Source organism: Capricornis sumatraensis, chromosome 6 (assembly GCF_032405125.1).
Source record: "Capricornis sumatraensis isolate serow.1 chromosome 6, serow.2, whole genome shotgun sequence".
NCBI lineage: Eukaryota > Metazoa > Chordata > Mammalia > Artiodactyla > Bovidae > Capricornis > Capricornis sumatraensis.
In genome coordinates this window covers 108,324,025-108,468,203 of record NC_091074.1, presented here as the reverse complement: position 1 = coordinate 108,468,203, position 144,179 = coordinate 108,324,025, and the positions used below count along the sequence as shown (strand labels likewise).

The 144,179-nt window shown below is 43.7% G+C and overlaps 1 protein-coding gene across 1 annotated transcript; it reads right to left on the bottom strand.

Moving 5' to 3' along the window:
- Nucleotides 1-26,319: 26,319 nt before the first annotated feature.
- Nucleotides 26,320-141,978, bottom strand: LOC138080812 (paralemmin-1-like). The gene is made up of 7 exons (XM_068973653.1): nt 141,874-141,978; nt 98,550-98,630; nt 92,515-92,645; nt 45,384-45,498; nt 44,291-44,312; nt 38,036-38,137; nt 26,320-27,059 (listed from the first exon to the last, which is right to left on the bottom strand). Exons 1-7 carry the CDS (start codon nt 141,976-141,978, stop codon nt 26,320-26,322), a joined length of 1,296 nt encoding a protein of 431 aa, XP_068829754.1.
- Between the last annotated feature and the right edge of the window lie 2,201 nt (nt 141,979-144,179).

The following is a 144,179-nucleotide window of genomic DNA, read 5'->3' as shown; positions in this document are numbered from 1 at the left end:
CCTCTTCTGGTCTGTACCTACACTGGGCTGAAGGGAAGCCTGCTGACCTTACATTTGCAGGTGGGGACCCACCAATGACTTCAACCCTGTGAACATTTATTTATATGTTGGGCCCTGCATAAAGCATTGATGTTATTCAGAGGTGTTCCAGATGTGGCCCCTCGTCCTTAAAAAAGGAACAGACATACAAATAGTACGCCAGCTTACAAGGAGAGCTTCAGCTCTTTTCTGAAGTACAGAAGAGAGAATGATTAGATGCAGAGGAGAGAGATGAACTCTGGCTGAGTATCAGGTACATGGAAGCCGGCCTGGTAGAATGAGTGATCTTTAAACAGGCAGGCTGAGAAGGGCCCCTGGGAGGACTGCCAGGCTCAGGGTGGGGCAGTACGGCTGGGCAGGAGAGCACATGGTGGATCCTTTACCGAGAAACCCAGGTTGGAACCTGACTGGGGTCTAGATCTCAGCCCAAGAAGATCTGGTCTTACATTTGTAAAGATTTATCTTGAGTTCCAGTCTTCAACACCTTGGCCAGCAAGGCCTCATACCTGAGAGGCAACTCAAGTGTTTCTTGCATGTGTTGGGCTTTAGGACAAAAGCCTCGAAAGGCCTGAGGCCTGAAAAACACTAAGCCCACAGATCAGCACAGAAGACCAACAGATGCCCCCCTCCCGCCTACTTTCTGTAATGAAAAGTTAAGAATGGATTCACGTGGCTGTCAGAAGCTCAGCATGGAGCAGAAGATTCATTTATTCACTGAATAGATGTTTAGTGAGCACCTACTATGTGCCAGGCTAGGTTCTAAGCATTTGGGAAATGTCAGGGAATAAAAATTCCTGCCCTTCTGAAGCTTTAATTTGAGAGGAGCCCTTAAAAATTTATTTATTGAAGTTTAGTTGATTTACAATGATTTAAAATGTGTTAATTTCAAGTATACAGCACAGTGAGTCAGTTATATATGTATCAGTTCAGTTCAGTTGCTCAGTCGTGTCTGACTCTTTGCGACCCCATGAATCGCAGCATGCCAGGCCTCCCTGTCCATCACCAACTCCCGGGAGTTCACTCAAACTCACGTCCATCGAGTCGGTGATGCTATCCAGCCATCTCATCCTCTGTCGTCCCCTTCTCCTCCTGCCCCCAATTCCTCCCAGCATGTATACGTATACATGAGATGAGATGGTTGGATGGCATCACTGACTCAATGGACATGAACCTGGGCAAACTCCGGGAGATAGTGAGGGAGGCCTGGCCTGCTGCAGTCCATGGGGTCACAAAGAGTCAGACACAACTTGGCGACTCAACAACACCACACACACTTTTTCAGACTATTTTTCATTATAGGTTATTATAAGGTATTAAACATACTTCCCTGTGATATACAGTAGGTCCTTATCGTTCATGGAGGAAACTTCTTAAAAACAGTATGCAGGCATTACTATTTTCCAGGCATAAGTCTATATGATCACCCACTTACTAACTCATCCAGTATTCACAACCACCCTATGAGATTGTACTGTTATCCGAATTGTACAGACGGGCAGCTGAGGCTCAGAGCTGTGACCTGACCCCAGGTCAAGGCCGTCAGCATGCTCCGGAGATGGCTCCAGACCCCTAACCTGCCTGCATGTCTGCAGTAGAAGCAGTTGTAAAGGATGCTGAATTTTAGTTTCTTGGCTCACTGGTAAATGGCTGGGCCTACTTCTGGCTTCTACTTGCATCCCTTACAGAGTCTACAGTTGACAAAGCTCCACATTTTGGGGGGTGAGGAGACCCCACCCCTGCTTTTAATCCCTCTAAGGCAGTGATCCTCAAAGTGTGCGACCCACTAATTTTTGTTCCTCCATGGATGGTTATTCCTCTGTGATGAGGTCAGTCTAGAAATGCAGAGAAATGTTTAGAAACTTTCATAGCAATTTGTTGAATATAATTAGAAAAAGTTGGTACCTATATTCTCCTGACCTTTTTATTCCATTTCATTTTTTTAAATAAAAAAAAAATTATGAAAGTATTGTTCTGAGATGAATTGGAGATTTAAAGAGAAGAAAATAAAATCTGATCCATTGCCACAGCTGGTTAGAGAAGCATTGTTCTCAGGGAGTTCAAGTTCCCCGGGGCTGGGTGGATTGCCTCTCTGAGAACAGAGAGACCCCATTGGCAAGGTCCAGGAAACATCTGGGGAGGTACTTCCTATGTGTCACTCTCCTTTCCAGTTGTAGCAGGTGGGTGAGTTTTGTGTTCTAGTGCTGAGGGCAGAGGAGAGATTGTGGGAGAAGCTGCTTTTGGTCAGTGGTCCTTCGGGTCTTTTGCAAAAGCCAAAATTCATGAAGGAGATGACGCTAGGCCTGGTCTGTGGTGGTGGGGTGTACTTTCCTCCCGGAGCTGGAGCTGGAGGAGAGGTCAGTTTAGCCACACTGGGGAGGGAGGAGAGAGATGACAGATCACAGAGGAGAGAGATCACAGGATGTTGCTGCTGTGTGTACACAGGGAAACTGGATGCTGAGTCCCAGGGTTCCCAGCCTCTGCCTCGTTCTTGGCCCCAGGCCTGGCTCAGGAGCCATGTAGACTTAAGCCCCAAAGGGACTGTAAGGGCCAGAACACCAGACAGAAGTGAGGACCAGGGATGGTGGGCCTCTACCCCAGTGAGCATGGCACCTCAGCAGGAGTCTGAAAATGGACTCCCAAGAATGCCTGGGTTGGGATGTCTGCCAGGCCAGTAGCACTGGGACTCAGAGTCCCCCATCATTTGATTAAATTAAGTGTTATTTCTTGCACAGGAGTTTGTGGACCAATATTGCTACCTGCTACCCTTCGGGGAATGAATTCAGGAGTGACAGTGGACGGGAAAGATGCTAGCAGGTTAGAATAGGGGTGGGGGAGGGGATAGTAAGTGAGATCAGGCTCAGAGGCCCAGATGTGGGGAAGCAGAGGGTGTGGAGGGAGCCACAAGCTGTCCTCTCTGACCCAGACCTCAGCAGTGGAGCTGCCTGGCCTTTGCGACCGGCGTCCCTTCTGCCTGGAATATTCTCCACGTGGTTGCTCTTCTAGTTTTTCAAGTGTCAGCTGAAAGGTCTCATTTTTCTGGGAGGGGTGTGTGTGTGTGTGTGGGTGGGTGTGTATGATGAGGGGTGTGGCGTACAGGGAAGAAGCATCAGATCCCAGGGCCTTGTAATTTGCAATCCTACCACTGTTCAATTGCTTTTCCATCACCGTTTTCTCTTGGCCCCGAATTTCCCGAGTGTCCTTCTAGCTGTGTCAAGCTCCAGAGTTTTGTAGCCAGGATAGGAACTGGGTCTAGGGCCATTCTCTGAAAACCTGGGGATCTTGTTCTGTCATTGGAGGAAATCCTGAGATTCCTCTTGTGAGGACAGATGGCCGGCCACAGACAGCCTTTCCTCCCAGGCGTTTGAAAGTGAAACGCAGCTGCCCACGCAGCCCAGCCGGAGATCCACACCTGCAGCCCCCGCGGCTGCCCCCGCTCCAGTGCCCTTGTACCGACTAACTTCACATGCAGTCCCCAGGATTCAGGGGGTGGGGATCTGGGTAAGAGGGGTGGATGCTGAGGGCCAGACGCAGAGCTGGAGGCTCCTCTTTCACAAACCTGCATTGCCCACCCCAGCGAGGGCACCATCACACCTGCCAGGTTGGCTGAACAACAAACATCTGTCTTGGCAGAGTCCTGACGGTTTCCTGCTGCTGATCTGCCTAGAAATCCCCAGAGGAAAACTTCGCCTCAGAGGTTTGGTCCCTTTGACTCTTCTGAGGCTATAAACAGGAAGTGGAGAGAGCAGTTTAGGAGTGAGATAGCCTGAGAATTAAAATAGCGCTGTTGATCTTCATTGTCTCCTGCGATTTCAGTTTCAGTTTCTACTTAGTGGAAGAGTGAGGTTTCCCAGCAAATCTAGGTCTCCCACGGCCCCCTGCCCCCTGACCGACAGCACAGACCACACCCCAGGGCCACAGGGGTCTCTGAGCAGACACAGGAGTCTCTCTCTCCTTGGGAGCACTGCCCCTAAGGCCAAGCCTGGGAAAAGCTGCCAGAATTCCAGACCCCACGGTCTAGGTCCTAACCCTCTTCCCATTCATTCATTCATTCATCCAATAAATATGTACCGGGTCCTCTCTGTGTGTTAAGCGCTGTGCTGGACCACTGCACTGGGACTATCACAGAGAAAAGAGCCAAGTGTGTGATTTCACGAAGCTAATAGTCTAGTAATGGAGACGGATCCACACATGTCCCTGCCTACTGCAGGAAGAGCCCCGTTTGGCCCACCCGGCACTTCAAACTCATGAATTTAAACACAACCATGTCAGCTTTCCCTAGGACACTCATCCTCAGCTTTTTGTTCCTGCCAGAACTTCCTTAAGCAGGGAAGCAAAACCCCTGAAAGGTTTTAAGACAGAGCTCCAAATCCTTTGGTATTTCTCCCTTCAAGACATGGAGCCCTCCCCTGTGTATGGGCTAGCTTTCATCACTCACTTTTTTTTTTAACCCTTGAATATATCATATTTTAATGTTTAGGCATCCAGTCATTTGGCCTCATCACTCAGGACCATTATTAGTCATCTGCACTCTTGTTTTTGGATCAGTGATGACTCCTCTGCCTGATGTGAAATGTGCCCACCACTTCTCTGGATTTCTTATTCAACAACAAATTACCAACAATCATTTGAGTCACAGGCACCTTGCTGGGCTCATTCACATTCCTTTCAGATCTCCAAAGAAGAAAAACCTTTTACAAGATGTAGAAATGGATGCCAAAGGACAACGCTATGCATGGGAGTTCCCTGCCCAGTGAAGGGTAGAGTTGGGATTTCAGCCCTGGCATTTTAAATCTAAGACCAGTGCAACCCTCATGGACACAGCTTCTTTTCATTTCAAAATACATATTGGGTCACTTTTTCTTTCATTTCTATTTTGTGAGAACATTTAAGAGCTAGTCTCTCAGCAACTTTCAGGTATATAACTCTTTTTGGATTACATACTCTCTCTACATATATAATGGCCTCCGAGGTGGCTCAGCGGTAAAGAATACACCTGCCAATGCAGGAGACTCAGGAGAAGCAAGTTCGATCCCTGGGTTGGGAAGAACCCCTAGAGGAGGGCATGACAACTCACTCCAATATTCTTGCCAGGAAAATCCCATGGACAGAGGAGCCTGGCAGGCTACAGTCCATGGGGTCACAAAGAGTCGGACACGACTGAGCACACACACACTCTCATATGTATATAATACTCATTTTCTATAATCACCAGAGCCCGACTTGCTTCTAAAGACTAGAACGTGGCAGAAGTGACACTGAGTGACTTTAGGCTAGGTTAGAAAAGGTGACACAGCTTCAGCCTGGCTCTCTCTCTAGGGACACCTGTTTTTGGAACCCAGCTGCTGGACCATGAAGAGCCTCGTGCCACTTGGAGAGGTCACAGGTAAAGTTCCGACTGATAGCCCCAGTTGAGGTCCCAGGGCACGGCAAAGCATGAGGGAGCTTCGAGATGAGTAAGCCCCAGCTACTGTGAGATCCTGAGCAAGAACTGCACAGCTGAATTGAACGAGACAATAGTAACAATAACAAAGACAATAATGACGGTAATATTAACAAATACTTGTTTTAGTTTTAAGCTACTAGCTTTGGGTGATTTGTACTGCAGCAGTGGATAACCAAAACAGTCCTCTGTCCTGGAAACATCGATGGACCTCGATTCCTTTACAGCCTTGCTGCTCAGAGTGGCCGGTGGGCCAGCAACATTGGACCACCTGGGGACCTGTTAGAAATGCAGAATCTTGGACTTTGCCCTGGGCTTCCCAGGTGGCGCTAGTGGTAAAGAACCCACCTGAAATGTGGGAAACCTGGGTTCAATCCCTGGGTTGGGAAGATGCCCTGGAGGAGGGCATGGCAATCCACTCCAGTATTCTTGCCTGGAGAATCCCATGGACAGAGGAGCCTGGTGGGCTACAGTCCATAGGGTTGCAAAGAGTAGGACACAACTGAAGCCAGCTTAGCAGGCAGGCAAAGACCCTGTCTGCTACCTCCTGAACCCAAAACTGCCTTTTCACAAGATTATCAAATGTGTCATAGGCAGGCGGGAGTTTAAGAAGTCTGGCTCTGCAATCTCTCTTTTTGAAGAAGATTATTTTAAAGCAATACTGAAAAAATGAAAATACAAAAAAACAACATAACCCACTCTAGCATACCTACCACCTAGAGCTGACAGATAATAGTAAGCATATATTCTGTATTGAACACTATGTTAATTACAAATATTAACTCATCCACCCTTCATGACAGCCTCGTGAGAGAGATGCTGCTAGATCACTCATCCCTATGTTATAGAGGAAGAAACCAAGGACAGAATGATTAGGGGAGGTACTCAAAGGTCATACAAATTGTAAGCAACAGAGCTGCTGTCTGAATGCCCTGGCTTCAGGGCTAAGCTTTTTTAGACACTGAACACTCTGCTGCCGCCTCCCTGTCCCCCGTATGTTAAGTCTGTCAGGTTTCCCTTGATGAGAACCTCTAATTCATCCCTTCCTTTTTTGCACGACAGTCACCCCACTTTATCTAGCAGTAGCCCCTAACTGGCCTTCCTGTCTCATTCTCTGTCTCTAGCTGTTCATTTGGCAAACTGTGGCTCTGACCAGAAATCTTCAACTTTTCCCTCTAGGATTGTTCAGAGCAAGGGCCACAAACTCCTATTGTTAGGACCAAACTGAAGCCAGGACAGGCTCTAAGGGGCAGGCTAGGCTTGAGGAAAGCTGAGGCTCTGGGAACTCCCGCAGGCAGTGTAGCTAGACCAATCAGAAAAATCCCCGCAGCCCCCCACCCGCGCCAGACCCGAGCCAATCCAGATAGGGATGCGAGGTTTAAAAGTCCCACGCGCATACGGTTTAACCAATCAGCTACGCTGTTACAGAAACAAAGAACCGTCTGTATAAAAGTATATGTGATTCAGAGCTCGGGGCCCTTGTTGGATTCCACTGTGCTGGATGAAATCTGGGCCCTGGCTCGAGCTAGTAATAAACCCCTTTATGCTTTTGCATTGCTGTGGACGTCTTATTCTCTCAGTTTTGGGGACTCAGACTCTGGGCATAACACTATAAAAACCAGATAGGTCAGGTCAATGAGGGACACAGCTGTAGTGTAAGACATTGGGGAGGGACAGAGCTGTAGTGTAAGATGTTGGGGATTACAGCCAGGCTCACCCCGGATGTTTTCGAGCCTGGGAGCAAGCACACAAACAGAGGCCCACATTCAAACTGTCTCAGTACTTAAAAGTTGGAAATCAAGCTCAAAATTAGTAAAGAAACTGCATTCTCTCCTCCTAAGTTGGCAAATACACTTCATACTGACTCTGAAGGTCAAGTTCACGTGTTCTCGGATTCCTAGGAGTCCCCGGTTGAGACTTAGAGGTGCCCAGCGAGATCCTCTGGCCTCTTACCCATGTCCTTTTTCTCCTTACTGCCCCTTTACTCCTTACTCATGTCCCGCCTTTGTCCTGCAACTCCAGGGGCATTGCAGCCAGGGCTGGACAGCCCAGCCTGAACATCAAAGTTCTATCCACACACACTGTACCCCCAACACAATCTGCTTTCCCTTGGTACACCCCTCAGCCATAGGAAAGGGGCCCATGGAAGTGAGCTTGGCCCTTTTGGGAGAGAATTCTGAGTCCCGGCATCTAAAGCACAACCTAGAGATAAGGAGTGGTACAGGTCGGTCCCCTTGGCCCCAAAATGTCTCACCTCATGAGAAAAGATTTAACCAGAGCAAGGCCTTATTAAAACCCAGGGCTCAGGACCAGGACTCCCCTCGATTGGGTCTAAGGTGGTACCAATCACGCCTCACCGAAAGGAGGTAGTTGGCCTCATCTCCAGCTGATTCTTGCCTCCTGGGAACGTCCAGTGTGGCTAGATTTTCTGCTTTTTCAAGAGGAGAAGAAGAAATTGTGGAATTTCTTGGTTGTAAATTCAAATTAAAACCAAACCAAAAAATCTTTGTATGAGTCAAGAGAATAAAGGCCAAACACAATACAGCCATAGGCCTGCCCGCGAACTCTCAGTTGCAACTTCCTTGAGGAACACCCCATACCGCCCCCCTCCCCACACTGGCCTCAAGCCACTTCTTCGCTGCACATCCTCCCACTCGTTGGGTGCCTTTGTTCTACCAAAACAGAGGAGCAGACAGCCTCAACTTCCCACTGTGGGCTCTTTGATCAACAAGTTCGTTCTGCCTTGAATGCCCTCCCAGGGTCTCATCCTTGCGTACTGACAACCATGCTTTAAGGGCAAATGCAAACCCAACTCCTTCAAGTTGTCTGCCTTGATGACTCCTGGAATTCTGGATCAGGACACCAGAGAATGAACTCTGGCTCTGAGTTTTAGACAAGTCACCAGGGCTCTGAACCTCCTATGTAAAATAGGGGCACATTTCTACTGATCTCGAAGAGCTACTTCTTATAAAAGTTAATAAGTTATATTAAAAAGTGTACTATAGTTCAGGGTATTTCCTCAGTGTTCAGCAAATGCTAGGAGAATAGGAAAGCAAATTTGAGTAAGTGCAAACGTTTTTTCGTAAAGTATTTGGCAATTTTGGGGGCTTCTCGGTGGCACAGTGGTAAAGAATCCGTCTGCCAATGCAGGAGACACAAGAGGTGTGGGTTTGATCCCTGGGTCAGGAAAATCCCCAGGAGTGGGAGTGGCCCATGGAGTATTCTTGCCTGGAAAATTCCTTAGACAGAGGAGCCTGTTGGGCTACAGACCATGGGGTCTCAAAGAGCTGGACACAACGGAGCGCAAGCACAGGGTATGAGATGATTTTTTACGTTTCAGTGGGCCATAGGGCTTCCTTCCCTAGACAATATATACACACATGGGCAGAGATGAACTCTAATAAAACTTTATTTACAAAAATGGACAAAGGGCCAGATTTGCCCCCAGGAATAATGGTTCCTGATCCCTGCTTCTTACCATTCCTAGGATTTGCTCTCTAATTCTCAGGGTGTGGTTACTACTCCTACCAACAGCTAATAGTTTAGCCCTGCCTGTGATTTCCAGGCAGTGTCCAAAAATACTTTACAAGAGATTTAAGGCTCATCACCACTTTATGTGTAAAGGAACAGAGGCACAAAGAAGTGGCAGCTGGACTCAACAATCAGAACTCTGAGCCCTCGTGCACCATGGGTTCAGGCCCCGGGCAGCATCTCCACTGTCTTTCGTGTGAGTTTTTTGATGGTTGTTGGATGAACGTACATCTGCACAGGTTTTTAAGTCACCCTTCTCCCTCTCATGTGCTGTCCACAGTAATTACAAGTACTGAACACACCCAATGATGAATCTTCTCTGGCAACAGCTGTGAGCAGCAGGCAAATGGCACAAGCCAAGAGCCAATGTCCTCTGTTGAGTCTCTAGCTGGCTAAGAAGTACCGTGCCGGAGAATGTTCTGCTTTCTGTCTTTAATTCTTCCTCTTTCCTGAGTGCCCGTAGTAATATGGAGCTAATTATAAATGGCAAAGAAAAAGGGAAATGATCTGATGTGCTGGTGGACTGTCCCACAGCACTGACTCGTATCAGTCTGTTTGGAGAAAGGGCTCTCGCTGTGCCTGGAGCCTTGTGTCTACAACACTGTGTCCATATCCCAGGAACTGGCAAAGGATCGATGGAAGGAAAGGCCAGTCTTGGGTGCAGGGATGCTGACCAAGCAGAGATGCCCATTTGCATGTTGGAGGTACTGTGACCATACACTTTACCATCCCAGCTGTAACACTACTGAGAATCAGGCTGGGAAAACACATCCGAAGTGGGACATATGGTCACTCTGCTCACAGAAAGATTTCCAATTGGCCACTGGTGAATGTTTGTGCCTGGGCAATGCCTATGCCCTAGAACAAAGACCAGCTGGCCCTACTTCTCATTCTGGTCCGTTTTCTCAGTGATGACACCATGACCCATTCATTCATACCCTGTGTTTATTACTGTGCTAAACTGGAGGAAAATCAAGGAAAAACAGGCCTGGTTCCTAGGAGTATGTCTTGGTTATTGGTTCTAAAGAGTTAGTCTATAGTCCTTAGAGTTAAAATTGGCTCTTGTAACCTGACACACTACAGCAAGCTTACTATGGGTTTAATGCTTTGTTTGTAAGTTTCTGGGTGATTTTCACCTATGTGTTTTAAAGAATTTACATACTACTTAAGCATGTCTATGCCTAAGCATGCACAGTGGGCACATCGTGCAATGAACAACTCAAAGAGCACCATTCACACCATCTTTTATGTGAATGGAGCCCTCTAGGATTATGCAGTGAGCAACCTGAACGACCATAGCCCTGCTGGGAAACTCTAGTCCCATTTCCCATCAGCTGAACTGGTGTACTTTCTGCAGCCTAATCCTTACAGAGCTGGACATCCTCAGGATGACATAACTGTCTGCTTGCCCAGCCACTGCTAAAGTACTAAGCCCTCACTCACCTACATACCCTTACCCTGCGAGGTACAAGAAAACTATTTCGTCTGTGCTCTGCTTTAAACTCCTCTGGAAACTGCCGCTTTCAGTTCAGCCTCTCTTCTTGCCTGATAAGAGAAGACCCATGGCTGTCAGCACAATACCAAGCCTCTTTCTTACTGACCAGGAGAGGAAAACTAAAACAAAAATTCTCCCTCCCTCACCGCCCTTTTTTTTAAACAAAGACTCCTGCCCCGTGCTTCCCACTGACACATGGGAGCCAAGAATTAGTTGGCATTAAATCTTCATTTGTGTTTTCAACCCACAGTCAGTAAGTCTCTGTCTCAAGATGAAATCAACAAATTTCAAGAGAAGAAATGCTAATCCTGATCCATTTCTGGAGCTAGAAAATGAGTCTTTGGCTATGTGAATACAGAAGGCCCAAGGAAAGGCTCAGCCACATAGATGGACACAGGAGTTCAGAGGAAGGCAGGCAATGAGGGGTCAGAATGAGACGAAGGCATTCCAGCTGGGTTGAGTTGGATGGCTAAGACTTCCCAAAATGTGGGGAGGAAAGGGCCTATGCTAGGTGTGTCTGAAACAGCATGAGTAAAGCTGGGTGAGAATGTGGCCAGTGGAGGGTGGTGAAGGACTCCTTTGGTAAAAATGCAAATTTATGTTAGTAAGCAAGGGGACCTGAAGTTTGGTGGAGAAAAGAGATGGAGGAGAAGATGTCACATTTTAGCAAATTTTGAATTTGAGAGAGAAGGATTCTAGAAGGAATGGATATAGGAGGAATTCTCTGTCTCATTCAGCTGGGAGCTGGGTGCCTCGGTGATGATGAATGTTTCTACATATGCAGTGAAGGGTTTCATTACCTAGCCATGGCTTCAGGACATAATCTGAGAATTCTCACTTCTCCTTTTGGCATCCAGAAAGGGGAATTCTCTCCTGAGACATGAAAAGACTTCAAACTGTCCTCAGCCAAGCTTCAGCCAATGAACCTTGTTGATCTGGAACTTCCTTGACTGGCTTTTAATCTACTGCTTCTGAAGCTCTTTGCATCAACACCGTCTGCCTGTGCTTAGTAAACAGTCTTCGGCACACTGCAGAACACAAAGGCTAAGGGCCTGTGCCCGAAGGGACAGAGCTATCAAGGAGCAGAACTCGCTTATTGATTTCAAAGCCTATTACCCTGGACACTCAGCTTTGGAGCACGAGAGGAGGAGCTCCTATTTCACCCAGAGCGAAGCACGGTCATTCTGTTGCTCCAATCCTTAAGGTTCCTATGAAGAAACCATCTAGAAGAGATAGGCGGTGGTATGTACCTGCTGCACTCAACTCCCTAGAGATTCTAGGTGTGTCTTCACCAATCCTCCAGAGTTTTCTGGATCAGGAGAGAGAGGGGCACATAGATGTCAGGCCCCTGATAAGGCCAGTCTGTTTATATTTTTTAAATGGAATCCAAATTCTTGTTTTCAACCATGATGAACCATAAATCTTGGTAAATCAGGTGTCTGCCCCACAGAATTTCACACACAGGAAAATGGCTACTGGTTTCCCACTGGGCTTGGAAAGGCCCTGGAGCAAGGCGGTGATGGGGGATTTGCCCAGGGACTCCTAGGGCCAGGCCAGGGCTGCAGAGGACTGTCTATGTGTTGGCTTTTAAAGGCCAGGGATTTTAGCATCTTTTAGAAAAAACACTTCTCAGTTTGATGTTTTTTTCCTTTTCTTTAACTATAGAGAAATACCTTTGATGTTGACATCCACCTAGAATGTCACTCACAATCTTAACAGTCATCCAGTAAAATTACTCATTTTTTAGATGAAAAAGTTGGGGCCAAAAGAGGAAAAAGGACTTCTTCTAAGTCACATAGTAAATGGTGTATCTAGGAGAGAGCCCAGCCCCTCACACTCCAAATGCCAATTCTATCATCTCATGTTTTTATTGTTTTGAAAACAGACCCAAGAACTTAGAATTCAGGGGTATGGTTGATAATTACTAGTAGTATTGTGTTGTACATTTTACAAGCTGAATTGCTCAAACAAATGGGAGAAAGAGAAATAAACATTCAGAAATCTATGCTGGATTGAGACCTCTAGTTTCACTTCATTTTTCTCTTGACTTAATTTCTCTATTTTTCTCAGCTGCCTTTTCCCCCTACAACCTTCCTCACTTTTCTTTTGTAATGGGAGAGAAAGGAGAAAGGAAAAGCAGAAAGAAAAGACTTTAAAACATTCCCAGGAGTCCTACAGTATAGGTAATATTCTCCTTTCATAAAAGGAGGAAACCAAGGCTTGTTGAATTGAAGTAACTTGCCCCCAAATCACCAAGCTGACCAGTGACAGACTTGGGACTTGATTTTGATTCAGATGCCAAAGCGTACTTTTTTTTTTTTTTGCTTGGTTTGCAGAGTTGAGTGGAGAAGGCAATGGCACCCCACTCCAGCACTCTTCCCTGGAAAATCCCATGGATGGAGGAGCCTGGTGGGCTGCAGTCCATGGGGTCGCTAAGAGTCGGACACGACTGAGCGACTTCACTTTCACTTTTCACTTTCATGCATTGGAGAAGGAAATGGCAACCCACTCCAGTGCTCTTGCCTGGAGAATCCCAGGGACGGGGGAGCCTCATGGGCTGCCATCTATGGGGTTGCACAGAGTCAGACATGACTGAAGCGACTTAGCAGCAGCAGCAGCAGAAATGAGACAAGGATTCCAGCCTGGACCACTCCTGCCTGCTCTGGGATCTTTTGTGCTGTGGTTTCCAACCCTAACTGCCCATGAGAATCACTTGGAACCCTTTAATAAATGCCCCAGGCCTCATCCATACCAATTAGATCAGATCTCTGAAGTGGGGCCCTAGTATAATTACATTCTTAAGAAAATGTTCTAATTCTAATGTGCAGCAAGCAAGAAATGATGACCAGAGAACATGGTGCTTTCTGAGAGGATTAATGAACTTTTTGAGGTCAATTCATCCTACAGTTGGGAGAGTACCTTGTGTCAAAAGCAGACTCATTCAATAGAGAAGAAAAGAGAAGAAAGAAGGGAAGAGGGAAAAGGGCAGAGCAGGGGAGGGATGGGAAAGGAAGGGAAAAGAAGAAAGTTAAGATGTCCTTGAGTGATTCTTTCTCCATTAAGTTCTGCTCATTCTCCAGTGCTCATTCAGTTTTGCAGCCTCCATTGACTATATCCCTGACTCAACAAGAGTTAATCAAGAGGTCTGCTGAGCAGGAGTGGGCTTACTAGAGCTCAGGAGAGGTACTGAAGCTGAAGGCCAGAGTGCCTTACGGTGGAGGCAGCCACTGGGCCCATGTGCTTGTCTATTGCATCACTTTCCTGCTCTATCTGGAAATTCACATCTGATTGTGCAACTTCACTCAAGTAAGGCAGAAGGAGCCCAATTAGATCTGATCCCTATCAGTGCAAAACTGCTTATGCCAGAGACAGCTCTAACTGGAACAGATGTTACTTTTGTTAAAACGATGGAGAGCTTTCCTGGAGAGTTTTAAGTTTGCTGCTGATGTATTCAATTCATTCCTTATAAAAGGAATGGCATGATGGGCACCTGGTAAAACAGGAAGAATCTGAGGTCATCCCAATTTGGGCTTGAATTCCAGCTCTGTGCCTCTGCTCTTATTTCCTGTTGCTTTGAGCAAGTCACTTTGTATTTCTCATCCTAATCTTCAAAATGAGGAACTGGGATTTTTTTAAGGGAATGCAATGAGGTAAGTCAGTGCTTCCAAAATTTTAGGGGGCATATGTGCTGTATCACTTCAGCCATGTTGGACTCTTTGCAACCCTATGGACTGTAGCCAACCAGGCTCCTCTGTCCCTGGGATTGTCCAGGCAAGAATACCAGAGTGGGGTGCCATGGCCTTCAAAGGGATATATAAGACGGCCTTAAACAACATTGAACCACACAGTGAGACAATGATTATGGTTTTCATTATCTTTCACGCCATCTGATTATATCAAACAGATGGGGGTATAGTCTCTAATCTGGCTATTCCTCTCTCTAACGATGAAAGGGTTGGTCTCAGGTAACTGTATATGTTATTAGGCAGCTGCGTGCAGCTGAAACTTAATAATGCTGATTTACATTTGTTTCAGCAGTTGCTTTTGTGGCGTGTGCTACCTACTTGGAAGTGAAAGCATTGGTTGCTCAGATGTGTCCAGCTGTTTGCAGCCCTGTGGACTGTAGCCTGCGAGGCTCCTCTGTCCATGGGATTCTCCAGGCAAGAATACTGGAGTGGGTTGCCATGCCCTTCTTCGGGGGATCTTCCTGACCCAGGGATCAAACCCAGGTCTCCTGCATTGTAGGCAGATTCTTTACTGTCTGAACCCCAGCTACTTACTTATTGTAGGGTGACAAAGTTACCATTTAAGTAAAAAAAGTGGTTAAAAGAGTAAACGATGGTCCATAGGTGGTACACACAGAGGACAAAAATAATTAAGGTGATACCAAAAGTCCAAGTTTAGGAAAAACTGAGCTAAACTATGAGACAGCATCTCATATCATGCCTCTGAATAGAGTGAAGATTTAGTCAGTCTTCCAGAGAGAGAGGACATGACTGAATTGCTCCTTGCACTCTGGTCTGAAATAAGCTCTTTCAGAGAAAGAATATGAGTCTGCATATACTGATGGATGAACCCTTCACACTGACTTCAGGATTTATGTCACCTCTGGGTTGTTCTTGGGTTGACCTAAGAATCCTGGCCTTAAAAGGGTAAGTCTGCTGCTCATATTGTCTATACTTGGTGACTCAGAAGTGGGAAAAAAAAAGTTGGAAAATGTAATTTATCATCTCATATTAGAAAGAAAATACTAGATCACATTGATTTTTGATGACAAGCTATGAGAGAAAAGATTCATATTTCATCAGGTCTTTGAAATGTTAAGTTTTCTACTGATTATTACACTTAGTAAGATAAGAAAGTAAAAGTTAAAGACTATTACTATTCTGTGACCACATGATCTCAGGAGCACAATAAGAGACTAAGGATTAGGAGGGAAAAGAAAATCACATTTAAATTTAGACACATATGGCCTTTTCATCTTGCTACTTTTTCCTAGGAAGGGATACAAAACCCCAGAGATAGTCAATGGTTGTTGACTACAACAATTTTTATTTTTCATGAATGCAACTTTCAACCATAAGACATGATGCCACAAAGTTCTTAAAATGTGACATGATTCATTTAACCTAAGAAACAGAGAGTAGAATAATCTATATAGTAGAAGTTGTCATAGGAAATGAATTTTTCTTCCTGTTGAGTGGTAAATGAGTTTGCCACCCTTGGGATAATCTATTATTATAAAGTCACGTGGGTCCTTCTGGTAAAAAGCACAAGCATCAAATTCTGATATTGGCTTTCTGCTTATGGGCTGTTCAAAATTTTTAAATGCTTCCATCAAATTCAAATCCAAACCTAGTGCAAAACCTTATTTTTCCAAAGGAGTTCAGAAGTTCATCTCTGATTCTGGCTCTGCCATCTCCCTTTAGGTAAGTCTTATCTGGGATCCAGCCATAAAATGAGTAGGTTATGGTAGATTCCCTAATCTACCATACATCAACAGGTGCCAGGCAGGTAATATACACAAAGGAAACTGGCCAAGAGTAAGGTAATAGGAAGTAGGGGTGGGGATGGTGAGCAAGAGAGTGTGACTCCTCTGAAGGACGCAGCCACCATCAGATCCAGGTACTTGTCAGCCAGGAAAAGAGGCCCATGGTTGACAGAACCTCTGAAATGTCAAGAGAAGCTGGAAATGCATCTCTGAAATGACACTCCTCTTAATTTATTATTATTATTGGCAGTGAATTAAAAATCATTTTAAAACATGATGCAGGCAAACCCAACATAACCACAGGTTATAACCCACATAACCACAGATTCAGCCGGTGGCTAACCATTTAGTGACTTCTGCATTCGATGATCAATCTGAGCTCTCATAGCCTTAAGTTCTAAATAGCAAAGTTAGGCTTTTGTGTGATGTCCATATAGTGGAGGATTTGACACTGTTTGAGAAAAACGGGAGAGGATCTGGGTTGTTGGGGAGACAGTGTGTTCTACTGATGGTTGCAGAAGGCTGATATAGCAGGAGGTATTTGCACAGTGCTACAGAACACTGTTCCTCTAAGCTCTTACAACACGGGCAAAATAATAACAATATTAACAACAGCAGCAAAACCTCCTTTGCTTATTTGAAAATGGACATGCCACTCCTAGATTTAAAATTTTGTTCATCCTTTTTATGAATGGGGAAGGAAAAATATCAAGCAGAACAAGAGGACTCCAAACAACCAGGGAGACAGATAAGCGTGACTGCTTTTCTTTAGGGAAGGAAGTGCTGCATAGACACCTCCCATCCTCCAGAGGGCAGTGTTATTATTGAGCTTTTGCTTGAGTAGATAAAGGTACAAAATAAGGACTGGTGCCATTTTTGTCTTTTTTTTGGCATAGATGGCTCTGTTATCCAAATCCTTCTGTATCCAGTTTCAGCTATATCCCCACACCACTCTCATAACAAGAGCTTTCTATGTGGAAGAGAGGTGAGCCTGAAACTTGCTCCCCAACCTCCATTCTAATTTTTAGCTCTGCTGTATTGAGCAACGTCCTTACTGTCTCTTTGACTGAGTTTCCTCATGTATTAAGGAGAATATTAGCAATGTCTACCTCAAAAGGTCGATGTTAGATTAAAGGAAATCCTACCTATCCAGGGGAAATGCCTAGTTTTAAGTACAGAACAATGTTCCTTTCCACAGTTCTTTCCTCATCTAAATTCCTCCTGCTATAATTAGTTTATTGGCTAATCTTTTGCCCTCCATAATGGGAAATGATCTCTGATCTAAAAGAATTATTAGATTGAATTATATGGAACTGTCACTATTCCACATTATTGATTTATTAAATGGCGACTTCATATGGTTCAATATAATGTCACAAACCCAATGGAGGAAAAGCAGCTTCCTTTTCATACTAGTTCTGAAACACATCTGAACAGCTTATTATGTTTACATTTGAGAAAAGATCTTTAGTAGAGGAACAGATACTTTCTCATCACAAGTAAACTTCATTTGTTATCCACTTCCAGCTTACAGAGTGCTTTGTGTAAATATAACTTCCCTTAATTCACAGCAACACTGGGGAATGGATATCAGCACACAGCTTTTCACACACTACTCAGCATGTCACTGTGGATATGCCCTAGAGTTGGGGGTGTATAATGGTCTGCCGTGGTTCCAGCCTTTTGTTTAACAAGTTTTTCAATTAACAAAAAGAATAACGTCAAGAACCCTTGCCATTCACTGTGGAGGATAGACTAGATAAGATGTGGTTCCACAAACACTAGGATCAAATGCATAGATGTCCAGGGACCACCCAGATCTCATATGCCCGGTGCGCTTTCGACAAGGACAAGAGGTCCTTGTACTTCTTTAACGTCTATTGGCTGAAACTCTCGTTAATTTCAGTTTGGTAGTCTGAGGCACCACTCCAGTTTCAATCTTGAGTTACTTTCCAGGCATAAAGACACGCAAAAAAAAAAAAAAAAAAAAGCCAGAAAAATCTACCACGAAATCCAACAGATGAGAATGCCCCAACGAATTTCGTTTATTTCATGGCCTCAAAGAAAACAACTGTGACCGTTCTGCAGGTGTCATCATACCTGTCCTTTGTTCATTCTTTCATGCAATAACTTTTTAACTTTTCAGTGAGTTCCTACTATGTGCCAGGCTCTGTCTGAGGCCAGGGTCAGCAAACTACCTGCCTGAGGGCCAAATCTGGCCCCCAGTCTGTTTTGGTAAATAAAGTTCATGCAACATAGCTCCACGCGTTCACTTACACGTTGTGTATGGCTGCTTCCTGGTAGAGCTGAGTAGTTGTGACGAAAATCATGTGACCCACAAAGCCAAAAGTATTTACTCTCTTGCCATTGACATGAAAAGTTTGCTGACTCTATTCTAGAGAAAGAGGATATAGCATTAAAGAAGAGAAACAAAGCCCCCAGGTATCTTAAGAGGCTCCTGTTTAGAAGACTGCACTGGATGAACACTTACTAAGGGGCAGACCGAGTTTGACCCATGGGATCAAAGTCAGTGCCATTGCTGAGGGCTTATAAGGAACAAGAACAGGGGTGACAGGTGTGGAGACAGGTGTGCAAGAAGGGGTTAAAGAAAGGATTAGTTAATGTGGAAACCAGCTGGAACAGGCAGGCCACAGGATTCCCACTGAGAGGTCCCCAAACACATGGCTGGGTTAGATGGAGTATGTATCAGAATCACCTGGAGACATCACTAAACAGGCAGGCTACTGGGCCCCACCCCAGAATCTGAATTTGAGTCCCTGAGGTGTGGCTGAGCTTCTACATTCTTAGCAGATGCCACCGGGTGATGCTGAAGCAGGTTTAGGTTTGAAAAGCACTGGATTAGCGTGGAGTTTTAGTGAACGGTCGGAGGTGCTCCCCACGAGGTCCGGCCTGAAGTCCGCTCGTGACAGGTGAGAAGGGGGAAAGAATGCGGGCACGGACACACAGAGGTAGACGCAGTGAAAAGGCAGTTTATTGTCTATCAACACTGTACAGAGGAACAGAGAGAAGCTACAAGTACAGCATCGGCTGTCGCTGGCAGTGTTATTTCTGAAGTCAGCTTTTGTTTTGTTTTTCATCTGAAGGAGACAGAACAGTCAAGGTACACTTCAGGTTGCAAAGTACAGCAAGCTAGTCCAGCAAGTCTAGTTCCCAGTAAGCACGACAGTCTCCCGCCCCCCCCATCCCACCCCCAACCAACCACAAAATGGATATATTTACAGAGAGGTCACTCACCACGAGTGAGCTGCTAAAGCTGAACATTCCAATCAACAACCTACATTCACTGAAAAGCTGCAGCAGACACAACATTTTCTCGAACCCCTGTATGATGGGATTAAGTCAGGAGCTTAAGAGGAGGAATGAATGTTCCAGGACTCCACCAAGGAGAGAACGCTTTCCAATTACCAGAAGGGGATGTCACAGAATTGGGGTTGGAGCCGCACATAGAATAGTTATCAGGCATTGCCCGGTGGCCTCTTTGTACATAAAGACATGCTGCACAACTAAGTGACTGGATGTCTCCCTGACCACCTCATCTTGAAACTGAGAGGTTCCCATAGTAACAAGAGGCTAAGGGCACACTGGCTCTCCCTACCCCCCTCAGGCAGTTACATAGCTCTTTCATTTTTGGAGTTGTCATGACAGTACGGTTCACAGCTGGACTTGAGTTGGGCCTGCTGGAGGGATTCTGATGATGGAAAAACTAAAATGATTTGTCTGGGAACCAGAGGGGTTATTTTGCTTAAAAAGGAGAGTGTTTAGGACCCTGCCTTATTGGAAAAAAGGATCTTGGTCTTTTAGGGTAGCAGAAAATGACCCCATCCTAGGAAAGGATGCTTCCTGGGAGAAGAGTCTAAGAGGGGAAGGGAGCAGATGCTGAGGCTTGACCTCTGACCTCTGGTGTGAGTCAGACAGAGGAACAGGTGTGGGTGAAGATATTCATGAGCCTGAGTAGGACTGTACTGGGAACTCAAGAACTTGGTAGAAAATTAAGGAAAAAATCTAAGAACTCTAAAAATTCAGTATCTCCTTTGTGGATGGATAAGGATAATCCTTTCCAGTCTCTACTTAACTCTGGAAATAAGATGCAGCCTCGTTGATATTTACAAGGCCAATAACATTTGGTAAGTTTCATACTGTTGGTTTATACATTCATGTATATTGTGTACATTATGCAGATGGCCAGATGCCTCTGACTCACCATTTCACATAAATAACTCAAATGTACCATAGTATTATAAGCGGTCCCTTAACCTCACAAGTCGCAATTACTCCTTAAATACGTGAAAGAGTTAGACTTTGATAATTGCTAGGCTTGGCTTTCATTTTAAACAGCTATCTCCTTCCAAAAGATCATTCTGCATTATTAAAGGTGTGGCCTAGAGAGCTATCAAGCTGTATAACAGGTTATCTAATGACAGGTATAGAAAGTTTGATCGTACAACCTAGATCTGCTGGTGTAGGAGCAGGTCACAGGACCTCTGCTCATGCCTCCCAAGGTCTGGGCTAGTGTTACAGAACTCACCAGAAAGTTACCTTAATGGAATAGAGAAATAACTCAGTCAATCAAGGGTATTTTCAAAGTCAAGCTTTATAACTCATCTAGATTTCATTATAAAAATATTTTTCCTTAAAAAAATAAATAAACATAAACTATTCTATTTCTATAACCACTCCCTATTCCCCTCTATATCACACCACTCGTCCTAGACGACAATGAATGGCACACCCCTCAGGGAAGGCTCAATCACAGCATGTGAGCCCATCTCATTTGCTTTGCTTTTTGAAGCTATGCCAATTGTGCTTAGAAACAGGCGCCCAGATCTAAGTAGGGGGTCCACAAGTTCACCTCCCTTAAGGCGGGAAGGACTGCAGGAGGCCACACCTTGCAAGGGGCCCACCCCAGGAAAGTCAAAGTGGGACAGTGCAGGCTCAGGTGGGAACACGAGGAAGTGTTTGATTAGCAGACAGGCAGAAGCAACGCCCAAGCTCCGCCTACTTTATTCCCCCTGGGTCAGAACTGCAAAGTTCTGCCTCAGGCTCCTGGGAGGAAATTCATAGCTCTAAAGAAGGGCCGGGTAGGGGTGGGGAAGAGAATGTTGTGCTCATACAGCTTTGGAATACAACCTGTGATTTTGAAAGGACAGAAAAGAACATAAACAGCGATGCTAAGGCAAACTTTCAAATGGCACATCAGAACTCATTTTTTTTTTTGTCATTCATTTTGTTAACATCACAAGGCAGATACATTCTGTAAACATATATACCATACAGTACATTAGCCATAGGAACACAAAAGCCACCCTGTCATTCATTTCTTTCTGTGTTTCTGTTCTTTTTCTCCAGAAGGACTGCCTAAAGTCTAGAGGGAATTTTGCGGTTCATGAGATGTACTTTTCTTTTGATAAAAATGCAATGACTTGCAAAAAATAGCCCCAGGTGACTCGTAAGAGGCAATATGGGGAAAAGATGAACCTGTAGAAACTTAGAAAATAGTCACAAAATATAAAAAAGTCATTAATTTCAGGAAACATTTTGTTTCCCTGCTTAGTAAAAGAGAGCATTGAAAATTCTTTTATAAAAGTTAAGGCTGCCCAGATCTTTGATGCAGAAAGTCTGTGGTCCCCTCAAAATACATATGGTATTTTCACACTGACAGCAAGTTTTTTGTGCTACAGTTCAGACTTTTTAGACTGGAGTGGAGAGGGGACACAGAGGCCTATTTAAGTCATATAAAAATTAAGGGGTGGTAGGATGAGGCTGATCCAAGGATTCCCCAGGATAATTACCCCTGGAAACTTTTAGGATGTAATTTTTATTCTAGCCTCTCTACATTCAAATAATAAGTATTTTGGTTTCTATTAAAATGGGGATTATATTATGGAGTTTGCAGAAGCTATGAAAATACAGATATATAACAGCATCATGCTCCTCATAAAAGATGGACTTTTCTTTTTCCCAAGAAAATGCAGGGAAGTTTTCCTGATAAGACCAGGAGAGGTCTTCACAATGAAGATGAACTGGTCCCAGGAATCCAAGATCTCATCCTGCTCATTACTTAGAATTGTTTTGTGATATATACCATCATTCCATGTATGCGCTGGGTCATAGTGATACTATCCAATGGCACAAGAGGTGCCTTCTGGCTCGGTCCTCATCAGCGGGGCTACATATACCTTGATTAATAAATTGAGGAGCTTCTAAAAGATTACGTATCTACAGAGTTTCTGAAACTTATCTTTTAACCATGCAGAGAATTCTTGGTTTCAATGATGAATGTGCACACTGCAAAAGAACAACATAAAACTGTCTTGCCTTGGAATGATTTTTGTTGTAAACAAAGTAAAATCGCAGGAGATGAGAATATTCCCACAAGGTATGGGCCCTTTGGTGGGTTGAACTCCACAAGTGGGTCTGGTAACAAACAGAGATGGCTGAGCTTCTAGATTTTAAGAGAGAGCAAAAGTAAGTCCTCCATGTGTATTTTGCCTGTGTTCGTCTGTGTTTTACACTGAGAGAGCTAATTTTTTTTTTAAAGGAAGAACTGATTCCCGCCCCCTCTTTCGCTACCCACTGGTTCACTGGCATTAAATAAATGGTCATCATCAAGGGTGTTCTAAGATCCCTTGAAATGAAATTCTGAATGAAGTGAAAAGAAATAAACTGTTTTCAGACTTGGCCTCAACATTTTGCTCCAGAGATGCTACTGTATCTCTAGGAAATTATATAGAGATATTTTCCCCCTTTTAAAAAAACTTACCCCTAACCAAATAAAAGTTTCCTTGCATTTAGGAAAAACACATTTATCTCCAGAAAAAGTAAAATGGACTAGGCAGGAATCAGAAGCCGATACGCATCATTAACATTTCAGAGTCAAATCAAATCAACTCTAGAATTTGTTTGTATTTTCTGAAAGCCTTTGGATAGTTTTAGGAAACCATGATTGGGGTTTGGCCAGAAAGGAATTCCTAGTGTCTTGTCCTCTTTACTCCCAATATTAAGTGACATCACTGGACACTGTCAAATCACTTTTAGAGGCAACTAATTTTGCTTCTATAAGGAAAATAATATAATTGTAAGTAAATAAAGCACAGAGTGAAAAAAGAAAATCCCTTTCTTTTGTCCTATTGCACATCAAAGAGAAAAAATAAGTCAAGGGTATACAAGTCACCACAATTTTTCAGGATATGCGAGATTTATGTTTACCATTTTAACTCTAAAAGAATCTTTTAATTTCATGCCATTAAGAATCTATTTATAAGTAAATGAAATGTCCCTCCTTTCCCTCTTCCCATTTAAAAGGGTTCTGAGTCTATGATTTGGAAAGAAAGTCCAACTATGACCTCAAAAATGACCGTGATTTCGTACTGATAGCTTTCTTACTGATTCTCTAATTAGTCTGGTGATGTAGGTCAACACCCTGAATTTTTGAAGGGCATGATGCCATACATCATGAAGTTTTTACAGACACAATGCCAGCACCAACAGGAAAGGTAGAATGTTGACAGTCACAATTCTGTTTATATCTTCACTATGAAAGATAGTTCCTTTTCGCTGTAGATGCGATTATAGGTCTCATCCCATTAAAGGACTGGCTGAGTCTGAATCCCGCACTGTGACAGGAAAATGAGGCGAGCTATACAAATATATATGCCATATTCAAACACATCTTCATTTTTTGTGGCCACACATCATTTTTCATAAAGGTAACACGTCTTACTTGAAAAACCATGTAAATCATAAGTTTCCCTAGTAAAAGCAGAGAATAAGCTTTAATTCATATAATCTGCTAACCCCTCTATTAATTATTAATAAATGAGAGCACAGAATATCACTGGTCTGTTAGATCTCATGTGTGGTGTTGTAGTGAGAGGTACAGAAAATTTTCTTCATGAAAAACTAACTCACTGATGGAAGCTTAGGTCAGATCAGGGAATCATCTGTCCCGAGAAACTCTGGTTCTGTTTATCAAACAACACGCCCAAGGCTAAATTCTATCATTCCACTCACTAACTGTGCTTTTAAAAACTCATACTGAATAGTTTTCATCCTCAAGTGACGGGGATTAAAAAAAGATTTGGGAAACTTTTAGATTATTTCTTTCTAAATAAATTATTAAAATCAGAGATTGTCCAAAACATTGAAGCTGCTTTCTTTTTCTATACAAATAGGTTTCTCTGGCTTGTCTTCTTCCAACTTTTTAAATGATGCTTAAACAAGCATTTACTGAGGAGCATGAAGCTGAAAGTGGTGAGGTTTATAGGCAGCAAAACCAGATACTATTTCTAGATAATAGAGCAGTTTTATTCAAAAACAGCTGCTTTGCTGAACCTGAGATTTAGAGAGAATTCCCTCAGCTGTTCAAAATCAAGCCATGGATGGACTCACTTTAGAAAGTAGAACTTAGCTCATTATTTTTTCCCTTTTTAAACTTTTTTTTGGTTTACATATTGGTGATAAAATGATTTATTTTGTGCTCATTAAATGTAATTGTTTGAAAACTAAAAAATATTGTTTTTCCCCCTTCTAACTGGAATAAGAACAATTTCAAGCCAATATATTAAAAATAATCAATTTAGCACTAAGAAAGCTATTTAGGAAAAATTGAGTTGATTCTGTAATAAAATTCTCTCCAGGTCACTTTGCTTTTGCCTCCTCTCAATACTCTTCACAGAAGTTGAACTTGATCTAGTACATCTTATCACATATTTTTAAAAATTAGGTTCTATGGAACATGGATAAATTTGTGAATTATCTGCAACAATACTAAGAATATTTGGCAAAAAACTTAAAAGATATACTGTTTTAAAATCAAGTCAAATGCTACAGCTTTATTTCATTGCTCTATTATTATTTTATTATATTGCTTCCCTTTGGTTCTTTTATACCTGTGGCTATTTGCTTTGGGAGAAATGCTAAGAATTTAAAGAACTGTTTATTGTGTTCTAGATAAAAACCACCCTTGATGTTCTGGAATCTTTATAAGTTGAGGAAACCATGCTTGAAGAAGCTCAGTTATGTGCCACTCACTCCATCAGTATTTGTGGAACGAATTAAAGTACTTAGGGTGATAAGAGAGATCTTTCTTCATCTTTGAAACTTTTCTTTGTCTCTCTACATTTTAAAGTTTAATTTTGTGTGGTGGATAAACCTACATGGTGAAGGTACAGGTAACATTCTCTTTTTCATGGGGACATAAAGAAAAGAGTCCAGATGGAAAGCTCTGGAATCAACAGGGTAGGTGAATGAAGAATTAATTCAGGAACAGCACCGTCCACAATGGATGGACTGGAAGCATCCCAGCAACCACTATAGGTCAGAAGGACTGTTTTAGAAATATGGTCACTACAGAGAAACTTCTCAAAATGACCACTTCATTGAAAATAGATTAACGGAATATATCCATGAAAAATAAAACAATATAAAAATTTATACTATTTTTTTTTTAGAGAATGAAAGCAAGGTTCATGGATTCACCTAAGTTTGGAGATCACTACTGATGCTCAAAACAATGCTTGTTTCATGTCCTTAGAAAGTTAAAAATGGTGCTTCTTATATAAAGGGTCCATCAGTTAAGTCATAAGAAAGAGAGACAGCTGTTGATGGGCAGGTTATGGAATTAGTCCCTACAATTCAGCTGTAACAAGCACTGGGTTCTTTTTCTTTTACATCAACTTCATTTCAGTTTTAACAGAAGGGAAGCCAGAGATGCACAATACTGTAACCTGGAAGCTTATGTAAGGCAGCAAAAAGCATCACCCTAGATCGAACAAACTAAGTAAGGTCCACTTTTGGCTACACCAGCGTCTGGCTAGACCCCACAGCACTTGGCCACATAAAATATAAAAGCAAAGATCCACAGTAAGGGAGGCAAGTGAGAAATCAGCAACCTGGCAACGTGTGACTACATGATAGGAACACGACAAAATGATTCCCCTGGTGCCCACGGGTTCAATTCCAGTCAAATGAATTAAGGCTACGAGATCACTGGCTGATATGAAGAGTCCATTCCAATCGAGCAGTAAGGAACCGATTCCCTCTTGAAGACACAAGGAAAAGTTTAGAGGAAAAGCAGGTTCTTGGAAAGAGTGAAGCACACACATGCATGTTGTCTCTGAGCTGAGGAAACTGGAGAAAAAAACGAAAGGGGGAAAAAAATAAGAGGGATCAAAGCAATCCAACTGCAAGGCAAGGCAGGTGTTTGCTTCCAGTTCACAGTATCGCAGTTAGTGGTACAGTGAGGTCTACGTAAGTGGTGGAGAGCACAGAGGCTGCCCGGAAGAAAGGGGAAGAAAGAAGTGGTCACATGACAACACAGCATTGACAGCGCTTTTTCTTTTGGGTACCTGGGGCTGGCTCCGTGGCCAAGCTCTCTTCCTTCCCTTCAGGGGATGAGGGCTCAGTGGTGTCTGAGATGGGTCTCCCGGACACCAGCTCGGCTGCATTCCCATCAATGGTGGATACGTCTGTCACCGTCTTCTCCCTCAATGACTTCTCATCATCTTCATCAATGAGGACCAACTCGGCCTTGATGGTTTCATCATAGCCTAGCACCTTCTTTGTCTCCTCTTCATCCTCGATATTTTGGTAGCCCATGAAAATCATGGTGACTGGCTGATCCAAGTTTGCCTCCGGCCCTTCAGTGCTGGGGGCTGGAGCCTGCTGCCCTGGGTTCCCAGAAGAATGATCTTTCCTAGACTTATGGACCATTTCTAACTTGGCTTCTTTGCAGAGCATGTGTTCCTTAGGGTGGCTGAGGCTCCCATCTGCAATCCCAGTCCTTTCTGACACGTGCCCTCCTCTTAAGCTTGATTGTCCAGCTTTCTGAATAAGCTCTTCTACATCCTTTGAGCTTAATGTGTGCACTCCGTTTTCTACTACGGTGCCTCCTGAGTGCACCTCATACACTACTTTGGTACCATCATCAAAGACTTTGACTCCTCTCTGATGGACCCCCTCTGGGCCAATGGTGGATGTAGAGAGAGTCTTGGTCTCTCCTGTTTGTTTGTCTTTCTCCACATTAATTTCCATGGCGTACACAGCTTGAACGAAAACAAGAGAAAGGAAGTGCATGTTACAACAAAAAAAGCCAGTGAATGGTTAATTGCCAAACAGACAAAAAAAACGGTGTTGTGCCCTTTCTAGTCTAACCGCCAAGCATCTTGAGTGTTAGAGTGAGTGCACTGTGGACAGAGGTGGTTATATATGTGTTCTAATACAGCAGCTAAAGGCACTGGGAAGACATGTGTAGAGTTACCATTTCTCAATGGCATTCAAACTTCCAAGGAAGAGGAGCTAAATAAGGCCACGAGCGACTGTTGAGATCCAGTGTGCCACATTTCAGGGAAGTTGATGACATGCAAGTTCACCTTGATTGGGAGCGCACCCTAGACCTAGACAATTTTAAAGTCCTGGTTAGGATGTAACCTAGCTCCAAAATCTTAAGTCTTTTTAGAGAACTCTTTTACCAAGTGTTTTTTTTTTTTTTTTGACATTTCCCTTTTCTGTGAATGGAGATTATGCGAAGGGTTTTGCAAGACGGCACATGGCCATCCTTTACTCTAAAAGAAGACATTTGCAAAAATGGAAACTATGAAAGGAGTCAGATTATATGCTCTGTGAGCTTTATTCACTTAGCTAGGTTTCTAAGACAAGAACGAGAAGAAGAAAGACTAGAGGGGGCATTGTCCCACGACACGGGAATTCGAGGACGGTGCTCACAGAAGGCCTCTTTCTTCCCCCAGGCACATACTGCCAAGTCCTCGAGGTTCTGCCCCATGCTGTCATCCCCAGCTGCTGCCTTCTCTCTGTTCCACTGCCATCTCTCAATCTGAGATACCACTCCTTCTTTCCTAGATGATGATCACAAGAGCTTCCTACCTGGTCTTCCCAGGTACCACCCTCAGCCTCTCCAACATCCCAAATCCTGGGGCCAGTCTGAGCTTCCTCAGGACCAGCTCTTTCCAGTCCTGTAGACTCTCACGACACTCCATACTTTCTGACCTATTGCCTCAGAGGCTCCCCGTGAGGCACATGTTCTGGACGGGAGGAAACTTGGCCTCAGACCCATGGAGCCAACTGTCCCCAGACACCCTTTCCCTGAATGACCCACACATACGTCAACCTCTGCAGCTTCAAAACTGAGTCCATCTTCTCTCAAAGCTCCCCAGAGTTTTGGTGAGAGCAAAGTCTTAGTGGGACAAGCACAGTCTTGGTGAGAAGTAATACCTAGTCTCTCAAGCAAGAAGCCTCAGAATCATACTTGATTTTCCCTTTTCTGCCTAATTCCCCATCATCAAACAACTGCTGAATCTAATTCTACTTCAAATCCATCCCCACGCATCTCCTCACCGTTATCTCTATCACCACTGCCTTAGACCAGACCTTCTGCACAACAGCCTGTGTCTGATTTCTATCTGCTACTTCTGTCATTTCACTTCCAGAGGGCCAATGGAGAGGAGAATGGTTTTTACAATTTAGAAAAGAGAGAATTCATGTTGATATACAGCAGACATAAACCCATATTGTAAAGCAATTATCCTTCAATTAAAAATAATTTTTAAAAAAGTGTTATGAAAAAGAAGAAAGGACAGAAAGAACCTACAAGTAAAGGCAAGAGAGAATTTAAGAAAGAGAAAAGGAAAGAAACAAGAATACCCAGCCGAGATCATACATGGTTCAGAAAGTCTAAAATATTTATGATCTGGCCCTGTATAGTAAAAGCCAGCTGACTGCTATTAGCCTAGGGTCCACCCTGCCCACAGAGTTATCTTGCTTACAAATTCACCATCAGCTCCTGTGTCTGCAGAGGGCAAACATCAAACTCCTTAGCTTGGCATATAATTCCCTTGGCATTTGTCTGCAACCTTCCTTTCTTGCCTTGTCTTGCCTTGCAGCCTCTCTCATTTCACAAGCACTGAGGCCATAACAGAGGTCTCACTGTTCCCAGGACCTCTTTACACGACCATTCAAACCGATGGGGTCGCTCTGCTTTGTCCCTTCTCCACTGACAGACTCTAGAGTCTGGTGTCACATCTCTGCTTGTCATCGCCGTTGAGTCCCTATCTCTTTCTGAACTATAAGTTCCCCACTACGTTAAAAAGATCCAAACTATCTTTCCAAATGACGTTTTGTTATTTCTTTACCCTGTACAGCAGCTAAAAAACACCATCTTCCACCTAACATTTCCTGCTTTTAAGATTCCTTCCTCTTGAAATGTCCTACTTTTGAGTTTCTTTATATCCAAATGTGACTCATCCACTGATGCCCAGGTCAACTGCACCCTCTTCCATGAACTTTCTTTGATCACCCCATTTCTAAGTTATCCCTCTCTTCTCAAGATTCTCTGAACACTTCTTATCAACTGAGGGCACTTAACACTTTCCAGTCAGTAATATAATTATTTGTGGGAATGTTTTATTAGCACCACAGATTTTTAGGATCCTGGAAGGCTAGCTTTTTGCCTGGCATCTTTCAGTGATTCTCCACCACCCCAAACACCTACCTTAGAGCCTTTTGGATAGAAGGTACCTGTTAAACATACCTGTGAAACAAATGCTACTAATTGAAAAGTCTAATTGGTTGTTTTAATCTAGTGACAAATAGTTTATATCACACCAATGAAAAGCTATACACAGTGATTAATGTTTGTACTGGGGGAAAAATAACAATGGTATTTCTTCTGCTTATAAGATACAATCTGACATGGTTAACACTTAACTAAGAAGATTTTGAAACAAATTCCAATGCTTTATTTTCATTGTGTCTGTTTTGAATGTTTCACTTGCTCAGCACAAAGATCTTGAGTTTCTTTAAGTGACACAGTGGGAAGTCAACCAATATTTGTCAAAAAGGTACATCGGCTCATACAATGACGGTGATATCAAGAGAACTATGTCTGTTATTTCCTGATTTTCCACAAAATGTGTTATCAAACAGAATAGGCATTTAAAATCTTTTTTCCCAGTGGTTAAGTATGGATGTGAGAGTTGGACTGTGAAGAAAGCTAAGTGCCGAAGAATTGATGCTTTTGAATTGTAGTGTTGGAGAAGACTCTTGAGAGTCCCTTGGACTGCAAGGAGATCCAACCAATCCATCCTAAAGGAGATCAGCTCTGGGTGTTCACTGGAAGGACTGATGCTGAGGCTGAAACTCCAATACTTTGGCCACCTCATGCGAAGAGCTGACTCATTGGAAAAGACCCTGATGCTGGGAGGGATTGGGGGCAGGAGGAGAAGGGGACGACAGAGGATGAGATGGCTGGATGGCATCACTGACTTGATGGGTTTGGGTAAACTCCAGGAGTTGGTGATGGACAGGAAGGCCTGGCATGCTGCGATTAATGGGGTCGCAAAGAGTCAGATACGACTGAGCAACTGAACTGAACTGAATGGGCTCCAAAAACCTGTTCCTTAAATATTACATTTATATTAAAAGGCACAGTTTTGGGATGAAATATTGCATCCTATCACTACAAACACACTCATGGGACATGTTTATAAATAAGGAATGTAATAATGATGGACAAAGGAGCCTGGCGGACTACAGGTCCATGGGAGTGCAAAGAGTCAGACGTGACTTTGCAACTGAATTGCAACAGCAGCAATAATGATTGTCAGTTAATAGATATAAACTACAAAACCACCCAGTAATGTGTGAGCCAAATGGTACACTGAGCTGCAATCAATACAGAGTATGGAATAAAACATTGCTATTTTTATAGCCATATCTGATAGGATATACATTATTAACATAGGAATCTTTAGGGATATCCCTCCCTCTCTCTGCCCACCAGTGAGAATGCTATCATTTGTGGTCCAATTTTCCCTTCTCTACCATCCTAATTTCCAACCTCAGCTGGTCCTTGCCTATTCTTAGAATCAGAGACTGGACTGAAAGGAGGGATAATAGGGAGAATGTCTTTGCTGGAATGGTTAATCAGATCCATACAATAAAAAGCTGAGAAAGGAGGAGTTTAATGGAAGAGACAGTAAAAGCTCTGTGAAAGATGGCTAGGGAGGGAATATTCTGTGGCAGTAGATGATGCTTTGTGGAGGGAAGAAAAGGGAATATGAGAAGTCCTTCTGGGTGGAGATATGAATTGGATCCCTTTCAACATCCTTCAGAAGAAACAGGTAAAAAAGAACAGAGTTTCTTTTCAGTGGGTTTTCTTTTTTGCCTGCAATTTTATGCTACATTTTGTGAAGCGTGAGATCACTCTGGGTGTGAACCGCAAGTGACATGGATTCATTAGGGTTACAGATTAATATTTATATGATACACACTGTTCTTTCAATATTTCTAGAATTTGAGAGTAAACTACTTTAAGATATTTTTATAATAAAAGCTTAGATAGATTATGCCATAAAAGACAACATTCATATGTATTTTTTTTTCCCCAGATAAGACCTAGGGCTTTAAAGAAACCACAGATTTTTAGTAGATTTCTTCAGGTTTGGTCTCAACATTCCTTGTCTGCCTTCACTCTCTTCTCTTTAGTAAGGCGACTCAGGCAAACACTTCGAGAAGCTCTAGCTTAAATAAAGGCAATATTTTTGTTTGAGATTTATTGAGATATTATTGACATATAACATATGTTAGCTTAAGATGTATGATATGATGATTTGATATACATATACACTGCAAAATGATTACCAAAATAAGGTTAGCTGGCCCTTTCACCCTCTTACATAATTGCCAGTTTTAGGGGTGATAACTTTAAAGATATACTCTCTTAAGACAATATTTAGACTTCATGGATACACATATGAGAATGTTACTAGACATTCAGAAAACCAAAAAGGAAGTGTGAACATTTTTCTTAAATGTGTTGTTTGTGAATAAGTATTTCTATTTTGCTTCAGCTCTCAGCCAATAGTATCCCAAATATGAACGAGGGTGGATATGAACCAGCAGGAAGATAAGGTTTACATTTTATTTAGGAGGCATGCACACAATTTTTAAAACTCTTCTGCTTTTTACTGCTGCCAAAGACCTCTCCCTTACATCATGCCCTCATCTCTAACCACAATGAACACTCTCTAATCTGCCCTTTTCTTCCCGCAAGTTTCCCCATGCCACAGGTACACGACGATGAGGATCGTAAGGGCTTGGTATCTGTGTTCATCTTATTGGAAAAAAAAAAAATGAGGAGAAGGGTACTGCTCAGGGAAGGAAACTTTATGGAGAGCCTTTGAAAGAGATTTGGAAAGAGCTGCATGGACATAAAGAAAAGTATCTGAGGAAGGACCAGGTAACAGAGGAAAAAAGGAAAGAGTTTAGTAGATGTTCCAATGATGGGTTGATTGGAGTCTGGAAGTATGTTTTTATAAAATGATAAAAGTATTGATTTTCAAGTATTACACATTGATGCCAGTGAGACTGGAGGTTACAAGCATGTTTGTTCTGCCTTCCAACATCCCAGTGAGAGAGCAAGTATCTCCATTTTGCTGATGAAGAATAAGAACCAAAGGGGCCAGTTTCTGCAAAGGGATACAAATGGATTACATCACTGGTACTGCAAGTTTGAGATCTGTGTTTGGTTTCCTTGGTTCCCCCCCCCCCCCCCCGCCGACAGCTCTTTCATCCACAGAAGGGCCACCTTGGAGAAGCAGAGATATCCTAATGGGGTTGATGAGCCTAGTTTCTAGGTTCTGAAAAGACCCAAGTATGAGCAAGAGTGGAAGGCCTCCAGGAAAGATACCTGGACACCCCAGGGCCCAGAAAGAGAGTGTGAAGAACACAGAATGCTTGATTGCAGGTCAGACCTGCTGCCCTGGCTCCTTGCACCCTCTTGTCCCCTGTCACCTTCAGCCTGGACAAACACAGCAGCTGCAAGGGCTCTAAGGGACCCAGGGAAAAGGAAACAAGAGTGCCTGACACAGGTAAGTGGAAAGTGACACAAACTGGAGAGATTCCATTTCAGAATCAAGCCAAGAACACACAAGACAGAACTCTGCCCATGAAGACAGAACTTTTGATCACTGTTAAATTCCTTGACCCAGGCTGCTCCCAGCTCACTTCCCTTGACTCACTGTGATCAGTGGGTGGAGGAATAAAGTTGAGGGTCCATGTGTAAAGTATAAAAATCATGTCCCATCATCATCAGTCATCATATGGGAGGTGTCATAGGAAGGGAGAAAGTGAGCCTGAATTCCTATCCAGGTCACATCTCAATTTAGGGCCTCATTTTCCCAACTGGTACAATGAAGGGTATGTAGCTCTTTTTTTTTTTTTAAGTATAGCTGATTTACAATGGTGTGTTAGTTTCAGGTGTACAGTGAAGTGATTCAATTATAGAAATATTAATGCATACATATATGTGTGTGTGTATACATGGTATCTAGCTTTGATATTCCATGGCGCCATTAAGAGCCCATGTGTCCTGTGAGTTAGAGATGTATCAAATCCAAGAGGAGGGAGGGCGATGGACAATCAGACCAGGACCACCACCCAGCAGTGAGATCTTCCCTGTGTAATACACATCAAGTAGCTAGCAATGTACCATGTGGAAGAAAAACAATACATACGCTTGGCTTATTGAATGAATATATATACATGCATCTCTTTGAGCATAAGACTATATATATGCATTTACGTTCACTCCTCTTGAGGTGGGAAATACAAAATTAGCATTGGGATATCAAAAATGATGAAAATGAGGATATTCATTCAGAGTGAATCCTTCCTCTCATCTCAGAGAGCAATCTCTAACTTCAAAACCCAATAATCAAACATTTCTTCAAATCAAATGTTTTCCCAAGACTCTGTGGTTTTAACAAAAATAAGTCAGCAAGGGCATAATGTTGAAGGACAGCAAAGTTCAGTTGCTCAGTCGTGTCCGACTTTTTGCGACCCCATGGACTGCAGCACGCCAGGCTTCCCTGTCCATCACCAACTTCCAGAGCTTACTCAAACTCATGTCCATCGAGTTGGTGACGCCATCTAGCAAAAGCCAAAGCCAATTTCTCATATTGACTTTGCTTCAGTCTTTTTGGTCAAGAAGGGCAGTTTACAGCTTGAGAAGTGTCGGAAAGAATACTGCTAAGAGGTAACTGAAACACAGGACTGCTAAGAGGTAACTGAAACCCAGGTGCGTAGAGAAGATTGGAAGATAATAAAACTCCCAGGGACACAAATGCTCACAGTGCTTTAGTGCCCCAGTTCCCACATCAGTGCATTTGTCCCAAGGATTTCATATACCAGGAAAGGCACTGGAGGCAGAAATGCCAAGTTCTAATTTTCAAAACTGAGAAGGAAGGAATTCCATAAACTATATATAAATAGCTGGACATCATGGCTGGCTAAATTCTAGAGTCAGTTTTGAAAGAGCAGAAGCTGAGCACATTAATCTCAATTTTTTTCCCTTCAAGGTCTCTAGATAGATTAGACAAATGACAGAGATAAAGCATATTGGATCATCATAAAGTCCCTATTGTCCTTATGTGGACAAGACAGAAACATGTGCCATGAGTGTTAGGACAACAGGCAGAACTTGTCACTGGTTGAAGGGCTATACCCCATAGGTGCTGGGTAAGGATTCCCCAGGGCCAGGAGCATCCCTAACGGTGAGCCGCAGGCTTCTGGCTTTTTATCAAACTGTGCAACAATTTTATCAGTGAAATGATGACAAATAATGCCAGTTTGCTTTTCAGATCTGAGATGATTCTAAACTTAGAGGAAAAGTGAGGGTGTGTAGAGCCACAGCCATGAGCTGTAAAATCCTGACAACAAAGAGAGTTTTCTCCTTTCAAAATGGTTAAACCCTTTATTCAAATGAAACCTGATGCAGAAATACGATATGGAAACCCAAGGCTGGGGAAGCCGCTGTGTTTGAAACGGGACAGAACACCAAGTCCCTCACCTCAACTCCTTCCTCACCTTCCAGAGACTCCTCGGTGACCCCAGGGGCCCCTGACACTCCTGAGGGACACTTTAACAGGTAGAAACTTAACAGTCATGTAAAATCTACCAAGGGCCGAGAGGCGCATAGCTCATCCTTATTTTTGCCTCTTAAGATTAGAAAGAGAGGAACTTGTAGGCTCTTTTGCGTGTGAGAAGGCGAAGGAGTGTGTGCACAGTTGTGGGGGAACAGACTTCTCGCTGCCCCGAGATGACTGTGGAGCGACGACTCCACTGGACAGAGGGAAGGAGGCCTGGGAGCGGCGCAGGCCTCTCACTTCGGAGGCTGTACCTGAGAGCCTGAAGCGGAAAGGCCGGGAGGGCCGCCAGGAAGTCACACGGCTGTGGCCTCTGTGGGGTGACCGCTCAGCCCGGAATGTGCTGGGCAGCTCTGAGTCTTGCCCTTCAGAGACCAAGCGGGGCGTGTTCACAAGGGAGGGACAGGCACGGCTAAGGGGGTCCAAGAAACCTACCATCTCAGGACCAGATGAACCGACCAGGGCTGCAGGCATTAAGGGGATGGAAAGTGAAGGCCTCAGAAAGACAGGATGTGATAGCCGTTTTCAAATATTTAAACGGAAATCAGAACTTAGGTTTGTTCTGAAGGGCTCCTAAGATACAAGCTTAGGTTTGTATCTTGCTGCTGCTGCTGTTGCTGCTAAGTTGCTTCTGTTGTGTCCGACTCTGTGCGACCCATAGACAGTAGCCCATGAGGCTCCCCCGTCCCTGGGATTCTCCAGGCAAGAACACTGGAGTGGGGTGCCATTTCCTTCTCCAATGCATGAAAGTGAAAAGAGAAAGTGAAGTCGCTCAGTCGTTTCCGACCCTTATCGACCCCATAGACGGCAGCCCACCAGGCTCCCCCGTCCCTGGGATTCTCCAGGCAAGAACACTGGAGTGGGTTGCCATTTCCTTCTCCAGTGCACGTAAAAAAGGTAAAAGATGAAAGCAGCAGGCTAATGAGAGCCTCATCTGAGGATGAACTTCCCAGCTGTCAGAGCCAATTACAGACAGAATGGGCCATCTGTAGGGAGACCCAGGTCATGGTGTGTGCCTGTGGTTTGAAGGCCTCTTGGCAAGGCCCTGTGCCCGGGCTTCCATGTTTGAATAAGGAATTGGAACAGATGCCTCCTGATTCTGCAAAGCAAAGATTCTAAATAAATTCCCACTCATACAGAACTGAACACCTCCCAAACTCCAGACAACCAGAATATTTGTCATAATACTGAGTAATGACCAGTGACATTTATTAAAATGGCCCTAAGACTGTGCAAATTTTCAAAAGGACGCCCCTAAAGCAAGATGGATGATATCTATGAGAAAGAATTCCAGGGGTGACTGCCATTCATTTGTATGCTATCCATGCTCTGTGTAGTCACTGCTAGCCATAACTGATCATAAATCTGGATGCTCTATTTCAAAAAACAGCCTGGACAAAGCAGTTAACCACATCAAATGCAATTCCTTTCAAGCCTCTGCATCTGTATATTTCCACAGTAGATACATTTATGCATATTGGTTCTTAACTGATAAACAAAAGTACATGTAAACTTCTTTTTTAGAAGACTTGAGCACATAATACTTTTTCAAAATGGCATTTGCTATTGGGTTCATTATGTTTTCACAGTGTCTTTCGAGAGGAAGGATCCTAGCTTGTGATAGTGTGTATATTCCTACGCACACAGAACTGCAATCCCAGTAACATATCACTCTTAAAGCTCACATTCCTTGACTGCCAGTGCTGCTCAAATCCTTTTCATATCTCTCAGTCCCCACACACTGGCCCTACCGCCTTCATGAACTGATCCATTAGTTAGGTCATATTGCATGTCCTGTGAGTCGCAGAAATGTGAAGAGGAGCTAGAGAGCTGTTTACCCACAACTACTGGGAACTACCAACACTCTAATAACAAGCAGGGAGGTATGTGCCTTTTGAAGAGTTGTTATCCCGAGTTGATCTCAGAAGTGCATCTTGGAGCATTTAAAAGAATCTGCAGCTTAAGTCACTGCCAATGGTCGTAGGATGACTGTAGGTACAAGTTTTTTAACTATCCTGAGATCCTAGCTTGAGTTTGACCAGATACCATTTACAGTACCCCCCCCCAACTCTAGAACCCTGTGAATCTGTTTGTAAAATAATATGCTAAGATATTTATAGAGTCCCCAGGAGATACTTATATTTTGCCAACGTGCATGACAATTATGTCAATACCTGAATTATTTTACTTTTATGTTAAAAGAAAGGCTTATTTGCTTCATAAAATACTGTATAAATAATTTCCTCTGACTTATTAGTCCATGATTGTCTTATAAAGGTATTCTTCCATGACTTCTTTTAAACATAAATTTACCTGGATTACATAAAGCATAAATCTGATGCTCAAATTCCAGTTCACCTACATTATCACAAACTCTACAGCATTGGCGGCTCATTTTTCCATCCAACCCCTGCCCTCAGTGCCTCTGTGCACAGAGCAAAAAGGATTGGTATAGTGATTTATTAAGCACGGCATCCAGTTCTGATTTCTGGGGCACATTCACACTGAACAGAGCAAAGCAGAGCTCTCGATATGTTTTACACTCACAAATGTATTACTCGCTACAATCCACAAGTGTGAAGAATATTAGCAAAAAGCATACATTCATTAAATTGCTCCTTTTATTTTCCAAATATACCACAGTAGGTAAGAAATAACTCCAGCAATGAGGAGACGTGAGAATCTATATGTTCACAGTGTACAAACAGCTCAGTTCCCCAAGGATTACAGCAACATTCTCACACGCTTTGAAAATAGTTTCCCCCCAGCTTCCCGGCATAGCTCATCTGATCTTGTAGAATGAGGACGGATATAAAGACCACAAACACAGATTCCTCTGAAGTAGGAGGAAAAGAGCTCTATGATTTTCTCAATACTCCCTCCCCTTGGCCCTCAGAAACCCCTCAGGGACCAGTGCCGCCCTGTGTGGCCACTGTAAATTCTACATCTGAAGCTGTGCTGAGGAGGGAGTCCCCCCACCATGTAAGAATATCTGGGCATCCCTCATTAATAAAGTTCAGAGGAATGCAAGCCTCACTGTCAGTCTTGGCATCAAAAGCAGACAGTTCCCCAGGACTTACCAGCTGCTCTGCTGGTTCTGTCCTGCTCAGGTGATGGTTCTGCTGTTCGTGGACAGAGGATTGGCAGGTCAGGGAGCTGGGAGGAAATGTGATTTACTGCATCTGGTAGCAGAGAACAGGGAATACAATTAGGCACAGTGTCGAGAGGCCTGATGGGTTCACTGCCGAGACAGCAGCTTGTCTGCCCTACATAATGGACCACAGAGGCTGCCACTGCAAGAGAGGATCAGGGTAAACAAAGACCAGCATTAGCCCAGTGACTGGTATTCAGTAGAGCAGCTGAGGTAGGAGAGATCCCGGCCAGAAAGCTCAAGCCCTAGAACAGCTCTATGTATTAAAAGATTCAACAGAAAGCTCTAGATTCTAAGAGTACAATGTGTTCAGAGGACAAAAAAAAAAAAAAAAAAAAAGAGGGAGAGAGATGAACTAGTGAGAGCCATTATCAACTTGATGCGGGTGCGTTCTCAGTTCCTCTGTTGTGTACAACTCTTTGCAACCTCATGGACTGCAGCCTGCCAGGCTCCTCTGTCCATGGGATCTCCCAGGGAAGAATACTGGAGTGGGTTGCCATTTCCCTCCCCACAGGATCTACCCAACCCAGGGATCAAACCCAGGACTCTCACACTGGTCTGAGCCACCAAAGAATGGGACTGGGCCAAGTATGGGACTTCAAACTAGAAACATGGAAAGTGAAAGGGAAGTCGCTCAGTCATGTCTGACTCTGCGATCCTGTGGACTGTAGCCCACCAAGCAGGCTCCTCTGTCCATGGGATTCTCCAGGCAAGAATACTGGAGTGGGTTACCATTTCCTTCTCCAGGGGATCTTCCTGACCCAGGGATTGAACCTAAGTCTCCCACATTGCCGGCAGACGCTTTAACCTCTGAGCCACCAGGGAAGCAGTAGAAACAGGGAAGACATGTCTTAAACAGAATTGGAAAACAGATTTGGGAGTCTTTCCTTAAACTGGAAATATCACTTTACGTGCCTGATTCATTCTGAAGACTAATAGGCATAAAAAATTTTTTTTTCAGAATTTATCCCACAATTTCAGTCCTTCTGTCTGGTGTTTCAGCTAGAAGATCCTAAGATTCCAAAGAACAGCACCAGTGAAACACCATGAGCTCAGCTGCAAGAAATGTGGCCTGTGCAGAATAGAGAGACCAGCTCTGCTTGGGGAAATATCTTGAAAGTTCACTTAGGGAGATGGAGGCCGTGGAAGTCAATAGGTATGTTGAAGTATTAGAGGAGAGGGGGAAATCACTGGGTTGAAACAGGGGGAGAATCTGTGCATGCTCCAGAGAGCAGGGGGAAAGTGAAGGAACATTCTAGAAAGCTGGACTCTAGGTGATGTGATTCCTTCCATGTGCCACAGGCACACCCCATTATCCTGGAATGTCGATCACTGGTCAATGATCACGTCTAACTGCTTATCGCATATTTCAGTCAATAGTCCACAAATCATCTCAAGCTCAACGTGTCCAAAACAGAACTCTCATCTCCACTCATCTGCTGCTTCTCCCGTACAGCGTGTCTCGGCTCACTGGCACCACAATTCACCCAGGATCCTGGCGGTGCCCCTACCTCCTCTCCTGGTATCCAGTCAGTCCCCCAGCCTTCCCACATCCATCCCGTCCTCCATATCCCCACTGATGCTGACTTCATTCCGGCAGGTTTCTGCTTTCCTTTTTAAATGTCATGTAGGAGAGGGCTGTGAACAGACACCAAATCAGGACTGGTTGAGTTCTGTACCGATGAGGCCACTGCCGACTCACACGCAGCCGAACAACCAGGATGTATTGACACTGGACCATCATGTTCTTAGGGCAAAGCGAACGGATGGGGTGGAGCTTCTCTAAGAGAATGGGTTTGTCTGTATCAACCCTTTGGGAGACAGAACCGGAAGTCAGGAGTCGGCAGGCAGGCCCTGGGTTGGAGCGAGGCTCAGGTTACTGTTTCTCCCTGGGGCCTCATGTGTGCTGGAGTTGGGCACTGGGTCAGACAGACCTAGCTGAAGGCTCTTCATTGCAGGGGAGGAAGGTGGGCCTTTGGGATGATGCTGGGCTGGAAGATAGCCAGGAAGCAGCCTACAGAGCCCCTCTGAAATGGCCTGAATTTGGGCCAGGGCCTCAGAGTATGGTCACATGTCTGAAGTCGCCCTTTATTCTCCATGTTGAACTGCTCTGCCAGTGTTCCTTAAGTTAGCTGGCAGACTCTGCTCTCACCCTGGAGAGCTGTGGGAAGGGTCAGGTCCCTAAGCCACACGAGGCAGGGCCAAAGAGAGCCGCAGTTGGGGTAAGGCGGGGCCTGGGCAGGAGGCGGAGACAGTGGTCCAGGGGAAGGAAGAGCAGCACAGTTTAGGAGAAGACCAGAGCAGATGTGCGCAACTTCTGAGTTTCCCTGAGGATTTCCAGAAGTTTGTGGAAGGGCAACCTCGGTAAGTCCGACTGCCTGCGTTCAAACAAGATGCATTTGAATCTCTCAAGTCATTGAGACCAGGTAAGACTTTGCAGACTGGTCACACGTGTCTGGTGCCTTCTATGCTATGCATAGAATTTCCAGGACATTTCTGCATACTGAAAGATTTAGCAGCTAGAAGTAAAAGCCACCCGCAGGCAGGGGATACTGCTCATGACTCCTTTTGCTTACATTTCAGCCTCCCCCAGGAGGCAGCTCCCCAACAGAAGGGAGCAGGTGATGGAGTTAGCGTTGCCCAGTGGTCACTGGCTACAGGCTCACGGACTACAGCTCCTCTGGGGCTGGGGCTCCATGGTTTCTGCTCCTGATAAGAGGTGGCAGGGCTTGGGGCCCAAGGAAGAGGATAGGGCAGCTCCTCAATATATCATTAAGTAGTAATTCCTGAGGTTCTGCAGCCCCAAGGGGTCTGATAGACCAACACAAGGAATCAAAAGCAGGGCCCCCAAAGCTTCCTCGGGGAGAATTCCTTCACGTGGCCTCAGTCAGTAAACTGCCCTCTTCCTGACAAAGTCTGGGTGGTCTATCATGCTTCTTCCTCCCTCTGTCCGAGGAGGTAACAGTCAGTTACAGTACAAAGAGGAACGGTGAGTCCTTCCCATTACCCAGCACTGCTAAAATCATCACTGTATGAAGAACATAAATAGCCAATGTTAGAGAGAAACAAAACTGATGAAAACTCTCTTAAAATCATGACTTCTGGGCAAGTGAAGACACACTAGATCCCAACAATTGGTATGAAGGTTTTGATACAGGAAAGGTTCCAGGCCGCCCCAGACTGGGATGGGATGGAAATCTACAAAGTCTCAAACAGCAAGGACAAGACAGGCCCAGGACAGAGGTTTTCCTTCGCCAGTTCTGGCCAAAGGTTTCATACTAGCTCCCCAGTGGGTAGAGAACAGAGGTAGTTCTAGGTACATACTATATGAAATTTATACTTACACAAGACACTGTGCCTATTTAGGGCAGTAAAAACAACCCACCCAATCAATTTTGACTACACCATATAACAAGGATGTATGTGGGGTAGGGAGGAAGTGAGGGGGGATCATGAAGTATGTGGCCAAGAAATTCTACTCCCAATTAAAATACATTGCTCTTGATTGCCAAGGCTATCATGTAATCAAAAAACATTGGCGATCCAGCAGTCTAATATCTTTATTTCCTCTGAAAAGTACAGGGGGATATGCACAGGGTACCTGAAGAGGGGTCATTACACAAACACACACTAGCAGCCAACTCCTTGGCAACTCATCACACTGGCGATGCTTTCGCTGACCTCTGCTGTGTCTTGTACAGTTAGTTATATAACTTCAACTGGACCTGGATTCTGTAATCATCGTGTTTCAGAAGTTGGGTATTTGTCCTAAGGCATTATTATTCTACAATCATTTTTTGTTAGGTCTTAGTACCAACTGGTTGATTCTAAGAGGGTCTTGGTAACTTTGAAATCAAAGGAAGAGGAAATAATCAGACAGCCCAAAGGTCCCAAACTGGATGTGCTTCATGATGGGTTTTTACCCACAGAGTGACCTATATACACTGACCATGTTCTTGGAAGGATGTATTCCCTCCTTCAAACTGCTTTCTTTGCTAACAGATGTGGTGTAATGGAAAGGTCTCCCTAGGCTTAGTTATAATCAGACATGGAAGTATCACCATCCAGGGCAATAAGGAAGATCATGGAAACTTTTCCCTGGCCATTTCTTGAGACCCCTGAGACTTTTGCATCCTCCTAAGCCTGAGTTCACTCATCCTGTAAAAAGCAATGGAGGATAAAATCACGAGGGGTATTTTTCTCTGCAGACTCCTTTCTAAGTCATGATTGGATTTCTTACCACCTCTATGAACTACTTAGGTAAACAGATGAAAATAGTGGGAAGTACATGGAGCAGGAGGAAAACAAAAGAGAGAGAGTGCTGAGAGTTTATGACATGGCTTCATGGATGCTTTTAACAAGTCACATACTACGTGGGTCTCCATGGCCCACACAGCCTTCCCTGGGACATAATATGCAGGTTCCATCCCTTCCCTAATTAGAGAGAGAAGCCTAGGAAAGGTCTTGGTTTGAGAAGGGAAGAGAGAAAAATGAAGTGAAAGCAGAAGAGGTTGATGTGCACGCCTCTGGTATGTGGGTGTCTGTGGGTCCATGTCTGATACTTAATGTGTAACTGCTAATCACATACATGACCTCAGGGTAGTCCTGCTGCTAAGTCACTTGAGTCATGTCCGACTCTGTGTGACCCCATAGACGGCAGCCCACCAGGCTACCCCGTCCCTGGGATTCTCCAGGCAAGAACACTGGAGTAGGTTGCCATTTCCTTCTCTAATACATCAAAGTGAAAAGTGAAAGTGAAGTCGCTCAGTCGTGTCCGACCCTCAGCGACCCCATGGACTGCAGCCTTCCAGGCTCCTCCATCCATGGGATTTTCCAGGCAAGAATACTGGAGCAGGGTGCCATTGCCTTCTCCGCAGGGTAGCCCTAGCACGAGGGAATTCCACTATTTTTCCCATGCTGCCACCCCCAACTCCCCAAAACAGGCAAGGCCACCTCCTCAGTCTATACTCCAACCCCAAAGCACAGAACAAGTGTCCTGACTTGGCCATACCCTAGAGAAAGTTGTGGAACTATCATAGGTCCTCTTCCTGGAGTTGCTGTGGGCTCAACCTGGACTTGTCTCTGAGCATATGCCCTGGGATCATGAATTTAATACCTTCCCAAAGATCACCCAAGGAGCCAAAATTCAGATCCCCTGCCTTTCATTTGGTGGGTAGGCAGAACCCAAAGAAACCACCATTTTTTCTTGTTTGTTTTCTGAAGTTAGAATTATCCTTATTGCAAGGACCTTTGCTAGACATTATAAGAAAAACGCCTATCCACCTCTGCATTTTAAAATCTTTAGCCATACATTTCCAAAAGTCATTGGGAAAATACTGATGCCAACGCTTATTCTACCTTCTGCATCATCTTCCTGGTTTAGAGGCTGAAAGAGAGAAGACAATGTCTGTTCCTTCTGACAAGATCTGGCATTTTTGGACAGGTTGAGCTAAGGGTCAGAGTGAAAAGTGGAAATCAAGTGGTTTTCATGAGTTTGTAGCTAAAGTTAGAGGAGCAAGGTGAAAGCTGAGAGGCACAAAACCTCAAATTCATCCCATGGCCGCAGTGAAGGAGAGCAGGGAAGCAGGGGGCAAAGAAGGGGAGAGAGAGCAGGGGAAGGCCCACTCTTGCCAGGATGGGGTCAGGTAGCCAGGGCCCTGCTCCTAACCCTCATGTGCCCCCAGCCAACCAGGCCCCACAGGGAGGGAAGTTCTGTGAACCCCTGTTTCCCAGGGAGGCTGGAGAAACCGCGGTTTTCTGATTCAAAGTAAAACCAGAGGCCTTAGGAAGGTTTCCTAAACATCAGCTGATGGGCTCCTGAGACCTAACCACCAGTTCCAGTGGGCTCAACCCTGCCACGGAACTGGTCCTGAGGGTGGTGCTCTGGGCTGAGTGTATTTCAAGAGTGATCCAAGCAGTGAACCTTGGAGACCAAATGGGAAGAAGACGAGCTGGGCCAGCTGTGTAAGAATAGGAAGAGCTGGTTGAGAAGTAGTCCTTGAAGAGGAGAGGCAGAGGAGATGGGGGCATGGCCCTCCCAGGCATTCGCAAACTGCTCCCCTTCTTTCTGATGCCCTTCCAAACCAACACAGCATATCTCCCAGGGAGCCTGTGTTAATGAGACCCACTAAGCTGACAGATGAGAACACTCAGGTACAGATAGGGAGAGAGCGCTTACACTTACCTCCATCTGCACTGGAGAAGCTCTGTGGAGACAAAAGCAGGGCAGGGAGTCACTATATACGTGGGGAGATGACCCTTCACTCATTCAGCCCATCTTTCTCCCCCAGAATTTGACCGTGGTGGGCAAACCCCATGCTCTCTTTCCTTCTGGGAAATTTGTTTGGGATTCCGAAATTTAAGGAAAAGGTTTACCCTTTGCACCTTATTTACCCCAAATTTCTCCCAGTAGACATTTATGTCAATTATCCAGCAAATACCGTTGGTTGTGCTGGAGAAGTGATAACAGAAAATCCCACCCTGTAATGAATGTGTTTAGATTGCTTTCTTATCACTGCTGGGTACCTGAGGAAACAGGAGTTGTAAACTAGAGGGGAGGGGGATCCTGAGTTATTCAGAACCTGCTGGCATTACGGATTCTCTCTTTGCTACGCAGCACTGTGTGTTTTCATAGACAGGCACATCTCATTTTACTGTGCCTCAATATTGCCTTTTTTTTTTTTTTCTTACAAATGGAAGGTGCCTGACAACCCCCAGTTAAGCCAATCTGTCAGCACCATTGTTCCAACAGTACTATTTTTAATTAAGGTATGTACATTGTTTTTTAGACATAAGGCTATTGCATACTTCACAGACTAACAATATAGTGTAAACATAACTTTTATATGCAGTGGGAAACCAAAAAATTCATGTGACTCACTCTATTGCAATATTCACTTAATTTCAGTGGTTTGGAACCAAACCCACCATATCTCTGAGGCATGCCTGTGCGGTAAAATTTCATGTTTCACTGACACTTTTTCTTTTTTGGAATTCATGCCCATTTGATACGGTTTTGCCCCTGGCCTTTTTATGAAAGAAAGACTTAAAGCCACAGGGAGTCTGTTTAACCGGCTTCATAAGAATTGGTTTTTAGACCAATTCGCCACTCTCAGCTTCAGAGACAGCTCTGGTCCTCACACATCTACTCCTCATTGCAGGGTGTGTGGCCCAGGCTTCTTATCCATACCAACTGGCCTTTTCTCCAACTGGCACTGTCGTGGTGTGCCTGCTTCCCCAGGGGTATAAGTGAGAGAAATGACGTTAGTTTTCTTCACCTTCTGAAAGTCCTTGAAGGATTTTTCTGTTTCCTTTAGCTTCTCTAGGATGATTTGCTCTTTGGCAGATATTTGGGACTCTTCACTTTCCAGGGCTTGTATTTCCTGCTCCAGCCTGGAAAACACACAAAGAGAAGACAGGTTACTTTATCTTCTGGCCAGAGAGCACCTTCCTCCCATTGGGTGATTCCCTGGTGGTCTCCGTTTTACATGACGGTGTGGTACCTGGCCAGGCTTTACCTTACAGCCTGTTGCCACCTCTGCCACTGGGCAGACATCGGTCAAAGGGAAACAACCCAGCGTTGCTGCCACCCAATCATTGCCACCACCTTCCAATATGCTTTGGTGCCTTCCTTTCAACTCTTCTCTCCTGCGCATTCTTAATTTGGAGGTAGATATTTTTCACAGCGTGGCTTCCCAGGTGGCTCAGTTGTAAAGAATCCGCCTTCCCATACAGGAGACTTGGATTCATTCCCTGGTTGGGGAAGATCCCCTGCAGAAGGAAATGGCAACCCACTCCAGTATTCGTGACTGGAAAACCCCATGGACAGAGGAGCCTGGTGGGCTACAGTCCATGGGGTTGCAAAAGAGTTGGATACAACTCAGCGACTAAACAACAACAATCATTTTTCATAGGTTAAGACATACTATCTGAAGGAAAATAGCTTCATATTCTGCTATCTCGTACTAACTGCCCTTCTGTCAGGCAGGCCAAAGGGTGAAGAGCCGGTCTTGCTCAAAGGAAATACGTTGCCGCGACATGGCTGGTGGCTAGTGAACCTGCTGTCACCTTCCTCAGTGGCCTGACTTCTGCCAAGAAGAGAGGAGATGGAAGAGACTGATACAACTGCCCCTACTCTTCTGGAACTTCCCTCAGCTTTTACAAAACCTATATATTTTCTGAAAAGGAAACTTCAGCACAGCCAGAGACTCTGGGAATATTCCAGAAGAGCAGCTACACTGAAGTTGCGAGGGAGGTCTTGCCAGCTCTATTCTTTCAATGAAATGATTGTAATAACCACTTAACTTTTCTTGAACACTAAATCTGTGCCAAGAGCTAAGCTAAGAATTCACGTGGATTGTTGTTGTTAACCTTCCTTATGACCCTACAAGCAGGGAATTCCCATTTTACAGACAAACTCATTAAGGCAAGGCAGGGCTAAGGAATTAGTTTACTGATACAGAGCGTTGAAGCTAGGGTTTAAGCCTGGAAGTATAACTCTAGACCCTGGTCCTCACCATCGTGCCAAACTCTGGTCACATGGTACTTCACTACGGTATTTCACATATGCCCTGCCTTTTTACACACGGAGTATGTTGACTTAAATAGGGTGGTACTGTAATGTACCAATGTTTTTGGGTTATGAAGGGAAGGGTGTTCCCCTACCTATAGGACCCCATACTATGACGCTTCCAAACCATTTGGTCTGAATTTATTCATTCATTCATTCACCTCTGCTTTTGCTCTCCTCCCCCTCCGTCATGTTGGAAGCTTTGCTGCAGAGCATGCCTGCCTATGTTTGTCCTTTAACTCCCCCTCTCCTCGTCTATGTTCTAATCTGCTGCAGGGAACTGGCTAACCAGGTCTGTTCAACTGAGACCCAACCTAAAGCGTTCAGAGCGAGATCTGAAGAGTAAGGCTCAGACGGTAAAGAATCTGCCTGCAATGCAGGAGAGCCGGGTTCAATCCCTGGGTCAGGGAGATCCCCTGGAAGGGAATGGCAACCCACTCCAGTATCCTTGCCTGGAGAATTCCATGGACAGAGGAGCCTGGTGGGTTACAGTCCATGGGTTCGCAAAGAGTTGGACACGACTGAGTGACTAACACACAGAATACCAAGATACGGGCATGGAATTATTCTGGGATGCACTGTGCCTCTCAGAGGGCTTTTCTGTTTCCATCTTAGGCATCAGAAAAATAACTTCTGGATGGATGATAGCAATTACTTTGGGTTATGAAGAAACCCAAACAGGGCTTCCCAGGTGGCTCAGCGGTAAAGAATCCGCCTGCAATGCAGGAGAGACAGTTCGATCTCTGGGTTGGGAAGGTCCTCTGGAGAAGGAAATGCCAACCCACTCCGTTATTCTTGCTGGGAAATCCCATGGACAGAGAAGCCTGGTGGGCTACAGTCCACGGGGTGGCAAGAGTCAGACACGACTCAGTGACTGAACACAAAGACAAATGCTATAACTATACTCCCTCCAGATGAACACAGCTTCAGACATACTGACTACTTCCCTCACAGTAAAAGTGGCAGTTCTTTTCATGACTCAGACGGCCCTACAGCATCTAGCCTCCTAGTACCTATAAGAGCCTCTACTCTTAACAATGTGCCCATTTCACTTTATGCTTTGGTTAAACAGAGCTACTCCTTATTTGCCCATCTGCGACCACTGATTTGCCTTTCTCCAGAAAATCCATCTCCAAACCCTAGCCACTATTGAAACCTTAGCTCAGATACCACCTACCTCATGAGGCTTTCATAGATTCACCATCAGAAAATAACAATATCAGTGGTCTTATCAAGTCCACTATATGTTAGAGCATTGGCTTTCAACCAAGGTGCTTTGGTCCCTTAGGGCATAGTTGGAGATGTCTGGAGATATTACGGTTATCCATTAATCAAGCAGAGTGGAGTTGGTGCCACTGACATTTAGCGGGTAGCAGTTTATAAACATACTACAAAGTACAGAACACCCCCCACAATAAAGAATGATTTGCCTCCCTAAAACCAATAGGGCCAAGGTTTAGTAACTCTAAACCCTGCATCAGAGTATACATAAATTATTAATTTCCATTAATAGAGTATAAATTCACCATGAGAAAGGCACAGTCAATACAAGTATGTTGAATGAATGATAAAAGATGAATCAGGTTGCATAAAGTCATATAGCTCAGCCAAGAGGAGATCTTCAGGTTTCTGAGACAAGGTGAATTCTTCAGCAAGCTTTGACTTGAGAGGCTGTGTGTGGGCTGAGAGGCACACAACCTAGAGGAGAGGGCCAAGCAGCATCGATAGATAAACAGAGACATAAACCTTTGCTCTTCCGAATGTTTATTATGTCTTTTATTGATACATACATCTGTGTCAATTACTTTGGGAGGAATCAAGGAAAGGAACAGAAGCATGGAATAGGGACAACTCAAGTGACCTAAAACAGAACCAATTCAGTGGGTAGGGGAGCTCCAGGCTAGAGGTTTCCTGGAGAGTTTTGAGCAGATTTCATTTGAATCTCAAAAAACCGAGTACCTCAGCAGATATCTAGAATGTGGGTTGACTCTATTATTCTCAAATTCCTTCCCTTCCCCCTGCATCTTCATGGGAAAAACATATATGTCCCCAACCACTGATATTGGTCTTGGCCACATGATTTGCTTTGTCCTCATGGGAGGTGGGATATACTTCTCTGCTCTTGACTTTGGGTGCAGCCATGTGACTGCATTGGCCAATGAGATGTTAGCAGACATGACACAAGCAGAGGCTTGGAGTGTATCTGGCCAATCCGGCTCATCCTCTTGAGCCTCTTCCAGCACCAAAAGAATAGCTTCTCTGGGGAGCTGCTGTTCCTTTAGCCCGAGCCCTGGAAGGAACACGTCGGGAGTAGACAAGAGCTCAACCCAGAGTCAGAGGCCATGGCCAGTCATATCTGCACCTTCCATTAGAGCCACTCGGCTAAGCCCAGCCCAGATTAGCAAACACCCAGTCTTCTCACAGAAGAGTGAGCAAGAACATATGATTTTTATTTTGAAGCACTGAGTTTGAGAGTCATTTGTCACAGAGCGCTTTCTTGGCCAATAGCTAACTGCTGCTGCTGCTAAGTTGCTTCAGTCATGTCTGACTCTGTGCGACCCCATAGACGGCAGCCCACCAGGCTCCCCTGTCCCTGGGATTCTCCAGGCAAGAACACTGGAGTGGGTTGCCATTTCCTTCTCCAATGCATGAAAGTGAAAAGTGAAAGTGAAGTCGCTCAGTCGTGTCCGACCCTCAGTGACCCCATGGACTGCAGCCCACCAGGCTCCTCTGTCCATGGGATTTTCCAGGCAAGAGTACTGACACAGCTCAAATATGTATATGTTTTATATATACATATTATATATGTATTATATATATTATACCTCCTAATGATATATATTCCATCTATATAAATATGTGTGGGCTTCCCAGGTGGCACTAGTGATAAAGAACCTGCTTGCCAGTGCAGGCAGATGTAAGAGACAAGGAATCAGTCCTTGGATGGGGAAGATCCCCTAGAGGAGAGCATGGAAAGCTCATGCCAGTATTTTTGCCTGAAGCATCCCAATGACAGAGGAGCCTGGTGGGCTACAGTCCATAGTGTCACAAAGAGTCAGACACAACTGAAGTGACATAGCATGCACTGCTACTGCTGCTAAGTCGCTTCAGTCGTGTCCGACTCTGTGCGACCCCACAGACAGCAGCACACCAGGCTCCGCCGTCCCTGGGATTCTCCAGGCAAGAACACTGGAGTGGGTTGCCATTTCCTTCTCCAATGCATGAAAGTGAAAAGTGAAAGGGAAGTCGCTCAGTCGTGTCCAACCCTCAGCGACCCCATGGACTGCAGCCTTCCAGGCTCCTCCATCCATGGGATTTTCCAGGCAAGAGTACTGGAGTGGAGTGCCATTGCCTTCTCCGAGCATGCACACATGCATGCAAATATATGTGTATGTGTGTGTGCATATATCCTAATAATACCTGAAGCTGAAAGGTCAGAGGAACTATAAACTACCCTCTCCCCATCCCCCTCAATCCTCAGAGAAATAAAGAAGAGTACAGGGTACTCCTTCACAAATTTTAAAATTGAGAAACTAGGAAAATATCAGTGGTGGTTATTTTTGGGTAACGAGATACTGAGTGTTTTTAATTTTCTTTATAATTTTCAATATTTTTAATATAATTTAAAAAATCAGATATTCTGTATCTAGGTAAAATAAAACCAATAAATCACATTTTAAAAATGCCACCTCTGACCTAGCACTGAGAAGGCTGCTCTTCATGGGCTGTGGCACCAAAAAGGAGCTGAGGTCCAGTGGAGTGTTAAAATAAATACAACATCAGCTGGCACTCAGTTCCACCAACACTGACGGAGCTTGTCCAGCTGAACTGAGTCAGGCACTACAAGGAATTCTGTAATAAAATTAGGTTAAAAATTTCTGACTTAAAACAAAAAGGTTGACTCTAAGTAACTCACTACTCTCAATGAAGCAGCCTCAAGTGATTAAGAATTCTCTGTGATGTGATGCCCACTGGCTGGCCTGATGATCTCCACTGCCCTATTGGTTTCAAGGCTCTTGGCTATATAGCTCAAGTGCTAAAAATTTGGGTCGTGATACTGCGTAACTGAGAAGGAACGCGGGGCGGGAGGAAGGGGCATGGAAAAAAGCAACAAAACTAGGCTTTTAAGATAACAACAATTGAGTTTCATCCAGAGGGAATGAACTCAGGAAATCTACAGTTTGTATATGTCCAAATGAGTCAGACCCAAATAGCAGATTTCTCTACAAATGCACGTGTGGGCACTGGAAAGCTCAGACTGCCATCTTTCCATGGAAAGCCTGAATCACAAGCCTGAGGAGCTTCGCAAGAAACGAAGTGTTGTGGGGTTAATAAGAGTCATTCCAGTTGGCTTAGAAATGCCAGTGTTTTCTAGCTTTATGACCGAAATCTAATGCAGACTTCCTAGGAGGAACCAAGGAGATACTGCCCAGCTAAAAATAAAGAATAGGCAGGAAGTGTAATTTACACTCAAGGTTAACTGAGGCTCTTTAGGCTGAGACAGGTGTACATTACAGCCTTTGACCAGCTTGCTTAGTTTCTCTGGAGGAAGAAGCAGAGTGTAATAGACAGTAAAGAAAGGTGACACACCGCAGCTGTGCAGCTTCAATTTACTGGAGATGAGGTTGTGATCCTGGCCAAATGGTCTTATAAAATCGAACCTAACCCCAATAGACCTTTGTCACGAGAAAATACAAAGGACCTACGAAGTGCATCGATCATTCTCTCATTCAAAGTCTATTTATACACGCATCTGTCTAACTTAATGCAAGCACCTACCTTCTAGCAGGCACTGCACCGAACATCAGGGACAGAAAGCTTTATCAGCCATGGTGTCTGGTTGGGGGACCTCTTAGTAAAGTAATGAGAACAGTCAAGTAAACACATAAATTGCAAAAGAGCCCAAAAAGAGCTGGAGGAAAGAAGATCGATTTGGAAAATTGTCAGTTCTGCTGGGGACTGTGGAGGGACTCCAAGTTGCCTGTCCCAGATTTATTCTCCCCTTCTCCCATGCTAACAGAACCCTTATTTTATGGGGGATGGGTGGCAATGTACCCAGCTGAAAATATACACATCCCAGCTTTCTTTGCATAGAAAGGCGGCCATTGGACAGTTTTGGCCAGTGAGGTGTATGTGAACATTTTGGGTAAGACTTCCGGGAAAGCTCCTTCAAAGGGAGAGAGTTGATTTAAGTGGCACTTGGCCTTTCCCTTCTTTCTGCCTAATACAGGGACCTGGTGCTAGAGGGATGTACTAGCTTCCAACAGCTGAAGTAACAAATGACACAGACTTAGTAGCTTACAAAAAATCAACTTACTATATTACATTTCTGCAGGTCAGAAGTTCGACAAGGGTGTCACCAGGTTACAGTCACAGGGTGGTAGAGTCATGCTCCTTTCTGGATGCTTTGGGAAAGAAGTGCTTCGTTGCTTTTGCCAGCTCCCTGAGGCCACCCACAGTTCTTACCGCATGGCCCCTTCCTCCACTGTCAAAGTCAACAATGCTGTTATTGTTCAGGCATCAAGTCATGTGTAACTCTTTTGCGACCCCAGGGACTGTAGCCCTCCAGGTTCCTCTATCCACGAGATTCTTCAGGCAAGAATACTGGAGCAGTTTCCATTTCCTTCTCCAGGGAATCTTCCTGACCCAGGGATTGAACCCACGGCTCCTGCACTGGCAGGCAGATTCTTTACCACTGAGCCACCAGGGAAGCTCTCAGCAGTGTTGCAAGCTCTCTGACTATTCTTCCCCCCGTCACATCTCCCTCTGGCTCTCTTCTTCTGCCTCCTCTTCCACTTCTAGGAATCCTTATGATTAGACTGAGCCAACTCAGATAATCCAGGGTAATCTCTCTATGTTAAAGTCCGATGTTTGGAGACCTTAATTCCATCTGTAACCTTAACTCCCCTTTGTCATATAATCTAACATAATTACAGGTTCTAGGGGTTAGGATGTAGACATCTTTGGGGGTCCATCACTCTGCCTACCATAAGGAATATGATGCTATAGGTGGAGTTTCACCTTATATCCACATGGACAAGAGTCTGCTAAGGGTGCCTGAGTGCGCAGAAAGAGAGAAATTACTTGGGTTCTAGTTAGCATCCTGGAGTGACAACACCAGCTCTGGACAGTTCATTCCAGATTTTCTGTTTTGAGTTTAAGCCACAGCTAAATGCAATTTCCTCCAGATACCAAGTGGTGAGGAAAACTTCACTGAATAAGTGTTACGTTAGCTGGGCCTTGAAGGATGCCTTCATCGGGTGGAAAAGAGAAGAAAACAGGCCAGGCAGAGAAGATAACACAGGCTGAGGCCCAGAGTATCATATGTCCCTCCCTCACCCAGGAGCATGTGGCCTTGCATGGCCTTTTCAGGGACTGCACACACTACTCTCCAGAGGCCATGGTTCACCAAGATGCCTCAGAGAGGTTCTCAGCTTCCAGGTCCCTCATCCCCACTGCTCACTTTGTGCTCTCCTTCTGCTGGGCCTTGGATGGCTCAGAAATACTTGGCCTTCCAGGCGCTGTGGGGACCCTTCCTTCCTTCCTTCCTTCATCTTTAGTGGGAGTAAACAAGGCTCAAACAAAGAGAGATGGGAACAAGAGAGGGGCCCTGGGCCACTGATTCTCTGACTCCTGCTTGCCACGATTCTTTGCGGTATCTCTGCCTATTTAACTTACAAGAGCCAATCAGTGCTTCCTTTGTGTGAGCATCTCTCGGTTGAATGCAAAAGGTGCACACTCATTGGAAAAGACCCTGATGCTGGGAAAGATTGAGAGCAGGAAGAGAAGGGGACGACAGAGGATGAGATGGTTGGATGGCATCACCGACTCAATGGACACGGGTTTGGGTGGACTCCGGGAGTTGGCGATGGACAGGGAGGCCTGGCGTGCTGTGGTTCACGGGGTCACAGAGAGTCAGACATGACTGAGCGACTGAACTGAATTGAACTGAATACAGACTGGGTTTCCAATAGCCTAACCGTTTGGGGAAGGGTTTGCCAATAAATTCAGGTGTATTCCATCTTTTCTTTCTCCATCAGTGATGGTGAGAATAATTGTTACGAAACTAAGCATTCTAGCATTGTCTTTGTTAGGTATATATTGTTTGTATATAACAATAATGATGAGGAGGACTGCCGAGTGCTTACTACGTGCTAAGCACTGTTCTACCTGTTTCACATGCATTACAATACTTAATCTTCATATCCTATGAAACAAGAATTCTTTCTCTTCCTTTACGCAGAAGAAGGGCTGAGATACAGAATGCTACTGACTTGTTCAGGGTCACAATCATAATGAGGGCTGGAGAATTAGTCCGAGAGAGTCAGGACTCTTTGCCATTGCTTTCGGCTAACTCTCTAGGATCACTTTCTTCTTTTTCCTTACTTCTTCAAGAACTCATAGTGCAATACAATGGAGTTTTCATGCTCATAGAACCACAGAAGGTCATGCTGGAGGTAGAAGCCATTTAACCTAATTGATTTCCAGAAACACAAAGCCCCTAAATTGTTCTCCACCCAGGATTTCTGCTTGAAATCCTCTACACAGAGGATTTCAGACACAGAGAACTCACCATCTCTCAAGGCAGCCCTGCCCTCTTTGGACAGTGCTGACCATCAGCAGTGGTCAGTGAAAGTTGATCAGCTTCCACTCATGGTCTGAGTTCCAACCCTTGGAAGTGCAGAGGTCAGGTTTAGCAAACACCATGACTTGTAGGGGCTCCACTTGGGAAATGGGAAAACCAAAGGCAAATGGAACTTACTATTCAGTGGGGAGCATGGATGATATGAATTGGGGCCCAGCTTCCCGGGTGACTCAGATGGTAAAGAATCTGCCTGCAGTGCAGGAGACCTGGGTTCAACCCCTGCGTTGGGAAGATCCCCTGGAGAAGAGAATGGCAATCCACTCCAGTATTCTTGCCTGGAGAATTCCAGGGACAAAGGAGCCTGGTGGGCTACAGTCCATGGGGCTGCAACGAGTCAGACACGACTGAGCAACCAGCAGTTTCACTTTTTAGCGGGGTGGGGGTGGTGGGAAGAGCAGAAGGGGAAAGAGTGGAGTGACCAAGAGGAAGAGGGACTTCTGGGCTTCCTCATAGAACCAACTCAGCACCAGCTAAAAGCTGAAGTGAGAGGAGCAGTAAATAAACATTTCAGGGACTTCCCCAGTGGTCCAGTGGCTAAGACTCCACTCTCCCAATGCAGGGAGCCCAGGTTCAATCCCTGATCAGGGGACTAAATCCCACATGCCAGAATTTAGAGTTTGCGTGCTGCAAATAAGACCCAGGGCAGGCAAATGAACAATTAAAAAAAATAAAAAGAAACACTTTCACAAAACCCTGGGGACTCTAAGTACATTTCTGAACAAGGTCTGAGAAAGACCCAGCGTCTCCCTGAGAATGGACCCTTTATAATTTTCCTGTTAAGGGACCTGGGCCGAGGTCACAGACATAGACTGTGAAGAGGTCAACCACTGCTTTAGAGATTCGGTAAATTCTCCCAGAATAAAAAGGAGATGCTGACAGACGGGTCCAAGGTGCTGAATTTAGACCTGTTCTTTCCCCTAGAACTGCAGTTTCATAGTTGAGCAGTCAAGTGGGGGTGCCTGTCTGACCAACCTGCCAAAATAAGAACCTCAGAGAGAAAGTTTGCTCCTCAGAGGAGAGGAGAGCTGCATGTTTATGCATCCAGCATGAAGCAAAATGTAAAAGAGGCTGCGAATTGTTCACCAAGACCCATCTTCCCCTTCTCTCACTACAACATAATCCCTAAAGCTAAGCTGGGCACAAGGCATGCAGAATAATGTCCATACTCCTTAGCATCTTTTTTAACCACGGGCAGCATGTTCTAGCCAAAGGGATGTAAGTCAAAGTGTGGAGGCAGCTTCTAGAACCTTCTGTAGTCCTTTCCTCTTTCATCCCTTCCTTCATCCTTCTGCCTGAAATGCAGAGATATGTGGGTGAAGCTCTCACTGCCATCCTGGACTCTGAGAACAAAGACAGGAGTGGGAAAAGCTAGAAGAAGGCTTGGTCCTTAAGGGCTTCTCAGCTCACAGCCACCAGAGACTGCCTACCTATGGATTTTTCCTGGAGGGAGAAATAAATATCTTGTGTAAGCCACTATGACTGTGGGTCTTTGTTACCTGCATCCACATTTAATCCTAAGCGATGCAGTTTACCACATAAGGATTTGGATGAATGCTTATAGAAGTATGCTGAGGATGTGGGGCCATAGCTAATCACAGCCCAGAGCCTCATTAACGTCCCAGTAGCAAAAGAGGGGGAAAAAATGAACAATCGCGAAGCTTGCAATCCATTCCTGCTAATCAACTTTTATAAGGCGGGGCTTGCTTAGGGCTGTGCTTCACTCCACCCAACATCCTGCTCCATCCAAAGCCTCAGCGGGGAAGTTCCCACTCTTCACGCAATGACCATCATCCAAGTCTTAGCATCTCTGGTATGCTGGGGCTGCAATGTTTGTGTCCATCTGATGTTTACAGCTTCTGCCAGCTGGATTGTACCAGAAATAGCCAGGACTGCGCTGTCCACACATTTGAAAGACTGACCCAGAAGAAAGCCTCGCAGCATAGTGAGCTAATTACCCCTACACAGGAGACTCGACAACACAGAGCTTACCTACAACCCTGGAGTTCTGGTTACAGAGTGGGGTCAGAAGACATATTATATAGGTGGTCCAGAAGTGAGTGTGGTGACATGCTAAGGTGGCGGGCATCAGTAATTTCAGCTGCCCAGGATCCCCGCCCCTTTCCTTTGGGGAAGAGCATGCAGCTCCTCCACTGGGAAACAGTCTCTCTGGAGTACCTTGTGCATTTGGTGAAACTATTAATCATAGGGTCCCACATCCCTGGCCAAGAAGTAGGTCAACTGGACTCCTGTTAGAAATCTGCATCTTGGGAGGAGTAACCCAAGAATGGGTAATAATGGTAGGGGCGCGGATGATCATTCCTATAGCAGGATTCTGAAGACTTCCCTGTTAGTTTTTGCTGCCTGGATCCTCACTTCTACCTGGGAACTGATTATGTAACTCCTCCATTCTAAGAATATTTAGCTATTATCTATCTAACCACCCATCCATCCATCTATTCATCTATCTATCATCCATCCATCTGTCTGTCCATCCATCCTTCCACTTATCTATCTATATCTTAAGAGCTGTTTCCATATTCCAGGTAGGACACTGAGCAGAATACTGTCTCCTTTCACACAGCTAGATGATACAAAATTCATTTTCCATATTCCAGGAAAACAGTGCACTTGTTTCTATGGCACTCCCCAAATATTTTTCATTTGTGACTCAATTTGCAAGGAGACAGTTTCCTTTTATTTAGATGAGTATATCTGGAATCACCACAGATCATTTGGTATTTTACTGTGAAAAAGGTTAATGGCCTTTAAATAAACAGAGGATTTCCACTTCTCCTTGTGAAAGAACAGGACCTTCTTTGACAGCAAGGTGTCAGTGGAAACTCAAGCTCGTTTCATTTTTTCCCCCTTCGTCATCATGGAGACAGAAATATGGCCAAGAAGAGAACGGTGCTTTAAGAATTCCTGAGGTGTAGCTCATATCCTTTCCCTTGTTGAAAGGTTGATGGTTCCCCATCATCTCCTTCCCGCATCTGATTGACCTTCTTAGGCTGGAGGGTCACACCCTCCATGCTCTGCTCTCACCCCTTCCCAGCCTTACACATTCCTGTGTCCCAGCCAGAACAGAGAGCATGCTGCTCTGTGAAAAAGCCTGGACCTCCCTCTTGCAACTCTATCTACTGGAAATACATCTGATAATCAAAGCCCAATCTGTTGCCTTAGTAATGTGTTTCTTCAACCCATTCATCCTAATATGTTCACTCCTTCCCAGTCCCCATCACAGCATCCTTAGAGAGCTAAGAACATCCTTAGCCCTCTTCAGTTCAGTCACTCAGTCGTGTCCCATGAATCACAACACGCCAGGCCTCCCTGTCCATCACCAACTCCCTCTTAGATACCTGGTATACCTCACCTGGTATTGGAGCACTAAAAATGTGTCCATCCTCCCCAACAGTACTATCCTTTCCTGAGTACAAGCTTACTGAGAAATAGGACAATATTTTATGAATTTATTACTGTACCATACATTCTTTTTTCCCCCTTATATTCTTTTCTGTATACATCAGTTCAGTTCAGTTCAGTTGCTCAGTAGTGTCCAACTCTTTGCGACCTCCTGAATCTCAGCACACCAGGCCTCCCTGTCAATCACCAACTCCCGGAGTTCACTCAGACTTACGTCCATTGAGTCAGTGATGCCATCCAGCCATCTCATCCTCTATCGTCCCCTTCTCCTCCTGACCCCAATCCCTCCCAGCATCAGAGTCTTTTCCAATGAGTCAACTCTTTGTATGAGGTGGCCAAAGTACTGGAGTTTCAGCTTCAGCATCAGTCCTTCCAAAGAAATCCCAGGGCTGATCTCCTTCAGAATGGACTGGTTGGATCTCCTTGCAGTCCAAGGGACCCTCAAGAGTCTTCTCCAACACCACAGTTCAAAAGCATCAATTCTTCGGCGCTCAGCCTTCTTCACAGTCCAACTCTCACATCCATACATGACCACAGGAAAAACCATAGCCTTGACTAGACGGACGGAGAGGCCCAATAAATGTTTGTGGAGTGAATGAAAAGCAAAGAAAAGCAAAAACACATTTTAAAGGATTCTACAGTGAAACTAACTTGGAGATGGTACTATTCAATATATTTTGTAAACTCTCAGCTTGGTTTTGCTACTTTCACCACTCCCTCAAATGTATTAAAATTTGTGTATTCATTGAAAAAAATCAATACTGGATTGCTTTCTATATTTATCTGAGTGAACTGCTGGGACATATTAGCACTTTTCATTATTGATGTTGGTATAATCAAATTTAATCAAGCAAGTATGAATGAAAATTTCTCTGTCAGTTTTTCTTAGCCTCTGGAAACCAGCCTATTCTTTTCTTGTATATTTAGCTCATCTTAAATCACATGGCTCATACTGTCAGAATCTATGCAAGTTGATTTCTGCTGCAGAAAATCATTTCCAAGCAGCCGCTGAGCCTTGATGTCTTGGGTGTGATTCTCGTGTGAGTCTGTTTCATCAGAAATAGAGTTTTGATTACATGAAAATGAGATGATCTCCTTCCAAAGCAATACATTTCTCAGTAACTTAAATCCTATCTTCCCAAGAAATATCTTTCTCTGCAGGAAGAAAAAAAAAATATCCCATCCAGCCTTTCACCTCCAGCCTCTGAATCAAGGACTCTCCCGGTGAAGGTCAATGACTCTGTCTGTGGACCTGACCTTGTGCAAATGCCTCTGGGATGGGACTTTATCAAAGACCCCTTCTCCGCTATAGCTTCAACTTATCTCCAGGATGCCTCCTTCCCGTTAGTCCCTTTAGAATAAATTCTCTCACACCAAAAATAGGTGAACTTCTCTTGACCCTGAGTCCTGTTCCTATTACTGCTGAATCTCTCTTCCAGATTTCCCCAACAGCACTTGCCTGCCTCTTGCTGTCTCAACTTCTCACACCCTAGTCACCCCTCAACCCACTCCACTCCACCTGGGCACCTGCCATGCTGTTAAATCTGGTCTTGTTAAAGCCCATGACATCCCAACTGCCACGTCTAATGGACATCTTCAGTGTGAACCTACCGATGTCTTCCTTTTATAACACTCTGAGGACCACCCCTCTTCCCCTTCAGAAGCTGGATGCCACATCCTCAACACAGGCGCCTCTTCTACTTCTTCATTAAATGTTCACTTGGCTGGATACTCTATCCTTGGCTAATCACGTCCACCCTCGAGTTTTAATTTCCACCTAAACACTGACTTATATCTCCCTAACCGATACCTTCAGCCTCTCTCCTCACTCCAGCCTCTACATAACAATTGCATTTTCAGTGTCTCCACCTGGATGGCCCATAAGCATCTCAAATCCAACATATGTGAGACCAAACTTATCCTCTTCATAGAGCTGTTCCTCCATCTGGCCTTTAGTTCCGCTGCTGGCACCACCATGAATCCATCCTACGTAAGATGGAAACCTGGATGTTATCTTGTGTTTTTGTTTAATTTTTCAAAAAATGTCTACTGACGTGCAGTTGATTTACAATGTTGTGCTAATCTCTGCTGCACAGCAGACGGACTCAGTTTTACATACACATATTCTTTTTCAAATTCTTTACATTAGGGTTCATCACAGGATACTGAATATAGTTCTTTGTGTCACTGTGCTAGTCAATAGGACCGTGTTGCTTATCTATATCAAATACAGTAGTTTGCATCTGCTAACCCCAAACTCCCAACCCATCCCTCCTCTGCCTTCCCTCCCCCTTGGCAACACAAGTCTGTTCTCTATGTCTGAGTCTCTGGATGTTACCATGACCTCTGACCTGCCCCTCTTTGGTAAAAACCACACACATATACGAGCCACTAAGTTCTGTCAGTTTGTTCCCTGGGTTATCACTACTTATTAATCTGCTTAGGTATTGCCTCTTTCTGGAAGTCTTCCCTGACACCGTTCCCATGCTTGCTTGCTGCCATATCTTATAGACATATTTCCATCACCTGTCATATGCCATTGTATTTGAATCACTTTCTTATGGATCTGGAGTTCTGTCCCCAACTCCCATTTGCAAAACTCTTGAGGATAACAACCATCTCTCCTTTATCTTTCCTTGAACATGGCTTCTAGCATCAGGCTAGCTTGTGTCTAATAAGAAACCTGGTTTAGTGAAAGTTCTCAAGAAATATTGGCTCTATAAATGAATGCATGAATTGTTTCTCAGTTGGAAATAGCTTCAAGACAGATCCTTTTGCTCAACTCCTTTGGTCAAAAATGATTCTTAAAAAAATTAAAAATAATGGCAACTACGGATTTGGCACAAAGAATGGATTTTTAAGAAACTTGTCTTATTCGCTTTCTCTGATATGACACAGAAGGTAGCTGCTGTGATTTCTAGACTTTTCACTCTTCCCCAAATATCTCAAATAAACAATTCCACCTGACTCCATGTATATGTGTGTGTGTGTCTGTGTGTATCATACTGTTCTTATTTACTCTGGGGCTCACCTAAATAAAACCTCCTGTGGAGGAGAAACAGATGTGCAGAAATTGGGCCAGAAAGAGGGGCCATCTCTGTACTTACTTCACTTCCCCCTGTGATTCTCTTTGAATTCATTCCTTCAAGCAGGAAGCATATGGGCTTTCATCTCTGCCTGTGAAAATTGTTTATGTGGCGCATTCCTCTCTTCCAAATCCCCATTTATTCATTGTGCCTAAATCCAGCACTCCGTGATAGTCTTCCTGCTGAGTGAGAGTTTCTCATCAGCCTCTGTATGTGTGTGTGCATCCACATGGCTTCAGCCACAGCTTTTATAAATGCCCACTCTGGGGGTAATCAACACATTTCTGCCTGTTGTCCTATACAGGAGGTTACTCTGGGGAGGCTGGGAGCACCTTCAGGATACTTGAGTTAGTATATTAATGAGTCAGCCATGGAAAAACATTACTTAATGTCCAAGAGGAGTAGTAGTTAAATAGCCAACATTAGGTGAGCATTTACCATGGGCCAGACAACGAGCTACATGGTTTGTAAGCATTATTCAATTCCCTGCAAATCTGCATAGTCACTACTACTATAATCCACACTTGACAGGTGACAGACCAGAGGTTGAGAAAGGACCAGTAACTTGTGATCTGCTAAGTCTGCTAAGTCGCTTCAGTCATGTCCGACCTGTGCGACCCCACAGACGGCAGCCCACCAGGCTCCCCGTCCCTGGGATTCTCTAGGCAAGAACACTGGAGTGGGCTGCCATTTCCTTCTCCAATGCATGAAAGTGAAAAGTGAAAGTGAAGTCGCTCAGTCGTGTCTGACTCTAGCGACCCCATGGACTGCAGCCTACCAGGCTCCTCCATCCATGGGATTCTCCAGGCAAGAGTACTGGAGTGGGGTGCCATAGAAGGTAGAGCTAGAGTTCAAACCCAGGTCTGCCCCCTGCTGGAGCCTAGGGTTTTTCTTTTTTTTTAATTGAAGCATAATTGATTTATTATACTGTGTTACTTTCAAGTTAATTAGCAAAGCAATTCAGATACATGTGTCTGTGTGTGTGTGCATGCTCAGTCAGTCTTGTCTGACTCTGCGGCTCCATGGACTGGAGCCGGCCAGGATCCTTTGTCCATGGGATTTTCCAGGCAAGAATACTGGAGCAGGTTGCCACTCCCTACTCCAGGGGATCCTCCCAACCCAGGGAACGAACTTGTGTCTGTTGTGTCTCCTGCAGTGGCAGACAGATTCTTTACCACTAGCGCCACCTGGGAAGCCCTATATATTAATATATGTATATACGCTCTTTTTTTAAAAATTCTTTTCCATTATGGTTATTATATTGTGGAGCCTAGGATACTAACTGTTGCCCTGTGCTTCCTTCTTCCAAAAGCAAACGAAACCACCCCTACCCCCAAAGATTTCTGGTTTCCTCTTTTTGCTAGAATTTTCTTTTCCAACACTTTGATCAGGGAGAGTTGTCCTGATTGAGGCGTGAGCTGATGGGGGAGCCCTTCCACCTCCTCTCAGCCCATCCTTGCCTGGGGTGGCCTTTCCGCAGAATGCAGTTTGGCAATCACTGTGCTGTGAGAGTGGAAACAGCAGCTGGTGTCTCGCTACACCCCCTTGCAGCGCCTGCAATGCCATGCACAGCTGGTGCTCAATCACTGTCTCCCACAGGAATGTGGTTCTGAGAGGGGGCATTACTGCCTGCAGCCACTGACAACGTGAGGCTTCCATGAGCCACCAACAGGGTACCCAAGGACATTAGCGCCTCTGGCCTTTGAGCTCTAGAGGGAGAACTGTTTCCATCCGAAGGCACAGGTGTCCGCGAACTGCGCCCAGAGAGGAGACTCCAGAGGAGACTGCCCTAGGATGTCACGGCAGGAGCTGGGAGGTGGGGGGTGGCCTGCTAAACCCAAACGGATCTTCCTAAAGGGATCTTTCTCCTAGGCTTTGTTTTTTTCCAATCATGTTTTCCATGCTTGACATTACCAGGTGACAGCTCCTCCTCCGTGGAGAAATTTGTCATCCCACTGGGATAATTCCAAAGTTATTCTAAGAGTTCCTGCTCAGAACAAATCAAGCCAATCAGGAAGCTCTTCCACTTGGGCTGTGCCTGGCTGATTGTTTCCCACTCGGACACTTCCTGCCATTGTTGGCTGGCCTGTTCTCAGAGGCGCAACCAGGCGGCCCTGCCCCTTCCTCTCTGGAGCCCAGGGCCACACTGGTGGCTTTGGGTTGAGGTATATATGAGGCTCAGAGATCAGGTACTTGGCTGGGAGGAAGATGCCTACAAAGAAACGAGGGGCAGTTTCTGGCCCAGGTGGTATTGGGTCTCTCTGGCTTACCGAGAGATGCTGAACTAGACTGGTCTTTCATTGACTGCTTCAAGCATGTGTTGAACTAGTACAGTGGCAGCTTCCCAGTCTCTACCTTTGAGAAGTTTATCAACTGATGGAGAAGGCAGGTGTATAAACATTTACCAATTAGCTCTCTGTGGAGCTCTAAGGGGGCCTGGCCAGGGCTTGTTGGGGATGCAAAGAAGAGAGCTTGACTAACCCTGCCTAAGGAGCAGGCGGGGCAGGATTCCAGGAGTTTGGGACATTTCAGTGGGTCTAGAAGGATGAGGAAAAAATGATCAAGGCAGAGAGGTCTTTAGAGGGAATGATGGGCCAAGGCGACACTTTGCCATGTCACTTTACCATGGACCATCAAAGGGGGTACAGATGGCTGCTGCTGTGTTGCCTCCCTTATCCCAAGAAGCTCTGGCAGGAAGTGTCCAAGTGGGAAACAATCAGCCAGGCACAGCCCAAGTGGAGGAGCTTCCTGATTGGCTTGATTTGTTCTGAGCAGCAACAGATGCTCTGAGGCAGAAATGGGCAAGGAGGTGTAAGCATCTCTGTAGGACCAGACTCTTCTGAGTGTGCTCATGACAGGGAGCCAGTGAGGGGGAGAGGAGGGTTCAGATGCGACGGCTCTCGAATGCCAGATTCAGGAGTTTAGATTCGGTCCTAACGGCAACAGGAAACCATTTTCTTATTGGTCTGTTTCAAGGGAGTGATCCTATCAGCCATGTTCCAGAAAGACCACACTGGCAGCTGTGTGAAGGACAGATGTGGATGGAGGGCAGAGGGACAGAATGAAAACAGAAAGATCAACAAGGATTAATCCAGGCAAGAGATGAGAAGGCTGTGCTTGGCGTGGACTGTTATGGGAAGCGAAAAAGGGTTCCACTGATTGATACTGATGCTATAATGACACTGAGGATGTCTTAAGTCAACCTTTCTGCATGAGTGTGGCCCCACAGGCTGGGCTGAAAAAAAACAAAGGAGCAACATTCAACTCTGAGACTATGAGCCAAAGTGGCTGAGGAAGCGTAGGGCCTAGAGACTACGAGGGGTTAGCAAGAGCCTGGCCTTTCCCTTCTTGCCCACCTCCCTCTCTGGTACCTTCCGGCAACTGCCTGACTGTTAGCGGTACTAGTGAAAGCTGCTCAGTCGTGTCCGACTCTTTGTGACCCCATGGACTGTAATTCTCCAGGCCAGAATACCGGACTGGGTACCTTTCTCTTCTCCAGGGGATCTTCCCAATCCAGGCATCGAACGCAGGTCTCCCACATTGCAGGCAGATTCTTTACCAGCTGAACTACAGGGGAAGCAAGGGAGGGACATCTTCTTGGGATAAGGGAGGCAACACAGTAGGAGCCATCTGTACCCCCTTTGATGGTCCATGGTAAAGTGACAGCCAAGGCGTGAGTCTGAACCCCATGTCTTCAGGCCCTAATTAAAAGTGTTCCAAGGACTGAGATGGTCTCCAATCAATGAGTTCTACAAGGAAAACCAGCCCTGGGCCTGATGAGCTGCATACTGCCCTCCCACCCAATGCTCAGCAGCCGGAAAGGGCTTGGAGTTACAGACTAATAATCATCACAGCTTCTGGGCAAATGCTGAGGCTCCCCTCTCCCCTACAGCAGAGAGGCCGAGTCAACACCAAGCACCGGGTCCTCCTGGAGTGTCCTGTAGGGGATGTCAGCACATCGTGGCCCCGCACTATCAGTGTCTCCTTGGCACGTTCACAGAGTCCTTCTAGCATATCCCTGTTATTTTTCCATCCTACACCTACAACAGAGACATTCTGTCTTTATGTATGTATACCTATGGGCTTCTCGGGTAGCTCAGCTGGTAAACAATCCGTCTGTGATATGGGAGACTTGAGTTCGATCCCTGGGTTGGGAAGATCCCCTGGAGAATGGCATGGCAACCCACTCCAGTATTCTTGCCTGGAGAATCCCCATGGACAGAGGAGCCTGGTGGGCTACCCTCCATGGGATCACAGAGTTGGACATGACCGAGTGATTAAGCACAGCATGTATACCTATGGCTGATTCATGTTGATGTATGGCAGAAATCATCACAATATTGTAAAGTAATTATCCTCCAGTTAAAAATTAAATTAAATTAAAAAAAAAAAATTCCAGGGAGAAGGCCCGGTGGTGCCCCTTTCCAGTGGTATATCTGGTTTTGAGAAGCAGCTACATCTCCTGTAGTCCTGACTCACGGTGCCCCCTGGTGGCCTGGAGGCTGGGCAGATAGAGAATGGCCTTGGTGGATGAACTCAGCTGGCCTGAGCTCTAGGAAACCCTACTTAAGGCAGCTGAATGGACCCATGTCCCACACAGGCACTGTAGAAGGTAAGGAAAGCCACATACACCACATTTATTACAGGATTCTGGGACAAAAACGTTCAGTACCAAAATAAACTTGTAAATATTTTCTCTGATGAACTTTATTCCAATAGACCTATCAGCCCTGATTCTGTTTTACAACAGCTAGTATCTTGAGACATCAAAGGAGAAGGATATATATTTCTGAGCTTTCAAATCCCCAAGGCGAACAGGATCTTTCTTATACCAAGAGTCTGCCAATGAGAACTTCCAGATACAAAATGAATCACATGCAGGGATCAGAGTCAGGGTCACAAAGCATTATGTAAGCCAAAATAGCGAAGCTCTTAGAAGCAAGACTTGCATCAGGTCCAAAGAAGAATGCCCTTTAAAGCTGATGTGGAGATCTGGGTTTTAATTGAAGCCTCTGTCAAAGGGACGATCTGATTTGCCACTTGAAATGGAAACTCAGAAACAGTACTTTGTGCTCCAAAATAATAATTAAAAAAAAAACCCTGCCTCATCTTGGTGGTTTGGCTTATATAGAACTGGCATGGGCCATCTCTCTGTTCAGGCTGCGGTCCCACCCCTGGAGTTGGCCTGCCACAGTCTATTATTTCTGGATCCTGAGGCTAAGCCAGAATCACCTGCTGAAAGCACAGGAAATCTCACTCAACATTCAGCTGAAAAGAGAGCTCAGGGTAGACCAGACTCAGTGATGAAACAGTACAGGCATCTCAGTGTGGGAGCTCTCACACAGCGGCAAGGAAATGTTTTTTGTGTGAATGAGGGAAGGACCACAGGCTTCACATATGAGAGTTCTCATATGCCCACAAAACCCCAAATTGTCCCCCCAAATGATATGTGTGTAAGGTCTTACAGGTTACAAAGTCCTCTCACAGCAGTTAGGGACTGTTCTGTCAGAATTCAGATACCTCTCATGCCACCACCTGGCTTCTGTGAAGCCTCTCCTGATTGTCTGGACCAGGGGGAGGCAGGAGAATGCACCATGGAGTCACTCAGTTGTGTCCAACTCTCTGTGGCCCCAGGACTGTAGCCTGCCAGGCTCCTCTGTCCATGGAATTCTCTAGGCAAGAATACTGGAGTGGGTTGCCATGCCCTTCTCCAGGATTTTCCCAACCCAGGGACTGAACCCAGGTCTCCCACACTGCAGCCAGAGTCTTTACCATCTGAGTCTCCAAGGAAGCCCAGAAAGTACCGTAAAGGAGCCCAGATCAGGAGGAATCAGATTAGTCTGACATTTACTGGCTAAAACAATGGGGAATCTCCTACTTATCTTAGTCTCCATTTCCTCGTCTATCAGACGGTTATAATGATGTATAGTGGAAAGTGTGAAAGTCACTCAATCGTGTCCAGTTCTTTGCGACCCATGGAATTCTCGAGGCCAGAATACTGGAGTGCGTAGCCAGCTGTTCCCTTCTCCAGGGGATCTTTCCAACCCAGGGATTGAACTCAGGTCTACTACACTGCAGGCGGATTCTTTACCAGCTGAGCCACAAGGGAAGCCCATAGTGATGTATATGGAAGAGCTATTTCTAAGCTCTGAAAATTAAATGAGTTAATATTTAAAACATCTTAGAACATTGCCTGCCATCGAGTAAGTATTATTTAATTTGTGTTCTCACTTTCTCCTCTGGGGTCTTAAAAAAAACTGAATTTAAATACTATTATGTTAAACACCACATGAACTACTCTACAAGACAGACCAAAACTACTATTTAATGGAATAAATTCAGTGCATCCTCTGAATCATGATTTGTGGTCCATAGCATTCAAGAATACCCATAGATTCTTTACATTAAACCAAATTTCCAGAGAATGTGAATAAACCCATCATTTGAATGCTAAAAGGAAAATTAAAGAATTGATGATTGTGTTAAAATTCGTGTGTGTGTGTGTGTGTGTACATGTTTTTAAAACTCTGGAAAATATAACTCAAGTTCTCAATGTAGGAAAGGCTTATAAGCACATAGGGCGCCGTCTAGTGGCGGGTAAAGTCATATTCCACCAACTGAGGTAGTGTGTTTGGGAATTTATGTCATGTCCAGCTCTCTGAGACCCGCTGGACTGCAGCACACCAGCCTTCCCTGTCCTTCACTGTCTCCCAGAGTTTGCTCAGATTCATGTCCATTGAGCCAGTGATGCTATCTAACCATCTCATCCACTGCCGCCCTCATCTCCGTCTGTCTTCAAACCTTCCCAGCATCAGGGTCTATTCCAATGAGTCGGCTCTTTGCCTCACAACTAACTCAAGGTTTTAATGTAGGAGAGGCTTATACGCACATGGGGCGCCATCTAGTGGCGGGTAAAGTCATATTCCACCAACTGAGTAGTGTGAGAATATCTATCTGGGAGGAAATTGCTGCTGTGTACTTGAGAACAGAAAGCTCAGCATATTAACATTAAAATGTCCATTACTCTCAATGCTTTGTTCCTTTGCTCTCCAAGGAACAGTGTGCTTGCCCTTAGTGGTATATGCAGAAGTCTCCATCCAAAGCCTGTGAACCTACCTTGTTAGCTGCTCTATAACAGGAAGAAACTCTGGCTAAGAAGATCCTGAGGTTCCAGCCTTCAGGAGGCAGTGGCTGGGAGTCTTTGAATCATCTCATTTTTATAGGAGTCACGTCACATAAGCCCACTGACATCATCAGTGAGCTATGGTAGTTATCCCCAAAGTCGAGTGATGAACAACCTAAACAGTGACCCTATGGTCCAATACAGCCAGCCCTTCGCAAAACCCATGTCCTCCCTACCCTGAAGGCCCGTCACTGCGTTGACATGGACCCTGAGGCCCCTGGCTCTTCCCACTTTTGGAAAGCAGCAGTAAGGCCCTGCAGGGTGTTCTCCCAGAGTCCCCACCCTGAGGCTGAGGCTGGCTCAGCACACTCTCCAGCACATGGGGGTCCTTAGCCCTTTGCTTAAGGAGCAGCTCTCATCTGTACATCTGATCACTCAGCAACCAGAGCCAGGAGCGATACCTGGCTCATGAGGTCAAGCACGCCTATGAAATTCCAAGTGCAAACGCCAGTCCACTGTTATCTTAGGAACCCCAGCACTCATCCTAAGGACTTGCACAAAGGAGCTCCTGGGTACCCGTGGCACTGAGTGCAGGCTTGCACCCCCATGCACCCTTCTCCCCCACGTTCTCTCCTCTGGACCAGGGTAAGAGTTTGGCTGGGATCCCCCTGGACAGGGAGTTCCTCCCAGAGTGAACTGCTCACGTGCATCCTTGGATCTCCAAGTCAGCCAGAGCCAGTGGAACTGTACATGTATGGGGAGAGACCAGCAGGATCTATGATGAGGCAGTAAGGTTAAAATGAGGAGATGGCCCAATTGACTTTATAATGAAAGAGCCCGACTGTTCCAATCACATCCCTCCCATTAAGGTTCTGCTACTGGCTAGAGAGAAACAAAATCCACAGAAGGACAAGCTCTGAACTGTAAGAGGAGAAAGACAAAAGGACACGAACAGGAGCTGGGACCCGTGATGTGCTAGGCATAGACTAGACACCTCATGTGCATTAACTAAGTGAAATCTCACAAAAGCCAAAGGAGATACCTATTATTGATCCCTGCTTTACAGATGGGTTAAGCAGCTTGCCCAAAGTCCCATGCCATAAACCAAGTGCAGAGCTGAGGCTCAGACCAAGGTCAGTCAATGCTCAAGAACATACTCTTTTCACTGCATCTTGTAATAATCCCTGCTCAGTCATTCATATGGGAAGAGGAACCCCTAATATATGGGAGAACTCTAGGCTCAAGATATTGCTGAGATCAACAGCAATAATAATAATAAAGAAGAGAAGGAGGGGGTTCGAAAGAGAGAGAGACGTAGGGATAGGGAGAATGAAGGGGAAGACAATGGCGGTGACTGTGAAGATACTACTGAGCAGGTCCAGAATTGGTTCCAAGGTTGCGAGCAGTCCTTCATGGTGCGCCAGTGCCTCTCCAGAGCCTTGGGCCACCTCGGTTGATGCTCAAGCATGAGGCTCTTGAGATTAGTGAGTGCTGGGAGCCAGCGTGAGGAACTCCGCCCATGGCAAAGGTCATGAGGAAGGAGGCTCGACATTACGCAAAGGCAGGATCAAGCCTCAGGAGACCCCCTGTTCCCGAGCATCTACTCCCAAAACCAGAGTCTGCCTACTTTACTGTTTTATGCTCTCACCTACACCTCTGACTTTATGAGGGGCTGAACCCCACCACCTCTTTCAGAGAAGGAGTTAACTTACAGTTCCAAGTTAATAAAAAAATTCCTGGGCGTGACAAGAGTGTTTCAATTTACAAACTCCTCTGAAGGTTCTCTAGCCTGCCTGAGCAGGTTCGTCCGGCCACATGTGACTGTTTACAGCCTCCCAACCGTGAGAGGCACGAGATGCTATAAACTTTCTAAATACAGATTCTTTTGAGAAGTTAGAAAATTATTAGTATAGTATATTGGGTTGATTAGAAATTATATTGGTGAAGGGTTTTTCATTTGTTGAGCCAATATTTGCTGCTAAATCTCCATATTCCCAGCCCTTATAATGAATATAACTAGCATATGGGAAAAATAAGTATTAACCTTTGATATTAATCATGTTAAACCTTAGGCTAAGTAAATTCCTTTTCTTGATTATAACCCCCTGCACCCTCACCCTATAGGAATGCAACTTTATCTGGTGCCTTCAGAGGGTGGCGCCTAGTTTAAGAAAAAATCACCCCTGGAAAAAATAAGTTTTCTGGTTGACTGACCATTATCAGAAAGGGCCATAAAATGTCAGCAGGCCTCATGGCCAGAAGATGATGTAAAACCCCTAAGACCTTTGTATACTTTTATATGAAGCACCTGATTTTGACAAGGGTCAGGTCTGCTGACCCTGTGTGACTCTGTATTCATCCCTATGTATAATAAAAAATATATAAGCAAACCTGAAAATAAAGAAAATGGATCAGTTTCTGGAAAGACTGATTCCCCTATGTCGTTCTTTCTTTCCCCTTCTGGCTGAATTCCCATCTGGAGCGTGGATGCTCGCCATGTCTACTTACTTGCCCTGGCTTCTAAGACCCACGCAAGAGGGAGCCCAAGGCGGGGCACTCTCCGCTATTCAAGTGGGCGCCGGTGGCCTATGTAGATGGTGCAAATTCCTTGTCTTGGAGTTTTATTGGTATTCCACCTAAACCAAGTTATTCAGCATCTTTTTCTCCACTAATTTTCCTACTACACTATTCTTTTCTAATCTCTCTTTATATTTCTAATTAAATAGCTTTTTCCTAGGATGCCGATTCCATCTCCCCTTCGAATTACCCTAGACCCACCGGGGCTGGACCCCGGCAAGTGAGTGACCTGTTTTATCTGCCTTCTGGTGCCCTGGTCCATCTTCTGTTGGTAGGTCATCTTCCTCAATCTTACCAATTCAACATAAACTAGTCGCCTGCTCAGCTGGTTCCCAGTGTACCCTTGACTTCTCTGTCTCCCTCTTTCCCTAACTGCAGCAGTGAACCAGTGTCCCAGTTTCACTCCGGGTTTATTACAACTCCCCTGCTCTGAAACAGTTAATCATGCTCCATGGGCTCAAGGATAAATTCCAAAGGGTCAGTATTCAAAGCCCTCTAGGACCTGGTTCCAACCTGTTATTCTAGTCTTTTCTCCAGAGCTGCTTCTATAGTAAGGCCTGTGGTTCTCCTGTCTTCAAAGAGATGGCAGATCCCGTGCAGAAGGAAGACCTCATGCTAGCCATGCCTGGACCACCGCTCCTGATAAAGAGGGTGACTCCATGAGAATAGCAGTGGGCTGGTTCCTGTCCTCGCTGTGTCCACGCTCCCCTCCCCACTCCAGGCAGAGACAACACGCTAGAGATAGTAACAACCTCCGAGTGGAGCCAGGCCACCCCAGCTGTTTACAACAGGTGGCTGGGCTGTGACAAGCCAAGTGAGCTTGGTCAGCACAGAGTGTCCATGACAACCAGCTGACATTGCCAGTGAAGCTCCATTCCAACACCCACATGGCCGGTGTCCTCGTGGTTGCATCATCCAGTAAACCAAGTCCAGCTCCAGATCTGGGATCCAACATGGGGCTACAAGGGGCCAAGGCCTTACTGAGGTCAAGGAAGGGCCCCCACTTCCCTGTCTGGCTACACGGGATGCTATCCATGTGTACTTGCCCCCTCTGAGTGACAGTCATTCAGCTCATGTCCCAACACAGCCTTTGTAATTCATTTCCTACAAGGTTGGAATTTCCTTCCAATGACTTGAGGCATATTAAACGTGGTTATTTTTTACTTTTTAGAAGTGGAAACAGCACTTATTTAAAAGATTCAGGTATTGAAAGTTCTGAGTTGGGACCATGCTGTGCTGTCTGAAGCCAAGGTTAACTCTCTTGGTGGTAAGAAATACTTCTTGGAAGGGGACCTCCTAAGATCAAATGATGGGAATCATGAGCAACAGAAACAAAAGTGCAGAAGGTTCAGGAGATCTCTGAAAACTCACAGTTAAAGAACCTTGAAGAGCGGTCTTCTATTATAATTGAGTGGACTATAGGTCTCTTGAGGGCAGCAACTGTACCATTTTGCTATCTCTAACCTAGTTGCTTGGCCTCTATCATAAGCATTTTGATAAATCTTTATTGAATTAATGAACCCATGTTAGAAAAATTGATCTCATCCATATCCCACCAGGGTAAAAGCCCCAGTTATAAGGCCCTCAATGATGATTCCTTTCTCTGAACTTCTACTCGCTAGATAACAAGTATGACATCTCCCAGCAGCTGTCATATGTATATTCCACCCACGGGATGCCTAGACTGTTAGATCCTAAGAGCAGGGGAGAAGAGTATGGCCTGTTTTGTATAATTCCAACATCTTGCCCACTGCTATGTATGACTCTCAGTGAGTATCTATTTGATAATATAGTTCCAAATGAATATTATGCCAACCCTTCAGAGCAATGAGTAATAAGCATGGCCATTTGCTCAGGACAGTACTTGTCCACACTTCTAGATAAATAAAAGCCAGGCCAAGAAAACAATCTCCTTCCTTTACTTCATGTCATAATGAACTGTCAGCCAAAGTAATGGAGACAAGAGCACCAAACTCAATAGAAAATGCTCATCAGAGAGGAATTTCACAAACATTTAAACTTAGGGCAACCATTGGTGTGTCACCTGTTTTGTTTCCTTCTGTTCTTCCTCCTTCCAGTAAATGTATATGAAAGCCCTTTATGCTGAGCAGTGTGCTAGGATCTGGCAATACAAAAGTGAACACTCTCTTAGCTTGCAGGAAGCTGAGGCTGGATGAAGGGAGAGAGAGAAAATGGCTTCATATGTCCTATAATACAGTAAGTTGTAGGCTAGCAATGCTTCTGGTGGACATCAAACCAGTGTTCAGGGCTTAGTGAAAGAAAGTATTTTAACTCAGGCCTGAAGAATCGGTAGGAATTAGCCAAGTGAAGAGTAGCTGAAGAGTGTTCCTGGAAGAAGAAGAACTTGGCATGGAGAGAGAACCTGACCCAGAGGGAGCATGGTCTCTGCAGGAAATTGCAGAGAGTGACTGGAGGGGCTGGCCAGTGATTGGAGAAGAAGGAAGCAATGATGATGCAAGGCTGGGAAGTAAGCAGAGGTCATAAATATGAAGTAGCTTGGACTTTGTCTTCCAGTCCAAAGGGAATGGGGGAAGGTTTTTAAGCTGGAGAGTGACATCACCAGAAACTCTGAAAGCTACTTTTGGTGGCTGGATAGTTTGGGTTAGAAGGCTACAATACTAGTGAGAGGGAGCTTGGGTAAGAGGCTGTTGAAGCAATCCTCAGGAAAGGTAACGATGGTCTGGACTAGTGTCATGGCAATGGAGATCGAAAAGAGTGGAAAGACTCTAGAAATGACTGCAATATAAAATTAATGACTAGATATGGGGTTGAGAAGAGAGAGAAATCGAGGATGATTCCTTGGGCTTAGACTTGGGCATCTGGGTACACAGTGCTACTGTGCAATGAAATTAAGAACAAAAGACAGGAAGCAAATTAGAGAAAGTAATCAGCTCAATTTCTGACACGTTGAGGTTTAGGTGTCTAGGTGATATCCAAATGGAGATGTCTAGGAGAAGGTTGGCCAAATGCACAACTCTGGAGAAAAAACTGAGATTAAAGAATATTTGTATATCAGAAGTCATGCAAACAGATGATACTGCTTATACAGAATAAGAGAAGATGAGCACCCAGATAAGAATCTCAAAGAACCAACATCTGAAGGATGGACACAGGAAGAGAGGACAGGAAATCAAAGGTATTGTCATACCTAATAAGCCAAGGAGGGAAGATGGTTCAAGAAATAGGGAGCATTCAGGAGTCTCATCTGACGTTTAACAGTCAACTAAGGTGAAGATTAAACACTCCCCCTTGCACTTAGCCACTGCAGATGTGGCAAGTGCAGGGTTAGAGGACACACAGGAGAGCAAATGGGAGATGAGGAGGTGGAGATGCTGGGCATGGTCGATGCTCCAAGAAGCACGGGGCTGAAGGGGAGGAGAGAGAGGACAGTTAGTGAAGGTGGGGTATGGAGTCAGTGGGGTCTGCCTGAGGATGGGGAGAATGTTTTACAGTGAATGGCTATTCCAAAGTCAGCTATGCATTCCTAGAATCTTCATGAGTAGTATCTTGTTTTTAATTAAGATTCCTTATTTTCACTTTCTAGATTGACTTTTTAAAGGTGCAACCATTCAACAAGCAATGTTGCACCTGTTCTATTAAAGGAAGCACCTGTCAGCGCTTATGAATGTGAACATAAACTCATCCAGGCAACAGACATTTCTAACATATATAAAAGCAGAACCATGAACTCAGCACTCCGCACAACGTCTTCAGATGGCTGAGAAAGACATTGAGGTCTGTTTCCTCACCCACAAAACATCATGGTGAGAAAATTTTGGAGATTGGGAGAGTGTGTGTACATGTATGTGCAGGGGTGAAGTACATTTATACTTGACGTTGCTGGGAGCTTGACCTTGGTGTTGCTATGATCTGGGGCAAGTGTGAACAGTGTAACTGTTGCAAATGAAGTAGGGTACCACTGCTCTTGTGCCCTTTTGTTCTAATTATTATTTTTTTTTTAAAAAGGCATATCCAGTATTAGTTCTTTTCAGAGAATAGAGACAACCACTAATAGATTTCAAAGGGCACTTCAGTAAATTATATTTTTCCCTACTAAATAATAAATCTTTCTGGTTGGCTAATGTGATTAACTAACAATTTATTTCGGAGAAGGCAATGGCACCCCACTCCAGTACTCTTGCCTGGAAAATCCCATGGATGGAGGAGCCTGGTGGGCTGCAGTCCATGGGGTCGCTAAGAGTCAGACACAACTGAGCGACTACCCTTTCACTTTTCACTTCCATGCATTGGAGAAGGAAATGGCAACCCACTCCAGTGTTCTTGCCTGGAGAATCCCAGGGACAGTGGAGCCTGGTGGGCTGCCGTCTATGGGGTCGCACGGAGTCGGACACGACTGAAGCGATTTAGCAGCAGCAGCAATTTATTTTAATGCAAATTCCCATACTCTAATGATTAAAGAAGATCTCATCTAAACAGTAAGTGGGCGTACTGTCTTACTGAAGGAGCTGATAGCAAACACCATGGAATTTCAGAGAGAGGAGGTGAGCAGCACAAGGAACACAGGGCATTTCCAAAACAGTGATGTGGAGTCATTCCCAGTGCCTTTCCCTCCCAAAACCCAACAACTTTGTATCTATACTTACTAATACTGAACAGAGTGAATATGATTTGGAACACAATTCAGGACTAAATTAGACTCCCTTCTAATAAATGGACAGTGAAAAAACTTGGTCTGAGAATCATTCCATTCACTTGAAGCAAACCTTAGACTGTGGGTCACGGTAAAAAGAATAGCAGCTATCATCCTTGCCAGACACTATTTTGAGCACTTAACTGCATGTGTTAGCTCATATCATACTCTGAACAATGCTCAGAGTCTATATACTCTGAGTATTTCCATTTTGCAGATGAGAAAACTGACAGCAACACAAGATAAGCAGTCCACGGTCATGAGAAGCGGTGAAGTGAGGTCAAGCTGAGTGGGAATGCTTACTCTTAACTTTAAACCTTCCATAGAGGATGGAGGGTTGGCCCTAGAAATCTCTGCTAAAAAGTCAAGGGGTGAATATTTAAAATTGTGGAAAATCCACATTTCCAGTTACTGGAATTCTCTGTGTAGCCTGGGATTCACATCCACAAGGATGCAAAATGAACTTGGGATTAATTGCTAAATGAAGCCAAAAGATGGCTGGAGAAAATTCCAGGAAGGACATGTGAAAGCCAGTGAGATTACATTGTCTAAAGAGAAACCCAAGGAACATCTTAATAATGTTCTTTATCACGGACTCCACTGGACACAGGACACACTTGGAACCTAAGTGCCACCGTCCTCGGGACAGGAGGATGCCCCCTTCTGACTCTCCCCCAAGAGGACCGTGGCCCGAGGATGGCTTCCTCCCTGCCTGGCTCCATTGGCACTGTCAAGGCCGTGACAGTGCTGGCGAAGGGACAGTCACTCAACTGTAGAATCCCCCTTCCTTCTTTAAAGCTGGGAGACACGGGCATGACTCTGAAATGGTGTGAGTGTAGTCCTACCTGAAGGCAGGGGCTGAACACACCAGCTGCCAAGAGTCTCTTCCAGATGATTCTTTTAGCCAGGCAGACAGTCTTACTGATGATTTCCCAGGCCAGTGATGATCTCTCTGGCTTCCTCTTGAAGCCCAACCAAAATTCTTGAGATGTCTCCAGGGAAAGCAAATTTTATTTTTCTTCCTATTTACAGATTCACCCAGGACGTTAACTGCTTTTCTTAAGATGACAAACACCAAGACATCTGTGTGGCTAACATTCAAACGTCCGTGTCTTACAGTCTGTCCTCTGCTTCATAGAGCAGACCCCAGCAGCAGCACATTACCCTATATGGAAGGCCTGAGATGACCCCAAGTCCTACTTATAAAACAGCTCCTCCCAAGAAAACCACATCATCACTCTGGGGCATTAATCTGGAATTTGGGATTCCTCATCAGGGGCTGCTATTTTCTTTAGCATTCACTATGGGCAAAGATGGTAGCTCTGAAAGAGCACCGGGAGCCTGGGTTTAGTTGCAGGAGGATCATTGGCTGGCTGGGGCATTCTGAGAGTCCCCAGGTCTGTCTTGGCTTCAGGCATGGAGAGGTGCTCAGTCTAAAGACTCTGCAAGGTTTTTTCTAGATCTAAAGATAAATTGGTGCATCCTATGGGGAAGGGATAGTTAGGGAGTTTGGCATGGACAGGTGCACACTGCTACATTTAAAATGGATAATCAACAAGGACCTACTGCATAGCACATGGAATGCTGCTCAATGTTATATAGCAGCCTGGATGGGAGGGGAGAGTGGGGGAGAAGAGATACATGTATATGTAAGGCTGAGTCCCTTTGCTGTCTACCTGAAACTATCACAGCATGGTTAACTGGCTATACCCCAATATAAATTAAAAGTTAAAAAAAAGACAAATTGGTGCAAAGAGATGGCAATGACAATATTTAAATATTTAGTCAAAAACTGTGATCTTGAGGCATATATATATATATATATACCTTTTGTTCTGAAAAATGATTCATTGAATTGAAAACTGTTTGCAACAAAAATGGCAAAACAAAACTTATGAAAGTTCTTAAAAATTGCTTGGAAAAATCTCAACACTCCAGAAGAAGAACAAAGTATATAAATAGATGGGCTTCCCTGGTGGCTCAGTGGTAAAGAATCTGCCTACCAATGCAGGAAACTCAGGTTCAATTCCTAGTTCAGGAAGATCCCCTGAAGGAGGAAATGGCAACCCATTCCAGTATTTTTGCTTGGGAAATCCCATGGACAGAAGGGCGTGGAGGACTACAGTCCATGAGGTTGCAAGAGAGTCGGACAAGACCTAGCAACTAAATAATAGCAAGGTAAGTACTAACAGGTAGTTCATAAAAGAATAAATACAAACACCTGTTAAACATATCAAAAGGACCTTGACCTCTTTATACTCAATGAAACGCAGATTAAAGTCATGACATACTTTTCACAAGTCCAACTGGGGATATATGTTCTTCTCTCTGATGTCTGCTTTGTAGCAGTGTGATCAAGGACTAGGGCTTTATCCCAATCCATCACAGACCAATATGACACTAAGCTTATGACACAAGCAACTCACCAAGGAATGCAACAGCCCACAAACCGGTCCATTCAGTAAAACGAGCCACTGAACACCAACTTGGTTGTCAGGACAATGCCAGATTGTCCTAAGGCTTCCAAACATCTTTCTGACAATTTCTGTCCTTATTTTGTCATAGACAAGTCACTGTTTATTACTAGCAATAGTAATACTAGACATAATAGACATAATGTGTCTAATAATATGTCTAATACGTCATAATAATAGACATAAACATAGTAACTGTTTATTACTAGTAATAAACAGTTGCCTGACTGGAAGTGATCCCTGGACATACTTTAAATAGCATTAGGCTTAGCCATTTTTCTCTAACAAAGCAAAGTCTCCTAAGGACCTGAGCAGGGTATCACTCTAACAATCGAGATGATTTTTTTTTTTTTTTAATAAGTAACTGGAAAGCACAAGTTTACATAAAAAACAAAAAAAAACAAAAAAAAAACAAAAACCTGCTGAGATAACTCTAACTTCTCACCTTATTCAACGGGGTCTGCCCCACAATTAGTCTGAGTTCTTCTCAAATCTCTCTCTCGTATTGTCCTACTTCTTCTGCCCTTGGAGTTGCTCTTTTTCATTCTCCACTTTAGCTGACAGGTTCTGGAAAGCCCTGGAATTCCTGCTGAGGACCTCAGGGTGACAGACATGAGCTGATCACAGAGAGAGAGAGGGAACCAGAGAGGTGAGCCGCTATCCTGGGGACAGAGGCTGCTTCTTGTCCTCAAGGCAGCAGCTATCAGGCCTGTGCTCTCGGCCTCCTTTCCTCCTCTGACTGGGACCTCCCAGAGGTGCGGGCCGGCGCTTCCAAGTCACCGGTGGGTTTGTATGTCCAGCTGCAGCTGACCGCTAAACAGCATGCTAAGCCTAGGGCAGGGGCATCCTTCTCACCTGTTTGAGAATGGAGAGGGAGTCTGGGGAAATAAAACAATTGGGGTTGTTTATATACTGTGTATTGCCACATCACTGTTTTATTTTTACAATAAAAGCTAAAACCTATTGGGCACCAAGTCCTAGGCTGTTCTAAGTAATAAGCTTTCCGTATATATTACCTTGTCACCACTACCCAATAAAGTCTGTGTCATTATTATTTTATTATCTTTTCTTTGTAGAAGAGGCAAGAGAAGTAGAGACAATCTGAAGGGACTTGCCTAAGATCATATAGACAGCAAGTGGAGACCCTGGACTTGAACCAGCAAGTGTGATGCTGAAGCTCTCAGCCATAACTACAACCCTACACTGTCTCTAGACATCAGGGTTGGTTCTGAACCTCATCACAATCCTTTAGATGCCCTAAATCTGATACAGATCAATTACATTAAAAGGTATTTACTGTATCACTAGACCATGAAATTTTTGCATCTTGTTTTATGTCCCTGGATATGTTTCAGTGTCTCCTAGTTCATAGTTTAAGGGAGCTTGAATAGATTTTGTATCCTACTGTTGTGAAAATTATATAAATCTTAATTATGTTGATAAAAAACATTTAATGAGAGCAGCCTAGTAGACACCAGACAGTATTCTAGGTACTCGGGACATATATATATATACACATAGTGGGTGTAGTGAGCTGAACGCATGCGTGCATGCTCAGTTGCTTCAGTCATATCCAACTCTCTGCGACCCTATGGACTGAAGTCCGCCAGGCTCCTCTGTCCACAGGATTCTCCAGGCGAGAATACTGGAGTGGGTTGCCATGCCCTCCTCCTGGGGATCTTCCTGATTCAGGGATCGAACCTGCATCACCTGTGTCTCCTGCATTTCAGGCAGTTTCTGTACCCACTGAGCCACCTAGGGAGCCCAGCAGGTTGAATGGTGGTCCCCAAAAGATATGACCACATTCTAACCCTGGAACTTGTAAGTATGGCCTTATTTTGGGGGAAAAGGGGTCTTCGTAGATGTAATTAAAGGATTTTGAGATGTGGTCATCTGGGGTTGTCTGGATGGGCTCTAACTCCAACGGCAAGTGTTCTTACAGGAGACAGACGACGAGAGGACACCAGGAGAGGAGAAGGCATATGGAGGCAGAGATGACAGTGACGTAGCCACAAGCCAAGGGATGCCGGGAGGCACCGGAGGCTGGAAGAGGCAAGGAAGGGCCCTCTCCTAGAGCCTCTGGAGCAAGCACAGCCCTGCTGACACCCTGATCTCAGACTTCTGGCCTCTAGAAGGGTGACAGAATACATTTCTGTGGTGTGAAGCCACCAAGTTTGTTGTAATTTGTTACAGCACCCTTAGGAAACTTATAAAGTGAGCAATCTGTGAAGTCCTTGTGCTCCTGGAATTTACATCCTAATCAAGAATGCACATAATGTAACACAATGTAGCGTAATATAAGGTAATACGGTGTAATGTAGTGTAACAAGATAAAGCCATTTGCTGAAAATCAACAGCAGATAAAATCAAGAGCTAAACACATTCTCCTCAGACTTCACACTAGGATGTCTTACCCACACTCCCCGATCTGAGTGCTAATGACACCTCCCCTCTGCAGGCTCCCACAGGCCCTTTATGAACCTTCATGGCAGGAGCTATCCCACCAGCTTGTAACTGATGGCTTAGTTGTTTGTGTCCCCCAGTGGCCTGTAAAAAGTTTCCTCTCCCTCCCCTCTGGCCTTTACCTGAGACTAAGAATGGGAGGAAATTGAGACTACCTTCAGTTCAATTCAGTTCAGTCGCTCAGTCGTGTCCAACTCTTTGCGACCCCATGAATTGCAGCATGCCAGGCCTCCCTGTCCATCACCAACTCCCAGAGTTCACTAATGACCAATAAGAAGGAAGCCAGCAGAGACTAAGAAGTGAGCAGGACCACTGCACATGCTTGTACAGCTTATCTCTGTCTGAGGACATGAGCCAAGAGAGCAGCGGAGGCTGGAGTCCAGCCCAGTGGTCTTTCTAAGTAGTGGCCTCATGTGGAGCTGTATTTGCTAATTTGCACTGATGAGTCATGTGATCCACCGATGCCCATGAATGCCACTGGTGATTAGAGACGTCCAGTCCTTCCAGCCAGACCTGGTTATGGTGGCACAACCCTCATGCCGCATACCATGGCAGTGCATAAAACCCTTCCTCCGGGCACCCTGACTGGGGTGCCAGTCTGTGCTGGTAGATGTGTCCCTAACCTCACAGATATCCTCTGTGTGCTGGCAATGTTCAAACATTATTCACTTTTTTCCTTTGCCTTTTCACATGGGAGGAAAAAACATGAGACTCCGAGATCCCTGGAGTTTGTATTATTCCAACAGAGATTCTGTTCCAAAAGAGATCAAAAGCCTTAGGAGTGAGGAGAGGAGGGTGTTTTAAGTCAGCAGGGAGCACAGCGGTCTTGTCACTTTACATGAGGTTTTAGGTAAGTCACTTGCGGGCCTCTATTCCTTTATTTTCTAACTGCATTAAAGAAGATTTTGATATTCATAAAAATAAAGAAGAATACAGAATAATAATAAACGGAACACTCAAACAAAAAATACGTAATAATAAAGACTAGGCTTCAAACACACACCAAACAATATAGGCTCTGAGGCAGACCATATTTCCTGAGCAGTCCATAAAAATCTCTTCCATCTCACATGCTCTTCAGCAATGTGACCTTGCCACTCCCACCAAGAGGTGGATTCTCACTTCCCTTGCCTTGAATCTGAGTTGGCTTTGGTGGTCGTGTCTGACTCTTGAGACCCCATGGACCACAGCCTGCCAGGCTCTTTTGTCCATGGGATTTCCCAGGCAAGAATACTGGAGTAAGTTGCTATTTCCTTCTCCAGGGCATCGTCCCAACATGGAGAACAAACCTGTTTCCTGCATTGCAGGTGGATTCTTTACCGACTGAGTCACTGGGGAAAAAGCTTTAAAGTTTTAGAGTTGGCTTTAGTGGTTCAGTTGACACCAATAAGATGCAGTAGAAATGATGAGACCAGAGTTCTCAGGGGCCAGGATGGAAGAAGTCTTACAACTTCCTCCCGGCTCCCTTGGAAGAATTATCTGCTCTCTAGACTAAGCCCTTGGGGGTGCTGGAGAAGGCTAGCCCTGTGGAAGGGCCACATGGAAGTACCATGGATGTTAGTACCACCCAGGCTTTGAGGCATCCTAGTTCAGGCCCTCAGAGAAGGCAATGGCATCCCACTCTAGTACTCTTGCCTGGAAAATCCCATGGACAGAGGAGCCTGGTAGGCTGCAGTCCATGGGGTTGCTAACAGTCGGGCACGACTGAGCGACTTCACTTTCACTTTTCACTTTCATGCATTGGAGAAGGAAATGGCAACCCACTCCAGTGTTCTTGCCTGGAGAATCCCAGGGATGGGGGAGCCTGGTGGGCTGCTGTCTATGGGGTCTCAAAGAGTCGGACACGACTGAAGTGACTTAGCAGCAGCAGCAGTTCAGGCCCTAGATATGCAATGAAGGTGATTCCAGCACCCAGCCCCTTGAGTCATCCCCAGCCATGTGTGGCTGGGGTCCCAGTTGAGGTCCCACACTGTGAAGCACAGACAAGCCATTACTGCTGTTCTCTGCCCAAACTCCTGACTCAGAATCTGTGAGTACAATAAATCTTAATTCATCACATTGCAAGTATAATTGCACATGTGCTCCAAATGTTCTCAAAAATAACGATAGTTTCTCCAAGAAGGGATGGGAACAGGGATGTTGGCAAATCCCTCCTAATAAACATGGCCTAAAACCTAACTCATCTACTGTTGCATACTCTTTTTCTCTTACCTGGCCTGAAATTACCATTCTCAAGGTTCACACCTTGGGTGAGAAATCTAAAGAACCCTCGGTGGCTGAAGTTGCTTTGGTTGGGGGTGAGGGGAGTAAGATGAAAGGCATTTATTCTAGTGTTCTCTCATGTCTCCTGGGGAACTGGAACCCTAGACCAGGAGAGGGTTTGTGCAGCTTATCTCCCCTTTGTTGCCTTGGAGGGTTCAAGGCTTGGACCTGATCGGGGGAGAAACTAGAAAGGCCAGGCGAGGCAGCCTTGCAGTGTTAAGTCTCAAGCAGCATGGAGTCCCTCTGCATTCTTCTCTGGGCTTCAGCAGTGAAAAGAGAGCCTATCAAGAGGGGTTGTGCCCAAGAGATGGATGAGGCTGCAGACTGTGGTGATGGAGGTGTCAGATTAGCCTCCCTGCAGGTCTGCTCCCCATCAAAGCCTGCCTGGGTCCCCATGACCACATGACTGCTGAACCTCAGCCACCAGACTTGACTGTAAGTCCCCCATGTTATAAGATCATAGACTGTCCTTGCTGGGAAGGACCTGGGAAGAGACCATCCATTGCCTTCAGAATGCACAACTGGTAAACAGTTGGTAAAGATCATGGAAGAGACTATCAACAGGACCACAGATGCTTTTGTTCCATTAAGAATTTAGAGGAGTTAGAAGTGACCATATTATAAGCCACTGGGGCAGAAAAATACCAATTTCAAAGCATTTGTAGAGAAGGAACTTAAGGCGTGGCAATCATAGGGCAAAAAACCTGAGACCAGCTGCCAAGAAAGTTGACTTTGCATAATTCCTTCGACTAAAGCAATTGTCCTAAGGGCAGGAAAATGCAAGCGATCCCCAAATGTGACTTTTACATGGTCTCAGTGTGTGGATGGAATTCTCCCACTATTTTCATCATTCTGGGCACTCTAAACTCAATCTGTCTAATCAGTGAGGCAACTATAATGGAGCCTATAAAACCTGAGTAAGGCAAGACGCTTGGGAACAACTGGCGGTAGGCTTTTCCACTACTGGCCACTAGGAAACTCACATGCAATGCAGATGTGCGTGAATGCAATTTCAGAATGCTCCTTCCCTTGCCTGCTCAGCTTCCTAAGCTGACCACAACTCAGAAGCTTCCGGGTTTCAGAATCTATAAATTTTAGAGGGACTTTCCTGGGGGCAGGGTAGGAACCTTAGAGGCGGGGGAAATTGCAAAGAATGTAACTTTCATATGGAGGGAGGATTCTTTGCGATAATGAGCAGTTGTTCCAGTGTGGACTTCAGTGTTACTTTGTGAGGAAATGAGTTCCCTGTCACTTTCAGCCTCTGGGGAGAAACTGTCTACTGACTCCCACTTCCTGGGTTCATTGCAAATTGTGAAGTATCAGATGAAAGCTGATCCAGGTAACAACACATCAGTTATGCATACTCCAAGATGCTCCAGTTTCATGAGCTGTCATAAAATCACTGCCTTTGCAAAATCAGCACAGCACTGGATGCCAAAACCCAAACCAAACCAAAACAAAAACCAACTATTTCTTTTTAACACAGAGCTGACTTTCATGGCTCAGCATTTGACAAGATTTCTGTTTTCAATCAACTGAAAGCCTTTATGTCATTCTGCACCAAGAATCATTGTTATCTTCATAAATCTTTTTAGGATTCTGTATTCTGAAGATATTTGACAAGGTGATTTTTATTTCAGTATCAACTCCAGGTTTTAGAACAGTGGTTCTCAATTAGGGGCTATTTTGCAGACATTTAGCCATGCCTGAAGACACTTCTGATTGTCGTGACTGGGGGTGTGGGGGTAGTAGATGCTACTGGCATCTACTGGGTAGACGTCAGGGATGCTGCTAAATATTCTGCAAGTCACAGGACAGTCCCCCACAAAACAGAGAATTGTCTGGCCCCAAATGTCAATAGTGTTACTGTTGGAAACCCTCTCTAGAAGGATAGAGAAAATAATAACCATAGCACTATGCTTACTTCGGGCTTCCCTTGTGGCTCAGCTGGTAAAGAATCCACCTGCAGTGTGGGAGACCTGAGTTTGATCTCTGGGTTGGGAAGATACCCTGGAAAAGGGAAAGGCTACCCACTCCAGTATTCTGGCCTAGAGAATTCCATGGACTATATAGTTCATGGGGTCACAAAGAGTCGGACGCGACTGAGCCACTTTCAGTTTATGCTTCCTTCCTGACAGGCTGCCGCACTATCACTTCACACACACACATGATCTCTACACACGACAACTCTTCATGGTGGGCATCGTTATCCCCAGTGTATGGGTGGGAAAATTCAAGTCCAGAGAAGTTACAGGGCTTGTCCAAGATCAAACAACTTGTAAATGCAGAACTAGGCCTCAAACCAACTCCAAGGTCCAGATTCCTAGTCACTACACTCTGCTGGGGGACCTTTGCATCACCACACATGGTTTCCAGCAGAGATTAGGTTGTATACAACCAAGAAAGTGTCCTCGGGAGCCAAGGGCTTTGGAAGGCTACAATGGAACCTGTACTTCTTGGAAGAATCTGAATGGGCCAGCCTCCCCAGTCATGATGCTCACTCACAATGGATCCAAGCCCAGACTCTTCCAGGCCCTTGAGAAGGGAGAAGGAGCATGTCTATCTGTCCATCCACCTACACCATGAGGTAAACTTTGGTGTGATCTCACTCAATATCACAGGTCTCAAAGACTTTTAGCTTAAAATAACCACTTCTGTTGAAAATTTTGGAGTTAGGCAGAGCTGAATTCAAACACTGGCTCTTTCACTTCTTAATGGGGTCATTCTGGGAAGCAAGTTACTTTATCTCTCTTCTAAGACTCAGTTCTCCCAACTGTATAATGGGTATCATTATCATCACAACTATTTCATGAGAGTGTTTTGGGGATGAAATGAGACTATTAATGAATTCATGGAGGCCCCAAAGTTAGGTCAGTACCCAGGACAGAGGACAAGACCAATGCATATTAGACAATACACTACATTATAACATCATACGTTTTACAGTCTATACGGACATATTTTGTAAAGGACGGGAATCAGACCAGGGCTAGATGGCTGAATGCTGCCAGGAGTGCACAGATGTGGAATGCCAATGTGGCATGCTCCATGCCATGCTGAGAAAGAACAGTACATCATGAGCTTAAAAAAATAGCAAGCACAAAGAACACACAATCTTGAGCAAGTGTCCTTTGTGATTCTAACGAACATTTCTGTGGTTGCCTTTTCTAGTACAGCTATTTGTGGGTGACTGTCATCTCTTTGGTTGCCAAAATCCCATAATATAACACACACATGCTTATGCCTGATGTCGCCAGCCTTCTGCTTTGAGTGCCTCAAGAATGCGGAAAATTTAGTGAATTCTGGTATCCATCAGAGACTAATGGAGGCACTCGAAGAATCTCGAGTCAGAAGTAGAAATGAACCAGGCCACTTGCGTCTTGAATTTTCTTTCTGAAAAGTTGTATGGCCTCTACAAGTTAGCAATTGAGACTTGAATCTTTTATTCAGTGAATATTTTGATGTCACATATTTTAGAACTGATGGCTGTTGAAATGAAATTAGTCACCTCTGGGATGAGTCAGTTACACGTGGAGCTTTTGTTTCCTGAGAATTTAGCCTCTTTCCCCAATTCTGGCCTGTCTCCAAAACTACTTCCTTCTACAATAATGATATTAATATCTCACTGCACAGGTATATTTGTATAGGAGGGATTTTTGGCCAGTCTCCCAAATTAGAGGATCTCAGAATACCATAGCTGAAAGATCCTGAGACCTCCCTCTGAAAACACGAGGGAACCAAGACCAGAGACGATGAGAGATTTACCGAAAGCAACAACAAATTAGCAGCAGAGATAGAATCAGCACCTTGGCTTTGGCCCAGTCTGTTACTTTTTCATTTACCACTGCAGGAGGTTTCTCATCTTCTTCAGGGCAATTCTAAGGTGAGTGGACAAATTTTCCCTATATATCTCACTAATGAAAGAAAGTTAACACTATATTTCAAACACTTAAATAAAACTTGGTTAAACAAGAAAGAATCTTAGGTGGAAAACCACAAGGCAAGTGACAAGACTTGTTGATTGGAGCAGATGTGAAATAGAGCTGGTGTGGCTCTACCTGCCTAAAATGTCCAAAAGCATCGATGGGAAACCCACCTGTGGCCCCCAGGGACCCATCACATCCAGTGATGGCATGGACAATGGTGGGTGATGGGCCCAAGCCAGAAACAATCCTTTGGGCTTTCTCAATATGGTACTTCAATGGAAAAGCAGACAGAAGATGCGATATTCAAAATTTTAAAAAAGAGTACAGTTTTTTCTTTCAACAATTCCAACTTTTTTTTTTTCTAACTTGTTTTGCTCCTGGTTTCTAGTGAGCTGAGAATACAACCAATAAACTGTTGGCCATCCCAACACAACCTCATGAAAAGTTGTGCAAGAGAATTTGACAATCAATATATCCATTATACTGACCAGTTCTCATCTTCTTTCCCTGTCACTTTGATGTCATCACTTCAAGGCTATTGTGCTCTTAACTTTAGCCACAAACCTTTGAAAATTGGTAGAATTTTCTGGCCTATGTGAAAGTAGCCATCTTTCCTGATCTGTATCAATTTGCGTTTGGTAAACCAAGGCTTCCCTGGTGGGTCAGGTGGTAAGGAATCTGCCTCCCATGCAGGAGACCTGGGTTCAGTCCCTGGGTTGGGAAGAGCCCCTGGAGAAGGGAATGGAAACTCCAGTATTCTGCCTGGAGAATTCCATGAACAGAGGAGCCTGGAGGGCTACAGTCCATGGGGTCACAAAGAGTCAGGCACAACTGATGACAAACACTTTCACTTTCAAACCAAGGCTGTTTCTAATCAAGTTCAAATGAAAGCATGGCTCCACCATGGGGCCTATGGGGGAGAGACCTCAGCCCAGTGCCAGAGAGATGGCTTTATTCCCTCCTATTCCCAGGTGGTGCTAGTGGTAAAGAACCTGCCAGTCATTGCAGGTAGATGTAAGAGATAGGGCTTCGATCCCTGGGTGGTGAAGATCCCCTTGAGGAGGGCACGGTAACCCACTCCAGTATTCTTGCCTGGAGACTCTCATGGACAGAGGGGCCTGGCAGGCTACAGTCCATAGGGTCTCACAGAATCGGACACAACTAAAGCAACTTAGCACGCACGTATAGAAGTCCCAAAGCAGGGTTCAAATTTCCTTGAGTCAAAGCCTTCAAATCAGTCTGAAATCAAGGGTCAGGGTTGTCCTTTACGTGTTTGGATGAAATCAATTTTCTTACAAACACTGTTTACTTCTCACTTCCCTTAGGGGTTTATAGGAATTAAAATGGGCTTTCACTTATGATCTGCGCTTTTTACCATTTTAGCAATTGTTCTTGAACCTGACCATGCAAAAGAGTTACCTGGAGCAGTGTTTGAAAAACATAAATTACAGGACTCCTCACCTTGGTTCCCTTGTGGCCCAGCTGGTAAAGAATCTGCCTGCAATGCGGGAGACCTGGTTTGATCCCTAGGTTGGGAAGATTCCCTGGAGAAGGGAAAGGTACTGAGTCCAGTATTCTGGCCTGGAGAAGTCCACGGACTATGATCCATGGGGTCACAAAGAGTCGGACACCACTGAGCAGCGTTCACTTTCACCTTGGTCACTGAATCCAAATTTCCTGGAATGAGACCTGGGCATGTATATTTTTTAAAAGCTTCCCAGGTGATTCTAATGCCTAGATTTAATAATTTAGTTACATCTTCCCCTCCCTCCCTCTCTCCTTCCCTCTGTTTTTCCTGTCTTCTTTGCGGGCTGCCCTCAAGACCTAAGCACCACATATTATAGTTTTAAAAGACAGACAACATTCTCAGTTCCAAGCCACCACCAATTTACAAATAACATTTTGGAAGAAAACATGTCTGTTAACCTGCCTGTATGGTTACTGGCACTGCAAAGGGTTTTCAAATCAGAATTAGAAGGTGGTTATGTTCTTTCCTCTTGAAGATATATCTAGTGAAACAGACATATGTCTAAGTGCAAATTCTCATGCTTTATTTTAAGTCTTTATTATATTCAGAATGGCCCAGACATAAGAATTCAGATGTGACCTAAATTCTAAATACACATCAAGTTCTGAGTTAGGTTGCTACCATTCTCTTCTCTTGTTATTTTTTTTTCTAATTTAAATTTATTTATTTTAATTGGAGGCTAATTACTTTACAATATTGTATTGGTTTTGCCATACAGCAACATGAATCTGCTACGGGTGTACACGTGTTCCCCATCCTGAACCCCCCTCCCACCTCCCTCCCCATACCATCCCTCTGGGTCGTCCCAGTGCACCAACCCCAAGCATCCGGTATCCTGCATCAAACCTGAACTGGAGATTTGTTTCTTATATGATATTATACATGTTTCAATGCCATTCTCCCAAATCATCCCACCCTCTCCCTCTCCCACAGAGTCCAAAAGACTGTTCTATACATCTCTGTCTCTTTTGGTGTCTCACATACAGGGTTATTGTTACCATCTTTCTAAATTCCATATATATGCATTAGTATACTGTATTGGTGTTTTTCTTTCTGGCTTACTTCACTCTGTATAATAGGCTCCAGTTTTAAACTAACCGAGCCTGATTTCCCTTCATCTTTCCTTGTAGGCATCCTCTACTGCGCCATCAGGTTGTTCAAGCTACTCTGAATTCACCAAGAGGAACTAACATACCTTCAGAGCACAGACGTACTAATATACTTTATTATATTCATATTATATATTAATACAATTTGAAAAGAATTCATAGATCTCTTTAGGAAAATCTAATTTGTTGCTAGGGGTGAACTTAGATGAGTGGACTCAAATGTTAAGATCTACAAATTAATGTTCTGTTTCAAACAAAGAAACTTTCCTTTCGAATTCCCTTATTTAGTGATTCTGCAGAGAGTTTCCAGGATTCCTATTATGTAAAGACCAGATCTGACTTCAAAGCCACTCATACTTTCCTTTAGTCTCTTCTTCCTTTTCCTCTGAATTCCTGAGTTATTTTAGTTCATCCCCTTTCACATTCATTTGCTTTTCTGTACTTTTCCTCCTGCTGACCAGTTTTCCCTCATGTTTGCAGTTTTCAGTGAAATAATCACGCTTCTGGAAGATTGAAGGATGAGTCCCCATTTTCACCCTTTCCTGTATCTGTACTCTTTGCCCCATAATTCTGAGTTCCTTCTACTTAAGGCTGACTGTCCATCTCCTCCCCTGGGTTTGGGGATGAGCCATCCACCCATCTTAGCTAATGGCTCGAGGGCAGTTCTGCGCCTATGTCTTATGCCTGCTCAGCCCCTTTGCACCTCTGCCATTGCCATAAAAGGTAATTGTCATGGTTAGTTCATTCGTGCAGGGAAAGGATGAGCAGACTCATCCAACCTATAGCTTAGAGTCACTTAGCCAAACTCAGCTAAAATGAGCAAAGCCAGGCTAGCCAATCCACATAGACTCTGTAAAACTGGAGAATGCTTCAGTTTACAGTGAGCCTTTAAAGCAGTTCAAGGGATTAAGAATGTGAGAGAGAACCAGGAAGTGTCAGGTGACTGACTATCCTTTAAGGGAGGAGTGGGGGGAAAGCGCTTTTCTTTCTTCCCTTGGGACTGGAGCTTAGAGATGCTAAACACCACGGAAGACAGAAGATGTAAGGAAGATGAAGGGAAGCAGAAACTGACATCTAGGGTAGGGAGAAGCTCCTCCCACAAGAGGCCTCTGGCAGCCCAACTCCTACAGAAAAGCAGCTCATCCTCCAGCGAAGGGCCAATGCCCATCTGGCCGATGTCCAGCAAAGCCGCGATTATAGCAGAAAGAAATAGCCCCTGAAATAGCTCATCTGACAGGTGAGAGTTACTACCTACCGGGCCAGAACAATAATAAATTTGTATTCAAGTCAAAGTGAAACTGCCAATGTGGCTGAAGACCACGCTTTCTGATGCCAATTAAGAAAACTAGAAAAGGTTATAGAACTAGTTTTATCCTACTTTCCAAATCCTGTCTGCCTTCCATCTGTAATAACACCTACTACATGAAATGAATGTACATGACAGGCTCAGTGAGAAAAGACATCCAGGTTTTAAAAAACGATTTTTAAATCAGATTTTCTGCCCATCTGTGTGTACCCTGTCTCCCTCCACTTCAGAGGGGGCCTGCAATTTTCATCTCTGTTTCTTCATCCTGCCTGGAACTCCTCAGGAGTATAATGCTGTCCCATGTGAGCCCGAACCACAGTTCTTGCTGTGACTATACTAAAACCAAGTCACTGGTTCCTAGGGTTTTGCCAGCTTGGACTGGAGAGTAACTTCCCAGGCTCCGTCTGCCAGGCAGGTCCCCTGATGCATGGTTGCACCCAGCCCCAATCCTTTCATTCGGCAAACAGCTATGGGGCATCTACTTGGTGCCAGACCCATCTGTCCTGATTACGTGAAACCAGCAAGAAAGAGACAGGAAATGGACTAGAGCTTTTAACAAGAGTAAAGACAAAGAGATGCTATATGGTTTCAACTGTCATTACAGCTGAAAGCACCATGGACTTGCCACTTTGAGACTTAAAAACAAACCTCCGATAAAACCATTTCTCAAAAGAAAAAAAAAAATTCTCAGAGCTGTCTTTTCCTCTCCAACTTACTGTTGCTGTTCCCTGTCATCCTTGGCTCCCTCATCTTGTCTAAGATGCAGCAAGCTGAGCCACTTTAGAGGAGAGGCAATCCCCAAAGCTCAGGACTCTGAGCCACTCATTCTGCCCCCTCCTCTTTCTATCTCTTGGGCTTCTAACATGAAGAAATCCCTTTTTTCCCCCTGGGATCCTGCAGGTACTTGTCCTTACAAGCTTGAGGTCAGCATTCACATAATTAAAATTTTTTCTTATGATATATATATAAATAATTGGGTTGGTCAAAAAGTTCATTCAGGTTTTTCTGTAACATCTTATGGCAAAAACCAAATGAATTTTTCAGCCAATCCTACACATATACACAGAGACATATACATATATGTTAATATATAATTTAGCCTTTCCAATATTATATATATGTATACATATATTACTTAGCTTCTATCCTTTATATTTCAGGAAAAATGTGTTTGTGTATGTATATGTATGTACACACACACACACACACACACACACACACATCTCATATAAACTTTTTCTTAGCAGGTTTCTCCTACAAGCAAAGCTTGGCCAAGCTGCTCCAAGAATTCTTTAAGGGGCATTAGGGATCAAGTAAAGCAGGGACAAGGCCTTGGGACCTTATAGTCAGTCGGCTTTTCCCTTTGGTGATGCTATTGGGGTCCCCAACGTATTCTCACCAGCTTCATTCACTCTTGGGTACAAATGACTGGAAGCAAGTTAGCTATTACTCTTTGTATTTTAAAAAGAGTTCAAAACCCCAGGAGAAAGAGAAGACACTCTCCAGGGTGAGATTTCTGGCAGGATTTGGGGAATGAGGTGGAGACGGAGATTTTGCTCTAAGGCACCTCCACTCACCATCTTCCGCACCATCTCATCTCTGGCTGGGTGTCCTGGGACCTGCTGTGGCTACAAATCCCAAATGGAAACCTGTATTTGTTTTGCTTCTGTATGAGTCTGGCTAGACACTGGACATATAGGAAGGTCACTTATCTCCTAGACTGAAATGTTCAGAACCTGCTTGAGGACCAGGGAGCTCCCTCTGAGCACTGAAACCAGAGAATACTTTGTGAGTCTTTTGGAGCACAGGCACACAGCCTGCAGAGGGCCGGTCAGTTTCAATTCCAAGACCCTTGGCTATAGATTTCCCACTTCAAGTTGCTCAAAGGTAGTAAACTTGGCAACAGACTAAGCGCTAACAGCCTGAGTTCAAGAAGGAAGAAGGCAAGAGCTGACAGAACTCAAAAGGGGGACACTGAGTGAAGGGGCAAGCTGCTCATCACATCTAGATGGTCCATGAAGACATCACTATACTGTGTGACAGCCCAGTATACTCTCTCTTAGTCCTCAGAGTAAAAACTCTGGATCATCTGGGAAAGTTTCAGTGGAAACTGTACATACTCCGTTTAGGAAGATAATTCTAAAGCGCTGGGGAAAGGTGATGGCATTCAGAAACACCTCCTAGCGGAGAATGGCAGTTACTGCGCCGTAAAGCCACAGCGTGCGGCCCTGGACCGGAAACCACCTACCTCTGAATGTTATCTTCAAGCTGTTTGACTCTGAACTCATCCTCCTCAGACTGCCGCCTCCTGGCTTCCTCTTCTTCCGCGGTTCCAGCAGGTATGCCCTGCAGCAGCCATTTTTCTCGAAGTACTTTAGACTGTGGGAATGACCAAAGAGAACAGACTGACGATACCTCTCAGTTCACACCGTCCTCTCCCTCCAAGGTCCCTCTGTCTTAGCTTTGCCCCTCATCAGTGGTCCCCTACTTGCTTCTACCCTATGTCCAGAGAGCCACCAGAAGGATTGATGCCCATATTTTCTATGATTAAAAAATTTGAAAACATACAGAAGACCAGAAGAAACTAGATGATGCGTTCCTGTGTAATTTCATGTGCATTTCATAATTATAAACATTTTGTCATATTTCGCCATATATTCTTCCCACAGAAGCACTTTAAATAACCAATATCAGGACATGGGATTCCATGGCTCCTCTGTCCAGGAAATTCTCCAGGCAAGAATACTGCAGTAGGTTACCATTTCCTCCTCCAGGGGATCTTCCCAACTCAGGGATTGAGCCCGGGTCTACTGCATTGCAGGTGGATTCTTCACTGTCTGAGCCACCAGGAAAGCCCTTCGCACTGAAGCCTCTTAAAGTAAATAACCAACATCAGGACATTTCACCCATAAATATTTCAGTATGAGTCTCTAAAAAATAAGGACGTTTTCTATGCAAGTGCAGATTGATTATAAAATTTCCCAGGATCACTTAATATCCAATCCATCTTAATGTGTTCTTTTTAAAAGATTAAAAAGTACTCTGTTAAAAAGTACTTAAAATTTATGGGGCATTGTTTAATAATATAAAATCAGGTGGGAAAGCTTGTGGTGCAATTTGCATATGTTGGTGGCTCTCTTGCCGGCTGAGTTGTGTTCCCCTAGGGGACAGGAAGAGGGGATCTAACAGAACAAGACAGTGGGCCGGTCTCAGGGAACTCGGTTTCCCAGAGGTGTTCTGACATTACAGGTTCCTTTACACCATGTACCCTGCCTGCCTGGTCAATATTTTCAAATTTGAGCTTGACTTTTCACACAGACTAAAAATCAAGAAAAGTCTAAAATTAGTTTGAATGGTTCACAATTGTGAGAGACACAGTCGTAATGTCTTTGCAAGCAAGGCTCCTGATACCTTCAGGCTTCTCAGCAAATGACCTTGGAGTGTTGATAATAAATATCTCACAGGGTCACAAGTCAGGCTTTGATTTGTTTTTTTAATTCAGTCTTCTGGAGAGAAAAGGCTGTGGTTTTTTAAATACAAAAAACATGTTTTTTCATAGCTTGGATTTAGAAGAAAACTCTAGTCAGTATCCCTGCTCATGAATAAATAATTCAAAGGCAGCTTATGTATTGAAGATGTGGTTATGAGCAATTGGATTCTGACCCTGCTGATGTGTCATACAAACCTTTATAAATGTGACAGTCCCAAAAGGATTCACATGGCAATCCATACTGAGGGCTTGCTATTGCTGGGACCTTGACTTGACCAATGAAATAGATAAATCTCAGGCAATTCAACCAAGGGGCAAAGGGAATATTAAATTCAGTCTGTCTGGTACAATCCAATAGTTGATTTACTGTTTTAAACTTACATGATCACGAGTTACATAATAAAAACAATAAAAATAAGTAATTGTGTCCACAGAGTTAAAAGCCAAGACAATTTTTCAAAAACAGAATAGTGATAGCTCTTGCTGCATGAAATATTATGAAATATATCAAATGGCTAGAGGGATTAAAGAGAAATGAAATTAGCACAGGAATGGCAGATTAATGGAATAAAAAGAATCCACAAATGGCGGACTTGAGAGTAAGTGAGAAATATGTATATGACAAAGAAGACATTTAAATCTGTGGGGAAAGGGATGAATTAATTGATAAATCATGTTGAGGCAACTGCCTCACCATCAGGGAAAAGTAAAGTTATTCCTACCTTATTCCTTATAGGAAAATATATGCTAGATTTTAATCGACAAACTACTGAAGTAGAAGAAACATCATAGATTAAGTGTTCAAGAGGAGATGTTCTTTCCAAGGATGACATCAAGGTCAGAAATTGTAAAGTGAATGTTAGATGTGAGTTCATAGAAATTATAAAGTTTTGTAGAAGAACTTCAAATAACCCATATACAAAAATCAAAACAGAGATCAAAGCTAATGAATTTTGGATACTAATGTTAATGTAATTTCACTTTACTCCCAGGCTGATGAGGCCTACAGTAAGGGCTCCATTATCTTATTCTATAATAATATATTAGATCATATCTGGGTGGTGAACGGACAATTGATAAGTTTTTGCTTTATATTTTCCTGTACTTTTAAATTTCACTCTTGAAATGATTACACACTTCTTTTACAATCAGTAAAAAGAATATATCTATTAAAATTGCTTGCTGGTCCCATACATGAGCATTTCTTAGAAATTCTTAACCACAAATATTAGATATTCAATATATCTAAGGATCTTATAAAAAGAAATCTGAGTTTAATTTGACCAGGACCTCAAGATATCCAGAGGTTTCCTAATCACTGGGTTGTAGCAGCTAATATTCCAACACCTCCTGTATCACCTTATAGAATTTGCTTGTCATTCATATAAAAAGAAATGATATTTCATTTTGTGGAGTTACTATATAGCCCTAACTATTGCAACTAACAAGTATATTAATCAAATATACAAGTATCAACATGATTGCCTTGCATTCTATTTATCTGCTTTGACAAGAGACCAGTGAATGTCTAAATAATTCATATTTCATGGCATGAGAATAAGCATGCAAAGACTTTGATAATGAGAATATCTTAATAAAAATGAAATCAAATTCTAATGTTTTTCCATTTAAATTTGCACTGAGATTATTATTTTTTTCCCTAAGAGCACATCTGGGATTTTGAAAAATGGTAAAATAAATAGTAATTACTGACCCATTTTCTACTTCAAGAAACTACCAATCATCACTGCAGCATATCTCCACATGGTCCAAACTTTCCAGAGCCCATGAAAATATATTTAGAGTAAGAGAGACACCGAGGAGCACAACTGACGTCTCTCTAGACAAATTATTTCATTTGAAGAAAACAGTCTCCTGGAGAAAGTATGATTATGGAGACAGTCCTGGGGTTCAACTGGGCTCCCCTACTTAGAGTTTCTATGTTCTTGGCCAAACTACTTGATCTCACCAGTTTGTTTTCTCACGTAACCCAGGGGGAGTAGTATCTACTTTGGTGTCATTATTGAGGGGATGCATTTAAAGTATCACACACACATTAGGCACTCAAAAAAAATTATGACTATTATTTTTTAAAAAATCTTTCTTGAATTTGTTACAATATTGCTTCTGTTTTATGTTTTGTTTTGTTTTGGCCTTGAGGCATGTGGGACCCTAGCTCCCTGACCAGGAATCAAACCTGCACCCCTGCCTTAGAAGGTAAAGTCTTAATGACTGGACTACCAGGGAAGTCCCAGTGATGACTATTCTTGAGTAGTCATCATTGATGATGGACAAAGGGATGACATGGCTGCTGCTTTGCCAGCAGCATGCTGGCTGGGTCTCCACCAAGAGCCCAGGGGGAACGATATCCTCAATGAATGTACTACCATCCAGGGGTGAGGCTGCCAAGCTCCAAAGTGAATGATCACAGGGAAGATGACTCATGCTGTTTAAGGTCAGTCCACACTTAACTGATTTAAAGTAGAAGCTGTTCCTTTCTGGTGCCTGCAGTGATCATATCTCTCAGTCAGGCACCACCTTCCTTATAGTAAAATAACTATTATTTTGGGGAGGATGGACTGGGAGCAAAGAGAGGCAGTCATGAAGGAGGCTCCACCTTTGTTGCAGCGAGGCTAGTGACTGTCCTCACCCAATCTCACCAGGGCAGAGAAACTCAGGATCTCCCAGAGCTGGCATCTCTCTCCAGTGTAACACCTGAGAAACCACACTGGAGATCTCTGAGCTTTCTTTTTTGGTTGTTCAAGGCTCACTAGTAAGCCTTTCCTAGTAAGAGAAAATTATAGTGCATTGGTCTCCATTTATTAAATTTCCATCATTTCGAATCCTTTTCCCCCAGATATGGGAAGGTAACCTTGGTGAAAGTGCCATGGGTTTCCTCAAATAGTCAATCTCATCAACTGTGTGTGAGAATTTTACCATGATAACCATAGAGAACTATCTTATTCCCTGTCTCCAAGTCTTTGAAGGAATCTCACTGCTTTCCTATGCAATACTAATTTTGTACTGTTAATTTTATTGATTGGATGAATGTGGGGTTGGATAATGGACAGATGAAATATGAAATAAACTCTGTAACATTGAACTGGATCAGCAATGAATGAATCCTTGGTATCTTATTTGACACCCAGAAAGATGAGAAGTGAGACAAAAGAAACTTGATCTTCTGACATATGTTTATTGCCTGACTTTTGATTCAATGAATGCAGATGCAAAGAACCTCACTGAGCTGAAAGAGAGAGTCTGTCTAGTCAAAAACATCCTCTCATTCTTTCAGGATTCTTATTCAAAAGTTCACCTTTTAAGCAAGAATTCACTGAGGTTTAGTACATTTCGGTCTCTTATCAGGAGTCAGTTGACTGTACTTTGAGCCAGAGACCCAGCTCTGTCCAGATTGACCTTGAACAATTCACTTGGTTCTGTGAAGTAAGCTTAAGCCACACCTCTCTGTAAAAAGAAGATGCTAACTTCAGCCCCCAGTCCTCCCTGAGGAACGTGGTCAGGAAAGAACAGTGGCATACAGCACAGATGCAAAGCTTCCTACAAGGAAAGGTCCATAAATGGATTTACATGATAAGCAGTAAGAGAGAAAAAGGCAATTTTCACTATCGTGTTGCTTTCTTTCCTTTTAAATACTTTTCTCTAGTTCAAGTTAACGATGAACTGATAAATATGGGAAGCAGATTTAGGTCATGTTGCTATTTAAAATCATGTTGCTGATGATTTCATTCTGAGGATTCATTTAGCACAACCTTGTCTAGAAAAGAATGGGAAATGCAACTGAAAAGGTTCCTCTTGCTAAAAAAAAAAAAAAAAAAAAAATCCAAATAATCCACATCTAGCATCACCCTGAGAGTCAGCCCCACCTTTCCAACTAGCCCTCTGAGTGATCCAATTTCTCTACGTGCAATGTTACGGCAACTTGGGGTGAGCAGGAGAAGCCTTTTCTCAAAAAGCTAGGGGCAGTGAAAATCCAGCAGCACCGCCCCACTGGCCACTGGTCACACTATTCTCTGAGCCTGCAAGAAAGCAACATTCTGCAGCTGGTGGGGTCCCTGTGATGGTGATAGAGCTTTCTCCTGGGCTGCCATCAATTATAATGCTTAAGTGCATTATGTTTTAAAGAAGAACACATATAAATAAGTATCTCTCTCTTCTCCATGGTGCAATGAAAACCAACCAAGTCAAACCCTTTCAATACTATCTTTTGACAGTGCTCTAACAGGACACTTTGAAAACTATTAAAGTAGAAATAAAACACATACATGATCTGGCACGCAGAGAATTACTCTTTTATCAGACCACACTGCTCTGATCTCCCTCTCCTCCATATCAAGAAAGAAAAGATTGATATTTTGAATTTAATAAAGAGCACTATGTTAAATGTATCTTTGAGAACCTCTGCATGCATGCACACACACACACAGCACCTATGGATTACAGATATAGCCCCGGAACTCTGCCTCACCCACCATGTGGAAATTCTCCTCCAATTTCTATATATAACCACCACAGTTCAGAGGCACACCCCACCCCCTAAACCCATCCACAGGCACCCTATCATCTCATCAGGCTTGCAGAAACTGGAACGCTGTATAACAATGCCCTGAATTTGAGAAATTCACAAGAAAAGCCCAGGGATGGTTTCCTGACTGAATGAAAAAGGGCTGGTGCAGCCCTCGGCAGCGCCTTCACCCAGGGCAGGCTCTGCCCGGCTCCCTGGCGTGTGATCTGCATGTCTAATAATGGACAGGTTCGAGGGATCAGCTGCTTACCTTGGAATGCTGCAGCAGAAGTATCTGCTCGTCCAGCTCTTGGCGCTTGCCTTCTATCTCCGTCTGCCTCTTTCTTTTTTCCTTGAAAATAAAAGAGAGAGAGAGGCTGTAAGAGTGGGTGGGTGTTGGCTCCGGGAATCTGACGGCAGGAAGCAGCAGCGGCCGTACACACCTGCAGAGACCCTTCCAGAGATGCTGGGCACACACTGTTGTCACCTGCCCCTCCGGGTCTGGGTGTGTTGTAAGCAGCAGCCTTCTCCTAACATGTCTGCTGTGGGCTCGGTGAGTGGGAGAATTCTCCTCACTCAGCCAAGCTGCAACAATTTAATCCAGAAGAAAGCAGCTTCCACACACACACACACACACACACACACACACACACACACACACACACGAGTCATGTTCTGTGCTGTGTTAATTTAGAGACAAAGAATAAAAATGTCTCAACTGTGAAGACAGAGGTTGTTCTCAACTGCAAAGATGATAGAATAAAACCGTGGGAAATTCTGGGCTTAGATTCCTGTTATTGAAACCCTACATATGAATAATGCCATGCAATTTCAAATTTTGTAGGACAAATCACCCAGCTGGACCGACCAAACAATGTAAATTAGACGGGTGGTTTTTGTTTAAGCTCCTCTTGGAGGGAGCATTTCATGGGGGCAAAGGCTCACTCAGGTTTTGGTCAATGTGAAGTCTGGACTTGGGCTACCTGGGTCCAATTCCCAGCTTTTCTATTTGTTACCCATGTGACCTCGGACAAGTTCTTCTACCTCCCTGGGTCTAAGTCTTCTCTGGAATAAAAAGAAGATAAGAACTGTACCTAAACCATATAGCTGGGGCACTGATAATAAGATGATACATGTGAAGGACATAGAACGATGGCCGGGCATAGTAAATGCTCAATAAATATTCTTTGCCATTACACTTACTGTCACATATTTACTTCTAGACAATGCCTAGAGATGGCTTTTAGAAGAACGTATTTCCCTTGTATTCCGAGCATAACTGTTTCACTGGAGTGGACACTTTGTGAGACAATAAGTATCACATAAAGGTGATTAATTTCTATTCTTATAGAAAGGCCTGCCCTTATGATGGCTTACATGGTCAAGGTTTTGTTTCCAAAGTGCATCAGGGTGTGATGTGCTGACACATTTCCTGCACTAGATAATTTCCTTGTATTCACATAAGCAGGGGGAAACTTGTTAGACAAGATATCATGGTGTTTTACACAACAGCCCAAATCCTGGAGACAACAATAATGTAAAAGCCTGGTTGTCCTGCTCTGTGTGAAGGGAAGCTTTTATTTCATGCAATTGCTATGTTTCAAGTCAGGGACATAATCTCCTATGAGACCCGAGAACATTCTAGAAACTTATTATTTACCAAAGAACTCCAATCCATGGTGCATCATCGATGCTGCTTAATCCCAGAGGACGTCCAAGAATACACAATCCATGGAGGTGGACGGGAAAAGAAAGGACCAGGGGTAACAAACCACCTGTCCAGCATCTCAAAGGTACTACACGATCAAGCAAAGACCTCTAGAACCACTATCTCTATATTCTAGGATTTCTCAAGATTAAGTTTACTGGACGTTATCTTTCATTCCCATGGGCTATCAAGGTATACTTGCATACATGCACGCTCAGTCACTCAGTTGCGGCCAACTCTTGGCAACCCCATGGACTGTAGCCCGCCAGGCTCCTCTGTCCATGGGATTATCATGGGAAGAATCTTGGAGTGGGCTGCCATCAGAAGTTGCAATCAGTGAGCCCACGATCATGAGTCCTAGAGCCCATGCTCTACAACAAGAGAAGCCACTGCAATGAGAAGCCCACACACCACAACTAGAGAGTAGCCCCCACGGCTGTAACTGCAGAGAAGCCTGTGCAGCAATGAAGACCCAGCACGTCCACAAATATAACAATAATAACAAAGCAGTACTAATTCCACACATGCTCACTGAGTGCTGTGTATGCTACAGACTGAATGTCTGCATTCACCCCCAAAATTCATATGTTGAAACTTAACCCCCAAGGTGATGATGGTATTAGGAGGTGGGACCTTTAGTAGGTGATTAGGTCATAAAGGTAGAGCTTGTGAATGGGATCAGTGCTCTTATAAAAAGAACCCAGAGAGCTCTTTCATTCCTTGCACTATGCAAGGATACACCAAGAAGATGGCTTCCTGTGAATCAGGGAGCAGACCCCTACTAGAGACCAAATCAGTGGATGCCTTGATCTTAGACTTCTAAGACTTCTTAGGGCTGTGAGTAAAAAAATTCTGTTGTTTATAAGCCACCCATTCTATGCTATTTCATTAGAGGAAACCGAATGGACAAAGGGCTTCCCTGGTGGCTTAGATGGTAAAGAATCTGCCTGCAATGCAGAAGACCCAATCCCGGGGTTGGAAAGAGCCCCTGGAGCGGGGAATGGTTACCCACTCCAGTATTCTTGCCTGGAGAATTCCATGGACAGAGGAGCCTCCGGTGTTCTAATTACAGATCTGGTCATTTGCAAATCTTCCCGAGGCTTTTCCCCCTCTGAGTCTTTGTTCATGTAAAGTTCTCACTGCAAGTTGCCATCCATCATATTGATGAACTATGTTTTGAACAGAAGAAATATCACCAGATGGTACAGGCAGTGAACCTTAATATAAGTAGACTCACTAGTGGTCACTGCGAACAGATATGATCATGAAAGATGCATGCCTTTAAGTTAGTTCTTTAATGAATAAACCAAGGTAGGAATTAGGTAGGTGCAGTGAATCAGCAGTACATGCCAGGGAATGTGTGAGCAGGGGTGAAACAGTGCATATTCCAGGGACTACGGAAATAGAAAGGAAATAAAACTGAGATGCAGGGCTTGCCTTTAGTAGAGACCTCTGAGACCTTGGACACCAGGCCAAGACGTTTGGATTTTATTATATGAACAATGTGACATCGTTGTGGGTTCTAATCCAGAGAGTAACACGGTGAATTGGCATTTTAGGAACACCATCTTGCACTAGTGCCAAGGATGGATTAACAGGGGTTAGAACACATTTCCTGTAAATGGCCACATAGTAAACATTTTAGATTTTGTGGAATATACAGTCTCTGTTGTAGCTACTCAATACAGCCACTGCAGTGCAAAAAATAGCTGTAGACAACCTATAAATAAATGCACGTGTCTGTTCTAATGAGCCTTCATTGACAAACACAGGTGGTGGACCAGACTTAGCCCATGGTCACAGTTTCCTGACCTCTGGATGAGAAGATCATTAAATGTCTTAGGAAGATATCTTACATTGTTAGTGGGAATGTACACTGGTGCAGCCACTATGGAAAAGACTCTGGAAATTCCTCAAAAAACTAAAAATAGTTACCTAATGACCCAGTAATCCCACTCCTGGGCATATATCCAGAAAAAACTATAATTTAAAAAGATACATGCATGCCAGTGTTCATAGCAGCACTGTTTCCAATAGTTAAGGTATGGAAACAATCTAAATGTCTACTGACATGAATGGATAAAGAAGATGTGGGGTGTGTGTGTATGACTGATGTGACTTAGCAGCAGCAGCATATATATACATATATATACACACACACACACATACACACAACGGAATACTTATTTAGTTGCTAAATTGTGTCCAACTCTTTGCAACCCATGGACTATAGCCCCCCAGGCTCCTCTGTCCATGAGATTTCCCTTCTCCAGGGAATCTTCACAACCCAAGGACTGAACCTGTGTCTTCTGCTGGCAGGTGGATTCTTTACCACTGAGCTACCTGGGAAGCCCCACAGTGGAATACTACTCAGCCATAAAAAGGAATAAAACATGGGTAAGCCTAGAGATTATCATACTAAGTGAAATAAGTCAGAAAGAGAAAGAAAACTACCATATGATGTCACTTATATGTGAGATGTTAACTATGACAAATGAATTCATTCACAAAACAGAAAACAGAGTCCAGACATTGAAAACAGACTTGTGGTCGCCTAGGGGAGTGGGGAGGGGAAGGGATGGATTGCCAAGGTAGGGGAGTTTGGGATTAGCAGATGCAGGCTATTACATATAGAATGGATAAACAAGGTTCTACTGTTTAGCACAGGGAACTATATTCAACATCCTGAGATAAATCATAATAGACAAGAATATGAAAAAGAATATATATATATAACCAAATAATTTATATATATATATATATTCTTTCTTAACAATAAATTAATACAACATTGAAAATAAACTATATTTCAGCTAAACAATGCAATTAGGAAACATTTTAGGAGGATGCTACATTCACCCTGGGGTACAGCGGAGATGGACAATCTAACAAGCCCATCCTAGCCCAGAGCTGTTTCAATCAGGTTGAAAAGTAAAGGACCAACACAGAGAGAATTGCTGAGGCTCAGGACTAATAGGATCTCGAGGGTGAGGCAATGTGGTGTCTTGGCTTTGAGCCACACAGACAGTGTTGAAGTAGGAATGGGTAACAGAGGGAAAGTGCTGCTTTCTTCATATCTTCCCTTTGGAAATTCCGTTATTGGGCTGAAGCTAGAAACCAACGAGTTGTTAACATATAAACTGGGCATCAGCCTCTTCTCATCTGTGTTCTATCTGATGAAGACTCTGGGCTTAGTCCCATCACAAGAACACTTTTGCAACCATGACTATTGCGGGGAGTCTTTGATGACCCCTTCCCAGAGTGATGGAGTTAGGTCTTGAAGTCACTCCCAACCATACAAGAGGTAAGATGTGTACACAATCAGATATGAGTCATAGCAGAGCAAGCTCAAGGGGGTCACTGCTGACTTCCTATTGCACGTTTGCTTGGGCCAGGCCATATACTGCACCTGGCTAGCCCACTGCTTCCCAGACTTCTCCTTCCCTTAATCAAGACAAAACCACTAGCTCTTGGGCCCTCTTCTCACTTCTTCTCAAGTGTCTAAATGTAGACATTTGGTCTACATGGTTTCCTTCACTCTCAACAGCTACACACCCTATATAATATCGGTATAGATACCTATCAGATCTATATTTTCAGCCGAGATTTCTCCTCTGAGCTCCAAGTTTCCATATCCAACTGCCAACTGTTCATATCCAGCCCCTCAAACCAAACCCCTGAGTCATCCTGTTGGCCATCCCTCCTCCCCTGCTCTCACATCTGTTCCTTCTGTATTCTTCATTTCAGAAAATGACATCATCCCAGTTGGAAATCTGATTTATTCTAGACACTCACCAAGCCCTGCTGCTCCTGCTTGTCATTTTCCACGCCTTCTCCTTCCCCACTATAACATTTATTACAACCTTAATCCTTCCTTGTTTACGTCCCAACCCGCACACGCAGACTATCTAACGTCAGTATCTTCAGCACTCTACAGTGCTGAACTGTTTATACTCTCTGGGAATCTGGATTACCGCAGTGATTTCCTCACTTGTCTTCTTGTCCCTGAGTCTTGGCTCTGAGCAAGGCACCCTCTGCTTTGCTGCCACGGTAGTATTTTAAAATGGAAATCTGACTGCTTCCATCCCTGGCCGAAAATCCCGGGATGTCTCCCACTGCCCACAGTGCAAATAGTTAAATTGCTTCCCGTGGCCAAGAGGCCCCTCCTCATCTCAGTTTCATCACAAACCATGCCTGCCCCCAACCCAATCATATGCTCCAACCTCAACACATGATCTTAAGTTTCCTGATTTGCCAGGTGGGTTCAAACCTTCCTGATTTTGCTGTTACTGCTTCCTTTAACAATAATGGATTTCACTCACCCCTTCATCTGACAAAAATCTTTTCTCCATGACAACCAGGTTAGATATCCATGAAGCGAGAGTGACCAGCTGACCAGTCTTCCTTTATTTGGAGAACCCACCTACCCTCACTGTAAATGGCATTGATGGAAACGCCAGACACAGTCAGGCACATAAAGCCCGACTCATCCCTGCCACGAGGACTTGTGTGTGACACAGGTTAGGACAATCGAACTACCTTATCCTGCTCCAATAGGGACTGGTCCAAGGAGAAGCTAAATGACTGAAGCAGAACCTAGAAGAGACATTTCTAGGGATAGACACATGAATTTCCCTTTACACTAAGGTCAAGCCAGGATGATGTCTGAGCGGCAGTTTTCCCAAGCCACATCCATCCCAAGAAATATATCCATGCTGGAGAAGGATTAATCTGTAGAGAGAGGGGCAGAGCTAGAAGACAGAGAAAGGAGGATCCGAGTGAGACTGAATCCCAGGTCTAGTTGCACATGAAGCCGGAACCATCCGTGGGCTTCCTAAATTACATACACTCATAAATCTCCCTTCTGATTACGCTAGTTTGAGTGGTGTTTCTGTCACTTGCAACTCAGTAAGTTCTGAAAAGCACAGAAGCCTCTTCTGCTTCATCCAAAAAGAATTCATCACCTCTTCCTTTTTTCTTCCTTTCATGGGTTATAGATCTTTCTACTTTACTACCCTGAGCATTTTAGGACTTTCTGTACTTAACGGTTTACACATCTCTTCCTACCAAACTAGGCTCCTAGAGGACAAGGATCTTGGCCCACGCATCTCCAAAGTTTAGAGTGAGACATATAACAGACACTCAGTAAGCATCTGTGAATGAGACACTGTTCTCCCATCATGTTTCTCTTTGTCCAGATCCCTTAGTCAAAAACATCATACACCTGCACTCATGATTTCAATAACAGTAAAAGTGAAGCACTGAAAACACATGAGCCAGAAGTCCATAAAACCGGAAGTGTCTTTCTGTTACCCCACATGGAATAGACCCTTATTGCTCTGCATAGAAGAAAAGTTTTAAAAAGCTCATTCTGAGAAAAAATGATGGAAAGCTCATTCTGGGGAGAAAGGCTGAGGGAAATAGAAATTCCAGGGGAAGCATAATGAGCTGACAGTAGTGAACTATTCAGGGGGAATGTGCCTCAAGAGACATTTGGAATGAAGTGATCTCAATCCGTTAGGAGGATTTCCAGATCTTTCCACGATCTGGGAGGCCTAGCAAACCACTTTCATCATCTTTCTGTAAATTATGTATTTTCCTGCCAAGTGTTTTCTGGAAGTATTGCAATATGATGAAACCACAAACTCTTGGTGTAGTAAGGCACCCCCGTAGAGAACACAGGACAGTCTGTTGAAAGGTGGTTAATAAGTATGATGGGAAGACCAGCATTACAAGGAGTTAGAAAGCCTGTGTCCACCCTGGTGCAGCTTCAGGAAGACTCCCTTTTCTCTCCTACTGCTTGCGCTGCAACCCAGGCTGTGAGGAATGCAAGAGGGTGGCTGGGGGAGGGGTCCCTACTGAGTCTCTGAGAAACAGTGAGAGAGGGAAGAAGCTGAGCAGGAAGGGAGATAGCGCTTCCTTTCCTCTGCTGGGGGCCATTCTGGCTTGGGCTGATACCTCAGGCCCCAGGGCAGAGCAGGGGGCAGGAACCGGAAGTCCTTCTCAAGGTACTATTGCCACTAAGATATCCCAGAACTTTGAAGAGGGGGAAAACAGAAAATATGTTATGGATGGACTGAGTTTATCACACTAAAGCGAAGTCAGTCAGAAAGAGAAAGACAAATACCATATGATATCACTGATATGTGGAATCTAAAATGTGACAAAATGAACTTATTTATGAAACAGGAACAGAATCAGGGACAGAGGGAACAGACCTGTGGTTGCCAGGCGGGAAGCGGAAAGGGGAAGGGATAGATTGGGAACTTGGGTTTGGCAGATGCAAACTAGCATATATGGAATGGATAAATAACCAGGCCTACTGTATTGCACAGAGAACTATATTCAATATTCTAATACACCATAATGGAAAAGAATATGAAAAAATATATATGTATAAAGAAAATAAGTTAAAATTGAAATGTTGCAACCTCTTCTCCTTATACTGCTAGAGAAAGCAAATTTTGTGTTGACCCCTCCCACTGTGAGCTTAAGGCAACTATGTTCCCCTCTCCATCACACAGGCCTGTAAGTGACTGTGGGGTAGCTGGTTCCTAGGCTTTGGTGATGCAACATCCAAGGAGAAAGTAGAGTGCCAAAAAAATGCATGAGCCAGACTGTATTAAGTAGTTTGCACTTGAATAGGGGAGAGGGAATATACTAGATACAGGGTGGGGGGGGGGGGTCGGGGGGCGGGAATTGAAGACGGAAAAAAGGAGAGAAGGGATGACAGAAAAAGAACCGAAAGGAGTGGGGGCAGTTTTAAAATTCAAGAAATTAAAAATAAGGAAGCTGAGATATTAAGACCAAAACACCAGGGAGACAGAATCTTCAGATATATTGTTGTGGCTTACGAAATGAATCACCTTTAACATTCTCCAAAAGATGCCCATAAGGATACAGGACTTTTGTCTACTAGACTGTGTTTCTTTGAACATGCTCCATGCTGAAACTAAATTACCAGAGTGTCAGGCTTTACACAGGTTATGCTAAGAAGCAAGGTGACATTTTTAAAAAATTGAAGTACAGGTGATTTAAAATGTCTTGCTATAATATTTTCAAAGTATACAGCACACTGATTCAGTTATATAATACACGAGAGACAGTGAAGTCACTCAGTCGTGTCCAACTCTTTGTGACCCCAAGGACTGTAGCCTACCACGCTCCTCCGTCCGTGGGATATTCCAGGCAAGAGTACTGGAGTGGGTTGCCATTTCCTTCTCCAGGGGATCTTCCTGACCCAGGGATCGAACCCAGGTCTCCTGCATTGCAGGCAGACACTTTACCATCTGAGCTACCAGGGAAGCCACATATATATAAAATATTCATTTTCAGATTTTTTTCTTTTATACGTTATTATAAAATATTGTGCTATATAGTAGGTCCTTGTTGGTTATCTATTTTATATATAGGAACACATTTATGTTCATCTCAAACTCCTATTTATCCCCTTTCTCCTTTGGTAACCATAAGTTTGTTTTCTGTCAGTGTACTTCTATTTTACAAATAAACTCATTTGTATCCTTTCTTTTTTTAGATTCCACACATGTGTGTGTGTATATGTTAGTTGCTCAGTTGTGTTCAACTGTTTGTGACCCCATGGACTGTGATATAGAGGAGCCTGCCAAGCTCCTCTGTCCATGAGATTCTCCAACCAAGGATGCTGGAGTGGGTAGCCATTCCCTTCTCCAGGGAATCTTCCCAAACCAGGGATCAAACCCGAGTCTCCCACATTGCAGGCAGATTCTTTACCATCTGAACCACCATATAGGTGGTATTATATGATATTTGTCTTTCTCTCTGTGGCTTATTTCGCTTAGTATGATAATCTCTAGGTCAATCCGTGTTGCTGCAAATGACATTATTCATCATTTCATTATTCTTTATGGCTGATACGAATATATGCACACATATATAAAATATATATTAGACTATTACTATGCTATAAAAAAGAGTATAAGGTGACATTCTGAGAATTAAGCTACAGAATGTCATCTCACTCATGGATGGGTTATAATTCCTTGTTTAATTCTGCTGCAGAATCATTCTACTGCATAACCATTCTACCGCATAACATATGTCTCAGGAAGAAAGGAAGGTGGTTAGTCTGAAAACTGAGAACCTGAGGTATAAAACAATCAAAGAGGTGCCCACTCAGCCTAGTACAGCTGCCTGTCCAGCTAACTTGAATGATGAATTTGCTCAGCAAGACACATCTCCACTAGAAATCAGTAATCTGATCTCAAGGCCAATAGATATTAAGACCCTCTCTCCTGGCTCTGACTTTAAGGTCACCCATTAGGATTTTGATTACATTCAGGCTTTGAAAGTAGTTACCTACATGGAGAGATAACACTTGTTAAGCTCCCTGTAATGTCCATCCACTACAAAGTAAATAAACTGGCACTTGGGTTCATAGTTGAGTATACTGAAAACTAACATGGTATGTAAGATCAGAAAACTAAGTAACAGAATCTAGAGTCAGTTTAAAAGACTTGGTCAAAAGGCCAAGTAATTCTGATTTTCTGCAACACACTGTCCTGCTTCATCACAGGCTCATCCAACCTTCAACATCACCATATGGAGCAGTGAATACAGCTCTACTCATTCCTCACTGCTTACTTTTGATTAGCATTTCCACTTATATAACTTCTTTATTCACCTGATTACTTGGCCTTGAGCTTACCATCTACTGGTAAGAAAGGGAAGTGCTTGTTTAGTATTGTTTTTAACAGATATTATAAAGTCAATAGAAAGAAAGAATTTTAAATAGGAGAAAACATTGATTAATTCAAATTTCATGACTTAAAAAAAATTATTTATTTATTTATTTTTGGCTGCAGTGGGTCTTCATTGCTTCATTGCCAACCCATTGCTTCAGTAGCTCGCAGCACACAGGCTCAGCAGTTGTGTTACATGCCCTCAGTTGCCCTGAGGCATGTGGAATCTCCCTGGACTAGGGATCACATTGCAAGGTGACCACCAGAGAAGTCCTCACCACTGGTTTTTGAAAGAATAAAATAACATTTAAAATTGTAAGAAACATCTTACAGAATTTGGATGCAAAAATTGTTACTACTTATACCAAGTAATTGATATTACTAGCCTGTTAGTGGAGAAGGCAATGGCACCCCACTCCAGTACTCTTGCCTGGAAAACCCCATGGACGGAGGAGCCTGGTAGGCTGCAGTCCATGGAGTCGCCAAGAGTCAGGCACGACTAGCGACTTCACTTTCACTTTTCACGTTCATGCATTGGAGAAGGAAATGGCAACCCACTCCAGTGTTCTTGCCTGGAGAATCCCAGGGATGGGGGAGCCTGATGGGCTGCCGTCTATGGGTTTGCACAGAGTGAGACACGACTGAAGCGACTTAGCAGCAGCAGCAGCAGCAGCCTGTTAGTGCCAAATCAAATGCATAACACAGGAGAGTTTCAGTTTGAAGTCTTTAGTTGATACTCTACTAGCCATATGAATTATATCTTAAGCCTATTTTTAGGGTCTGCCCATAGCATTACTCTTTAAATAACTGTTTAAACATATAGCTACATTTTTGCTTTAATGGTCATAATATGATAATCTAGAAAAAAATGATATTAAGTGATATGTTAGAGAAATATCATATGATATCACTCATATGTGGAATCTAAAACAAATTATACAAGTGAACTTATTTACAAAACAGAAATACACTTACAGCCATAGAAAACAAACTTATAGTTACCAAAGAGGATGTGGGGGGGCGGTGATAAATTAGGAGTTTGGGATTAACATACACACACTGCTAAATACACACGAAGTAAACAACAAAGACTTGCTGTATAGCACAAGGAACTATACTCAATATGTTATAATCACTTATAATTGAAAAGAAAAGAATTTGAAGTATATATGTGTGTATATATATGTATGTGTATAATTGAACCACTCTGCTGTACACTTGAAACTAACACAACATTGTAATTTAACTATACACACAAAAAACAGTTCTTTGTGCTATGAGTGCTTCCCTTTAGCATCCTTCTCCAGCGACCAAGAAGCAAAGTAGTCTGATAATAGCTCTCATCAGAAACAAACCTGCATCTTGATCCGGTCATGATAAGCCCACTGTGGTGAAAACACTGAGCACTTTCTGTACAAAGAGACTAGAAGACAGCTCTGAGCAAGTCCCAAATGCCAGAAATAATTAGATTCACACGCAGAAGACAGTCTTCCTATCACCACTCTCAACCAACTGTGTTATTCCCACCATGAAGCCACGTGAGTACTGAACTTGGAGTCAGGATGGCTGGCTTCAGGTAGAAAACCTGCCACTCACCCCCTGGGTGACTTAGACAAGTCCCTTACTGTTTCTGGATCTTAGATTCCATGTGTCATATGAGCAAGTTGGACCAGCTTTGCTCTATGGTTCCTCCCATTCTAGGATTCTATGATGCTAAGGAGACCAACTTCATGTGCTGGACAACCTATGAAATGCAAGAGGACATTTGCAAATGATGTGCCTGACCAGGGGCTAATACCCAAAATATATGAACAATTCATACAAATGAATATCAAAAAGACAAACAATCCAATCAAACAATGGGCAGAAGACCTAAACAGACACTTCTCTAAAGCTATACAGGTGGCCAACAGGCACTACTTACTATGAGCCAGGCATCCTTCTGAGGAAGGTTTCCCTTCAGTTTTTCATTTGACCCTCAGAGCACTTTGAGGTAGGTACCTTTAATATCCCTGATTTTGTGCAAGAGAATAGTGAAGGCTTGGCAAGGGTAAGTAAAGTTACTCAAGATCATGAGCCAAGAAGTAGCCACGCAGGGGTTGAAACTGAGACAGTCTGACTCAGGGCACTTTATCCTGAACACAGATGTGTGTTGGTGGCTAAGATTTGTTTAGCTCCACACAGGACACATGAAACACATTCTCTCACCATCTTCATGCTTGTGTGCCAAAACCTTCCAGAATAAATGAGATGTTGAAAATGCAAAACACTCTGCTGTCAAATGCTTCCTCTCCTAAGACAGGAAGCCTCTTACAAAATCTGGGGGCATCTCCCAATTCTAAACAAATAGGTCCAGGCTGGACTGGAACCTTCAGAAACGTCTGCTGAACCAATATAGTCTTCTACTTTAATCCCTGTGGGAGACATTTCTGGGGGACTAAATGATAAGGCGAGAAAATGCAGAATATTTCTCTCCCATTTTCATTGCAGAGGGACTACTGGCAATGAGGCGGCAGCTGGGAAAGTGCTCAATTCACCACATTGGGATCATGAAAACTCTCTAAATCTGGGCTTCTCGATATCAGAATATATCTCCCTAAAAGTAGACGATAGGAAGAGAAAGGAGCAGAGACGTCTACTAAGTTGACAGCCAATTCTAGGAAGGTACTGCGAGGCCTGGAGGAAAGATCCCTCCGCAGGAAGCAGGCGGGGCTACTGTCTGGACCTCACTATAAGCAACTTTCCCATTGGCTCTTTGCAGGTCTCTGAGCAGCCGCCCACAGAGACAGCAGAGGGGCTGGGGCAAAAACTGAATACAGCTATGGCGATTGCGAATGGAAGACGAAGTAGGATGCACAAAAACGGACAACATGATGTGCAGCGTTCTGGTAACAACAAAGGACTGCAAACTCCAAAAGATTTGCATAATTTTAGAGAGGTACACCCCTTTTATGACTTTGGCCAATTGTGTTTTTGTTTTCTTTAGATACCGACCTCAGGAGAATATCTGCATCTCCCAGATAAATATAGCATTTAAAAATATAATATAAATCAAACTAATGTGTTTGTAGGAAAATTTAGACAATACACAAAGAAATAAAATGAACAGCTGAATTTCCCTTCACTCCATCTCCATCAATTTCTTTCCTTTAGACTTTCTATGTACCCTACTTGGGGAAAAAATAACGAATCTATCAACCCATTACCCATATGGAGCTTGTATTCTTTACATAAAAGCAACCATACCATAGGTGTCCTATTTTCAGCTTACTTTTTCTATGCCATTTTCCCCATTGGGTCCCCACCCCCCAACACCTTTGTAACTGCCACATGGGAATTCACAAATGTCCCTTAACTTACCAGTCTTTGGTTGACAGATTTAGGTGGTTCCTGGTGTTTTATTTGCTGTTATAAACTGGGCTGCAATGAATCTTCTACAAATATGTACGTTTTGACAATATCCATAGGGTACATTTCCATCAGCACAACTGCTGTGTCAAAGGATTTGAGCATTTAAGACTTTAATAGGTCCAAACTACCCTCTTCAAAACACTTTCTCTGTGTTTTAAATTATATAAATCTGATTTGAAAACAGGACTCAAACAACTAATAAGAGTTTTGATGATTTTTCCCTGCTTATGAGTCATATCTTTAGTGACCCAGGGGCATTTTAAATGAAAGAAAATATCTATCACCTTATTAATAACTGTAAGCTGTTCTTAAAACACACTTGGGTATTCTGTCCTTATCATAGACTACTGCTCTATGTTTTCAGGTTTAAAAAACGATTTGTTAACCTCATAAACAAGTCTATTATGACTCCATCAGTTTTCTAGAAGGAACCAAATTTGTCCTTCTTTTCCTTGCACTGTTAACATTAGAGTAATCACATAGCCAAGTTGTGCCCACTTATCAATAATGAAAGAGGGACTGTTCCTTCTGCTGTTGTTGCTATTCTCCATGATTTAAAATACAAAATTTTCCATCTACCAAAATAATCTCTAGATGGACTAAAGCAATGTGAAAACTGGAAACATGAGAAAATAGAATGACTATCTGATTTTAGGGTAGAAAAGTCCTTTAAGAACAAAGCACAGGAATAAATCCGGTGGTCCAGTGGTTAAGACTTTGCCTTCCGATGTGGGGGGGCACAGGTTTGATCCCTGGTCAAGGAACTAAGATCCCACGTGCCACGCAGTGCTGAACAACAAATGGCATTAGAAAACTTGAATATCTCTATGCAAAAAAAAAAACAAAACAAAACCCAGCAACAACAACTGATAATATTGCACCATATACAAAGACTGACTCAGAATGGATCACAGACCTAAAATATAAAAACATTCTTTAATAAAGAATAAAAAAGAAACCACAAAGAACAAAACTGATACACTTCATTACCTAAAACTTAAAGCTTTGCTTTTTATGGTACCAACCACAGATAGCAACTCAAGGGCAGGTGCCACTCTGGAAAAAAATATCTGCAACATGTATATGTCAAAAGACTAACACCTGTAGCAAATATAGTGTTCTTATAAATCAATATGATTTATAAAGAAAGATATAAACAGTTCAATATAGGAAAAAGGACAAAATATAGGGGAAATCTTCAACACTGTTAATAAAGAAATACAAATTAAGGATTGAGGTGTCACTTTCCACCTATGAAATGCATTCTCTCCACCCCACCAAAGTATATTTTAAGGTATCATGTGTTCTGTGTTGGGGAGGGTGTGAAACAAAAGACCCTCTCTGTAATCTGTCAGAATTATAATGAATAGTTATAAAAGTATAACTCTGTTGGAATTACAAATTGTCTTCCCAGAAGGCTATTTCAAAAGTTTTGATCCACTTTATCAGAAAAAGTTTACTAGAGAAAATGCTCTTCAATATGTTTGAAGATTTTTGTAAAGAACATTCAATACAGAGCTATATGCAACAGCAAAAAAAAAAAAGAATCAATACAGCAAATAATTGGTTAAATAAGATGACATCTTACAAACCACCCAATGACTCCCCTTTGAAATAAAATCAAAGCAAGCCCATCCATGGTCCATTGCCTGCCTTTCTCATGCCCCTCACCTTGTCCCTCTCTCCTCCTCACTTCCCACTCTAGCCACACTGGCCTTGAAAGAGGCATGGAGGGCAGGCAGGCAGCGTGGGATCCCCCTAAGTCTGGCTCAGAATCAAGGGGAACTTGGCCCTCGCTTTGCCATTATCCCCCATGCGCCTATCTCCCTGGGGAACGCTCCAGAGTTCTGGCTGCAATCTAGGGCAAGATGCAAGATCTCTGGCTATTAATACCACCTAAGGGGTGCCCTGACCCCATTATTCACATCTGACTTCCAGTCTCATCCAGTTCTTAACACGCATGAGCAGCTGGGTGCCACCACACTTTACCTTAATTCTTTCCCCCGTGCAAAACCCTAGATGACCATTAAGATCACCCGAGAGGAACATTAAAAAGTACCAGGCCCAGGCCCCACCTCCAGAGACTTTGATTTTATCATTCTGGGCATTGGAGGAAGCTGTAAATGCTCCCAGGAAGTTTTAACATCAGCAGAGGTGGAAAATCATTGCTGGGCATGTGGTAATCTCATGGTCCAGGCTGATAAGCAGTTCCTATGGCTTAAGCTGGTTTGAGCTCTTTCTTCATCAGTTTGAAATAAGCTATTTGGTTAAATTTTAGAAGACAGCACTGGGTCAGTCATTTTTCTATTTTAGCAATTATGTCCTTGCTTCCTTTGCTCTTCAGAGTCTGGTTCAACCACAGGTTAATGGGGTTTTGACATAGGCCTTGGAGATCTTGTTCTGATCACGTGGCTTTCAAGAGTCGATACTGCTTTATTATTGTAGGATTTATCGTCCTTATCAGCTGGTATCTCCTGTCTCTCCCCCTCCCCTGATGTCTCTTCTCGGGATTAGTTTAGCTGACAATTTCTACCCTATGTCATGAATGATTAACCAGGTTAGAAGGACGAGGTGGAAGGCTGGATACCAAGTCACAGAAAATGCCTCAGATGAAGATCAAGTGGAATCTGGCTTTGATTTCAGGTAAACACATTGTGTGCTTTAAAATGCTACACTAAATTTCAAAATTCAGAAAGACAACAGTTAAGAAAAAGATTATCCCTGAGAACAGGTTTGTTCTATGCAGGCTCCACTTATAACAACTGCAAGGGCTAAGAAAGAGCAATAAATATGGCCCGAGTAGGTCTTCAACTAACTTTGAATTATTGGTGATAGATCCCACATGTGCCTCCAAAGGCTCACAGGGCCCCTCTTTGGTTCTTTGGTGACTGATGGCAGCTGGAGGCAGGCAGAGGGATCAGCTCTAGTGAGGGCCTGGGAGGTCCATGGGTCTCTCTGAACTGACTCAGCCTCCCTGGGTTACCCGACACATAGTGAACAAGTGGACCGTCCTAGCCTTCTCCGCTGTTCCCACACTTTTCAGGGTCTTAACAGCATTTGTTTCAGGCAAGTTCCTGATCAGGGTAAAGACTGAAGAACGCAGGCTGATAATGGTCTAATTTAATGGGGGGGCTGGGGTGGGGAGCAGTGCAAGAATGGGACATCACAAACCTGGCAAATGGCACCCCTATTATTACATAGTCCTACTTCTCATTTGCTTTTTTGACATGTGAAAGCCAACCGACTTGGAAAAGAAAAATGCTATCCAAGAAACAAGCTTATATTAAGTGATGCCAAATAGTCATTTCTTGATCTGTTTTAATGGGGAAGGTGTCTATGTGCAATCCCCAGCTGGTGCCTTATGTGTAGGCTCACATTGAGATTCCTGCCTCCCAAAAGAGTTATTAACGAGTGCCAGCTGGGAGTCCTGAGGCTCTGGCCCCTGCCTTTGACCCCTGGAAGATTCCCACCTTCAAGCAGAGGACTCAAGGTACCAATATGGCCTTAGTACCAAGAGGGCGAAAGTTCAATAGGGCACTGCATTTGTTAGGGAAGAAAGGGCTTTGTGAAAACTCTGAGGTCTCTCTCCCACCCTCCCCTTCCCCGTCTCCCTTCCACTCCTTCTCTCTTTTATAAGGAGTCCATGTTCTAGCCTACATCCCTCTATCCTCTAGTTTGTGGGTTGGCTAACTTGCTCTATAAAGAGCAACAGACAAATACTTTGGCTTCACCATCTCTGTCACTGCCTGAGAAACCCGCAGGACCCTGCAGAGGGCCTTCCCGAGAATACACCCCACCGTGTCCCCCACCTCCCATTGGTAGAAAAGCTTTAGGTTTCTAGTCCATCCTTGAGTTCAAAGAAGAAAAATTTAATCAGAGAAGTAAAAAAAAAAAACAAAAAACAGAAACCAAAGAAAACAGTCCAGGAAGACAAAATAATAATGGTTTAGCCATAAACAAAGTCAAGGACCTTTAATTCCTCCTCAGGGGCTATAGATAATACCCTGAGCCATGTCCTTGGGTGGTTTTGCAGATACTAAAACCTCACCAGGTGGAAGAAGTTAAGGGCATGCTGACTCCAGCACGTGGACCCGAACTGGTTGGAACCAGAAGGTTAATGATTGAAGAGTCCTGAAACTCTTCACCCTGTTCCCTCCGCACCAACTAGTCAGAAGGAGGCGTTCCCTGAAAGTCATCAGGGAGTTTAGGGTTTTGGAGCATGAGCTGCCCATTCTTGTGTGGCCCTGAGATAAATGCTACACTTTTCTTCACCACAACCCAGTACCAGTAGATTAGCTTTAATGTTCATCGGATAAGTAGACCCCATGTATGGCTTGGTAACACTCAGCTCTGTCCTTGTAGCAGAAAGCAGCTATACGCAATACAGGAACAAATGGGAATGGCTGTTCTCCATCTCGCCAACGGCTGTAGTTTGCAGACCCCTGGGCTCCAAGTATCAGCACTCAATCTTGCCAGGCTTCTCTGGTGCCTCAGTGGTAAAATATATGCCTGCCAATGCAGGAGACACAGGGTCGATACCGGGGTGTGGAAGATCTCAATATACATATTACAGAGCAGCTAAGTCCATGTGCCATACCTATTAGGCCAGTGCTCTAGAGCCTGGAAACTGCAACTATTGAAGCCTGCACACCACAAGCAGAGAGTAGCCCCTACTTGCTGCAGCTAGCAAAAAGCCCACACAGCAACGAAGACCCAGCACAGCCTAAATAGATACATAAATAAAGATTTATATACATAAGAACAGTCATTCCTGAGTTCTGCCATTGAGCTCTAGGAGGCTGAAGTCTAATCAACAAGCTGTGTGTGCATTTGAGGAGGTGGTGGTGCTAGGTAGACTTAGCTTACGTAGGTAAGCCACGGGGAAAGGAAACATGAGAAATACAAGGTCTCACGAGTCTTGAATTGGTGCACGCCTTATACCTAGAGGAAAGGAGAAGATCCGGAAGGACTTAGGGGGAGGATTCCCACTGAGTAATACGTGCACCTGGAACTGTCAGGTGTTTATCAAGTCTTGCAACACGGAAGAAGGTTGCATGGTCCCTACTTTGCAGAGGAAGAAGCTAAGGCTCAGATGAGTGAAAGCCCAGAGCACAGAGGGAGGAAGTGATGGTGCATGTATTTGCACCCAGCTCTGTCTCTGAGCCTTCGCTGTGTTTTCCCCAAACCCAAGACTTTGGTGACAAGGGTAGTTGGGTGTGGCGCCTTCTCCATTCCAACACTGGCATCCTCCCTGACAAAGGTTGGTGCAGGCCAGCCAACAGAGGTAGACTCAGGCAAGAAAGAACCACCGTGGTCAGAGACTTCTCGTATGATGCTGGATGCTCACCAAGGAGGCACCCCCACCTAGGAACCTTTTTTCTTTGGTCTCTGTAGCAGCCAGGAGGGACACCAACCTGCTGCTCACTTCCCTTCCTCTAGAGGCAGGTCCCTATTATCGTAGGTACTCGCCTGGATGCCATGAGCTTTTCTCCCAGCCTAGACCTCTCCTTTCTTTCACTGATGTCCTTTCTTCACTCCAGAATCCAATCCAGGATCCACACCGCACCTGGTGCCTTTCTATTTGATGATTGAGGATGGCATTCCCCTTCAGTCCTTACACGATGGGCTTTGAAAAAGGAGGAAATGGCTCTCGGGCCAATGAGATGCTGGATTTCTCACTTTCCTTTTCTCTTTCCTTTCCTTGAGTAAAATTAGTGCTCTGGGTCTCAGTTTGCTGGTGTATAAAACAGAGCTAGTAAAAGAACTGATTTCACAGGGTTGTCATGAAAATTAAGTAATTCTGGAAAGCTGCTTAGCTGAAGGCTGGGCATACTATGCACCCAGTAAATGTTAGCTACTGAGATCCGCCCTTAACAGTGAGTGACAGGAGTGACTGAATCCCGTGTTCAGATTCACCCACACATGAATGGTCAGGAGTCAGTTGGAGGAGCAGATCCCACACCTGAAAAATGTAGTTTCTGTGTACAACCCACAAAAGCACAGGGTGTGGTTGTTGGGATCCAGAACTACAGCTTTGAATCTTTGTGGCTTCTTGACTGTGTCTGGTGGGTGGAAGCCAGGGCTGTGACAGCTGTGCAGTGGTGACAGAAGAAAGCCACTCACAGGCAGCCAGCTGGTCTCATCCTGGCTGCTACGAATGTTTGGAGCTCCATGTGAATAGCTAGAGTCGGGACAGAGCCTAGGGTAGCATAAGCTTTAGATGCACCTCGTTCCAAAAACCAAACCAACAGCTCCTCTTTCATCAGCAAGGTTCACTTAAGTACTGTGAACTCCATTCCAGGGAGGAAGAGGATGAAAATCAACACTGAGGGCCCTCATGTGATACGTGCCAGAAGTGAAAGTTGCTCAGTCGCGTCCAACTCTTGGTGACCCCATGGACTATATAGTCCATAGCATTCTCCAGGCCAGAATACCAGAGTGAGTAGCCTTTCCCTTCTCCAGGGGATCTTCCCAACCTGCCCTGTACATATATTATACATCACAGTGGTCGTCAATTTTTTTTTACACACCTTTTTCTATAAAATATTTTGAGTATGTACCACCTGAATCCGTACAAATAAAGATTAACACAATCTACATGCAAACCAGTCAATCCTAAAGAAAATTAACCCTGAATATATATTGGAAGCACTGATGCTGAAACTCCAATACTTCGGCCACCTGATGCAAAGAACTGACTCATCAGAAAAGACCCTGATGCTGGGAAAGATTGAGGGCAGGAGGAAAAGGGGGTCGACAGAGAGTATGGTTGGAAAGCATCACCGACTCAATGAACATGAGTTTGAGCAAACTCCAGAAGATGGTGAAGGACGGGGAAGCCTGGCATGCTGCAGTCCATGGGATTGCAAAGAGTCAGACATGACTTAGTGACTGAATACAATGAAAAACAATATATACCACTGAACTAACATGTACAGTCAGGCATAAATGAGTGTTTAAGATGGATAATTTGTAGATGAAATAAGAAACATGTTAAATCAGTTCATGGGACTGTCCATATGAGTGCAGGTAAGTGTTGAGTTCCATTCCATTTGGAAGTGAAGACTTCCAAAAGTCTTCCATTCTGCTGGGGATCCTCAGCCGGACTGGGAGGTCTGTATCAGCACCTGCCATGCTGAATTCATCTTTGTAAATTCCAGGCCCATCATGGTGTCTACCACACAGCAGGTGCTCAAAAAGCTTATTTTAAAAGGTGAGTCAGTTTGCCTTTAGTAGAGCATGCTGGCTGGGCAACAAGCCTGCATGAAGACCAGAGGGCACCTGCCCCAAGGACAGCAGGTTTTGAGGGCTGGAAGGAACCCAAAGGCCTAGAGGAGAATATCCCCAAAAGTCATCTACTCATGTCCAAGATCACAATGCATATCTCCAGGCCACACACACCTCTCTAGGGAGGGGGCTCAGGAATAGCAATTTTGAACAAGCTCTTATCATGTGAGAAACACATCAGAACTGTGTCAGGTAACCTGTGACTGAGGAGTGGTTTCGCTGGGATCAAGGACATGTGGGGCTTGTGAAAGCTTTGTCACTAGTGCTGTGGGAGTTTCCGGATCAGAAATCTGTTTTTGTGAAAGTCTTCTTCTGTCTGGGTCCTTCCATGAAGGCACGGAAATTAAATGAGAAATTCAATGTCTAGGCATAATTTTCTTAACTTTAACATGCCTTTCAAACATGGAAATTGGCTTTGGATTATTATTAGGCAGGAAAGAGGGACTCGTGTAAGCCCTGAGACTAAGTAAGAAAGTTCCAGAGAGCTACTAACCTTCAGTTGAGCACCTTGTGTGAGTCCAACCATGTGCCATGTGCCATGTGCCGACATGGATTTAATCCTCATAACACAACATCCTTAGGAAGTGAGCATGGTTACCATTATCCCTATTTCACAGGTAGTGAAACTGAAGCTTATAAACACTACATAACTTGGCCACCTTTACACTCCAGTAGGTGAATGAACCAGGATTCAAACTTAGGCAGTGAGACTTGCAAATCTCAAGCCTGGACCATCTCCAGCACCTTCCATGCAGCCCAAACAGCCCAAATGCCAGATCCCATGAGAAGATCAGAGTCTTGCTTCTGCATGCACCAAATCTTTACACTTGTCCAGCGCTGCCAATTAGGGAGGCTTCCCTGTGTCTCATGCCAGTGAATGGAGGTGGGGCACTGCAGTTAGAATGACGTAGAAAGAATCTGTCAGATTTTCCCCCAAAGCAAATATTTACACCCTGGATGGTTGCTTGGCTTCCAGTCTGTGGCTTTCAAATTTGTAAGGCTCTACTGCTTAAAAATAATTAGCTCTTTAAATTTAACTGACGGCTCCAGTCACCCTAAACGAGGTTGTTTTAGATTATTTTCTCTACCAAGACAAAAGATAACTAATTTGGCAATTTAAAAGTTAGTGTTCTATACTGCCTAAGACAGTTGGCTCATCAGAGAAATGGACTGACGACACTGAGCACTAAAAAGCTCAGTGTTTTCCAGTAATTACCTAGAAATGCTGGGCATATCAATTATAAACAACTAAAAGGGCTTGCATAATTTTAGGCATCTTTATTCTGTTCCTCTAACTGCATCTGTCACTAATTTTGTGCTAAGTCCGGAAAGCAGCCCATTATCTCAAGGCCTGCAGAAAACTCCCAGAAGATCGAAAGCATGTCAGCCTCCTTCAGGGAACTGGCTTTTCTGGGAACGTTATTATTGTGATTTTTTTAAAAGTTACCCAGCTTCATTTGATAGGTATCCACATAGCTGGACAGACAGTAGCATAAGGGTGTCAAGTGAGGATTTACTTAACTTGTCAAAAGTTACCCCAAATCATCAGGCCAGGAGCCACCAGGGAGGGGAGGCTTAAAGATGAAGGGGGTGCACTCTCTGGACCCTGGGGGAAGAGTTCTTACCTGTGAACACCCTAATACAGGGCAAGGTTCAGTCTCAGAGAGGCACCCATGGCTGTGGGCTGGAGATAGGGCAAGGAAGGAAATTTTACATGGGCAAAAATACACGCCCTGTATGTGAGTGTGTATGTTGACATATATGTGAATACTCCTGTACATGACTTGTGTGTGAAAACTCCTGTGCACGTCCGTGTTGTTGGGGGAGAGTAAAGTCACCCATGGGAAAGAAATGACTTCATTGGAACCCCTACTCTGAACACCTCCTAATTCCATCAGCAGGTTTTCTCTCCAAGGTTCTGGGAACCCAAAGACTCACAATCCACTCCTTTTCCTGACATATAACCCCTAAACCTGATGTTCCACCCAAATCTGGGGTGGTGCCCAGGAGTCTCCATCAGCCTTCATTTTGTGCCAGTTTTAAGAGCTGCAACAAGAGGAAGTAAAGACTTTGGGTTGAGACAGACCTGGGTTCCAGTCCAGACTTTGTCAATACTGACTCTGTGACCCTCAGAGGTTCCTGAACTTCTGTCACAACTTTGGCCCGATGGAGCGAGCTGTCCCTTCCACTAAGGACTGTCATGTAATTAATTAAACACAGCACACAATGTCCTGCTGCTGCTGCTGCTGCTAAGTCACTTCAGTCGTGTCCGACTCTGTGCGACCCCATAGATGGAAACCCACCAGGCTCCCCTGTCCCTGGGATTCTCCAGGCAAGAACACTGGAGTGGGTTGCCATTTCCTTCTCCAATGCATGAAAGTGAAAAGTGAAAGGGAAGTTGCTCAGTTGTGTCCGACTCTTAGCAACCCCACAGACTGCAGCCTACCAGGCTCCTCCGTCCATGGGATTTTCCAGGCAAGAGTACTGGAGTGGGGTGCCATTGCCTTCTCCAGCAGGCAGTAAAAACCAAGCATCCTATCCTCTCTCCTTTTCCCTCAAGGCCATTCTGTTATTCCAGCCCAGGTTGTAACTATTGGCCAAGACTTTTCCATCCAAATTAAATTTAAAAAAAATCCATTCCTTTATTAAATGGAACTGCTGCTTAGCTGAAACCATTGCATATTCTTTCCTTTTCCTTAACAGTTTTCTCTGACCAGTATAGGAAAGGAAGGCATGAAAAGGCTTTGCTCAACCTCAGCCAGCAGCTGGACCAAGATCAGAATCCTAGGCCTAGAGATGTTTTGGTGATCAAACATTAGCACCAGCCCTTTATCTGGTAAACAGACCTGACCTGCCTTCAGTCCTACACACACACACACACACACACACACACACACACACACACACACACACATAAACAGCGTGTTCGAAAAACCTGCCAACCTTAAAGTCTATCCGGACAACAAATTTTGTGTCTCCAAGAATGTCATTGTCTGTTTCTAGTCTGTGTATAATGTGAAATTCATTAAAATTATCCTTCAGAATCCATTAAAATATCCACAAGGCATCTTAGCAGCAGTGTCTCACATGGAGTTCAATGCAATTGCCTCTGCCTCCTACTAGGAGCTAAGTCACCGCCTTTTTGTTTGACCATCAGATAAAGAAGCTGGCTTGTTGTTTAGGAGCTGAGAAGAATGAAAAACATACCTGCATCTTTAAACACTAAAATCATAAACAGAGACCAGTAGAGATTTCAGCAAATGTATCCATCTTCTACCTGATACTGACCAGGCAGGGCACAAGCTCACAAAGAATCATTCACACTATTCAAATAGATCATTATTTTTCCTTCTCTCAATCTTACCTTTCTTTCAGTTTTTTATCTGTTTGCCTAACTGAACTCACTTAATGTTAAATGTTTGCATGATCGAATTCTAAATCAAGGTTTATTTTGTATTGACTCTTTTCATAAAAATTAATGTTTGATCAAAGGATGGATTTTTATAAGTGAACAGGATTACCAAGCAAAACTGATTATCTCAGTCCTGAGACCTTAATCAAGGACACTGAAAAATTGCTTGAGCACACTCTAAATGATGCTCTGGCTGGGATATAAGATGTATAGCTTGGATTAAAAAAAAAAAAACAGAGAGAGAAAGAGAAAAGAGCAGGACAGATTTTATTTTATTTATTTATTTATTTTTAGGACAGATTTTAAAACCGTGAAATGAATGGCTTCTGTCAGTGCACCAAAAAAAACTTCATACATTTTCATCCCAGAATGTTGGGGCAAATGGAAAACTTTTAACCTCAGCTTTTATTCTCTCTCCACAGTGAGCAGGGCAGTCCCAAGGTTCCTTGAATTAAATTTGGCATAAACACCTACAATGTGGCATGCTCTTTGCTCCAGGGTGCTGGGGAAATTAAGACAAACAGGTCACTCTCCTAGTCCTCAAGGTGCTCACTATCTAGTTGAGAAAAGCAGGTAAGGAGATAATAAAGACACTAAATGTTATGGATATAACAGGACACATTTGGATGGAATACAAAATATGGAGTTGTGAAAGGGGATGGCCCTAGGGCCTTATAGGGGAGGTGATACAACAGGGTTTGTGCTCTCCAGGACAATGGAGAAATGAGGGGGACATCTCAGGGAGAGCAGAGCCTATACAAATAACTAAGTTTAACCATGAGGAATTTTTGTATCTTAAAAAATTCTTTAAATAAGTAAGCAGTATTTCTTCTCTGTGTTAGTGGCTATGAACAAGAGCTGAAGCAGAAAATAAACTCCTATGAAATCTATAACTAAAGCATGACAAAATGAATCATATTTCTTGCACCTAACTCGATAATTTGGGGAAAAAAAGATTACATTCACAGAAAAAGCTCTACATTCCATCACTATATCATCACCTTTTAGAAAGACTCTTTCAAGATCCATTTTCTAATCACTATCAATTGAGCTTATTTTAGGTCTGTTGCTGAAGAGTTACTGTGTTCCCTTTAAATTATTGATTCACATACAGATGTTATTCTTTCCATAAGATCAGACAATGTGAACCCATTAGATCAATGTCACAAGCATCACCATCTCTTAAGAAAAACCCAAAGTGCAATTTCTCTCTATGAACTCATCTTCTATATGAAATGAATTCCCATTTTGTGAAATCAGGGTGAAAGTCAAACAAAAAACTCTGGTTAACAGTATAGCTGTCCCAGTAGATAGAGTTATTGTACATCTATCATTCTTACATTACAGAGCAGGCTTGAAATGATTGAGAAATGGTGCAGAGAAACTCACATGAACAGATTACTTGTCTGGCCTGTCAATAAATCACTGACTGACATTTGATGAGCAGAACTAGACTTTACAATATTGTTCTGATTGAAGGAGCTTCATGCACAGATTCATCCTGAGGAAATAAACATGGAATATGGCCACTCCATATCTGTCCTATAAATGCAAAGTACAGGTATAGCAGGCATTTTGGTCATGTCACATGGAAAGCTGGAATGAGGGTAAGATATCTCCTTATTAATTAGGAGATAACCTGGTAGACTGCCATGACAAAACAAAATTAACAAATCAACCAATGTAGATTCCAAAAAGAACACAGATTTTAGTTTACCACGTTCTAGGTAAGGACTACAACTCAAATGCCCTGAAATTTCTGAATTTACAGTTTTTCCATCTGTAAAATGTCATGGACACTACTGATCTCATAAGTTGAAGTGAGGATTAAAAGAGAGAACAATATGAAGTACTCCACATGTGGTTAGGTAGGTACTTAACAAAGGTTGGTTCCACCCCTTTTGCCCTGTATGAATTAGTTATCCTGTTGTTTTCTACAATGTTTGGCCTTTTAAAGGGAATAGTATATGATCTTTGAACCCAGAGGCCTTTTTCTTTCTTCTTGTTATTTTTAAAGTGATTTTTTTTACACTCCATGGTACAGTGCACAATGCTGAAACCATAGTGCATGTCCTAGGTCAGCAAGGCTCTACCTCCAGGGGATGAATCTTACAAACCTGTCTCCTTTGCCCGCAGCTCCTCTGGGGTAGACAAGTGGATACATTCTAGCCAATGAGATGAAGGCAAAGTCTGGTGGGGAGAGGGTAATCCCTGCTGAGTACACCATCATGGATTCCAGCAACTCATAATTTTTAAATGCACTACAGACAATTCCACAGCCTTGTGGAAAGGACCACAGCCTTGTCTAACTCAATGAAACTATGAGCCATGCCATGTAGGGCCACCCAAGACGGGCAGGTTATGGTGGAGAGGTCTGACAAAATGTGGTCCACTGGAGAAGGGAATGGCAAACCACTTCGGTATTCTTGCCTTGAGAACCCCATGAACAGTATGAAAAGGCAAAAAGATAGGACACTGAAAGATGAACTCCCCAGATCGGCAGGTGCCCAATATACTACTGGAGATCAGTGGAGAAATAACTCCAAAAAGAATGAAGAGATGGAGCCAAAGCAAAAACAACACCCAGTTGTGGATGTGACTGGTGATAGAAGTGAAGTCCAATGCTGAAAACAGCAATATTGCATAGGAATCTGGCATGTTAGGTCCATGAATCAAGGCAAATTGGAAGTGGTTAAACAGGAGATGGCAAGAGTGAACGTCGACATTCTAGGAATCAGCAAACTAAAATGGACTGGAATGGGTGAATTTAACTCAGATGACCATTATATCTACTACTGTGGGCAAGAATCCCTTAGAAGAAACAGAGTAGCCATCACAGTCAACAAGAGAGTCCGAAATGCAGTACTTGGATACACTCTCAAAAACAACAGAATGATCACAGTTCGTTTCCAAGGCAAACCATTCAATATCACAGTAATCCAAGTCTATGTGCTAACCAGTAATGCTGAAGAAGCTGAAGTTAAATGGTTCTATGAAGACCTACAAGACCTTCTAGAACTAACACCCAAAAAAGACGTCCTTTTCATTATAGAGGACTGGAATGCAAAAGTAGGAGGTCAAGAAACACCTGGAGTAACAGACAAATTTGGCCTTGGAGTACAGAATGAAGCAGGGCAAAGGCTAATAGAGTTCTGCCAAGAGAACGCACTGGTCACAGCAAGCACCCTCTTCCAACAACACAAGAGAAGAGTCTACACATTGACATCACCAGATGGTCAATACCAAAATCAGATCGATTACATTCTTTGCCAAAGATAGAGAAGCTCTATACAGTCAGCAAAAACAAAACCAGGAGCTGAGTGTGGCTCAGATCATGAACTCCTTATTGCCAAATTCAGACTGAAATTGAAGAAAGTAGGGAAGACCACTAGACCATTCAGGTATGACCTAAATCAAATCCCTTAAGATTATACAGTGGAAGTGACAAATAGATTCAAGGGATTAATTAAATCTGATAGACAGAATGCCTGAAGAACTGTAGACAGAGGTTCATGACATTGTACAGGAGGCAGTGATCAAGACCATCCCCAAGAAAAAGAAAAGCAAAAAGGCAAACTAGTTGTCTGAGGAGGCCTTACAAATAGCTATGAAAAGAAGAGAAGTGAAAGGCAAAGTAGAAAAGGAAAGATACACCCATTTGAATGCAGAGATCCAAAGAATAGCAAGGAGAGATAAGAAAGCCTTCCTCAGCAATCAATACAAAGAAATAGAGGAAAACAACAGAATGGGAAAGACTAGAGATCTCTTCAAGAAAATTAGAGATACCAAGGAAACATTTCATGCAAAGATGGGCACAATAAAGGACAGAAATGGTAAGGACCTAAGAGAAGCAGAAGATATTAAGAAGTGGTGGCAAGAATACACAGAACTATACAAAAAAGATCTTCATGACCCAGATAATCACAATGGTATGATCACTCACCTAGAGGCAGACATCCTGGAATGCAAAGTCAGTGGGCCTTAGGAAGCATCACTATGAACAAAGCTAGTGGAGGTGATGGAATTCCAGTTGAGCTATTTCAAATCCTAAAAGATGATGGTGTGAAAGTGCTGCACTCAATATGTCAGCAAATTGGAAAACTCAGCAGTGCCCACAGGACTGGAAAAGGTCAGTTTTCATTCTAATCCCAAAGAAAGACAATGCCAAAGAATGCTCAAACTACCACACAACTGCACTCATCTCACACACTAGTAAAGTAATGCTCAAAATTCTCCAAGCCAGGCTTCAACAATACATGGATCATGAACTTCCAGATGTTCAAGCTGGTTTAGAAAAGCCAGAGGGACCAGAGATCAAATTGCAAACATCACTGGATCATCAAAAAATAAAGAGAGTTCCAGAAAAACATCTACTTCTGCTTTATTTACTACATCAAAGCCTTTGACTGTATGGATCACAACAAACTGTGGAAAATTCTGAAAGATGGGAATATCAGACCGCCTTACCTGAGAAATCTGTATGCAGGTCAAGAAGCAACGGTTAGAACTGGACATGGAACAACAGACTGGTTCCAAATTGGGAAAGAAGTACATCAAGGCTGTATACTGTCACCCTGCTTATTTAACTTATATGCAGGCTACATCATGAGAAACACTGGGATGGATGAAGCACAAGCTGGAATCAAGATTGCTGGGAGAAGTATCAATAACCTCAGATATGCAGATGATACCACCCTTATGGCAGAAAGCAAAGAAGAACTAAACAGCCTCTTGATGAAAGTGAAAGAGGAGAGGGAAAAAGTTGGCTTAAAATTCAACATTCAGAAAACTAAGATCATGGCATCTGGTCCCATCACTTCACAGCAAATACAATGGGAAACAGTGAAAACAGTGACAGACTTATTTGGGGGGGCTCCAAAATCATTGCAGATGGTGACTGCAACCATGAAATTAAAAAATGCTTGGTCTTTGGAATAAAAGTTATCACCAACCTAGACAGCATATTAAAAAGCAGAGACATTACTTTGCTGACAAAGGTCTGTCTAATCAAAGCTATGGTTTTTCCAGTAGTCAAGTATGGATATGAGAGCTGGACTATAAAGAAAGCTGAGCGCCAAAGAATTTATGCTTTTGAACTGTGACTGAAGTACAGACAATTCTGATGTCCAGCCAGGACTGAGAATAACTTTTCTTCTTCTTTAAATTTACACTTATTTATTTATTGATTCATTTCTTTGCAATTCTGAGAATTTATTTTTCTAATCCAAACCATTTTTAAGGAAAATGTATTTTGAATATTTTTTAAAATTGAAGTATCAGTTCAGTTCAGTCACTCAATTATGTCCAACTCTTTGTGACCCACGGATGGTAGCACCCCAGGCTTCCCTGTCCATCACCAACTCTCAGAGCTTGGTCAAACTCAGGTCCATCAAGTCGGTAATGCCATTCAACCATCTCATCCTCTGTCATCCCCTTCTCCTTCCGCCTTCAATCTTTCCCAGCATCAGGGTCTTTTCAAATGAGTCTGTTCTTCGCATCTCATGCCCAGAGTGTTGGAGTTTCAGCTTCAACATCAGTCCTTCCAATGAATATTCAGGATTGATTTCCTTTAGGATGGACTGGTTGGATCTCCTTGCAGTCCAAGGGACTCTCAAGAGTCTTTTCCAACACCACAGTTCAAAAGCATCAATTATTTGTTCAAAAGCATCAATTATTTGGCTCTCAGCTTTCTTTATAATCCAACTCTCATATCCATACACGACTACTGGAAAACCATAACTTTGACTAGATTGACCTTTGTCAGCAAAGTAATGTCTCTGCTTTTCAATATGCTGTCTAGGTTGGTCATAGCTTTTTTTCCAAGGAGCAACAGACTTTTAATTTCATTGCTGCAGTCACCATCTGCAATGATTTTGGAGCCCCCCCCCAAATAAAGTCTGTCACAGTTTTCATTTTTTCCCCATCTATTTCCCATGAAGTGATGGGACCAGATGCCATAATCTTAGCTTTCTGAATGTTGAGTTTTAAGCCAACTTTTTCACTCTCCTCTTTCACTTTTATCAAGAGGCTCTTTAGTTCTTTGCTTTCTGCCATAAGGGTGGTGTCATCTGCGTATCTGAGGTTAATTGATATTTCTCCCAGCAATCTCGATTCCAGCTTGTGCTTCATCCATCCCAGTGTTTCTCATGATGTAGCCTGCATATAAGTTAAATAAGCAGGGTGACAACATACAGCCTTGACGTACTCCTTTCCTTATTTGGAACCAGTCTGTTGTTCCATGTCCAGTTCTAACTGTTTCTTCTTGACCTGCATACAGATTTCTCAGGTAAGGCGGTCTGATATTCCCATCTCTTAAACAATTTTCCACAGTTTGTTGTGATCCACACAGTCAAAGGCTTTGGTGTAGTAAATAAAGCAGAAGTAGATGTTTTTCTGGAACTCTCTTGCTTTTTCAATGATCCAGTGGATATTGGCAATTTGATCTCTGGTTCCTTTGCCTTTTCTAAATTCAGCTGAATATCTGGAATTTCTCGGTTCATGTACCGTTGAAGTCTGGCTTGGAGAATTTTGATTATTACTTTGTTAGCATGTGAGATGAGTGCCATTGTGCAATAGTTCAAACATTCTTTGGCACTGCCTTTCTTTCAGATTGGAATTGAAGTATAGTTGACTTACTAAATTGAAGCATAGTTGACTTACAATGTTTCAAGTGTAGAGCAAAGTGATTCTACTCATATGTATATATGTATACATATATTCTTTTTCAGATTTTTTTCTATAGGATATTTTTTTCTATAGGATACTATAGGATATTGAATATAGTTCCCTGTGATATACAGTAGAACCTTGTGTTTATCTATTTTATAGACAATAGTATTTATCTGTTAATTCCACATTTCAAGTTTATCCCTCTCTCCTTTTCCCTTGGGTGATCATAAGTTTGTTTTCTACATTTGTGAGTCTGTTTCTTTTTTGTAAGTAAGTTCATTTGTATCATTATTTTAGACTCTACACAAAAGTGATATCATAATATATTTTTCTTTCTCTGAGTTATTTTACTTAGTATAATAATCTATACGTCCATTCATGTTGCTGCAAATGGCATTATTTCATTCTTTTTATGGCTGAGTAATACAGAATAACTTTTCTAAACCAATGACTCTCAAACTTCTTTGATCACTGCCCACTTTGGTCAGTCTGTGCCCTGCCTACACATTTCTCTTTTGGTAATTCCAGCTGTCTACACAAATGCTGCATTATAGGAGCTTTGTTACTGAATAGCAGCTAGAGTTTTTAGTAGAACTTGAGAACCAAAGAGTCCTTGACTATTTAGAGTCTATGTTAATATGACAATTTCAGTTCAGAAACACCTTTGAAAACTTACTTAGTAGTTTATTCCAGAAAGCCATAGTCATATGTAAAAACTGGCATTTGATGGGATTGTTCATTATTCATCAAAGCAAGAACTTGTCTTTTTAGTTTATAATCAGTCAGGAGGATATTTTGAGAATCTCAGTCCTAAAACATAATTATGTGTTGAATCAACTGTGCCCACTAATGAAAGATGAGAAAAACTATATGATCTCAATTTCAATCACCCCTGCAGACACATCCACCCTGCACTCCCCTCCCTATTCACACTCTCAGGCAGCCTTCTCACAAATATTGACATTTTCTTTAGCTTTCTCCTCATTCTCCCTTTTCTTCCAATTCTTACCAATTAATTCAGAGAAGTTTTTTTCCCCCATCTTCTTTTTACAAGGCAAAAAATCCAAATAATGTGAACACACGTAATTATTACTGTGTCAAAAGTATGATTCCTAGTCAATTACACATGTCAATATACCGGTGTCTCTATCTTCTAAACTCTGGAGAGGTCCAAGAATCTCTTTCAGAATCTTCATGAAAGATTTCATCTGCTTTCTTTAGTGACTCGAATTAAACACATTTCCCCCAATCACCAACATTCATGATTAAAAAAGTAAACTGTTTCTTAAAATTCAAGTTTAGAATTCTACTTTATTTCACTGCTAGAGTTCTAAAACTTCCTTCTTTCCCAAGTTTTTTGGAAATGTGTACTAATTTTGCTACATTATGTGTTAAAACTGATGACTGTGGACTAGTCTGGGAAGGTAACTATTTTTACATTTAAATACTAAATCACATGTCACATCTCTATAGGTTGGCAACTCCTATAGTGAAATCAATGCCTTACTTAAAAGACATTATTAACAGCAATAATACGAAAAACATAAAACAATATGCTCAAGAGATCTGATCCTATATTTTAGCCTATAATTATATAGCAGATGTAGCTGTTAAATTTTTTAATATTTAAAAAATTTATTGAAAAACAGCTGATGTGTAATATTGAGTTAATTTCTGCTATACAGCAAAGTGATTCAGTTATACTTTTTCATATTCTTTTCCACTACAGTTTATCACAGGATATTGAATATAGTTCCCTTGTCTCTACATTAAATCTATTTATAGATGATAACTATGTAAATATTTCTAGATTTGTACTATGGCTCAAATGGGCCTCCCTGGTGGCTCAGATGGTAAAGAATCCACCTGCAATGCAGGAGACCTGGGTTCATTCCTTGGGTGGGGAAGATCCCTTGGAGGAGGGCATGGGAACTCACTGCAGTATTCATGCCTGGAGAATCTCCATGCACAGAGGATCCTGGCAGGCTACAGCCCATGGGGTTGCAAAGAGTCGGACAGGACTGAGCAACTAAGCACAGCACATGGCTGAAATATGCACCTGCACCTGCTTCTGATGCCCAAGCAGCTCTCCTGAGCAGCAGTAAAAACCGACCAGAGGTTAGGAAAAACTGAAAGCCAAGTAAATATCAAAACAATCTGAGGAGATTTAACAAAAAGGTCCATCTGAAGCGAGTATTTGAGCCCAAAGACAGAAAGAGCCAAATACGCCACTAGTGCCTCACAAAGGGAATTCAGCGAATACACCCTGTCCAAAGCAGAACAGCCCCAGTGTCTCAGCTCTTTAAACTCCAGCCAAGACTTTGGAAAGAGAAAGTGACAATATCAGAGGTTATGGTCTCAGAGACAAGGATAACCAGACATCAGCAACACACAGCTGAGAACCAAAAGGGGCATCCTATCAATAGACCTTCACATAGGACACAAAGGGAGATTTTAAAAATCTGCTCTCTCTCCTATTCCCACCCCTATTACCCTGAGAGTCCAGCAGGGAGCAGAAAAGACAAAGGAGTGAAGGAAAGGAGAACAAATTCCAAAAATGAAAGTGATGGGGCTAAGAGGAGCAGCCAGCATTGTGTTCATTAAGAGAAGTGCATGTCATTTACACCCCCACCTATCCCTTCCTTCAGGCTTGGAAACTCTTGTGACACAGCACTAAAAACTATGCTTCAAAGATTTAAACAAATGTACAAAGTGAAACTATACTTTTTCTCCCTCATTAAGACCATAATACAAAAGGCACACAGCACTCAAACCCCCCCTACACACACATGCACAAAAATAATTCTTTCAAGAAACAGATTGGGAGATTATCATACTAAATGAAATATATCAGAGCAGGACGAAATTATATGATATCGCTTATATGTGGAATATAAAAAAATGATACAAATGAACTTATTTGCAAAACAGAATCAGACTCACCGATATAGAGAACAAACATGGTTATGAAGGTGGAAGCCTGGGAGAAGGAATAGATTGGGAGTTGGGAATGACATGTACACACTGCTATATTTAAAACAGACAACCAAGAAGGACCTATTGTATAGCACAGGGAACTCTGCTCGGTATTCTGTAATAACCTCAATGGGAAAAGAATTTGAAAAAGAATAGAGGCATGTATATGTGAAACTGAATCACTTTGCCGTACATGTGAAATCAATACAACATTGTTAACCCATTTGCTCCTATGTGAAATAAAATTGTTTAAAAAAATGGGTTGATATCTCCGTTTTGTAGATCATTTTTGAGCTTTAGTGACAGGAAATGCCAGCTTCATTAAAGCAGCCAGTTCTAGGGTTTGTGCAGCCTGATAGTAAGAAAGTTCTTTGGATTCTTCAGCCGCTGTGACCACTCTTAGTTTACCATCCTTTTTGCTCTAGTACTAGAGAGAGGACATGGCTGTTCCTTCTCCATTACTATGGCCCTTCACACTGTTGAAAGCTGTCTCTGTGACTCTCAACGTAAACAGAAAATGAAGGTTCGGCTGGCGTGAGAACTTGTCCAAGATCCCTGAGTTACTTTTTGGTGGATCCATGACCAGATCCCAGGTATCCCTGGCTCAGGTTCAGAACTGTTCCCAGAACCTCCACAAGAGCCCTGTGAATCCTGCAGCTCAAGTCTGAACCATATCGTCTCACACAGGTTCAGGGCAGAACCCACTGGATCATCTCTAGGTAAACGTGTGGCCATCACGGAAGAGATTTTGGTGTCTGAGCTGCAAGTGTGTCTGTGTATGTAGGCCCAGGCACATTAGACACCTTTGGGCATGTCTATCCTGATCACACTGCGTCCCCCTTCTCGAGAAGGTAATGCTTATCCAGAAGCATGACCCGCAGGAACCATTTTGGAACAATGTGACCCTGGTCCCCAACCACATCTGGTTTGAAGGGAGTCCCTCTGCTGAGGCTGGACTTGTGACGTGTCAACTGAGAAACTGTAGGGCAGAAAAATTTGACTGGCCACATGTAACAGAAAGGCAGGGGCAGTGAGGCAGAAAAAGAAATGTTGAGCAGAGGAAGAGAGAGGAAGAAGGGAAGGGGAAAAGAGGGATGGGTGAAAAAGATGAACAGATGGAAGACAGTGAAATGGTTCCAGTGACTGCCTGCTTCCCAGCTTTGGTGCTCTGCTTCAGCCCTGACACATTTCTGTTTCTGATTCTGAAAGACACCCCTGCATCTCTTATAACAATGCACCTCTTTCTCCCTGAGCTAGCTCGATCTGGTCTCTATTTCGTAGAACCTCAGGCTTCTAACTAATACATTTCTCATGTAACATGCTGAGTCTGGTATTAGTTTACCCTTCAAATCTCTTAGCTGCTCAGGCAGAGGATGAATAAGAGAAGGGCACCCAGGTCTAGAAGGAAAAACATTAGCTTAGGAAAAACTATTTTTTCTTTAAAAAAAAAAAAAATGGAATGCCTTTGGTCCTAAACTTTCATCCTAAGCAGTGGAATCTGAGGCATTTTACTTCTTTACACAAGCAGATGAGTTTATTAGGTACCTAAGAGAATGGGCTCCCCATTCAACAAAGTAATGTCAGGGAGGAGATGAAGACAGTAGAGGTGTTAAACAGGTGCCAACAGTCCTTTACTGATCGGTGAACACAGGGAAAGCAACACCATTAATCCGCGGGGACATACAACACCCCACACTTATCCCGGTGTCTCTTTTCTGTTAGATTGTGAAGTCCTTGATGGTGGGGACCATGCCATTTCCACCACCATATCCCCATGTACTTAATCTGTACAGTATCTGGTACTTAATCAACACCTTTTGTTGTATGAATGGATGGATGCACAATGGCCTCAGAGAGATTCCTAAATGAGGTACATCCCAGGAGCTCAGTTACAAAGGCTCTATTGTAGGGGAGGAGACTCATTCATGTTTCCAGATTATACAAATGTTTGTTCATTGAGCCATTTGAAGAATAATATTCGGCACCTACTCTGCATATGGAGACATCAGGTGGCTCCAGCTCTGGGTACTCCCTGGTCCCACCTGGCAGCTCACAAGGCAGCCACCTCCACTGGCAGTTCCTGGAGTTGGAAATGGTATCCATGCCTTGTGCAGCAATGGGGCAGCACTTTGAAACTGATCTGAAACTGAGGAGGCTGAAATAGACTGACTTATTAGATTGAAATCAGGATGCTATGCTACAGCTAAGAGTTCCTGGGGGTAGTTGAGAGCTCAGCTGGGACAAGCTTGGAGCAGCAAACTGAAGTAAATGAATACAGCGTAATGCACTAATTGAAAAGTCCAGGCAGCACCCATAGCTGCCCCCACATATAATGTGTCAGTAATGAACACCAAGTCTATGAGCCATTAGTATAGACTGTGCAAATTGCTATTCAAAGAAAGAGTCTGGATCCATTTTCTCTAGTCACTCCAAGGATTCCTCCAAAGATGACAACTGAAAAAGACCAGCGGTTTCCTCTGATTGGGCATAAGATCTGCTTAGTAGCCAGAACTCAAATGACAAAGGAGCAGCTAGCATTGCCAGCATTTTTAATGAGTCCCTTCCATTGACTGTCTGGGGCTGGTGGTATCTTGAATAAGAAATTTTGGAATAAGACAGCATCTGCTTTTGAGCTCCCATGAAGTTCCAGGATTGGCTGGCATCTAATGATTTCATCTTCTTGCCCCACAAGGGCCTTGAGCTAACAGTGGTCACAGAGGGATCGATCAGTTCAGTTCAGTCGCTCAGTCGTGTCCAACTCTTTGTGACCTCATGAACTGCAGCACGCCAGGCCTCCCTGTTCATCACCAACTCCTGGAGTTCACTCAGACTCACGTCCATCGAGTCAGTGATGCCATCCAGCCATCTCATCCTCGGTCGTCCCCTTCTCCTCCTGCCCCCTATCCCTCCCAGCATCAGAGTCTTTTCCAGTGAGTCAACTCTTCTCATGAGGTGGCCAAAATACTGGAGTTTCAGCTTTAGCATCATTCCTTCCAAAGAAATCCCAGGGCTGATCTCCTTTAGGATGGACTGGTTGGATCTCCTTGCAGTCCAAGGGACTCTCAAGAGTCTTCTCCAACACCACAGTTCAAAAGCATCAATCCTTCGGTGCTCAGCCTTCTTCACAGTCCAACTCTCACATCCATACATGACCACAGGAAAAACCATAGCCTTGACTAGACGGACCTTAGTCGGCAGAGTAATGTCTCTGCTCTTGAATTGCTATCTAGATTGGTCATAACTTTTCTTCCAAGGACTGAGCCCTAAACCATTGCAATCAACCAACACATTGGACTGAGATGATAGCATGCCACCTGGAGAGCACCCCACACAGACACACAGGATACTGATTTCCTCCTTAAACCCTTGTTTGAAAAAGTCTTTAGATTAAAATGTCCAACAAGACCAAGAATTCAGGTTACCGTCAAAGCTTCAACCACACAGGTAAGTTTACCCCTACAGAAAATAAAATAACTCTGAGAAAGTAGATTCCAAAAAAGGTTTAAATTTAGCTAATTTGATTTTTTAAAGTTATACGAGTAATATATGAACATAATTTTGATATTTAAAAAACCTTAATGATATAGACTCTGATGCTGGGAAAGATTGAGGGCAAGAGGAGAAGGGGGCGGCAGAGGATGAGATGGTTAGATAACATCATGACTCAATGGATACGAGTCTGAGCACACTCTGGGGGATAGTGAAGGACAGGGAAGCCTGGCATGCTGCAGTCCATGGGGTCGCAAAGAGGCGGACAGGATTGAGCAACTGAACAACAAACGATACAGAAAAGATCAAGTCCCGGTTTCCCGCCCTCTCTGAAATCCCCAGCCCCTTATTTACATATTTACATAAGGTATGTACATACATTTTTTCATGTCTGTAAATACGTATCTACTTTATTATTTAAACATAGATTATGAACATACCATGTTTAGCCATTTTCCTTTTTTCCTATAGAACTGTCCCCAATTTTTTTAATTGCCAACAATGCTAAACAACAACACCACCACCACCACACCCTTCCTGATTTATGTTTCTCTGGGCACACACTCTCACTTCAATTTTAATGTTTCTTTGAAAACTTAGTTTTGGGTTCACAACACCCAAAACTGTCTCACAACACCAAACAAATAAGGACAGTTTATTCCAACTCCAAGTGGTTGATCTCTAAATACACAGTGCTAGAGGGTGGAAAAAAGGAGTACACACATAAACCCCCAGCTTAATATATATAACATGCGCGCTCAGTCACTCCTGATGTTGCTGCTGCTAAGTGGCTTCAGTTGTGTCCGACCCTGTGCGACCCCATAGACGGCAGCCCACCAGGCTCCCCCATCTCTGGGATTCTCCAGGCAAGAACACTGGAGTGGGTTGCCATGCCCTTCTCCAAGGGATCTTCCTGACCCAGGTATTAAACTCATGGCATCTCCTGCATTTTCTGCCTCATAGGCAAATTCTTTACTGCTGAGCCAGCTGGAAAGCCCAATATATACAATACACACACACACACACTTATAATTTAGTCTTCTCTTCAGAGTGTATGTGTGTGTGTATTCCAACCACTGTGAGGTTGGCGGAGTTCCACGATGAGTGCAAAAGAGTTGCCCCTGAAATGTGTGCTAACACCACATCCTGTTCATTCAAGAGGCCAGATCTGTCTGGGATAAGGTAGAAAACATGAGGAGAGATACAAGACGAGTTCAACCAGATCAAAATCGCATTTCCTAATCTGAGAACCTGGAAAAGAGTCCGTGTTCTTCCCAAGCCTCCTTCCCCCACAAACAGCTGATGAGACATTATGGAAACTTGGCAAGCACTTCTGGAATCAATTTGGGTCTTTCAGCTTCCTTGCTCTTTTCTCATTTCTCATCTAGATTATACAAATGTGAAATCCTTTGTGAGATTTCCTTTAAAGGGAAATTTAAAATGCATTGTGTCTTGAAGAAATTTTGTTACAACTGAATAACTTAGAGTTAAACGATGTTGGATTTACTATTACAATCCTATGTTGGTTTGCTCTCACTTATATCACTCCTAAATAATTTCTCCTGTAAAATGGAGTTTTCACCTTTGGAAGAAGCAGTCAAATATGTCACCATTACTAATGCCTCTGTTCACCACACTTTTGAAAGAAATGTAATTTTTAAAAAGCTGGGATTCTGCAAAGGATTTTTCTAATGGATGGACGCCTTCCTAAGTAATTCTTCATTTCTCTCTCCGACTGGTCACAAAAATGAACTTGTAGCCTAAATGGTCATTTCCATGGCAACTGGCTGTTTCAGGGGCATTACTGATTTTGGGCTTCTCTGAAGAGCTTGGACTGCAAGGAGATCCAACCAGTCCATTCTGAAGGAGATCAGCCCTGGGATTTCTTTGGCGGGAATGATGCTGAAACTCCAGTACTTTGGCCACCTCATGCGAAGAGTTGACTCATTGGAAAAGACTCTGATGCTGGGAGGGGTTGGGGGCAGGAGGAGAAGGGGATGACCGAGGATGAGATGGCTGGATGGCATCACTGACTTGATGGACGTGAGTCTGGGTGAACTCCGGGAGATGGTGATGAACAGGGAGGCCTGGCGTGCTGCAGTTCATGGGGTCGCAAAGAGTTGGACACAACTGAGCGACTGAACTGAACTGAACTGAAGAGCTTGGAAGGGGGAATTCTGTGCCACAGAAAACATGAAAGTTCATATTCAAATACACAATAGGACAAAAATACACAGTCCACTATAAAAGCATGATACGTCTATTGAGGAAAAGAACTTAACGCTCGAATGATGCCACAGGCATGTCGATGCAGATATTATCGGTACTTAAAACTTATTTGGAAAGTATGATGAAATAAAGTATCAAAACCATACAAGCCTTAGCATTTATGGAATTTCTCTGAAAAGGGCTATAAATTTAGGAGGTGGTGTGTTTGGTCAAAAGTTTCCATAGTTTGAGCTTCCAATTAAATAACAGATACAGAAAACACTATAAAATCAATGTTTAGTTAATGAGCTCTCTTGAGGCCACTACCCTTGTAATCATCACCCATTCAAAATAAACAGAATCCGCCAGTCACTTCCAGAAGCCTCTCTGTGTGTCCCATCCCATCTGCAACCCCTCTCCCATCACTCAAAAGTAACCACAATTCTAGTTCTCATATTATTAATCCTCATAGCCTCTGTAAGTTATAAGATGCTGTGGTTCAAAGTCATTGTTTCACCATTAAAATTTACTGTGTAGTAAATTAAATTTGTGAAAGGCTTATTTACACCTTTCAGTTTACTGCTACCCACATTTAATACATTCATTCCTGTATTTGTTACAGAATAAGGCTGAATGCATGCCAAGAAACTGGAGAAGGAAATGGCACCCCACTCCAGCATCCTTGCCTGGAAAATCCCATGGACGGAGGAGCCTGGCAGGCTACAGCCCATGGGGTCGCAAAGAGCCGCACACGACTGAGTGACTTCACTTCACTTCATGCCAAGACACTGCCTCCACTAGGCGGTGCTACATCCCTTTATGATCCCAGATAGCTGGGAAGGCCATCCTTGGCACATAGCAGCTCAGCAATCGGCGCGTTTCTATGAATGAAGTCAAATGCACGGGTAGGAAATGACTTCTTTACCCTGCCACATATCACACACAAGATTTGCTGTCTTAAATTCAATACTTGAGGGTTCCCAGAAGTCCTGGTGAGGGGCAGTCTCAGCAAGACTGAACCTCTATTTCAACAACTACTTTCCCACTAACAACCCAAGTCTATGAAATTAAGGGAGAGGGGAAAAGAGTGTCTGGAACAGACAAAAGAACTCTGTTTCCAAGTATCGATGAATTACAGCTGGTTTACAGCTGTGCTACCTTCCTCACTGTAAGTCAAGTCACAAAACAGAATGAAACTTTCAGCGGTCACCACCATGATGTTAAGGAATTCTGAGGATCCCTAGGAGAATTTCATGGACAGAAAAGCCTGGTGGGCTACAGTCCATGGGGTCGCAAAGACTGAGCAATTCACACTAACACAGGAACTCTGAGGCAACCAACTATTTGCTCTCTGGATTCCATTTTTCAACCCATATACAAGGCACAGCTCATCGCACAGGCAGATTTCCACTGCAAATGTACACAGCTGATATCATCTACTTTCACCTAGATGTTTGCCTTGTGCTTTTGTTTTTCAGATTAAAAAATCTGAGTAACAGAGCTATGGAATCTTGAATCATAAAAGTTTGAGAGGTTCATAAAGATTACATTTGGTGCCTTTGTGACACACAACAATTCTCTGGTCTGATAGTTCTCAGCATAAGAGATAGGTTCAGATGCCAAGCATGTGTTACAAATAGCAGGGCATCATGCATACACAAGGGGCATTCCTAGTTCAGTGCCGGCCTCGGGTCAGGCCATAAGGCCAGCAACTGCGCCCAAGCCATAAAAGTGCCAACCGGAATGTTTTCACACGTTAAGTGTCCACCGCAGTCTAAATTTTAAACAGAGATTTATAAGATTAGCTTGATTGATAATTTAAGGAGTTTTGTGGTACAGGTCATTCTATTTCCATCATGATTTGTCTGTAAGATTTAGTCTTAAAAATATGGACTTGCTGATTTGGAAAATTCAGTAGAAGTGAACAAAGTTGGTTGAATAAAGCTGAGAATAGACTATTTCCTATAGCTTTTTTTTTATTCCTTAGAAAGATATAGGTAAACTGAAAGTTATCCTTCAGACTGAGTGAACAATACAGAATAGTTTTAAGAATATGGGCTTTTAAAGCAGATAGTATCAGGATCAACAGCAGGTCCAAAGATTTTTTTTTTTTTACTCCCTAGTGTTGCTTCCAGACCACAGCTGTCCTGCTGGGAAGTCTGGCTTATTCCCTTGTTCTAATCATCCTCATCTCTGTCACCAAGTGACCTTTCCGGTCACTTCCTCACACCCACCAATGACGTCACCCCTGGGCTTACAGTATACCTATCAAATCCCACCCTCATCGTAGTGACCTCAGTGTTTGTGTGCGTGACTCATCCAACTATTATTCCCACAGTTCCTTGACAATCTCATCTCAGATAACCTTGATCTCCCCTCGTCAACCACCCCTCCCGGGGGCTGACATCTGGCCTCGTCACTAAGTATGAAACGTTAGCTACGAAGGCCCAGGTTCCAGCCACGGCCGCCCATCCTCCCCTCTCTCCCCCTGCTTGTCCTCGCCACGGGTGCTTTAGGATCTCTCCAAGCCCCCTCATCTGTGGCTTTATTTTCTCCCCACTCATCATAGCTGTGCTGTCTTCTTCCGTTTCATCTCTTTTTGGCTAGAATCAAGTGAACAATCATTTCCAACCACTGTCTTCCTGTATTCTCAACCAGCTCACCTCCCCATCTAGCTATACCCATCTAGCAGAATTCCAAATCAGGGTTCAGTGCCCATCCTGATTCCCCAAGATTAAACGTCCATGCCGGGTACCACATCCATGCAGGGTACCATAACCCAGCAGGAGATAGCCACTACGAATCCATGGTCTTCAACCTCAGGTGGGCTCTTGACACTGTCCAGGAATCCTTGTGCCTGCCCTTTGTCAGTCTGTAGCTTCACTAAAAGATACTTCCTTCCCAGCGCAAGCCTATATTTAAATAAGCCTATTTTTAAAATAAGTATTTTTTTTCTGTTTGTGTATAAAAGGCTCATTCAGTGCCCTGAATTCCATCATCTCTCAGAGACCCAATGCCATCATTAATCCTTCCACTCATCTGTAGTTTCCACCTCTTTATTTTCAAATAGCTCTTTCACCGAAGAATTTAGACTTCTTAATGAGAACCTACTATATAGCACCGGGAACTCTATTCAGTGCTCTGTGGTGACTTAAATGGGAAGGAAATCCACTGAGGAGGGGATATATGTATACATATAGCTGATTCATTTTGCTGTACAGCAGAAACTAACACAACTCTGTAAAGCAACTATACTCCAGTACAAATCTTTTTCCCATACAAATTAAAAAAAAATTAGACTTCTTTAAAAACAATCCATATTAATCATATATATATATATATATATATATATATAGAGAGAGAGAGAGAGAGAGAGAGAGAGAGAGAGAGAGAATGCTCAGTCATATCCGACTCTTTGTGACCCCACGGACCCTACAGCCCAGCAGGCCCCTCCGTGCATGGAATTCTCCAGGCAAGAATACTGGAGTGGGTTGTCATTGCCTTCTGCAGGGGATTTTCCCAAGCCAGGGATGGAACCCAGGTCTCCCACATTGCAGGCAGGCTCCTTACCATCTGAGCCACCAGGGAAGCCATATAAATCCTATGCCCTCTCTAACTAAAGCTCATTTCTTTTCTTTTTCCACAACCACACCACGTGGGGAGCCAGTCTTCATTCAGTGCCCTGACTTGCATTCAGCTCAACTCCACACCTCACCACTCGATTTGACCAGCACTCCTGTTCTGTCTGGGCCACCAGTGACTTCCCAGTTGGCATGTTCAGTGGACAGTTTCCAGAAGCCCTGTTATTGTCGGTCAGCATCGTTCAATATCATGCATCACTCCCTCCTTCGTGAAAAGTTCTTTCATCTTCACCTACCACCCTCCTACCTGCCCTAACCGTCCTCCCACTCCTCTGGCCACCCTCATCCCTAAATGTGTGAGTCATCAGGTTGGCTTTACATGCTACATGCTCTCCCTGGAGAGCTTCAATCACTCCCATGGTTGACGTTACTATTAAATGCAGATTTTTAAGTCCCCACACGGGATCACCATCCTGCGACCTAGACCTGTATGTTCATAGCCTACCAGGCATCTCACATGTGTGTCCCAAAGGCATCATGAGCTCATCGTGTCCAAACTAAACTCACCAACTTCCCCTCAAATATATTCCTCTTCTTATGTTCCCCTGGAAAAGGAAAAGGCAACCCACTCCAGTATTCTTGCCTGGAAAATCCCATGGACAGAGCAGCCTGGAGTCCATGGGGTTGCAGAGAGTCAGACACGACTGAGTAACTAACACGTCTTATGTTCCCTATCCTGAGGGATAACACCATCAACCCATCCACTTAGCTGTGCTAGACACCTGGCTCTCTCCTTGATTTCTCCATACCTTTCATATCACATTTCAATCAGTTTCAAGATCTGTCAATTAAAATCACCTTGAAAATCGTAGCTCAAAACTATCGCACCCATGCCTTCTTTAGCATCTCCACAGCTACTCTACCTTTTTGTTTTATTTGGATTTAAGCTTTTATTGGAGTATAGTTGCTCTACAATGTTGTGTTAGTGTCTACTGCACAGTTAAATGAATCAGCCGCACATACACATATATCCCCTCCCTTTTGGATTTTCCTTCCTATTCAGGTCACCACAGTGCATTAAATAGATTTCTCTGACATTACTTTGCCAACTAAGGTCCATCTAGTCAAGGCTATGGTTTTTCCAGTAGTCATGTATGGATGTGAGAGTTGGACTGTGAAGAAGGCTGAGCACCGAAGAATTGATGCTTTTGAACTGTGGTGTTGGAGAAGACTCTTGAGAGTCCCTTGGACTGCAAGGAGATCCAACCAGTCCATTCTGAAGGAGATCAACCCTGAGATTTCTTTGGAAGGAGTGATGCTAAAGCTGAAACTCCAGTACTTTGGCCACCTCATGCGAAGAGTTGACTCATTGGAAAAGACTCTGATGCTGGGAGGGATTGGGGGCAGGAGAAGTAGGGGACGACAGAGGATGAGATGGCTGGATGGCATCACTGACTCGATGGACGCGAGTCTGAGTGAACTCCGGGAGTTGGTGATGACAGGGAGGCCTGGCGTGCTGCGATTCATGGGGTCACAAAGAGTCGGACACGACTGAGCGACTGAACTGAACTGAACTGTGCTATACAGTAGGTTCTCATTATATTATCTGTTTCATACATAGTATCAATTGCATATGTGCGTTAATCCAAACCTCCCAGTTCCTCCTGCCCACCTCCTTATTCTCCTACTTTGGACTATTGCTACTTCTTTATGTGATCAATGAAACCACCTCGAGTGGTCCCTCTCTCTCCCAACTGAAACTACTTTCTATCCTATAGTAGGACACTCTCTCAAAAATGCATATGCAATTAGATCACTCCCTCAGAGCCTCTCATCACCTACAGGACAAAATCCAAACCCCTTACTTAGCAAAAGCTTGGTCCACTTTCCCACCTTCATTTCTCACTGTTCCTGTCTCTACCCCGCCATGCAGCTACAGGGAAATGCTTGTGAAGTACTACAGGTTAGTGACTGATAGGTGGGTTTGAGTGTCAGACAGACATGTATTCGAAGTGTAGCCCTGTCACTTACTAGTCTGTGACCATGGACAAGGTACCTATCCCGAGAACACCACAGGCTTCTCGCTTTCAGAATACTCACTGCCAGCATCATCTAGTAAATCCTCAAAACGAGTCCATCTATCCTGCTGGGCTGTCCTAGAATCCCTAGCACACAGTGAAGTTGCTCAGTTGGGCCCGACTCTTTCTGACCCTATGGACTGCAGCCCACCAGGCTGCTCCTCCGTCCATGGGATTTTCCAGGCAAGATTACTGGAGTGGGTTGCCATTTTCTTCTCCAGGGGATCTTCCCAACCCAGGGATCAAACTCAGGTCTCCTGCACTGCAGGTAGACTCTTTACCCTTTGAGACACCAGGGAATCCCAACACACAGTAGGCCATCAGTATTTATTCTGCATATGAATAAATGAAAAGAATGAATC

What these genes read in the sequence shown, in the direction of transcription:
- LOC138080812 (XM_068973653.1), bottom strand. Translation starts at nt 141,978, where the DNA reads ATGCTGACCGACAATAACAGGGCTTCTGGAAACTGTCCACTGAACATG. An exon ending in AGTGCTGGTCAAATCGAGTG is followed by an intron (nt 98,631 to 141,873) that starts GTGAGGTGTGGA and finishes TTTATTTTCAAG; the next exon opens with GAAAAAAGAAAGAGGCAGAC. An exon ending in TTCTGCTGCAGCATTCCAAG is followed by an intron (nt 92,646 to 98,549) that starts GTAAGCAGCTGA and finishes TCATTCCCACAG; the next exon opens with TCTAAAGTACTTCGAGAAAA.